The sequence below is a fragment of the Mustela putorius genome, unplaced genomic scaffold (assembly GCF_011764305.1).
Source record: "Mustela putorius furo isolate JIRA1106 unplaced genomic scaffold, ASM1176430v1.1 tig00003870_pilon_pilon_pilon, whole genome shotgun sequence".
In the NCBI taxonomy this organism is placed as follows: Eukaryota; Metazoa; Chordata; class Mammalia; order Carnivora; family Mustelidae; genus Mustela; species Mustela putorius.
In genome coordinates, this window is record NW_025422022.1 from 8,897,925 (window position 1) to 9,042,103 (window position 144,179).

A 144,179-nucleotide genomic window follows, 5' to 3' on the forward strand; every position below is an offset into this window, starting at 1 on the left:
GAGCCCTGATGTCACAGGCGGGTTCTGCCCTTCATTTCTGCACGATGCTCTACCACCTGGTCACCTATGAAATAGACATAATCACGCTCTATTGAAGAGTGTCACCAGACCTGAAGATGACGTGCGTAGGGTACCCGGGACATAGCAGGGGCTTAACAACTCAAGCATCCGGATTCACTTTGGTGCGTGCCCTCTGCTTACCAGAGTTGTCATTTCCCTCCCCTCCCCCTTTATTTTATCTTAAGAGCTTTATTTCTTTCTTTAAGGGGGAAGACATTCAGATGAGTGATGTAGATTACAGGCGCTGTCACAGGTGGCTTCTCCATCACGTCTATGTTCTGCATCCCAGAGGAGATCCTTGGTTAGAACAAACGTGATGATGAAGGAGAAGAAGAAGGTGCGAATCAGGAGACCTCCCGTCTGTCCCTGGCTCTGCCCTAACCTGACAAGGACCCGTGGAAAGTCTTAAACTCTTAGGGCTCCATTTACTTGCCTGTCAAAAAAGAGGGGCTTGAATGGCAGGCTCTTGGTGGGTTGTTTCTGGAGACTCCTCTCCGAAGTACTGACTTAGATTCTGGTGCATGAAATGCTACCACTTTGCTAAGTTTGCAGATGCTTTTCTGTACTGGCTGATGCTTAGGACCAGATTTCCTTCGGTCAGCACAAACGAGGCCAGCACGCTACGCAATGCCCTCACCCTGGGTGTTCTTCTGGAGCGAGCAAGGCAGACGGGGCTTGTCTCTGCTAATCAACCTATACATTTCCAGAAAAATCTTTTTTTTTTTTTTTTCTCCTTGCTATTCAGATACACAGCTTGTGCATGTGGGGATTTGTAAACACAGTTGATTTATAAGGGGGTGGATTTCTCTGAAACATCATTTGTGTTCATTATGTCAGCTAGTTAAACTAATAAGTCAGCTAGTTCATTATGTCAGCTATCCCGGCGTGAGCTTGTTAAGGCGCTCGATTATCACCCTTCTTGTTTTTCTCATACTCAGGAAAGAATGGTAGGTGAAGACGCACAATTCCAGTTCATAAAGCATCAGGGGGACTAACTGGGTTTATTTATGTTTTACTCAAGGGAGTGGAATGCGAGACTTCTCAAAGGGAAAGTTAGCCAACTGGATTAGTGTGCTTGGGCCAAATGTTAGCATCAGACACATTCTCCAACCTTCTCAGGATCCTGGTATGTTAGTAATGAAAGAGGCCTGTAGGATTTCTGGGCAATTTCTCTCCTTCTCTCAAATGTCTTTTCAGCTCAGTAACAAGTTGTGCAAAAAGTATATTCCTTTAAAGAAACTTTTCCATTAAACACTTCTGCGGGAACGGAAATTGCCACACGTGGTGGAGTGTCTCAGATGGTATTTTTTTTTTCCAGTAAGAAAATAAGGAACTTAAATTGTCTATACTCTTAAAATTCACCCAATTAGTTGTAGTAGGGGTTTTTCATAATCTAGCTGGCTCCTGCGGGAGACGTTGAAGGCTCCCTGAACGCAAAGCTGTCAGTGTGAATTTTGACAGCAGGTGGCGCCAAACGTTTTCATTAGAAAAGTAACACTGAAGGCAAACCTTTTGCTAGTAAAAAAAGCCTTTTAAGTGAGCGGTGCTGGTTCATTCACCCAAATACAGGAAACATGTGCCTTGCTTATTTGGTAGCTCTTTGGCAGTACACAGTTGTAGTTCGGGGTGAGTTATTTCCTTGAAGTTTGTTAAAAGGGAAGTATGGTGAAATTAAAGGCTTGAAACAAAGCTTTATGAGAGTTTTGCAAACCAATTAAAATCCAGTCTCTCTGCTGCAAACCCTTCCATTAGCCCCTTCTTGGAGATGCCAAAAAACACAAGACAATGCGATGGTGGATGGCTGCATTTCCCCTACTTACCCTTGCACAGAATCTTACTTTTTTTTTTTTTTTTTCAGCTCTCAAGCCAGCTATTGTAGTCTGGTGAAAATGTTGTCCTGTGTAGGAAAGATTATCGTTCTGTGACCTTAGGGATCCAGGTGCTGTTCTGGAGGGGGACGCACTGATAGTCTCCGACGTGGGGGCAGTGAGGAGGATAGCAGGTTTCTACCTCTGCTCCAGTCACCAGAAGAAAGTGCTGTCAGAACTCAAGATCCTGAAGAATAAGTTCTTACAAGACTTTTTTTCTTTTGAGACAAACAGTGTGGGTACCTTAACGTTTTCATTCATTCATTGGACAAATGTTTTTTGAGAGTCCACCATGCCAGACATTGTCTTCAGGAAACCGGAATCCAGAGGTGAAGAAAAGCATGTAGTTCCAGCTCTTAGGATACTTACCATGGAGCAGAAGAAGCAGATACTGATCAAGTCACCCTCATACCCCTAAAAGAACAAACTGAGGACAGTGCTTTGAAGGAAAGGAACGCTGTCCTGTGATGCTGTTGAACCAAGGAAGTTGACCTAGATTCCTAGATGCGAGCAGAGATGGGCACAGGCAAGTTTCCGGATGGAAGTGTCCCAGCTGGAGCGGACCTGTGAAGGGTGAGGAAGAATTAATTAGGTGAGGGGGTAGGGAGAGGTGGGAAGAAAGTGCAGACCAGGGACAAGCAAGTTCAAAGACCCTGGAGTGGGAGGGAGACCGGAGAGTGTGAGACACCAAGATGCAGGGGGAAGGAACACCACAAGGAAGGGGAGAATAGATTCTATTACATGAGCGAAAATTCATCATGAATGTCACACTCTTCTCTGATGATTCCATTCTCCAGAGCACCATACACACACACACACACACACACGCACACGCATACACACTCTAAACTTCTATTTATTGCCTGAGCTTTACTAGTCTCCTGTTTTTATAACACTGTTGGCTTGAAGCCAGTGTCCAAATATTTCTGAAAAGTTTGGGCATTTTCCTTTCCCCAGTACAGTGGCCCATGAGAACGGACACAAGTACCTTTGGGGAAGGAGACCAGGAGGGAAATTCACAGAATACACCTGCAATGGTAGGAAGTGGTTTCTTCAGCCTTCATTAAAGGGAGTGTGGATCTGCGAACTGATTGGGACTTAGGAATGACCCTGACTTTCTGACATGGTGGTAACCTTGATTCACCAGACTTGGATATTTTTTTAGTTATATACATCAAGCAGGGCAAAAAACCCTATGATCAATCTACCACAGCCCAAGATCCCAGCAGGTCAGTCTCTTCTGATGAGTCCTAATGTCCCCCAAGGTGGCTGCACCTATTTGTGTCTGTCTGCTCTAGTCTAACTACACGCTCTTTGTCACTTTGGGGCTTTCCCAAGGTCATGCCATTCTAAGAGCCTTTTGCAATGGCAGTATCTTACAGTAACCCCAGCCCACAGAGAAGAGCCACTGTGCTGCTTTTCAAAGACGTTGGTGTTTCCCTCATCAGTGCATATCTCAGGCCCTAGGGATGAGATCATCTATAGGGCTAAATCTACAGCTGCATTCCTATCTCTTGACATCTTTGAATTCTTCTCTTTTCTATTGAATTCACCATTTCTGACCTCTCAACTTTCCCCACACTTCACTTCCAATGAAGCCCAAGGTTTCTTCAGCTGACAAGCCCATATCAGAACCACTCGCAGCTGCTCAGCCTGGCACTGGTAGATCCAGAATCATGGGTGATTGTACCCATATTTATCCCGATCAAAATGATGTTTATTCTTCCTGCCTGGCTCAGTAGTCCTCAGGATCCCTTTTCTCACACATTCCCAGATCTTTGTCAATATGATAAGTCTTCTGGTGGGTAAATCTCCTACTGGGTTTGACTTTGTAAATCTTCCCTTCCTCCTTCCCCTAGATTTCAAAATGCTGGGCTCTGACTTCAGTTACAGGTCTGGGGATATCAAGGATCCTGGTATTAGTGTGGTTAGGAGCATAGAGCATGAAGGGATTCTATACTTCTCCTTTCAGAAGGTCAGAACCTTCAGGCCACACATGAAGAGCCTGATCAGACTGGGAAGGAGGTGATGAAAAGGGGGTGCTAAGAACAGGTTGAGGGTTGGGAAAACTAGAGGTCTCTAAATCCTCCCATACATCCCCATTCCAGTTTTCTTCCGATCCTTACTCATTAAAAAAAAAAAAAAAAAAAAAAAAAAAACCCAAACAAGCAAACAAAACACATAAAGATAGGAATTCAGCTGATTATGTAATTTGGGAACTTCATATCAAATTTTGCCTTTGATGTCCATCTACGTCATCCTCTTGACATAGTCCTCAAAAATCCTTGGTGAAAATCCATGATTTATGTTTTTCATTGTCAGTGCCTTGACCACATCTCTTGACCTTTTTTACTTCCGTGTTCTTGGGCTGGACTTCCAATGGCCGGCATTGCTGTCTCTTTACCTGGAGGCTTTCTCTGGTCTCCAAAGCTGCTCTGCTCATATAGGGCAGACTAGAAACGTGGGGTGCCTAGCCTCCAAGGCAGTAGTACTCAGATGATGACTGCTGTGAATTAGTGTAGGAAGTCTCCAGCTGTCTTGACAGCTGGATGATTGGGCAGGATAATCCTGGCGAATGTCTTACTCTCTGACCTAGAGCACCCCCAAGGGCTTGAGCTCCAGCTGTCCCTGGTGTTTACTGGGATACCCTCCGAAATAAATGACGTGCACTTGAATCCTTGTCTCAGAGTCTGCTTCTGGGCAAGTCCAAAGTAAGATGGGACCTTATTGGAAAAAGTCAGGTAACTCACAGTTGGATGAAGATCCAGACTGTGAAGATGGGGAGCAGACTAGAGATGTTAGGGAACAAGATGTATGGCCATTATTAATTCACAGGAACATCTGGTTGCAATGCCATTGGATGCCATGTGCATTCTCATTTAGGGTGATATCTCCCCCCGATGAGCAGAATGCAAATGTATAAAGCATGGGTATACACACAGTACATAAGCAGATATACATTTTATCTACTATCTTAAAACTTCATGGGAGGGCAATTTATTAAAAAAAAAAAATGTCTGAAAAGTCTCATTAGGAGAACGACAGTGGAAAAAAAAATGGTTGAGAAACACAGTCCTAGACACTACTTCCATGAATGCTATATTGTTGTCCCTGATGCTGCCACCTTGAATTCTAATCTTAACACCCTTCACTTAGGGATCATGGGCTGATGGGAACAACTAATTGGCAGAGTACATGTCACCTGACCCAGTTCTAGCTGTAGGGGCAGGGGAGGTAACATCTCTCTTCTTCTCTTTTGGTCGTAGCTGGCAGAGTTCAGCATTCCCCTGAGGCTCACAAATATGGAGCTTTCTTCTCAAGTAGGAAGGAGGTCTGGGTGTAGGTCAACCCTCAAATAGTATCTGTTCACCTCTGAAAGACTGTGGACTTTGAAGAGTTTGAGGGCTCCATCTTGGGAACTCTCAGTACGGCCTCCATTCAGAAATTATAATAGGAGATATCAAATATGTCTTGGGTTATGGAAATCTATCAGAGGTTTACAAACTACTCATCAGAGCAGCTTTTAAAACAGGGGGCACTTTAATTTGGTGTTCTTAAGTGGAAAAGGTGGGGTAAGAGAGCTGTCCTTTCTGATAGCTCCTTGGATTTGAACCCTTAACCACATACATATAGCATTAGAATTACCAAGTCCCCAACTAGACATGCCCCATGGCATAGTGGAAAGATCATACCAGTCAGGAGATCTCAGGATTGCCAATGACCGGTGGTAGGATCACAAGCAAGTGCTTCTCTCACCTGTATGAGCAGGGTGTTGAGGGCGCCTGGGTAGCTCAATGGGTTAAAGCCTCTGCCTTCAACTCGGGTCCTGATCTCAGGTCCTTGGATCAAGGCCGGCAGCAGGATCTCTGCTCAGCAGGGAGCCTACTTCCCCCTCTCCTTCTGCGTGCCTCTATGCCAACTTAAGATCTCTCTCTGTCAAGTAAGTAAATAAATAAATAAAATCTTTTAAAAAATATCTTTACGAGAAGGGTGTTGAGCTAAAAGAATTTAGGGTCTCTTCTATTTTTACCATTTTATTTACTATAAAAAATTATTGTGACCTTCTTCTGTATCATGACCCATTAATCCTTCTAATAATACCAAGGAAAGATTTTATTTTCACCACATGGTGTGGAAGTGGAAGTTCAGAGATAAGTCACTTGCTCACATTCGCTCAGAAATGAAACAGCACCCTAACCAAGATCTGTCTGGCTCTGAAAGCCACCAAACCACTGCGTCCCATGCTCCAGGTGAAGTCTTAGATGTAGCAATGGTTGGCTTTTGGTATTTTCCCTTCTCCTGATGTGGTTCCCTCTAATGGCTGCCCGGGGGGGTCCGCCATGTTGCTCTGATCCTGTCATGTCTGTCCTTGCCCAGGATCTACATTCGCTTTCCTTCTCTGTTTTCAGGTTTTTGTGCTCCTTCTGAAATGCAGTCGGGAGACTGAAGTGCACTGAATGAACTATCCAGGCTCTTGGTAGTGAGTGCTGATAGCTTGCTAATCAGATAAATAGGTATGTTAATGGAAGAAAGATAAAGCCACAGAAAGTCTGCCCAGAAATTGTGGAGTGAATTAGAGTGAATTAGTCCCTTTCAATCCAGTGTCTCTAAATGATACCGCAGTGTAAACCGTAAGCGCAGAGCTGGACGAAACTGATTCACAGTATGTATTGCTTCTAGGAGAGCAGCAAAAGCCCTAGATCATGAGCTGGAAGAGCAGATTTTTAGCTCTAGCTGTGGCAAGAAGAAGAGTGTGGTGCGGAGCAATAAAGACCAGAGAAGCAGGTGGTCTGAGCAGGCTCCTCCCTTCGGCACAAGTCACCCCCAGCGGCGGCCACCAGGTTGCTCTCCAGGTTTCTGTACCTGTCGTCCCATGGTAATTCAGAGGCAATATGGTCTTGGGGAAAAGCAGTGTATTGAGAGTGAGAGGACTTGAGTTTGGGCTCTGGTGTTTAGCAAATCAAGTCAACACTCCAAGCTCCCTCCTGAGCTTTCTCTCTTCCTCCTTCCTTTTAAATCAGTTTTATTGAGGTATAATTGACACACAATGGAATGTACCCATTTTAAGTATACAGTTGATACATTTTGATAAATGTATAATTTAGAGACACTGGATTGAAAGGTGTACATCCACCATAATCAATATACACTTTTCTGTTGGTCCTAAAATTTCACTTTTGTCCCTTTGTAGTTAATCTTTCCCCTTTTTCCCAGCCCCAGGCAACAGCTGACTGATCTGCTTTCTATCACTCTAGATTAGTTTAGTCTATTTTAGCACTTCATATAAATAGAATTAGACAGTATTTTTTTTGTGTGGTGACTTCTCATTGCTCCAAACCTTCCCAGGGTGCACCTTGCCTGGATTGTGGTTGATTATTTTCGGCTGTATATTCCTTCAACCACAACTTAGCAGAATGACTGAGAGGAGGAACTCCCAACAGAGAAAAGATCCAGAGAAAATGGCCTCTCCCACAGATCTAATGGATGTGGATATAAGCAAGATGTCAGAAATAAACTTCATGGTAGAAGTTATGATGTCAGTAGTCAGGCTGGAGAAAACTATTAATGACAGTATGTATTCTTTTGTATCCGGCTCATTTCTCTCAGCATGCTTTTGAAATTCATTCATATTGTTGTATATAGCAATAGTTCTTCCTTTTGCTTATTCTTTTTATTGCTGTGTATTATCTCATTATGCAGCTTTGCTTCTGTTTATCTGTTCACCCACTGATGGCCATTTGGTGTTTGTCTCTCATAAGTAAATATGAACACTCATGTAACAGTGTTTTTGCTGACATGTGGGTTCATTTTTCTTGGGCAAAACCTGGGGAGGAATTGCTGAGTCTTATGATAAGGGTATATCTATTTATTTTAAAAAGTACTCAACTTTCCCAAACGTCACCATTTTATAGGTGTGTTCCAGTTTTCTCATATCCTGGCTAACAATGGTTACAGTCAGTAATTCAAACTTTAGTCATTCTTGTGCGGGTGAAGTGGTTTATGAAGTGCATTGTGATTTTAATTTTAACATTCCAATAACTAATATTTTATTTTTTAAAAATTAAATTAAATTAATGTATTTGTCAGAGAGAGAGAACACAAGCAGGGGAAGCTGTAGGCAGAGGGAGAAGCAAAGCAGGCTTCCTGCTGATCAAGGAGACTGATGTGGGATTCAATTCCAGGACCCTGGGATCCTGACCTGAGCCAAAGGCAGACACTTAGCTGACTGAGCCACCCAGGCATCCCCCATTCATATATTTTCATTTTTGAAGTATCTGCTCATATACTTTGAACATTTAAAAAATTACCTTATTGGGCGCCTGGGTGGCTTAGTGGGTTAAGCCGCTGCCTTCTGCTCAGGTCATAATCTCAGGGTCCTGGGATCAAGGCCTGCGTGGGGCTCTCTGCTTGGCAGGGAGCCTGCTTCCCTTCCTCTCTGCCTGCCTCTCTGCCTGTGATCTCTGTCTGTTGGATAAATAAATAAAAATCTAAAAAAAAAATTACCTTATCATTTAGGTGTAAGAGATCTTTATATATTCTGGACATAAGTCTTTCATCAGATATATAGAATGCAAATATTTTGTTCAGCTTGATATAGTTTCCAAGTAGTTGAAATTTTAAATTTTGATAAAGTCAACTTATAATTTTATTATTTTATACTTTGTGCTTCTTGTTGTTTTGTCTAAAAATCTTTTGGCCTATTTCCTCACAAGGTTATGAAAATAAAATACAGTCATGTATATCAAAGAATTTTGTGAACTATAAAGTATTGTACACACCTGAGGTATAATAATAAAGATAGCAGCAAAAATAACAATCATGATAAATAAATCAGCAAGCCCTTTAGTAAAGCACAACTCTCAGTGATTAAAGAATTACAAAGAAACACCTCCAATCTAGGGAGTTATGAAATATATACTAAAGGTCCACAGTAAGATGGCAAATTGTATGTGCCATGTATCAACATTAGAGCTGCTCTTAATTGAATAGTTAAGGCATACAAGATAAGTTTTTTATAAACATTATTTTAATTAATCCTTAAAAGAATCTTGAGAAGTAAATGTTAGTGTGTCTTCCTCAAAGATCGGAAAATCAAAGTTCAAGAAGGTTAAACAGCTGAAAAAGTTTACATAGAATGTGATAGAACTAAAATTAGACACACAGTTGTATCCTAATTATCCATTATGTGGTTAGACCGTGCACTTTAAGAATTCAGAAGACAGTCAGAGCTGTGTTGACTTGAAGGCTGAAGGAATGCTTTCGATAGGAGGTGGGGGTTGAGATAGATCTTGAAGAACATTTAAATAAGAGTAAATAGGAATCCAATTTTATCAAGAAGGAGATTGATTATGGATGCAAAGAAATAAAGATAATATGTTCCCGGGACATCGACTAGGCTGATTTTACTAGTTTGTAGGAGTAGCCATTAAGTTTGGAACTATACTGAGCAAAATGGTGATAAATTCTGTTTACAGTATTAATATATTACTTTAATGTCAATATATCTTCAAGTGTAGAACAAATGTTGTTTGTTTGTTTTTACTAGTAGTACTTTTTAAATTAATAGTAACCCACACCAAAATACTTGGCCATTAGGTGCTTTCCACTATTTCATTATCTTGCATAATGTCCATTCACTTCTTTAAAGTTTGTGAGGGTCTGCTCTGTGCTGGGCATTGTACTAGTTACAGTTACTAGTGTACAGTTAATATTTAAGTGAAAGTATCTGTTGAGCAGAAAAAAATTGAGGGTTGTGTTCTAGAGAGACATCAGGGCTAAAAATGTAAATTTTATAGTTACTGACATGTGCACAAGGCACATGTGCATCTTCTAGAAAGAAAAACAAAGATAAGATTGCAACAAGCCAGGGTGCCAGGGTGGCTCAGTGCGTTAAACGTCAGACTCTTGGTTTTGGCTCATGTCGTAATCTCAGGGTTGTGGGACTGAGCCCAGGGTAGGGTTACATGTTTAGCAAGGAATCTGCTTCAGATTTGCCTTTGCTCTCCTTCTGCCTCTCCCTGCTCACATGGTCTCTCTCTCTCTAAAATAAATGAAAAAAAAAAAAAATCTAGGGGCCCGTGAGTGGTTCAGGGGGTTAAATCCTCTGCCTTCAGCTCGGGTCATGATCTTGAGGTCCTGGGATCGAGGCCCGCATCAGGCTCTCTGCTCGGCAGGGAGCCTGCCTGCTTCCTCCTCTCTCTCTGCCTGCCTGCCTCTTTGTCTTCCTGTGATCACTCCCTCTCTGCCGAATAAATAAATAAAATCTTTAAAAAATAAAATAAAATAAATGAAAAAAATCTGAAAAAAAAACAAAGATTTCAAAGTGCAATCAAAAGCAGTTGGAAACTTTTTAAAAATTTCTGGATTATATACATGTGCATACACACACGCGCTCACACACACACACACACACACACACACACAACTATTTTAGCTAATCTTGCAACAAGGAAGTAATGGGAAATGTTACCTTGAGGTCACCAAGTAGTTATTATTATAATATGCACATTACCTTGAATCAGTAGTTATTATTATAATATGCACATTACCTTGAATCAGTGAACTAGAGAAATGGATGTCAGCATTAGATAGGTGGTCAATATCTTTTTAATGCTTATGATAAGCCTATAGTTAAATATTTCCGAGCTTGAACCATGTTTTATCATTTAAGGGAAATGTGGATTATTTTCTCAGGACCTCTAGTCTTAGGATAGAAGAAAATAGCTCATTCCCAGAGGTAGAGCTGAACTTTAGTCAATATGTTTGGGACTTATCTCCATTCCTTTAGGGAGACAAAGATTTTATGAGGAATTTATAGCAATATAATATTACAATCCACATACTACATAGCCCAGAGAATACTTTATTGAAGGTTGTATTGCAATAGAGCTGACTGTGAAAGGTTTCTGAGTAAAAGGAGATTCTGTAGTCTTGGAAGCAGCAGCATAACATGATGTCCAGCCAGAGGGCCTGAAGGACATTGTCATTAAGAACATCTGGTGAGGGAGTGATCCCTACAGAGATGCTGGGTGAAGAGATGCTCAGTGGGGAGGATAAAGGGAGGACAGGAAAAGCTGGGACCAGAACCCCGCAGAAGGCCTGTGATGGGCGGGTAGGAGAGACAGAGAAGATGGAATGGAGCAAAACTGAGCACAGTCTCAGGAAGACACTGAGTCGCAGAAGGAGAATAGAAGAGTTTCATCAGAATCAAATGGAGCTAAGTGAGAGAACGTGACACACTTTAAAAAGGTCTTAGATATGGTTTTTCAAAGTGATTAGCAAAATTTTGGAATATAGTTTCTGATCGTAACTTTCTGAGATCGCCAAGTTGTTTTGTTAGCTGACTTTTTTGCTTCTGGAAGATTCTGAGGAATCAATATATATCTATCTCTATCTACACACACACACACACAGACACACACACATAAATGAGAAATGGACATATTTATGATTTAAGATCACCTTGTAGAGATAGATATTGGAGAAAAGAGTTGAAATATGAAGGCAAACATATATCTGTAAGAACTGATAATTTCAGGGGCTTTCTCTCTCCAGAAGCCCGTGACTCCCCTTTGTCCGCAAATCAGAGCACTCCTTCTTCTATCTGGAAATTGTAGTCTTGACTTTTGAGGGTTGTCTCCCAGGATTCCATACCTTCTCAAAAACTGGACAACTACCCTGAACCCACTTATCTTCCCCACCCACATTTGTTTAGCCTCCACTTACACTTACTTTGATGCATTTATTCAACATGTATCTATATTCCTTCTTTCGGCCCTGTAAGGGAGTCACCATAGAAACTAAGATGGCCGTGGCCCCAGTCCATGTGAAGCTTTGCTTCTCATGGGACAGGAAGACATTAAATAATAGCACATCTAATCATGTAACTATGCGCTATGTGCAGAGGAAATTGATATAAAACATGAAGTTTAAATAAAAAGGCTCTACCAAAACTGGGGGCTACAGAGGATATCCCCAAGATGCGAGGAGTATGTAGAAGTTAATTTGGTAAGAGGTAGTGGAAATGTCGGAGGTAGAGTGAACAGTGTGAAGGCCAGGAAAGAAGCCTGGAACACAGAAAATGAGATAACAGCACAAGATGAGGTAGCGAGGAAGGCAGGGACCAGACTAGCCATAAGGTGGGCCCGTATAAGGCTTTGATCTATTTCCTACAGTTAACTAAAAACAACAGAGGAATTATGCAGTCAAATTTATGTTTTAAAGATAATTCTGGGAAAATAGACATGAATAAAAATTAATTTCATATAACAACAATAGTAAATGAAATAAAAAGTAATTATACACCCTGACTAACTGGGATTTATTCTAGGGATGCAAGTCTGGTTTAAAATGTGAAAATCAGTCAGTGGAATCCACCACATTAACAGGTTAAACACAGGAGAAAAATCACATGGTTATATGAATCAATTCACCAAAAACACTTGACAAATCCAACACCCATTCATGGTAAAAACGATTGGAAAAATAGAAATAAAAGGAACTCCTTCAAACTAGTAAAGGATACAATATAATTTATAACAATAAATCAGACTTCATGGTGCAAAACTGATGTTTTCCTCTTAACAATGACAGTAAGGTGAAGCTATCCACTCTCATAATTATTATTCATAGAATAACATAGAACTGGAAATTCTAGCCAGTGCGATAATGAAAAAAAGGAGCTAAAATGTATATAGATTGACAAGAAAGTAATAAAACTGTGCCATTTGCATATTACAGGGTGTCCATGTAAAAATCCCAAGGAATCTACAAAATAATTCCTACAACTATTGAGTTCACTGTTACTACAAGATCAGCATACAAAAATCAGCTGTATTTATATATACTATCAATTAACATGCAGAAACTAAAATTAAATAAACACTACTTACAATCACAAAGAGATGAAATACTTAGGTGAAAGTCTAACAAAACATGTATAGGACTTATGTGCTTAACACTACCAGGCAATGAAATCAAAGATCTGAGTAACTGGAGAGATATTCCATGTTCATGGATAGGAAGACTCAACATAGTAATGATGTCAATTCTCCCCAAATTGATATACAGATTTAATGTGATACATATTAAAATTCCAGCAAGAGTTTTTGAAGACATAGACAAGATTATTGTAAAATATGTGTGGGAGGGATGCGTGGGTGGCTCAGTCCATTAAGTTTCTGACTCTTGGTTTTGGCTCAGTTCATGATCTTAGGGTCATGGGTTCAAGCCCCTAGTAGGGCTCAGTGCTGAGCAGGGAGTCTGCTTGAGGATTCTCTCCCTCTGCTTCTGCCCCTCCCCCTTTTAAAATAAATAAATAAATCTTATAAAAAAAGATATGAAGAGACATTGCACCAAAGAAAATATACAAATGGCACATAAGCAAATTAAAAAGGAGGGCATGTATTCCATGGAGCACTGAGCATGGTGCATAAACAATGAATCTTGGAACACTGAAAATAAATTAAATTAAATTAAAAAAAATGTTTGACACCACCAGGCATTAGATAAATGCAAATGAAGACCAAGGTGAGAGAACACTATACACCCATTAGAATAACTTAAAAAAATGATGACAAGGATACAGGGAAGGGGAAGCAGAGAGAGTGGATCTCCCCTGCATTGCTGTTAATATGGTACAGACAGTCTGGAAAATTATTTGCCTGTTTCTTTTTTTTTTTTTTTTAATTTATTTGACAGACAGCAATCACAAGCAGGCAGAGAGGCAGGCAGAGAGAGAGGAAGGGAAGCAGGCTCCCTGCTGAGCAGAGAGCCCGATATGGGGCTCAATCCCAGGACCCTGGGATCATGACCTGAGCTGAAGGCAGAAGCTTAACCCACTGAGCCACCCAGGCGCCCCGATTTGCCTGTTTCTTGTAAAACCAAATATACAGTTGCACTCCTGGGCTTTCTAGAGAAATGAAGACTTATGTCCACATAAACACCTGTACATAGTTGTTCATCACAGCATTATGTGTAAGAGCCCAAACTAGAAACAGCCAAAATGAATTCATAGGAATTCGCTCAACCATAACATTAGTACTACTTAGCAATAAAAAGGAACAAACCATTGATATACAACAACTTAGATCTCAAGGGCATTCTCTTGAGTGAAAAAAAGCCAATCCAAAAAAGTCACATACTTTAAGATTTTTAGGGGTATAGTGTTCTTGAATAAGACAAAATTATAGAGATGGAAAACAGATTGAGAGTTGCAGGGGTTAGAAATGGTGGGGCAGACAGAGGAGAGGGGTAGGTGTCACTATGAAGGGGTAGCATGAGGGAGGTCTCTGTGGTGATGGAATAATAGCTCTGAACCTTGACTGACTATACCACCACTAGTGGTGGTGACATCAATCTACACACATGATAAAATGAAACAGGATTATATTCACACACTGCACCAATGTCAAATTCCTGGCTTTGACCTTGTACTATAAAATTATATAAAATGTAACCATGGAAGAAAATGGGTGCAGAATACATGGGTCCTCTCTGTCCTATGTTTGTACCTTCCTATGAATCTATAAATACATCAGAATTAAAGTTAAGAGAAAGAGGCCACTTTGGGTGTAGTATGAAGAGACTAAGGGAAACAATGGTAGAATGGTTTCGGGCACAGGGAAGTGACAAGAAACCAACTGGGAAATTTCCCATAGTTGTTGATCAGACTTCAAGGCTAGTAGTGAGAGAAATAGAGAAAAGTGAACGGCCACAAGAGATTTTTAGGTAGAAAGATGGAAAGTTTTTCTTTGGTGTTATATATGGGGGAAGGAGAGAACATTGTCAATAATAATATGCAGGTTTCTGGATGACACAACTGCCACGATGGTGGTGCTATTCACTGAGGGAGGAAATGGCAAGAAGAACAGGCTAGGGGTTCAGTGATTTGAGTGTGGAGATTGAATTAGTTGAGACTCCTTGAATTTTGAGTGCTTTTGAGACAGCAAGGTAGAACAGCTGATGGTCGGAAACTCAGAGTTGAGTCTATGGGAATCCAGAATATAGCATATTTAAAGTCACATTGGGAGGATTGCTTTAGGAAAGTACAGCACATAAAAGAATGAAGTCCCAGGATCTAGTCTTAAGAATTTCCAACGTTTAATAGTCTGGGTAGAGAAGCAAAGCAGACAAAGGATATTGAGGAGGAGCTGGCAGAGAAACAGGAGAAAAACCGGCAGCAGATAGTATCAGGGAAGCTGAAGACAGAACGTCTTTCAGCGAGAGAATGACTCACAGTACTGGATGGTTTGAGACGTTCTGTTATATCAGAACAGCTATCCCTTGGGTTCATGATATAGAGGTGGCTTTATTGAATATCTCTTTTCTTCCCCTAGCATGGTAGAGTTGATTAAGGAGGCAGTGGAAGGGGTGACAATGGATATGGCAAAGTATATATAATTTTTCCTGAAGTTTGGCTGTGCAGGGATAGAGAGAACCATGGAGGGAGGTTTTCATTTGTTCATGGTTAGTTGATTTCAGAGACATGTCTGGAAGATGCTTGAGAATACACACAAGTAAAAGTACATTTTAGAGTACCTGACAGGCATGGGTTCTAGAACTTAGAGGTGGAGACATCACAAACCACTTTTCAAAACCAGAGAGAGAAGTACCTCTCGTTCAGCGATGCCAAGCTTTGGGTTGGAATGGTAATCATGGCACTTGGGTTTAATCTGTATTCTTCATCTGAATAAATATTCTTTCCTTAAATTACAGGTTGGAAGGTTAAAAAGGTTAAAATAAAGTAAGAAGGGACATTGGAATCAACCCAGCTCAGAGGCCGAGAGGAGTTGCTCCTCCCAATGGTGTGTAGGACTTGGACAGAAGCCACTGGACTCACTTTCACCCCCTACACTCTCCAGCAAGTCAACACCCTTCTCTGAGCCTAGGCCTCTTCAGGTATAACATGGACCACATGGCTTTGGAGAGAAGAGGTCTTTGGGCTGATGTATTTTTTTTTTTTATATGTATATTACTTTGAAGAAAGTTGTATTTTCTCTACTCTCAGCTTCTCTTAGGAGCTGACAGGCTTTGCAGGTAATTCTGGTCAAACCCCCTGATTACAGTGAGCCAGCCTGCACTGTGGTACCCAGTGTTATACTGGAAATATAAACAACTGACGGGTGTTTGGGTGTCTGTTTAAGAAGGAGTGGTGGCCCATTTGTATTTGGGCAGAGAAGTCCTGATTTTGTGTTCATACCCTGCAGGCCCCATGAGAAGTCAGGTCCCCGGGCTCCATCAGCAGGGCAGCCAGAGACAGTAGCACAGGCACCTGGGCTGTTGTATCTGCTGAGACCAGAAGTGGTGGTTCTGTTCTTCTTCTATTATATAAAGAAGCATTCCATTTTCTTGAGGGGCCCTAGGCTCAACAGGATCAATTCTCTTCCTGCATGCTTTTGTTGGTGTTTGGAACCCTGCCAATTTAAAATCTTTATATTATTCTCTGCACAGAAATGTCTCCCTCTCTATTATGCTAAGTGAAATAAGTCAGTCAGAGAAAGACAAATATCATATGATCTCACCCTTATGTGGAAGTTAAGAAACAAAACAGATGAACATAGGGAAAGGGAAGGAAAAATAAAATAAATTGAAATCAGAGTGGGAGAAAAACCATAAGAGACTCTTAACTCTAGGAAACAAACTGAGGGTTGCTGGAGGGGAGGTTGGTGGGGTGATGGGGTGAGAGGGTGATGGGCATTGAGGAGGGCACGTGATGGAATGAACACTGGGTGTTATATGCAACCGATGAATCACTGAACTCTACCTCTGAAACTAATAATATGCTCTATGTTCATTAAATTGAATTTAAATAAAAAACTAAAAAAAAAAAAAGAAATGTCCCTCTTTTTATGCATATGTCTGTTGGGGTTTTTTGTTTATTAATTTATTTTAGGGATATTTTTAAACAATATGTTATGAATTAATTTTAGTCTTATAACCAAGTGTTAAAAATAGTCCCAAAAGATTTTGTATACTCTTCTAGCTTCCACAAATGAAACCATTATACAACTATCAAAACCAGGGAAGTAGAAATAGTACAGACAATACCCTTAATTAATCAACAGACCTTATTCAAATGTTGCTAGTTGTCACACCTGTGTTCTTTCTATAATGGAGGATCCAAGCCAGCATTTCACAGTTGCAATTCTTTGTCAGGATTCTCATCTGGGACAGGTCCTCGATGTCTTTTGTCTTTCATAACCCTGATACTTTTGAGATTGTCTCTCAGTGTGGTGTATCTAATCTTTCCTTGTAGCTGAATTTAAGTTTGTATGCTTCTCCCTTTTAAGCACTAGGTCTTGAGTTTGGGAGCTGGAATTCGTATACTCCTCATTCATCAGGAGCCTGTGTTCTTAGTGAAAGGCACATTCATTTAGAGAAAAAAGAATCCGCTCCTGGCTCTACCTCTGGAGGTATAAAATGAATCCTTAATGCAACTAATATAGCACTTACGGTTCACCTCCTGGGTTTTCATGAAATATTTTTTTAAGGAACATGAACTTTAAGCATTATATTGTTTAATGTGCTATTTAAAACAGCTAAGTACCTGAGGGTATCAGTTCTTAAATCCCTGTCATTAGTCATTAATTCACAAGGAACACAGCTAAATCAACAAAAACTAATGCTTAGCCCAATTACTGGATCAACAGAAATTCTTCAAGCCTAAAGTCACCCATAAATAACTTCACAGCATAAAAATGCCTAGGCCTAATGCACCAGTCAGTCACCAGTCATGGGGCACGAAGGGGCCAACTTTCCAAGAGATTTGCCGGCTGGGTCCCATTACTGACATCTCCAAAATGTATATGGGGGAACTGACCGTGGTCAAGAAGCTCTTTCAAGCTTTTAACTCAAATGCCACACGAAAACTTGGACTGGGCTAGGAAACAGAAGCCCCTTTCCAGTTCCCCAGCTTTATTACCATGTTACCTTCATCAAGGAATACGATCTTGTTCATTATTCACCTATTTCTTCTATTGACCCATTTTTAGAAACTGTGGAGGATCTCCCATGTGCTTAGCTCTATGCCAAGCCAGAATAGCTTCTGTTGAGTTAAAATAGATAAGGTCTTTGGTCAAGAGGGGTAAGGAATAGTGTTCTGGGGATGGGGGTGGGGACAGTGTGAACAGAGCCGTTTGGCAGAAGAGAGTAAGGATTTTGCAAAGAGACCACTGTAGCTAGATGGCAAGCAAAAGGGGCAAGCAGCATAGGAGCTAATTCTGTAGGGTAGGGAATAGTGAGGCTTTGGGGATCACTGAAGGGAAAAATGAACTCAAAATGGGTCCTAGAGCTAAATGTAAAAGCTAAGATTATACAATTTTTAGAAAGAAATAAAGGAGAATTTGCATTGGGATCTGGAGTTAAGCAAAGATTTCTGGATGTGTTACTAAAAGCAATTCGACACAGAGAAAAAAAATGGTAAAGTAGGCCTCAAGAAAATTTAAAACTGCCTTTTATTTTTTTAAATTTTATTTTATTTTTTCAGTGTTCCAAGATTCATTGTAAACTTTTGTTTACAATAAACCTTTTGTTTATTTTCTTAAATTTTTATTTATTTTTTAAATTTCTTTTCAGTGTTCCAGAATTCATTATTTATACACCACACCCAATGCTCCATGCAATACGTGCCCTCCATAAAAGATACTCTTAAGAGAATAAAATGGCAAGTCCCTGGATAGCAGAAAATGTGAAAATATTTGTAACCTGAATATGTAAAGAGCTCTCATAACTCAATAAGAAGAAAACAAAGAAGCCAATTAAAAACCGTGCAAAAGACTTGAATAGATACTTCAGCAAAAAATATATACAGGGAGGAGTGCCTAGGTGGCTTGGTAGGTTAAAGCTCTGCCTTCAGCTCAGGTCATGATCCCAGGACCCTGGGATTGACCCCTGCATCGGGCTGTCTGCTCTGCAGGGAGCCTGCTTCCTCTTCTCTCTCTCTCTGCCTGCCTCTCTGCCTACTTGTGATCTCTGTCTGTCAAATAAATAAATAAAATCTTAAAAAAATATATATATATATGTATATACAGGGGGCAAAAAAAAAAGAAGCAGATGAAAAAGATACATCGACACCCTCAGCCATTAGGGAAACACAAATTAAACCATGATGAGATAACTTCATACCTACTAGAAAAGCTAAAATTTAAGACTTATCATACCAAATATGACAGAAGATGTGAAGGAACTGGCACTCCCACTGCTGGTGGGAATTTAAAATGATGCAGTCCTTTGGAAAATTCTTGGCAATTTTTTGGTTTTATTTTTATTATTTGAGAGAAAGCACGTGAGCATGTGAGGAGGGGTGGGGCACAGGGAGAGGGAGAGAGAGAATTTTAAGCAGACTCTGCGCTGAGCGTGGAGCCAGATCCTGGGCTCAATTTCACGACCCTGAGCTCATGACTTGGCAGTTTCTCAAATTAAAATATTACCTACCATGTTATCCAGACATTCTGCCCTAGGCATTAACTCAGAAGAAATGAAAGGACATACCCATGCAAAAACTGATGCATGGATCTTCATAGAAGCGCTATGTGTTAATATCTCAAACCCGGAAACAGTCTAAATGCCCATCAGCAAATGAAGGCATTGGGGTATATCTTTACCATGGAATGCTACTGAGCAATGAAAAGGATCGCTAAACAAGCTGAATGTCAAAATAATTATGCTGAGTAAAAGAAGGCAGATGGAAAGTGTATACTCTGTATGATTCTATTCCCATAACACTTCTGGAAAATCATTTTCTGTAATGACAGAAAACAGATCAGTGCCTGGAAGGAGGGGGCAGGGAACAAGGAGGAAACAAGGATTACAACAGAGCATTAAAAACACACAAAAAATCTTGGCCGTGATGAACATAATCACTTTTGTGATATTTGTGATGATTCTGGAGGTATAGTTGTATGTCAATTATTATCAAATTATATACTTTAAATATGTGCAGCTTATTTCAGGTCAGTTCTGTTCTATGCAATAATATGTCAATTCTATTTTATCCAATTGTGTGTCAATCCAATTTTATTCTATTGCAAGCCGATTCTATTCTATTCTACTATTTGTCAAATCTATTTTTTAAAAAAAGCAGGGGGTGGGGCTGAAGTATCCGCGTGGCAGATAATCTCCCAGATGCTAGAGAACTTCATCTTCAGGCTGGACAGTGAGGAACAGAGTCCAAAATCGTCTTGCAAGCTTGCCCGGCAATCACCCCACAGCGGGGCTCTAGACATTGGGTCTGGAACTACCAGCTCCGGGGTAGGATCAGGCTAGAGATGCTCCCACTCCATTGTTATCCCTGCTGTCTCCTGCACAAGGATGTAGCTGGCCATTCCCACTCCAGCTGGATCCCGAGTCCTCATTTCTCTAACTTTGGATTCAGGGTCTGAGGCGGGAGCTGTGTCACGGGTGGGTCCTGGGCCATGTGTCTGTGTGGGAGGCTGGGGGCTTGCACGTTTGCCTTATGAGATGGGAGGGTTCCCTAATACTGTAAGGGTAATCAGACGCTAGGTAGCCAAGAACAGCCAGGGGTCCCTTCCGAGCTTACCCTCTGTGTCCTTCATGAAGAAAGGAGTTTTTATGAAGATTTTTGCGAGAATCCAGTGAGATCGTATATGTGGAAATACTTTGTAATTTTCTGTATCAGTGCAAGCTGTTATTTTTCAAACCCATAAAATTTTGGAACTGAACATTTTTTTGGCCAACTAGAGTCTTAAAGGAATACGCAGGAATTAAACAGCAGAGGGAGAAGCCCCGGTGAGCAGACAGTAGGAGATGCCAGAAGACAAGAGCAAGGCCTGGATACCAGGCTGTGAAGCAACCGGCAGAGGGCCCCGGGAGCACAGCCCAGGAAAGCTGACTCCTTGAAGGAAATTCTTTCTGCAGCTATTTCTGGAACTTTAGAATACAATAAAGATGGGTGTCTTTGCAAAAGCGCGAAAGGTCAAAAATGGACACCCTTTGAAATCTTACACACACCTGTTATAAATAAGTTGAGTTACAGATGTCATAAAATACTTTTGTATGAATGTGTTTGCATCTGTATAACACGTTATTACCAATTCAGATCTGGGGGAATGCTGTCCCACCCATTCTAATGTAACTGTCTGATCTATGTTATCTGATGGCATAATTTTGCAACACCCATCGTCAAAAAAATAAAACATGCGTGCGCATGCACACACAAACACACACGCACACAGTTTGTTAATTCCCAACTGAGCAGACTAGATGCTTCAATGCCACGCATAATTCCCATGACCTGGCCTTGCCTTCAGTTCGTACTACCAAGGTCAACATTGAAAATAAGAGCCTTTAGTCTACAGAGACACACAAAGACCTTACAGCTGTATTGAGAAGGTCCAATATCTAACTGCACTTGTGATATAATAACAAAGTAACATTAATTCCTTCAGGTATTATTTGTGTTATTGTGTTTTTAAATAAACTTTTGTATTTTAGAGCAGTTTTAGAATTACAGAGCAATCACGAAGACAGAACAGAGTGATCCTGGATATTTCATACCCAATGTCTCCTAATGGTAACACCTTGAGTTTAGTGTGGGGCATTTACTGAAACGGATAGCCAGTACTGATAGATTATAGTTAACTAAGGTTCACACTGTATTCAGATCTTTTTGGGTTTCACCCAACATCTCCTGTCCTAGGATCCCATCCAGGGAACCACATTACCTGTAAGTCACTGTGTCTCCTTCAGTTCCTCTTAGCTGTGACGGTTTCTCCCACGTTCCTTGTTTCCGGATGGCTTTGACAGTTTTAAGGTTTACTGCTTGGGTATTTTGTAGGCAGTCCTTCAGCTGGGATTTAGCTAATTTGTTTGTCACGATCAGACTGGGGTTATCTGTTTGTGAGAGGAAAATTACAGAGGTGAAGTGTTCCCTCCATCACATTATATCAAGACACATGCTGTCGACAGGACTTAATCACAGTTGGTGTTGGCCTTGGTTACCTGAGTTGGATGTGCTCTGTGTTGTGTGTGCCTTGTTCATTCTGTGCTCTGTCTGCCACTGATGTCTTCATTGTTTTTCCAATATTTTCTTTTTTTTAAATTTTATTTTATCTTTTCAATGTTCCAAGATTCATTGTTTATGCACCACACCCAGTGTTTCATGTAATCCATGCTCCCCCTTAATACCCGCCACCAGGATCACCCATCCCCCACCCCCACCCTCTCTCCTCTAAAACCCTCAGTTGGTTTCTCAGAGTCTACAATCTCTCATGGTTTATCTCCCCCTCCGATTTCCCCCGACATTTTCTTTTTCTTTCTTTTTTTTTTTAAAGATTTTATTTATTTATTTGACAGACATCACAAGTAGGCAGAGAGGCAGGCAGAGAGAGAGGAGAAGGCAGGCTCCCCGCTGAGCAGAGAGCCTGATGTGGGGCTCCATCCCAGGCACCCCTCCCCCAATATTTTCTTATGAGAACTTGAAAACAGCAAAATCAAAGTTGTAAGTTTTTATAATATTTACAATATAATTATAATATAATATATAATATATAAGGCGGGAGCTGTGTCATATATATGATATATATTATATTGTAATATATAAATTATAATATATTATATAATAATATATCCCCCAACATAGATTCTAAACTGATCTTTTACTTCACTTCCTTTATCACATATCTGTCTATCCGTTCTGCCATTCAGCACATCGATTCATCTTTTTAAACAAAAGATATCGTGTTGCCATTTATTTCAGATTCTGCCAATTTTGCCCCATGATACAAGAGGAAGAAACAGAGGAAGAGAATCCTACTGGATTTTAAAATCCAAGTTCTAGAGTTGTGGCTGTAGGGGCACACCAAAGAGAATAGCAGAGGGGGAAAATGGGCCTGCAATTTAGAAACTAGTGGAAAAGTCCTTTGACATTATAAAGTGTGTCAAAAACAACACTGCAACTCCAAAGATTGTCAGGCAATCCCACGGAGAAAAGCTAAAGAAAACTATGACCGAAGGCATGTGTGACTTCAGGGCATTTTCAGAAAATGGAAGAGGCATTTGCCAGTTTTAGATAGCGAAAGCAGTACTCCAAAGGCACTGTGTCAGAAGGATCTGGAATCACATCCCCATCTCCTGGATCCCACCCCCGGCACTAAATGGGAAATGCTGGGGTACCAGATTTTAATGTCTTATTCCCCTAAGGCAAAGAACAGCACAGTGACTGTCCCTTTACACTTTTCCTTGTCCATCCGTGTGAGGGTTTCCCCAGGGCAATAGTCTTTGTATTCGTTTTCTAGAGATGCAATAAAAAGGTACCACAGACAGGGGTGTTAAACAAGAGAAATGTATTTCTCACAGTTCTGGAGGCTCAAAATCTGAGATGGGTGTTTGCAAGAATGGTTCCTTCTAAGTATTGTGAGAATCTGTTCCTGGTCTCTCTCCTTGGCTTGAAGATGACCACCTTCTCCCTGTGTCTTTTCACCCTGTATTTCCTCTGTCTCCATGTCCAAACTTCCCTTTTTATAAGGACACCTGTCATATTGGATTAGGGCCTACACTAATGACCTAATTTTAATTTCATTATCTTTATAAAGATATTATAGATAAATGTATTATATTTAATATACTATATTAAATATTATATATTTATATAAATAATATTGTCACATGTATATTATATTAAATATTATATATTAAAAAGATATAGATATCTTTATAAAGATATCTATATCTCCAAATAAGGTCGTATTCTGAACAACTGGGCTTAGAACGTCATTGCATGAATTGGGGGAGAGGGGCTGGGGGCACAACTCAACCTGTAAGTCTTCAAATTCATTTCTTGTATAACCCTTAAAAGAACTTGGAGAGGGGCACCTGGGTGGCTCAGTGGGTTGAGTCTCTGCCTTCGGTTTAGGTTATGATCTCAGGGTCCTGGGATCAAGCCCTACATCAGGCTCTCTGCTCAGCAGGGAGCCTGCCCCCCACCCCGCGCCTACTTTCTCTCTGTCAAATAAATAAATAAAATCTTAAAAAAAAAAAAGAATTTGGAGAAACTACATACCCTTCACACTGTTTAACATGACATTTGAAAATTTAAATCATAGGTTTAAAAGTTTCCGGTATTTTGTAACTATTATTTTTAAATAAACGATTACTCTTTCAAGTATATCCAAAAAAATCTAAATACCATAACAATTTGATTCAATGATCGTAATCATTAAAAATACATGCACAATTTCCTATGGAAATTTTAAATCTTTCTGTTTTCCCCTTCCCATTCCAATTCCCCTAGTTTTATCTTTGTGTAATATATTTCTATGCCAGGAAGTCCCATTTTTGATCACCCTATTATCTTTCTTTTTGATGAAATTATGAATGGAAATTAAAATTTTAAAATTATTTTTAATTTAAATTCAATTAATTAGCATATAATGTATTATTAGTTCAGAGATAGAAGTCAGTGATTAATCAATCATATAGAACACTTCTCTCGAAATAATATAAATAGTGCTTTTCCCTCCAATTAGTTCATGTACGCATTGATGAATGGTTTTATACTAGAACAACACAGATTTCTGCACTATTGTTATTCCTGTCCTCCACTCTGTTTTTACAGAAGTAACTGCTCAGAAAACATATTCATCATAATAAATAAATGGGAATGAAAAGTATTTGTTATAGCAATTTTATCCAATTCTTTGAATCTTATTCAAATTACATGTCAAATACTACCTAGTCATTTACCATCAAAATTATTTAGTATTCCTCTTGCTAAAAATTCTATTAAATTCTTCTTCAAATTGGTGAAAATTGAAAACCACCTGATGTGAATGAGAGTTATTCACACGTTCAATTTCTAGGAGGAACACCTAGATTTACCAAATAGTTCTTTAACTTACAGCACCGTGTATAGAACAGATCACTGTTTCAGAGTTTTCCAAGAAGGGAAAGCAAACTCTAAAATGAGGTCTTGGGTTCAAGTGGTTTATCTGAGCGTCCATCCCAGAAGGTTTATCACAGTGGGGACTTTCTGAGTATCATGTAGAAGGCACCTCAGAAATGTCCCATCAAAGGACAGGGAAGTGGGACATTCACGCCCTTTCATTAACTGCTCCTGTGCCTGGCTGAGGATCAGAGAAAGCCTTCCTTAGGCAAAGACTCAGCCTTTACCACGAGAAGGTTCGGTGAACTTAGAGGTGGGCTGGAGGATACGCAGTGGGAACGTCAACTGTGTCTGTAATAACTGAAAAAAACGGAAACATTGCAACTTTCATTACTGATAGAAATATGTATCTTATTGTATTTTATTTTTTTAATGATTTTATTTATTTATTCAAGAAAGAAAGAGAAAGAGAGAGCATGAGCAGGGGAGGGGTGAGTAGAGGGGGAGAAGCAGACACCCCGCTGAGTGGGGAGTCCAACCAGGACTGTGGGATCATGACCTGAGCTGAAGGCAGCTGCTTAACAGACTGAGCTCTTATCACACCAATCTTATCACATTTTAAAATATATTTTTTGGGCACCTGGTGGCTCAGTGGGTTAAAGCTTCTGCCTTTGGCTCAAGTAATGATGTCAGGGTGCTGAGATTGACCCCCCTATCAGGCTCTCTGCTTAGCCGGGAGCCTGCTCCTCCCCCCTGCCCACCGCCTGCCGCCCTGCCTATTTGTGATCTCTCTCCCTGTCAAATAAATAAATAAAATCTTTAAAAAATATATGTATATTTTCATCAAAACCTTGAAGCTGCAGATTCATCTCATTTAATTTATAAAAAATACCCTCCCTATATTGACAAACCAATAACCTTTGTCAAACCGATCAGCAAAATAAAACATTTTCTGACAGCAATAGTTTAACTTCATTTCTGATTCAAATAAATGTTAATATAGGATTCAAAAATCTCATTAGCTATTCCTTGAATTGAATTTGAATTTAATATTGAATAAATATGAAACACTACCGAACAACTGAGAAATAAATTTCAAGACGCATGTTGTAAAGAGATGATTTAAATGGTGTAGAGATAGTTGATTTATTCACTTTATAATAAGTCATCCAAACAAGAAAATGAATTTACATGTTATCTCTCATTATTTAATTAATAACAATGTAATGTACAATTTAGCTAAAATTGTAAATTATTTCTGAAATGGAGTATATGATAAAAAAGCATGGTATTCCCTTGATATGTGTGTTTGTGTGCATGTATGGATTATTGGTATTCTGCTTTGGGGAATAATTAATTGACTTAGAACCCAGTATAGGTGTCATAAATAATGTCATTAATTCCTAGACCTCGGGGTAAAACATGTCCTCGTATTTAAAGGACGAGAGATTCTCATTGCTGAAACTCATCTGGAAGAAACTTATATTTCTATTTTTTGTTGTTAACAGTAATAAAAAAACATTGTTTTATAAATAAAATTAGATGGGAATTAATTTAAACTAGAATAGATGTTTAATGATATACTTTTTATAATATGCATTTTAGCTGCTTTATTTAAGAGCTCACACCATAAAGAAAGAAATGATGAACATATTTTAGTTGTGGATTCTTATCCAATTTGCTCTGGGCAGTTTGGGAAACCCCAAACTGCCCAGAGAAAGACACGTTGGACCCATTTTTTAAAAATCTGATTCCCTGATGTATACTTCTCTCTTTAAAGGTGCTTTTCTTTCCTGCGAATGAAACATTTTAGCCATAAATACTGAGAATTCCTTAACAGAATTGCCTGCACCTAAATACACAAGAAAAGTCATAGAGTATTAAAATAATTTTAAATTTTTAAATAATTAAAAAATTTACCCATAATCTGCAATCATGAACACCCCCCACCCCACCACTACAAACAGAGTTGCAATTTTTGACATTGGTCTAGGAATAACAGAAGCAAAATGGCTCAATGAACATGGCCGTCTCTTCCACCTAGCTCTACAATGTAACCCATTATCTCATTTTAGACCAAGGTTTCCCTCATATTTAAAGGATACACAGAAATGTGTATCCAGAGATTAGGAGACCAAAGGCTCCATGGTGCTCTCAGAAGCCCTTAAAGGAGGCTTCTCTTTGTCTGGTTACCCATAGGCTTTTGAACTCAGGAACCATGAACTGAAGTAGGATTTGGGGTGGATGTGGGAGAGTCTTCTGTGAACACAGGTAGACTTTTAGGTCAGTCTGGTAAAACCCTCCGAACTGACGAACCTTTTGAATAGCCCTGGTGTAAAAGCCACCAGATTCCTGGAATCTGGAGGTGCACATATTCAATGTTAATGAATACTGCCAAATTGCCCCCCCCCCATGGTGCTGGTACCAACCTAGGGTCAAGAGTTCCCATCACTCTAGCTGACTGCCGACATTTGAAACCAACAGACTGAAAGTTTCATCAGCTTAGCAACTTCAAAAAATTTCCAAATAATTACAATGATTTCATGGATTTTGCTTCCCATGTTCCAAAGTATTAGTGAATTGTCAGCTGAGTTTCTAGGGAAGTAAATCATCTTTATTTCTTTGCCTCATTTTAATTTTTAATAAATAAAATTAAATTAAAAATAATAAAAAATAAATTTAAATATTTTATTTTTAATAAGTATTGCCCCATATTTATTTTTAAAATTGAAATTTGAAGTTCTTTATGTTAATCCTTTGTCTCGTTTAGTGTTAAAAATATGACCTCTAATCAGTCCCTGTATCATGATTTTAATTCATCGTTTTCATTATTACCATCATCATTTTTATGCCGTGACTACCACTAAGATAATTAGTGAGTGCTTACCTTCTGCCAGGCCCGTTTAAATAACTCATGTGTATTATCTCATTTAATTCTCACAATGAGCCTATGAAGTAGGCTCATTATACCCCCATTTTATAGATAGAGAAACTGAGGTATACCAAGACCTAAGTAAATCAATCAAGGTTGTCCAGCCAGTCAAGGACAGAGTGCTCATTCTTAATCACTGGACTATCTCATATAACCTCATCTTAATACAATACAAAGAGTAAAACAGTGTTCAAGACTTAACTCTTGTATGGCATAAATGGTGTTGAGTTTTATAGTCAAAAGCTAGACCCCATATCATGTGTATTAGCATTAAGTGCCCACAATGGGTTATACATCATAGGAGACCCGCGGATTACAAAAGGGAAAAGGAAAAAGGCACTGTCCCTGCCCTCAGAGTGCTTACAGTGCAGGAAGAAAGACAGACAATTGTAATCCCACATAATGACCACTGTAATAAGATACGATGAAAGTTGCTAATAGACTATCTAGGAGGGGACCCTAACGTGTGATCATGCGTGGTTCTATAATCGTGAGAATGATTGGTATTGAATGTTCTGTTAGTAAAATGGTCTCATCTCCATCATACGCACCAACTTTCCCTTATTTTATACATTAGTCCAGACATCTATATCCTAATGAGTATGGCTGATCTGCTTGAGATCTCTGGGACTCTGATTTTCCCAAGGAAGATTCTGGCTAGCATTTCTACCAATGTGCCATGGACGGTTTGCTGAGAACGTTGTTGATGTCCTTATTCAACTCATCTATCCCCAAGGAACGGATAAGGGACGCAGGATAAATTTTGGAGGCAAGTCCAGGGCCAGCAAGCATTCTGCAGCTATCCCCCCCGGTTTCTCTCTTCTTCTAGAAGACAGAAGGGTAGTGTGGGTGAGGGTAGACCAGAGCAAGGTGGTGTCAGCAGCTCAAGCCAAGGAGGTGGGGGGTGACCCCCGTGGCCGTCCTGCTGCTACTTTACCTTCCCCTTCTTCTTCACTCTTCTCCCCACACCCAACCCCCATCAAAAGCTGCATAATCTCTTCAAGAAATTAGTGAAACTTTACAATTTCATTGGAGCTGAAATTAACAAGAGATCTCTTCAAACCACTGGCACCTTAATTTGTAAGACAGAAAAAAGTAATGCTGGACACAAATGAAAAATCGTCATTCCTTAGCGCGTTTTGGAGGGGAGAGAGATGAGGAAATGCAGGAGATGAACTGTGCCTATAAACATTTGTGGGACGGAAGAGAGAAAGCACTCCCAGTGGTAAAGCCATTTGCGACTTCACACGGGAGCAAATGTCATTGTAGCTGGGTTTTTCCTATTATGTCATTCCAGAATGGTTATTTTTAAGCATGTAAGCACAAATATTTATTTCGTGGCTGCTAGTTTTCGGTCTCACCTCGGTTTCTATTTTAGCATTTGTCCTATAAAGGGCTGGCTCTGGGATCTCACAGGGTGCTGTGAAAGAGACAGAATGTTCGGTAGGCCAGCATGAAGGCAGAGGTTCTGCCCCCAGAGCAAGAGGAAGCCAGGTCCAAGGCTTGGCCCCTGCAGGGGGCCGTTCGCATTTATGGGAGAAAAGTGAGGTTCTTCCAAATTCTGAGGGAGTGAGGCTGGATGATGTTGGTGACAGTAGCAAAGCGACAGGAAGCAGCAAGTAATCTTCTTCCCTGGTTGTTCCCCATTGAAAGAGGCAACTGGCCGAACAGACACAGAATTTGCAGAGTCAGTGTCAGAAGCACAGAGCTGAATATTCAAGCTTGAGTTGGAAGCCAAGAGAGAAAACCTTCCCTAATGAAGTTCACCAGGATGGAGCCCTAGCTACGCTATTGTTTAGTGCACTCAGAAGACACGGTCAGGGTCAGGACAGTAATTAAGGAAGTAGGGGAAGACATATGCCTTTCCCAGGAAAGAGAATAGTATTAGTTCCCCTATGAAAATCTTGAGTTTTAAAGCATCCCTGTGGGGTAACTCATGCATGCTCCTGAACCTTATTTATTAGTACATTCATTTATTTAACACATGTCAGGATGTCCCTCCTAGATTCATGGTGTTTGCAGCTAAGCATTCTATAGATGGAAAAGAGGGCTCATTTAAAGCTAAGTTTTCCACTGTGGCCATAGCCAATGTGTCTAACACTGGCCAGGGTCCTGGGCAATTATCTTTCACTATGGTCCTCTCTTTATCACGAGGATGGCTGTGTTAGAGAAAAAGAGAGGGAGAAAATGAAAGATATTTTAAAGTATAAACACCACCTCATCCCCTCTACTTAATCCATTTTTTGCAATCTCAAGAAATTTGGGAGAGGAAGGAAGTTTGAGTCTCTGTCTTTAGACACTGATTATATAAGGTGAGATTAATTTTCCCATATGTGCATGAAATCCATCTCACTGCTCTGCAGACATGCTTCTGCCTCACGTAAATCTATTTGCGTCTAAGAACACGAAGTAGGGTGTAGTTTAGAATAGAAAAGAAATGGGAAGGTAAGAGAGGAAAAAAAAAAAGTGTGAAGGGCAAAGGGAGATACATAGGATAATTCAATTCTAGGCTCATCCTTCAGAATGGGTCAAACCTCTTAGGATCCTGTCACTCATTCCATCATATGTAATATTTATTGACATTCACAGGCCAAGTGTGGCAGGATAGAGTCTGTAGATGCAAGGCATACAGAAAAGAAAAATTAAAAAACGACCCCTACCCTTGAGAAGCTCTCAGTCCAGGGGCGTCTTGGTGGCTCAGTCTGTTAAGCATCGGCCTGGGGTCCCAGGATCGGGACCCTCCTTGGGCTTCCTTTTGATGCTGCTCTCCCTGCTTGCGCTCTCTCTCTTGCTATCTCTCTCCTTCTTTCTCTGTCAAATAGATAAGTAGAATATTTATTAAAAAAAGAACCTTCTGTCTAGTGGAGAAGCTGCATGAGGGAAATAAGCCACAGTGTGATACAGAGAACTCTGATGAGATGTACATGGGGTGCCGGACGGCATCAAAATCACACTAGAATTCTGGAAGGTTTCCTAGAGGAGACAGTACTTTCAGTTGGTAGAAAATAAAGGAGATAAGATTTGGGGAGGCGGGATCAGCATCTTTTTTTTTTTTTTTTTAAGATTATTTATTTATTTATTTGACAGTGAGAAAGAAAGCACAAGCAGGGGGTGTGGGAGAGGGAGAAGCAGGCTTCCCACCAAACAGGGAGCCTGATGTGAGCCTCTATCCCAGGACCCTGGGATCATAACCTGAGCATGGCAGACACTTACTTACTGAGTCACCCAAGGTGCCCAAGGATCAGCATCTTTTAAGGCAGAGGGACAGGAAATAGATCAGTGCAACCAGGGCATGGGATGAGAGACGGAACAAGAGATAGGAGGAGATGGGCTGTCAAACACTGTGGAGGCTATGGAATTTTCCCCTACTCACAGCCTAACATGTTAGCATCTTGGCAGGTGACACAAGAATCCTGGGGCAGAGACAAAGTACTTTATTATGAATGGTGTAGCAAGAACAGGAGATGCAGCATATTCACACTTGTTTCTTTTTCCCCCAAATCCCGCATGAGTAATGTGATGGACTCAAGAGGATGCTACATGTTCAGTGGAGGATCTCAGACCCAAGGGCACAGCCTTTCTTCAACAAGCAACCAGCTATTAAGTCCCCCCACTCCAAGGCAGTGAACAGGTCTGCAGTGACCATGCTGTGGTCACCTGGATCTCCTTAGGTCCCGCTGTGACTGGCTGCTGGTACTGCTCGGTGTGAGGAGATGGACAAGTCTTCCTGTCTGACCCACTCGGCAAGAGTGTGCACTTATGTTCAGCACCCATATAGACAGTCTCTCCCCACAGGGGAGAGCTAAGCAGAGGGTCTCCCCCCAAGGTCATTTTAGATGATGCTGAGGAATTTGAACTTTGTCTGAAAGCATGCAAAGCCGTTGAAGACTTGACCATAGAAATGTGCCAGTGATCAGTACAGCTTGAAAAGATGACTCTTGTAGCTATGGTGGAGACGACTTGACAGCAAGCTGAGACAATGAAGAAAAGCCAATTAGGAGGCAGTGCCCATATTCCATGTGTGCAGTGAACTACCCAAAGTCAAGGTAGGACAGGTTGGGGTGGGGGAAGGTGGCAAGTCCAAGGATATTATGAAAGGTAGGATCTGAATCTTTTCTGGGGGTTAGTTTTTTTAAAAAAGAAAATCTAAAGATTTTATTTGTTTGTTTGTTTGTTTAAGAGAGATTGCAAGTGGGGTGTGCAGAGGGGAGGAGAGAGGATGAGGGAGAGAAAAATCTCAAGCAGACCTTGCACGGAGCATGGAGCCCACTTAGGCGCTCGATCTCAGGACCCTGACATCATGACCTGAGCTGATACCATGAGTCGGATGTCTAACTTGACTGAGCCATCTAGGCAACCCCCTCCAAAAAAAGAGAAAATTTTAGAGAAAAAATCTAACGGCAATACTATTAACAACTTACTTCGCGTTCCGCATTTCATTAGCATTTTGCACGCATTGGCTCATTTGATCTTATTCTCTGTGAAGTAGATACTATTATATTGTTATTTTATAGATGAGGAAACAGAAAATCTAGGTGACCCCTCCTTGTTGCCAGGTAGGCAGCTGGGTGGGGGGTGGTGCTGTTCTCCCCTGAGATGAGGTACAGCAGAGGTGGGGCAGGTCTGGGAGGGAAGACAAGGCATTTGGTTTTGGCCCACATTACCAACTAAATGTTTGTGATTTCCCTCCTCCCACTAGAAATTCGTATGTCAGAGTACTAATCCCCAAAGTGATGATATGTATGTATGTATTTAAAATTTGATTTATTTATTTTAGAGGTAGATGCACACACACGTGCCCATGAGTGGGGGGAGGCAGAGAGAGAAAAATCTTCAAACAGACTCCCTTGAGCATGGAGCCTGACAAAGGGCTCGATCTCACGACTCGTGAGATCATGACTTGAAATGAAACCAAGAGTCAGATGTCTAACTGAGCAACCCAGGTGCTCCAGTGATACTCAGAGATGTGGTCTTTGGGAGGGGGGCTACTATTCAATGAGGTAGTGAGTGTGGCACCCTTAGGATGAGGTCAGTGCTCTTCAAAGAAGAGGAAGAGAAAGAATTCTCTCTTTCTCCATGAGCGTGCATGAAGTAAAGGCCATGTGAGTGCACAGTGAGAGGTTTCCATCTGCCAGCCAGTAAGAAGGGCTTCACCAGAAACTAAGTTATCTAGCCCCTTGATCTTGGTCCTCAGAACTGTGAGAAATAATTTTATGCTGTTTAAGCCACTCATTCCATGGTGTTGTGTTATGGCAGGCCCAAGTGCACTCAGCACAGTTGAGTGTATGATATCTGGGAAACATCTGAATGGTGATTCTTAGTAGATATTTTGAATACATAAATCTGGACTCCAGAAGGGAGGTCTCTGCTGGAGAAATGGAGTTAGTAGTCATTGAGTGGGTGGTAAGTGAAACCATGAATTTGGATGAAGTCATCTGGAAAAGTGGGAAGGTTAAGAAGAGAAAAGGGTTACAGGATGAAGCGGAGACAGGGAACTTGAAGGCATCCCATGAGAAACTTTTTGTTTGTTTGTTTTTTGCTCCTTTTCCTGATTTTACTCTTGCTAGGACCTACATCTCTGCCTTCACAAGCCTTATAGAACAGATGTTTTTGTCCTCCTTGTGAAGGTCAAGGAGTTAATGATTTCTTTGGAGTCTTCAAGCATAGTAGAGAACATCTAAAGAGTGACTGAGTGGGGTTGTCGTGAACATTTTCCAAGACCACAGACTCATTAAGACCCCTGGCTCCAAGGCATAAGTGACTTATGGAGGATTCCGAAACACGTGTCTTTGTTTTCGGATGCCTGAGAACACATGTACCCTGGACCACAACCCACAATAAAAACCCCAGATCCCAAGCAAAGACAAGATTCATTGTCTTTTCCTTTCTGAGTTTCCCGGATGCTATGTCTGTATCTACTCTCCCTCTATGTCTGTAATGAACCCTGCTCTCACTTCATCTCGGCTGGCTCTTGAATTCTACCCTGCATGAAGCCACCGACCCTCTTGGCTACTCCTGAGGGACTCCCCTCTGGTCCTTGGACACAGCTAGCTTGCATCAAAGCTGTAAACACCTACCTTTTAGGGGCAGGTAGAGAGGAAAGCCCCACAGAAGACCAAAAGAAGATGATCAGAGTGGTTGGAGGGAAACAAAGAGAGAAGGCACAGAAGCCAAAGGAGGTCTGGAGATTTTCATGTAGAAGAGAGTGCCTCATAAAAACTGGACCTCAGATAGACTGAACAATGAAAGCACCATGCCCACTGAGTGAGACATTTGTAAGCAATTTCTGCACATAAAGAGAATAAGTTAAGGTAGTGGACAGATAGGGAGTCACTGAAATTTGAATTGTGGTTGACAAACTTGAGATATCATGTGTTAAGGAAGTCACCTGGGGGATAACTTTATAGGATGTCTCATCTGTGTCAGTTGGATGGATATGCAAAGCAGAAATGGCAACAAAGTAGACAGCCTGTTTCTTTTCCTAAAAAATATGTGATTCTGTATCTCTCTGGAAGAGAATACTGTTGGCTTTTAAGAAGGTCATAGCAAGAATATGCATTCCTCTTGCATGGATTGGAAAAATAAAGTGGGTATGTGTCCCAGATATTCTAGTTGTGTTTTAGACAGCATTTGGATTCTAATCTAGCATCCCTGTGCCTTGCTTTTGTGCAGAAAAAAAAAAAAAAATGAAAGCGAGGGGTTAAGAGACCAGAGCTAGCTATCTTGTTGGTCATGCTAAATGTACTTTTTTTTTTTTTTTTTTTTTTTTTTAAGCATTAGAAGCCCTGTAAGGTAGTAGAAAGCAAGAACAGGCCAAAGAGACCAGGTGTGGAGACCTCTCTTGTCTTTCAGTGCAGTTAATTAACCAGCTCAGGAAGAAGATAAAGGAGAAAGAAATGCTTAATAAATAAATAAAACACGGGCATAGGGTCAATCAGAGTACTTGTAGAAGGAGGTGATTATTTTAATTAATGGTGATACATATGGATAATGTCAAATTGTGAAAGCTGTGCTGGTCTCTAATTTCTTCTGTTCTTCTCTCTCTTCCTCCTCTGGCCTCCTTAACAGGCTTCTGCTAACTCAGCTACTCTTCCCTGTTAACCTGGTGGCCCTGCTTCTGTCTCTGTATTTCTGTGGGGTGTGTGTGTGAGAGAGAGAGAGAAAGAGAGAGAGAGAGAGAGAGGAAGAGAGAGAGAGAGAGAGAGAGAGAGATTCTAAATAGCTAGCTACATAACTATGGCAAGCAGTTTTACAGACAGCAAGGATTCCAAAATAACCAAAAGGGATGGAGAATATTCTTGGTTGAATGTAATCCAAAATGCAATCAAGTTCATAATCTCCTGTGATTAATAGGAGCTAGCCCTCTCATCTAAGATGAAAGAGGGGGACGCTCTTCACTTAATATTGACTATTGCGTGTTATCCAGCCTATGGAAGAATTACTAAATTTTAAATTGGAAGGGTTTTAGAAATCAAGCTTTCTAACTTTTTGTCTCCATATATGAGATGATTGAGGCCTAGAGAGGCTAAATTATATCTTCAAGGTCACACAGCTGGACAGTGCCTGGGCCACGATCGGCACAAAGGTTTTTGAGTAACTTTCCTGTTTCTCATTTTCATGTGGCATACATGTGACTAGAAGAGGCTGAAGACATTATTATGTATCAGACATAACATATTTGAATTTTTTTTTTTTTTAAAAACTGTGCTCTCACTGCTATATACTCCTGTTTTTCATGCACAGCCATGGGTTCAAAGACCTATTTAGCTTTTACTTGGATATTCTTGAACAACACAATTTTGTTATTTGTAAACTATCAAACTGTATTTTTGAGAACCTTAATCCTTTTATCTTTCTATATCCTAACTTTTAAAAGTTTTTTGGGGAGGGGAACCTGACTGGTTCAATCAGAAAAGCACATACCTCTTGATCTCAGAGTGGTGAATTCAAGCCCTACCTTGGGTGTAGAGATGGCTTAAGTAAATAAAACTTTGAAAACTATAAAATGCTTTTTGGGGAAAGTTTCAGGATGATGAAGAAGAAAATAATATGGTTAGCTTGATATAAGCTCGAGTTCCCTTTGATAACCATGTCAAAGAAAGGTTCCGTAGGAGACAGGGTGGTCTCTGAGCTGGGAAGAGGAGAATAGGAACACTCAGAGGGGCTGAGTTAGAGAAAACGTCAGGATCTCAGCAGTGATGTCTCTAGGTGCTCCTGTTTGGTCTCTTCTAGAGACCTTTGCCACCTTGCATATTCATCTTAAGACTCGCTGTTAATTCCTTCCTTTAAATATAGTGATTGTGTCCTAGACGCATGTCATTTTTTCTGACATCAAACAGACAGCTCATGTTCTTTCCTGGAATTGTTTCCTTTAGCTCAAAAAGAGTCTCCCATAGCAGGCCATGGGCTCATTAGTCATGATTTCCCATCTGCACCCTTCCTTTCTTTTTTCCATCAGAGCCTGTAGCACCAAGTATCAAATAATCAATTTTCATGAATGTTTTTATTTGTTACTATTTATTTCCTTTTACTTTTGCAAAGAGCATAGTCTAAAATTCTGACACTAACCACTTCTTAACTCTGTGGCTAGAACCAGATCACTCTGGCTTCTCAGAGTTCTTTTTTTTTTTTTTTCCTCTGTAAAGCTGGAAAATTTCTACCTGATCTGCTGCTCCAGTGAAATAAATTGGGAAAGTGCTCGTCATTTTCTGATAAGTGTGATAAGCAGAATTCAAACCAGAAGGTGGGAATCTTAAGGCCCCACCCCCTGGTTTATATACCCTGTGTAATCTCCAGTCTTTGAGTATAGGCAAGATGTGTGACTGTGATAGGATTTCACTGCGGTAAGCAGATTACAACTCAGTTGACAAGGAGCTGATCAAAAGGGTGGGCCTGAACTAATCAGGTTAATCTTAGAGAGAGAGTGTGAGCTTTCCTAAAGGGAGAATATAAAGCAAGAGAGATACTCTTACTGGCTATGAAGAAGTCAACAGTCTTATTGTAAGCTGTCTATGGGGGTGGGAGGAATGGGCCTGTGGACACAACAAAGACTTGAGTGTCTCAGGTTGCTGAGAATGGTCCCAGCTGACAGCTACCAACAAAGCAGGGATTTCAGACATATGGCGGCAAATACAACATTCTGCTGTGTTCTGAGGGAGCTTGAAAATGGATTCTTCTTCAGGAGAGCTTTCCAGTAGGAATGCAGCCCTGTCAACACCTTGATTTCAGCATGGTGAGGCTGTGAGCAGAAAGCCCAGCTAGAGACTTGACTGGAATTATGGCCCATGGAAGCTGTGAGATAATAAATTAGTGTCATTTTAAACATAGTACTTATTATGCAGCAATACAAACTAACACAGGTACTTGGTACTGAACACCAGTACCTGAACTAACAGGTACTTGGTACTGAACATCAGAGGTGAGGGGTGAAGGAAATGGAGATTCTCTCTTCTCTCCCCTACCCCCCACCACAAGCTAGGGCCTAGGTGTGGTCAATCAGATGTGCCCACCTGGAACTCTGAATCTAGAGAGAGAGACACAAAGGCTCAGAGACTATTAGAGGTCGACCTTGAGGCCAGTGGCGGTGGCAGTGACAGCAGAGCCTAGGACAGCTTTCAGACAAGATGGGACTGTGATCTGACTGGTTATGGCACGTGGAACCAGGTCCCCTTAGTTTCTGACTATTCTCCTTGCTTCGGGGCTCATGTAAGTTCTGTGAACTGTACGCTGCCCTTCTAATACATTTATTTCTCCAGCAACTAGTCAGAAACTAGCTTCTGTCATTTGCCACCAAGAACTTGGACTATTATATATCATCCATGTAAAAAATACCTTGTAAAGCATGACAAATTCCGTATATGTAACATATTATTTTTATTTAGATTTTATTTGTTTATTTGACAGACAGAGATCACAAGTAGGCAGAGAGGCAGGCATAGAGAGAAGAGAGGAATCAGACTCCCTGCTGAGTAGAGAGCCCAATGCAGGGCTCAATCCAAGACCCTGAGTTAATGACCTGAGCCAAAGGCAGAGGCTTTAACCCACTGAGCCACTCAGGTGCCCCTATGTAACATATTATTTTAACTGTTTCTCTGCCTTCACTTTTCATCAGGTCCATAAGTATGAACTTAGGTCCTCTCTGAGTTGCTGTAATTCTTGGTGTCCTTCCACATGTTGATATTTCAATAAATAAGTGTGCCTTTATTCTAATAAATAAATGGGACTCATATGTAAGTCTTTGTGAAAACGAAGGAACCATTATAAACAACCACAACGACTGAGGGAGAACATTAAGGCTTTCAGAGAAGGACCATTTCCTGGGAGCTTGAGTGGTTTAAGTTTAAAGGACCAGGTTTGAAGGACTTGTCTTCAGCCAAACTTGAAGGTCAAATGAAGCAACAGGTGTCTCCTACAGTGGGAGCCTCCAGGGAAGACGCTTCCTTGACTGTTCTTAAGAATGATTTGAGTCTTGAAAACACATACTCCAATTGGTTTACATTCCCATTTAAGGTTCACATCCTCATGTGTAATGAACAGTAAGTTTGTGTCTAAATCATCTCATACTCCCTGCATTCCTGCCACTGACAGAATGGGAAACCAATGAAGTGAGAAACGTCATCTTTGAAAAAAGATGATGAGAAAGCAGTTTAAAAAATGAATACACAGGGACACCTGGGTGGCTCAGTCAATTAAGCATCCTACTCTTGATTTCAGCTCAGGTCATACTCTCAGGGTCGAGAGATCAAGCCCCAGCTCAGGCTCTGTGCTCAACAGGGAGTCTGCTTGATATTCTCTCTCCCTGTCCCTCTGCACCTCCCACTCTCTTTATAAAATAAATAAATCTTAAACACATGTGCATACACACACACACACAAAACCGCTGCATCCATCAGAGTTCTCTCAAGGGCCTTCCTTCAGATGCAAAGGGCTGGGGTTGGGTCGCCCACCACGTTCAGTCCTTGCCGCCATGCTCGTTGATGAAATGTTGGGGTGTGAGGCTATCATCAGTTTGAGAGCACCTGAGAACAAGTCTGTTTATTTTGACTAGCTAAGTCCAGGGCCTTCGATCAGTTTACATATGGCCGGTGGGTCTTTGGGGACCCTGTGTGGAGAAGGACCTCTGCATTTTAAGGAAAAAGACTACGACTGTGACCTTCTCCACTCCCCATATTTGCAGCAAGGGGAAATGAGGTGTTTGCCTGTGATTCCCGGCAAGAGAGCAATGGTGAGGTGGAAAGCCTACTTGGGGCTGGAAGTGGTCAGGGCAAGAGTGTTGTCTGCGGAGCACAGAGTAGGTGGTGGGGAGAAGAGCAGTTGGAGGTGGTGTGGTGTAACACTGAATAGCTTCCCAGTGTACCGACTTGAGGACATCATTTAAGTTCCTAAATAGAGAACAAGCAGTCAACATGACCTCAATAGAGAAAGCTATAAAAGTGAATCAATTTAACCTCGGGTAAAGGTTTACCTGTAACACTCGGGACAGAAATGGGGAGAGTGCCAGAAAGTCAGTGACCCAGTGACAACGGGAAGGGCAGAGCACAAGGGTGGTAAAAATAACTGTGGCAGGAGGAGTAGAGCAAGGAGCGGAAGTGGCTGGCCCACCTCATGGGCATCAGGCCAGACTGGGATGGGGGGGAATGAGAGGGGACCAGCCAGGGGTCTGCCCCAGACAAGGCTCTGGGCAGGGTCACAGCTGTCCTGGAAGATCCTGTTAACCTGAGGTTCTTCACTTTGACTCGGCATCACTGGTCCATCCGTCAGTACAGGAGAAGGCAGAGCGTGGCCAGGCCTGTGGTAGTGTTTGAGTGCCATGGTGTCTGTGGGGTCACTTTCTTCGGCAGGTGTATCCTTGGCTGGGGATAAGGTTGTGTGCTGACTGCTGCAGCTGAGCCAACCTGGCCATCAACCCCTTTTGGTTGCTGTGAGATCAGAAGAGCTATCAACGTGGCCTGCGATTGAGCGAGACCTTGTAACTTTCATATTTCCTGTGAAAAGGGTGTTTTCCACTGAGGATAATATAATTTCAGTGTTTCAAGACTCCAAATAGAACTAAAAATAGCTTAACAAAGTTTAAATTATATTTCCCAGTTTATATAAAAATGAATATGGTTGGAAGTGAGGCACTTTATGTCTAAAACAATTGATGGCCAGTTTACGTGTACACAGCTCACTTTGTTCATAGTACGGAAGAGCCAGAGTTACAGCATTTAAGCTAAAATCCTGAAAGCTTCTGTGATAGAACAGGGCATGCTGCTATTTGCAAATACTTGGATGAGTTGCTGGGACCTGATGTGATTGGCGCTAGATACTCTACTAATGGACATTCTGATCAGTGACAATGGGCAAGGCTTCATTATGGCTGAGAAAGGGAACTCTCCAACCAACCATGGAGTGACCAGTTGGCCAGGAATGAAAAGAACAATGGTGTGCGGGCACCTGGGTAGCTCGGTGGGTTAAGTGCCTGCCTTCAGCTCAAGTCATGATCTCAGGGTCCTGGGATCGAGCCCTGCATTGGGCTCTCTGCTCAGCAGGGAGCCTGCTTCCCCTCTTCTCTCTCTGCCTGCCTCTCTGCCTACTTGTGATCTCTCTTTCTCTCTGTCAAATAAATAAAATCTTCAAAAAAAAAACAAACTAAAAAAAAAAAAAAAGAACTATGGTGTGGACAAGCCAAGAGTGATACAATATACATCCTATCTTCGAGTAGCCACAACATGATGATAGGTATTAAGATCCTCTTTATACAAGTAAACAGTCACATACCTAAGTTAGTAGGTGGTCAAACGATGATGATGGTGATGATGATGATGACAATGAGGGAGAGATCCTATCTATCATGCTCTTCTGTTTACAGAATAGATTATCATTAAATCAGTGATCTCATCAGATCCCTACAGTACACCAGGGACGCAGGTTTTGTTATGATCATTTTTATTTCTTTTGTAGGAAAACTTGGATGAAAACTGATTTTTTCAAAGTAAGTATTGAAAGTAATACTCATTAAAATAATAAATCAAAATTCCTCCTTCATATTTGTGGCAGATCCACAGATTTTTAGCTGTGTGTCATTAGGCAAACTACCTAGCTTCTCTAAACCTTTGTTCCTGGCACTGACTTTCCAGAGTACAAGGAATGAATGTGATGATCATTGGAAATTGTTTTTTTATTTTCAGGGCTCAATAAATAATAACTATTTAAAACTGGTTATCATTAGAGATTCAAAAGTCCTTGGACCTTTTTCATGGGATTTATTTTACAAAACTGCCAAAAAGATGTTCATACCCTTGAAATGTACCAAGGAATAATCAAGACAAACTGGATTGAAGCTACATTGTCTGCTTATATATTGTATGATTTTTATGCTTTCTTCTCAATATATTAACTGAAGATATACATAGTTAATTCATCCCATGTACCTTTTATTGCACAATATATCAAAGATGAGCCAATGCCCCAAACCTGGTCCTGCTTTCAAGTGCTTACAGTCTGGTGGGACAGCCGTTTATGTGAATTATCCCAGTACAGTGGGGTGAGTGCTTCTGGACTCAGAAGTTTCACTTTTAAGTATTTTTCTAGGAGAGAAGAGCATACAGTTCAACACATATCCAGTGTCCTTGTATGGAATTGCTCATCACAACTTTATTTACAAAGGTTCAAAATGCAACTGACCCCAATGTCTAACAGTAGGAAAATGGAAAACCATTTTGGGTTATATCCTTACACACAAAAAGCCACAAAAGGATGACTCCTGGAAGCAAGGACATGGATGCCCATGCTGAGGTTAAGAAGCCAGACACAGGGGCACCTGGGTGGCTCGTAGGTTGAAGCCTCTGCTTTTGGCTCAGGACATGGTCTCAGGATCCTGGGATCGAGCCCCACATCAGGCTCTCTGCTCAGTGGGGAGCCTGCTTGTAATCTCTGTCTGTCAAATAAATAAAAAAAAAAAAAAAAAAAAAAAAAAGAAACCAGACACAGAAGAGTTCATCCTATGTAACTTATGTGAAATTCTATATAGATAACACCAATCCATGGGTGAAAGGAATTAGGAAAGTAATTGCTTGGAGTTGGAGGTGGGGCAGGTATTGACCAGGAATAGGAATGAAGGAGCTTTTTGGAATGATGGAAATGTTTTCTATCCTGATGGAGAGAGGTATGGAACAGGATACACAGGTGGATGAACTTGTCAGAACTCAACGAACTGGACATGTAAGATGTGTGCCTTTCACCGTGTATACATTCTACCTTAATACACAAAAACCTCTTTGGTCTTTTATGTTTTTACACTGTTATAAATGGTATTTTTAAAATTCTTACTTTTTCAATATTTGCTATTCATATGTAGCAAAACAATGACTTTTTGCATATTGGCCTTATATGGTCTAAAATTGATAAATTCACTCATTCATTCTGGTAGTTGGTTCTTTATGTCATTTTCTCTGGGTCTTGAACATGGTAAACCTCCTTCAACCTTCCATTTCTCTTAACTACCCACTTATGTTTCCCATTTGTGTCTACAGTTGGGATCATTTCTTTCGACCTGTCTTCTTGTTCTCTGTAGCTTTGTTAATTCCACTGTCAAACTCATCCATTGAGTTTTTAAATTTGCATTTTTGTGCTTTTCATTTATAGATGTTCCAATTGGTTGTTTTTCAAATCTGTTAGGTCACTTTTTCCCCCTCCAGTTCCTGTTTACTGCAGATATTTTTAATTCTCATTTTTTTAAACATAGCTAATTTCTAAGTTGCCTCTGATTATTCAAGATACTGAAGTATTTCAGTATCTAAGGATCTACTTAGATAATTTTTTTTTCTGCTGTTTTTCACCCCACCCCCCGATGTTTATAACCTATTTTCTTGTGGCTTGGTTACCATGACTTTGCACGGCTCACTATCTATGAGACATGATTTTTGGTGGTTACTGTGGCTTGGGTGAAGGGGTTATTCTCCAGTTTTGCATTTGCTTTTGCAAGGCAACTACGGACACTACCTTTTTGTAACCAATTCAAATTAAGTCATGGCTTAAAGTTTTCTGAATTACTCCTGGATTTTTAAGTTAGGTTATAATTTCTTAGTGTGTGTGTGTGTGTGTGTGTTTTCTCCCTCTTCCTTTTCTCTATTCAATATTAAAACACTTCTATCTTAGGAGGCTTTTAGAAGGGGGGAGGAGCAGGTGGTTTTACTTTGTATTTATTTTTATTCTGAAGGTTCTTCCTTTGGGATTTTAGGTTAACACAAGATAGGCATCTAATATTAATCTTTCGACCTGGTGGACACTAAGTTTTGACTTCTGTCCTTCTTAGTTTGTAAGGTCTTCAAAACAGTTACATAAGTCCCCAGCATATGTCTTTAAGGTAAAAGGATTTTGTTACTTTTCTTGCCTTTATAGGTTCTTGGAGTCTCTTAGACCTTGTTCTGATAATTTTTTATTATCTTGAAAATGACATACCATTTCTTCTGTCATCTATTATTGGTCATTGAGACCAACCAGGTACAGTGTAGGAAGTGACTATGAATGAAGGTGGATACCAAGAGGTAAAGGTCATCTGGCACATCTTGGAGGCTGCCCACTACAAACTGCTAAGAGTTCAATACAAAATTTAAAACCCACACAGAAAAATTAAAAGTCTGTGCATATAAAATACACATAAGTAACACATATTAAGATACATCTGAAACATAAAAAAGGTGTTCAACCTCATTCAAAATAGGAATAATGGCAATTAAAATTATACCTAGATGCCATGTCTACACATAAGATTGTATAACCCACTGCATTGTTGAAGATTTGGGGAGATAGGTTCTCATATTTTTTCAGCAAAGGTAAACATTGGTGAAATCTCTATGAAGAGTAAATCGGCAATAACCATCAGAGTAGAAGTACATATTTCCTTTGATCTGACAATTCCACTTCTAGGAATTTATCCTAAGTATATTCTGGCAATGTGTAAAATGATGTCTGTATGAAGATCTTTATTGCAGCATTGACTTATAATAGCAAAAGATTGGAAACCATCTGAATTTCCATCTAAAGGGAACTGATTACATAATTTATGGTAATATACATATAATGGAATTCTATGCATTTCTTAAAAAGGAATGAGGCAGACCTCTAGGCCGATTTTGAATTTTCTCCATCATATACTGAAAGATGTGAAAGCAAGGTGCAGAACAGCACGTTGCCACTTGTGAAAAAAAATGTATGTATATGCTTGCACATGAATATGATATCTCTGGAAGCATATGCAAGAGATTGGAATCATAATTGCTTTTGTAGAAGGGAACAGGGTAGCTAGGGAATAAGGGTGGAGAAAGATTTATTTCTTATGCATTCATTATTATGTTTTGAATTTTATAGTGCATGCATTTAGTACTTGAAATAATTTTTAAAATACACTTTTAAACAAGATGGGATTGGGAGGGAGACAAACCATAGGAGGCTCTTAATCTCACAAAACAAACTGAGGGTTGCTGGGGGGAGGGGGAGGGAGAGGGTGGTGGGGTTATGGACATTGGAGAGGGTATGTGCTATGTTGAGTGCTATGAAGTGTGTAAACCTGGTGATTCACAGACCTGTACCCCTGTGGCTAATATATTATATGTTTATAAAAAAATTTAAAAAATTCTTAATAAAAATATACTTTTAAAAAGTGTATTATAATAAACCAAAATGATGGTGCCTTAAACTAAGCTGGTGTCAATAGAAACAGAGAGAAGGGTATTGGTAGGGCATGGTGGATAATTGTATTGGTGAGCCGGAGAAGGAAGAGTTCAAAATGGTGCTCAGATTCCTGGTGCAGGCATTCAAGTGGATAGAAGAAAGGGAACTTAAGAGCATATCTCTTAGAGGAAATTTCTGTTCTTCAAGAAGTTTAAAATGGAGCTACGATCCAGCAATTGTCCTACTACATATTTACCCCAAAGATACAAATATAGTGATATGAAGGGGCAGATGTATCCCGATGTTTACAGCAGCAATGTCCACAATAGCCAAACTATGGAGAGAGCCCAGATGTCCATCAACAGATGAATGGATAAAGAAGATAAGAAGTAATATTCCTATATATATATATATATATAGGAATATTACTCAGCCATCAGAAATGATGAATCCTTACCATTTACATAGACATGGGTGGAACCGGAGGGTATTATGCTGAGTGAAATAAGCCAGTCAGAGAAGGACCATTATCATATGGTTTCACTCATATGTGGAATATAAGAAACAGCGTAGAGGACCATAGGGGAAAGGAGGGAAAACTGAATGGGAAGTCATCAGAGAGGGAGACAACCATGAGAAATTTAACTCTAGGAAACAAACTGCGGGTTGCTGGAGGGGAGGTAGGTTGGGGGATGGGGTAACTGGGTGACGGGCATTAGGCAGGACACATGATGTGATGAGCACTGGGTGTTATACGCAACTGATAAATTATTGAACTCTACATCTGAAACTAATGATGGACTATATGTTTGTAAACTGCATTTTAAAAAAGAAATTTCTGTAGTGAGTAAAATTGTCAAATCTTTTTAAAAAAACTACCACATTTTGGTAGTTTTTCAAGGCTATTCCTTTCTGTATTTTCCCATGAGCTTCTTGCAATTAGGAATGAGACTTTAAATGTTCTTGTATCTCTTATACTACCTAGTATTGTATTTGACTTTTTTAGATATCCAGTAGATATTTGTTAGATAAATGTCTGAAAATGAAATTTGTAAAAATGTGTTTCGTCTTTTCAGAAGGCAGATTAAATAATTGCCCAGATTCGTGCAGAGTGTGAGCATCAAAGAGATTGAAAATAAAATATCTTAATCACCTCTTTATCTGAGGGTGAAGGGGCACAAGCGGAGAAAAGAAGTTCATGCAACAAGCTGTTAATTGGAACAGCCATAGAACTTTCCAAACCTAAGATAATTTGTTGTAAGATCTCTCAAAAAGGGGGAAGAGCCAGTCTAGCCAGCAGAGGGCTCTCATTATTCCATTTAATTGAAGGCCTACAATCACTCACGAGATAAAGACAAATGCTGGTTGAAGACTGGCAGAGAATAGATATCCTCACCCACACCATTAAATTTATAGTACCATTGTAAGGACATTCTGACAAGTCATCTTATTACAAGATGAGGGAATTGAAACTCAGCAAATGTGCTTTAAAGACTACATTTCTAAATGTCGAGGATGGCATCTTTGTCTTGTGTTCATTGAAAACTGAACTTATCTCTACCACCCTGTAACACGAGGACTGCTTGGAAGGTTTTCCCACTTATTGGATGGCAAGAAGAAGGAAATCATAACGGGCTGGGTCTCCTAATGTAAAACTACCTAAAGCAGTGATGTTTGTTGAAATTTTAGTGCTTTATGAAGACTTTGACGGTTCTAAAAACTAGGATTACCAGAGCCTACGCATTTGCAATTTTTCGTCTATTTTCCCATTTTTATTCTGCTGGGTCATATGTAATAGGCTCTTATGTATACTTCAAGTCAGGGAATTATTGGGGCTTCTTGTTGATTTTGTGAAGTCACTTGGACAGTAAGCTAGTGTCTCTCCCATTAACATCTTCTGACCCCGGGTGCCCTCATCAGCTGCTTTGTCCACTGTGATTTACACTCCATCTGCCAAAACCACACATATAACCTATAAATATCCTTCATTGGATTAATAGAGCCTTTGAGTTAAGGGAACAGAGAAGGACATGTATGTTCATAGATTTCCAGACACTGGGCTGTATTCTGGACCATTATGACATTCCATCCTTCCATTACAGTGCCTCTAACATAAGGTACGTATTGTACTCTCAAATTCATAGATGAGGAAATGCAGCTCTGAAGGTTGAGTGAGTCACTCCGAATGGTAAATTCTGTGGGACTAACTGGATTTTGCCTCCCTATAGAGTTATGCTCTTTCTGACATTGCATTATGCCCTACAATAGGAGCTCAGGCTTTGGGCTTGCTGTATCTCTGGCTCCCCAAGCCATTCAGGATCTCGGGTAGGGCTTTAAGGCAGTGTGTTCTGTAGCCTCTGCAGTATCTACTGGGGATGGGGTTTAATGATGGTTACAGCCACAATGCAATGCCTCTCTCCAGTGTCGCCCCAACAGTCCGTCAACCACAGCAGATACAGCGGACAGCGATGAGACCCCTGTAGGTCTTTTGCAGTAACTGCCCTGGTATGGCCATGGCTGCTCTTCCCTTTTCAGCTACTAATGACCTCTGACTCCGGGACAGCCTGCCAGTCAACACAGGTGGGGTTAATGGGCCACCAGGTGAGCGCTTGTGCCCCTTGCTGTGGGCTTTACATATTAACCATACACGTTGAGCTTGCGTAATAATGAGCCTCGCTCTCAGGAGGAAGGCACAGTGCCCCAAGGTCAATAGGACATATACTTCTGTGTTTGCACTGACTCCCGCACACCTTGTCACCCAGTTCACCTGGAAAGCAATGTTATATGAGCAGGATGGTAATGTGAGACTGGCTGTGAGATCTGCACCCTGGAGGACAGTGGTCTTCAGCAGCGCAGTCAGGAAGCCACACCCAAGACCATGGCCTCGTGAGGATCATTAGCACATGGGAAGACGTAGCCAGACTATAGATCTGCACAGGGAGTCCAGCCCTGGCCCCATCTAAGGTAGAGCATTAGGAAACCCCATGTTCCCTTAGAGTCACGTGTGGAACGGTCTTAGAGCAAGGTCATTTTCAAAGCAACATTCCAACACTAGGGTTTTTTTTCTGAAATTTTTTCCACTGAATGGGCTCATCCGAGGGAGGACAGACTGTTGTTTCCTTGATTGGGTGTTGTGGGATTTCAGGAGATTCTTGAATGAAAGGAAGAGAGGGAGTTTGGCAAACGGAAGCTGAGGGCTTATTATAGGCCTATGAGTCAGAGGGACTGCAGGCAAATGATTTAGAGAGGCTGAGTGAGTGGGAGTAGGCGTGAGGCAAGGCTGGAAGGCAGACCCAGAGAAAGGAAGCCATGCCAGGGAAGAGAAAAGGTAGAAAGCATGAGTCAGGGGCCTCCAGAGACGTGGGCACCATAGGCTCTAAGTGTCTGTGTGCATATGTGTGTGTACGTGAGAGTGGGAGGATTTTAAGTAATGGGCTCGTGCTATCATGGAGGCCAGCAAGTGCAAAGTCTGCACGGTGGGCCAGCAGGCTAGAGACCCAGGGAAGGACTCACTACAGTTCTAGTCCAAAGGGTGAATTGCCACAGGGAGTCTCCACCGTGTCCCAGTGACCAGGGCTCTTTGACTGTGAAAGAAGTGCACTGAGGTCTGAGATAAACATGAGAACTCCCAACCACAAAGCTGGGCAGAGGCTTCTGAACCATCCCCAGGGCCTGGCCCCACATCCTGTCTCAACGTTGCTTCCAAAGGGACCAGGCAGTCAGTCATGCTACCGGCTTTGCCAAGCACTGGGATGGGTGGATTCCAGGAGGCAGGTTGGAAAGAAGGCTCTTCCAAGTGATGTTCAAAATGACCCAAAACTCAATTTTATTCCATCAGACCTCAGTTGCTGCCATATCCAAGGAAAATTCAAGTAGAATTCCTGTACATCAGTGCTTCCTACTTTGACTATGCCCTGGAATGACCTAGAGGTGCTTTTGAACCTCCCAATGCCTAATCTATAGCCCAGATGGATTCTGAAGTTCTGGAGAAGGGAGCTGGGCATCAGGTTTTTATAGCTCCTGAGGGCTCCAAAAAGCAGGCAAGGCTGAAGAGTTCTGCTAGACCCCTTCAGCAGCCTTTTGTATTTCCCTCCCTCATCCCACCCCTTGAGGGTCTTCTCAATGTCCACTTAACCCATTTTGGGGTCATTCAAACTGCTAGACATGGGAAAGGAGATTTTCTTAGAGCCTGTACCATTCCCATATTGCCTCAGAAGGTTTAAAGTGAAAATGTCTAACACTTTGACCTTGAAACAGAAAGAAGGGTTGACCTTCTAGACATCATGAGGGAAGGAGAAGCAGGATTTGGTGGAGATCACAGGTCATAAAGGAAAGGGGGCAGGTATTCAAGCTGACCAGACTGGGCTTGGGCTCCATTCTTCTTGAGCAATTCTTCCCTGGGAAAACCCATCAACCTCGCTGAACCTTAATTGCTTTATCTTTAACATTAAGATAATAATGTCTACCTTTCGAGGACTAGAGATAAGGAACAGCAAACAGCCAGGTGTAGCAGGTGATACAGTCACCAGTGGTATAACTTATGATTTCTTAAATTAAGACAGACGAGTAAGAAGAATTAAAAGCTGGAGTTTGATACCCGAAGACCTCTGACCCTCAATCCCCTCACCTGTAAAACAGGGGTAATGTTCCAGGTTGAATAGCCACCCCCACCCCCAATATTTATGTCTACCTGGAACTTCAGAATGTGACCTTATGTAGAAATAGGATCTTTGCAGAGGTGATTAGTTAATTGATCATCTTCCAAATAAGTTAGATGAGAAGTGATCATCTCCCCTAGTCTCATAAGGGGGAAGGGGGACAGTCTCAAAGCAAAGGGAGCACAAGGAAATCCCAGAAACCTGGAGACAGACAGGCTTGTGTGGCCCTGAGTTCCTTCCCTAGGAGAGGGGACAAGTTTCCTGGCCAACAAAGTGTTCTAGGAACAAAACTTCCTTTTTTAATTTCCTCAACTGAAGAGCCTGATCTAAAACCATCCCTTCTTTTGCTTCTACCACTGTGGGAGAAGAGCCTGGCATCTCCATGGCACAGGTGGATTTAACTCTGGAGCTCCATATCTTTCTCCTCTAGGCACCACCCCTGCAGCCAAGAAAGGTGCACTCGCGGATGGGGGACATCTCTGTGGTGGGTAGTTTGAATGAAATCATTCTGGACTCAGGGAAGCCCTAAAAGCAATGGCTGGTGTCTTTTTTTTTTTTAATTAATTATTTTTATTAACATATAATGTATTATTTGCCCCAGGGATACAGGTCTGTAAATCATCAGGCTTACACACTTTACATCACTCAACGTATCACATACCATCCCCAGTGTCCATAACCCAACCACCTTCTCGGCACACCCCCCTTCCCCCCAGCAGCCCTCAGTTTGTTTTGCGAGATTGAGTCTCTTACAGTGTCTTTAAAAGAGAAAAGAGAGACAGATTTGGACACAAATTTCAGATTCCCACTATGGTAAGAGGCACAGAGACACCCAGGGTAGAATGTCATATGGAAATGGGAGCCGAGATTAGAGTGGTGCAGCCATATACCAAAGATTTTCAGGGGCCATGGAAAGAAGCCTTCTTCGCTAGAGGCTTCTAGTGTCACAGTGTAGCTGCACCTTAGTTTCAGGCTGCTGGCCTCCAGAACCGTAAGAAGTTAAACTATTGCTTTTAAGCCATCTAGTCTGTGGTCCTTTGTTGCAGCAGCTCTGGGAAACAAATACAGATAATAATAGCTCTACCACTTCTAGACTATTACCACAACAAGTGAATTTATACTGTAAATATAATTAAATTTAGTGATGGTTAATCTAGGCTAAATGTTAACTGGGATTATCCAGATGCTGGATAAACAGTCCAGCCTGATGCTGATTGACACCCGGAGGTCTTTCAAGGGTGACTGTATGAGAGATGAAGTGACGGGACAAATGTTGAGTGGAGAAGGAGATGAGGTGAGAGGCAGTCGTGCAATAAGTCAAATGTAAGAGCTGTTTGCCCTGGGCATCTCCACCTACCAACAGGGAAGAGAGCTGCTTCCCTTACATCTCAGGCGCACAGCACAATCCCTTGTAATGCATACATAAACACATTCACTCGCAAATAGCTCAGACCCTTGCTGGTTCTCATCCTCAGAGACTCTGCACCCCCATCCTGGAGTTGCACTTTCCATCTCTTGCCCAGTAAGCAACCACAGGACCAAGATTGATGGGCATGTGGCATTTTCACTCAACCCCTTAGAAGGCACAGCAATCTCCCTTTATGGTTGGAAAGGCAGTCATGGAAGTAATCCCTGTTTTCAGTAATCCCAGGGTCTAATATGGCTCCCAGGTCAGCCCCCAAGAGGTCATCTGTGAACTGGAAGGACATTTTGCAACAAGTCTTTTCTTTCCCATGATGTGGGATTTACCCGGAAATCCCCGCCATGGAGCAGGGAGGAATGACTGAATTGGCTGCAGACCTATCTCTTGGCATCTTCCCCTTTGCTTTATGATATGCAAGGGCACCGGAAGGGTGAAATGGCCACTTATTAGAGGAAAATATGGACAATACCAATGCAATTTATTTTATAATAAAAAGAATTTTACTTTACGTGACTTTCAAAATTAGCGAACTTGAGATAACAACGCACGTATATAAAATGACAACATGAGTGCATTTTAGAATAAACTCAGGAAAAGTTTCCCCGGGGAATAAAACCCAACACCTCAGACTGAGAGTTTTCAGAACTGAATATCAGGTTCCTGTCAAGGTAAGAGTCATACGGTATTTGTTTCCTTAACTCAACTTCATCTAACTTCATTATTTGAGTCTTAATAAAATTAAGTGTTGAGAGAAAACAAATCCCTACAGTGTCACCAAAGGTGGCAGCTCAGGGAAGACGTACACCTTCAGCGGAAGGGTTTGTAAGCTCTGGCAGTGGAAATGTTGTTCTCGTCTTCCTGCCTGCCTCTCAGAGGGGCTGAGTCTAGAAGGGCAGTGCTCACACAGTGAGCAGAAGCAGGGCTTGCTTCGACACTCCCACAGATGCTGCAGGAGGAAAGGCTGCAAACTCCTAACCTTAATGCAAATGGCCAGAGCCCCATGAATGAATGAATGAGTCCTACAGTAAGGTGGAACGCTCTGTTTGTTGTTCAACTGCAACCAGGTTGCAGTCTTATGGTTGGATTAAGAAATCGAAGTAATGGGGGTGCCTGGGTGGCTCAGTGGGTTAAAGCCTCTGCCTTCGGCTCAGGTCATGGTCCCAGGGTCCTGGGATCGAGCCCCACATCGGGCTCTCTGCTCAGCGGGGAGCCTGCTTCCTCCTCTCTCTGCCTGCCTCTCTGCCTACTTGGGATCTCTGTCTGTCAAATAAATAAATAAAATCTTAAAAAAAAAAAAGAAATCGAAGTAATGGTCACAACATATTTCAGGTAATACAATGGAAAACAATAGGATGGAAAATAAAGGGGTCTATCACACATATTGAAAGAAGGTCTATCACATATATGAAAGTGTGTGTCTGGGGGTGCCTGGATGGCTCAGTGGTTAAGCCTTGGCCTTCGGCTCAGGTCATGATCTCAGAGTCCTGGGACTGAGCCCCACATCGGGCTCTCTGCTTAGCAGGGAGCCTGCTTCCCCCTTTCGCTGCCTGCCTCTCTGCCTACTTGTGATCTCTGTCAAATAAATAAATATTTTTTTAAAAAGTGTGTGTTTCTACAGTCATGATGTAAAATGTATTTCTGAGGTATCAGTCAGTAAGACTTTGGTGGAATGGAAACCAGTGGGGCATGTGTGTTGGGTAGATCTAGGTTTAAATTCCCATGCCACCAGGAGGCACTGAACATGTTACCCAAATCTGAGTGTCAAATATGCATTTAAAGTCTACTGTATATGACACATTGGGTCCTGTGTGGGAGATACAACAGTGACAGGTCCTGTTGCTTGCTCTCAAAGTAGCCCAGTGTACCTTGAGTAAGTGTCCATCCTTCCTCAACACTTCAGGAGCTCTGGGTTGACGAGATGTGTGGGTAAGAAGGAAACTTGGCAGGGTAACGGGATGTCTCAGTCCATTGACTTACTGATTTTGGCTCAGGTCCTGATCTCAGGCTCCCTACTCAACAGGGGATCTGCTTCTCCCTCTCCCTCTGCTGTTCCCCGTGGTTGCACTCTCTCTGTGTCAAATAAATAAAATACTAAAAAAACAAAGAACAAAAAACAAACAAAACAAACAAACAAAACACCAAAAACAAGACAGGGATCTTGGGGAAAGTAAATCCAGGTGAAGCCCTTCAAGAGCCAACGTAATCCAAATTTTTCTTTGCCTGCCTCCTCTCTTTTTAAGAATGGTGACAATCCAACACTAAGTCCTCTCTCCAGTTCCAGAGTAAATTGAAATTCCTGTAGTGCCAGCCAGATAACCAAGACTGGAAATATGAAGAATGACATGTCTCCAGTCGTTCTCCATGCCTCTTCTTTCCACTCCTCCAAAGGCATTCAGAATTTTGTTGACCCACCAGTGGCCAAGATCACTGTCCAGTTCTCTTGGTTGTACACTGACCATAAATCATCTCCCTCAGAGTGAGATGGAGAGCCAGGACCCATAACCAGTCATCTCTTGGCCATTCATGTGATAAAAACTTGTGAATTAGGTAAGGTTTGTTCTTGGGGTCTGCAGCTGACCCTTTCTGAACCTCTTTATTTCCAATATCCTCATTTTCACTCTGCTAAGCATACTTTTTCCCATATTACTTGCTTTCAAGTCATCAAATATCCTTCATTGATCATTGAATACGAATGAGTGTAAGTCAACAGTTACCTCTCTCATTTATGAGTTATATGGGTCTCTCCATGTTCAGTGGAATACTTTATCAATGGTGAGGGACTTTTTTTGTACATTAGTAAGATATCTGGAGTGGCAGTAAGAGCAGAGACCCTTTCCATGGTCCCTGCCATACCATGGAAATGGTTAAAGAAGTCTCAAGACAAAGAAGAGTCAGACTAGACCAAATCCTAATGCTAAGAGCTATCATGTGTAAGAAAGGGCCAAGCAGGCACCTGAAAGAAAATAAATTCTGATGTCAACAGAATTTGTCTTCAATGCTCTCCTGCTCCCAATTCTCTTTTGGGGACCAGTCTCCCTGATTTGGATCTGTACCCTGTAGGCACTCTTTAGGGTCATCTGGACTGTCCAGTCAATCCGTCTGGAGCTCCACTCACATGCGGTGTTTATTCTCCAGGCCATTCCTCGTCTGCTTTTCCTTTTTTTCAAAATTTACTTGCTCTATATTCCATTCTGTCAGTGGGTTTTCCGCTGCTGAGTCCCATGGAACTATAAGTTGATCACCACTGGTAACAGGATTCTGGGATTTAACGTGGAGAGAGTATCTTCAGTGAAACAGTAGCTCTCATGTTGACCACCTCAGCTTCTGGGACGGGAAGGATTATTGGTGAGGAAGCCTATAGAATGAAGACGCTGTAAGTTACCCCTAAGTCAGTTCTCTGTATATAGTGCTAGTACTCTCACGGAGCAAAGGTAGGTCTTGTTAGGGTTACAGACAACTCAATGCATGGTCCCTGGCCTCAACGAGCTTGCAGTCCAGCAGGTGGGACAGCGAATCTTGGATGCCACCACCCCTTGAAATAATCTTACTTACTCATGGTAGGTATTATGTGACTTTAAAGAATCAAGCCTCTAAATAGTAAACTCTTTCCCCAGCGTCTATATACGTAGTGAGAGGTGGAGTCAGGATTTGAATTCAGATCAGCCGTGGTTCTCAAACTCACGTTCTTTCCAGTGTCCCAACTGCTATGGGAGCAGAAGCGAAGAGGCTGGAGGAGGGACAGAGATGCAGGGCTGGGTGGGATGGGTGTGGCCTGCTCCGGGGTCGGGGTACAGAGAAGGGAATGAGCCTTGTGGCTCGGAGAGCTAGAGCCAGCCTTGTAGGACACCGGGAAGTGGCGACAAGTCAAGTCTGAAGCCATGAAGAACAACTTGTTTACACGACAGTCGCTGGACCAACAGAGGTCTTTTCAGGGAGGGAGACCAGTTTAAGGCAAGGCCTGGAAATAGGAATAAAATAATCCCAAAGGCCAAAACAGGAGTACTCAAGGGGATGAAAATTATTTCTTGTGGCTCACCTGCTCTTAGACCACATCCCTGTTCAGCAGAGGCAGGCCAGGAGAGCCAGCATGGGAGAAGGTTTCCCTCGTCTAAGTGCAAACCTGGCCCGGCCCCCAGTCCTGTCTGGAGCCACTGCTCCAGAAGAAGATGGTCAGGGTCCCCAAGATGAGGGCCTTTTTCTCAGAAGCCCCTGACACACAGGCTGCATGCGAACTTCTGGGGAAGGAGGGTGAGGAAGCCAGGTGCTTCTCCCTTCCCTTTTTGGAATTCCGGCCAGTTTCAATTTACATAACACAGCTTAATCCACAGAAACAGGAGCTGGGAGGCAGGTTCTTTCTCCCTTTCTCTTTTTTTTTCTCTCTGAGACACGGAAACCTTTATTTTCTCCCTACACCACAAACCGGTGCTGTTAAATAATATTGGATAATTGCACCTGTCATACTCCCCATATTGTGCGGAGGAAAAATAATTGCTGGTTTTCTGCTTTGCAGTTTAGCTGTGACTTCGTCATTTGACTCGGAGCATGTCATTTTCTCCCATTTTAGACTGTGTACAGTCAAACTGTGTGAAAGGACCGTGGATAGCAGCCCTGCGTGTGTGAGTGGGCGCGGGCCTCATTCAGCAATGATTTCTAATTTATACAGCATTGAAAATCCACAGCTATAAATAAACAGTTCTGACTGGCTTTGCTGCCTACTCAAGTGCTTTATTAAAAAAAAAAAAAAAAAAAAAGGGAAAAGAAAAGAAAAAGAGCCACCAACTGCATGAGAGAGGGAAACAGCATCTGGGAATGGATTCTGGTTTCTGACACTTGGGCCCGGAAGGGAGAGGCCCAGACTTGGGATGGGTTCAGGGCTCAGCCAGGCAGCCTTCTGGGAAGCCCGGCCTCCCCACTCCTCCCTCTGCCCCCTCCCCTGCCCACGTGCACACGCCATGTGTTTGGGGATTACAGTATATGCAACTAACTTCCTGTTATGACAAGTATTGCGAGCGAGTAGGTGCCGAGGAGCTGAAAATAGCTTGAGAAATGTATGACCCATTTGAGGAGAGGATGGGGCTAATGGATTGTTTAGGCAAACAGAGTTTAATCTTCACCCCATGCCGAAAATTGGTGCTTCATGTGATAAAGCAGCTCTAGAACCCACGGAGACCAGTCCACAAGGCACTGGAGGCATTCCTCTCTCTGCCTCTGTGGTTGAGAGTCTCCACCAAGTTGGGGTCCTCCGACCACTACCTTTTGTCCAGCCTTGCAGAGAGACACGCATTTTTGCTTTGTTAAGTGGAAGCTTTCAGATGGCCAGTTATGGCTCTGCTCTATAATCAAGTGATAGGTGGGCTCAGGAATCGACCACGCGTATGACCTTGGACCAGCCGTTGCCCTCCTCGGAAGCCAGTGGCATACCAGAGTCAGCTCCTGTGCTCTTTGAGAGGACCAAGGGCTTATGCATCTCTCTTCCCAGCTCTGCATTCAGTGGCCCATGGCTAGCTTGAAAGAAGTTGTGGTGGAGTGTTCACACCGCAGAATGGGCAAATGCTCCAATTTTCTTTTTCCCAGAGTGTTGGTTTTTAAACATTTACCAGCCCACCAATATCAGAAACTTGGTTTCTTCATTTGGAAAAGGAGGACATGATACAGCTTCTGCTTAAATGATTCTGGTGAGGATGAAATGAACCATGGGGGTGAGGGCATGGCCTTACACAAAAATTATTGCTGATTCTCTCCCTGTGTGGTTGGCATTGTCTTCTAACCCCTATGGACCTGACCTTCTGTAGGCAGCAAATCCTAGACCTCTTAATGACCGTTTGTTGTGTTTCATGTTTGCTGCACGTGTTTTGTTGCTTCTCCTTTCTTAAGTTCCAGCAGGACAGGAGAACCACTTACCTACTGGTGTATTTGCTCAGTGGGAGGTGGTTCTCAGGTATTTCTGGCATTGGAATGGATCCTGCGGGATGGTCAATCATACAAAAATCAAGGTTTAATTTGGTTACAGGGACAGTGAAGCCACAAATAGAATTCTGCAGGTTCATCCCCACCAGGAGCTTACTATCACTCTAAGAAGTATGCAGCCCCAGTCACCTTTGGGGTGTGGAAAATTTGGGTGATCCCCTGTGGGCTTCATGTTTGGGGAATTTCCACTGTGACAACTGCTTCTGGGCTCCTGCTTAGACCAGGTGTTCTGAGCACTCAAGCAGCCACAGCTCAATCCAAAAAGACTTGTGGCTCATGTTTATATATTAGTAGATAAAGGATTAGGAAGATAACAGGTTTGTTGGTGCCTGTCCTAGGCATCCTGGCGCTGCCTGCCCAGTTGTGGCAGTCTGCCCTCTTCTCTAACTCAAGACTGTTTTTGGTATTTCCGAGGTTTTCTGGTCTGGAATAGATATGGCACAGTGGCCAGTCATAGAGCCATCAAGTTTTGATGTGGTTCTAGGAATAGGTTTTACCAAATTTTACCATTTTTGCCAAATTTCTCCTGCATGGTGTTAGGTTGGGAAACCCAAATACAATTTACTCTGCTGCCCACACCCAGCCCACACGACCCTGGTGACGCACCACTGGACTCCATGCTTACCCACCAGTAGACCCTTATCATCCACGTTCTTTACAAAATGTGCCTGTGAATAAACACCCAGGAAAATTTCCTGGGAAGATCAGAGCAGAGTTCGTGAATGTGTTAATCCCCTAGCCATCAGCTTTGTTAAAGCATAAGCTAACTGTATCAAATGTATCAAAGCATTCTCAGGGATCCTCAGAGCCATGTCACTTCCCATCACTTACTCCCCAAGAGTGGTGTGCATTTGACGAAGGAAGCAATATTCGAATGGAAGAGATTTCGATGATGATGTCGCAAAACCCCATATTTGCTCACAAGAGGGGCAGATTTCTCCATAATTTTTATAACTTACTTTCTCATTGCCCAATTAATTTGCTCTCTGATCAGGTGGACAGATGACTTTGGTAGCATCCATCTCCCTACATCTCTGTCTCGACTGAGGAAAACAAAATAGATGAGCAGTCCATGAAAATAGCTAGTTGATGAAAACACTTGATTTTAGAAAAGTTGGACTCATTAAAAATGGCATAGGACTGGGAGTTAGAAGATCAGGGGGACAAATGCCGTCACCTTAGTCGTGATACTAGCTCCTTGGCCCTCGTGCAGATTACTTCCCAGCTAGGTCCTCAACACCCTCCTCTGTAAGGTGAAGAGTTTTGGTGATGCCAAATCCCTTTCTCTCTCTAAACATTCTCTAATATTGAGTTTACGTGAATTTCCTTGGACTTTGGCAGATTTTCACCACAGAGGCCAGAAAAAGGTAACAGATTCTGAGACAGTTGTTGTTGTTTTTGGCATGTCCAGTAAACTTGCAAAACAAAACAAAACAAAACAAAAAAACCCCAGAGTCCCCACATTAAGCTACCTTCATAAACACTCTTATTAAATTTAAATGTCATTCACTGTCCTTTCTACCTTCCTATGTTGCTCCACCACCTCCCTCAACCCGAAAAGAAAAGAAAAGAAAAGAAAAGAAAAGAAAAAAGAATAGAAATGAAACTCTCATGTTTTCTTCCTCCTTTGTTCTTGGAAAACCACCTGGGATCACTTCCTCTTCTTCCTTGGCTTCATCATGTCACCTGTACGATGAAGAACAGAGACATCAGACTTCAGGGTTTCCCTAATGGGTATTCTTGCATGGGTAGATATTCACCCTGACGTGGGACAGTGGAAAGTCAAGGACACTTAGCCACTTAGGTAGGAAGATGTACTTTTTGGAGTTCTGAAAACCTTCCACCTCTACAGAAAGGACAAGAAGCAGCTCTCTTGTCCCCACTGGTGCTTGACTCATAGGTAACCTGTTGACCAATAGTGTCATTTGCCTTCATAGGGTTCTGTAGGTCAAATGTGAGCCACTGATTGAAGTTGCTCTTGGCCAAGTGTTTACAGGCTGCACACAATCCATCGACAAACTCTAAGATTGTGCAAATGGAGATGAAGAGACCTCAAATTAGAGAAGGAATAGAAAACTGGAGATTCACCTAATTAGGGTTCATTCCATGACCTCTCCCGAAATCAACTGAACAGCCTGAATGGAGGAGTACTGGCATATTGATTGGATATTAGTGAGCTCACTGGAAAGGCTTTCTTCTGCTAAAATTATAACACTGCATTTCTAGAATGACTTCCATTCAATAAGTTGTTACCTCTCTATTTATTGATCATAAACCTTTGCATACGCTCTGAAGTTTCTAATACTCCGTTAATGCATTATCCTTCCCACCTGTTGTAAATGTTATCAATCCTACTTTGAAAACTTTTCTCAAATCAGCCTCTCCTTGCACATTCCACAGCGCTGTTAGTCCTGACTCAGTGCCATAGAAACCTCATGCTTCTATTTCCATGCTTTACCCTTCAAGTCCTGCCCCAGTCCGTCAGTTGTGCCCTAAATGTCTTCTACTAATTTTATTTTGCTAGAATTGCCCTCTCAGAGGTGATAGTGACTGATGACTTGAAGTCTCCCTCATCACACTGATTTTCTAGGACAGCCGACTCCTAATCACACAGCCCTTGGGGCCATCCTATATTAATGCCTCTCAACATTTCTAAGTACAGTGCTCTCTCTTCTTCTTCTTCTGCTCATCAATCCAGATATCCTCAGTCACTCTAGGGAAGCCTTCCTAAGCTACGCAGCTTTATGTCCTTTTCCTTTATGTTCTCACTCATTTTTTGATGTAGACTGTCTCCTGCCCCATCAGGTCTTCTGTATGTTAAGTCTACAAGTACAAACCCAGAACCTTCTCTTTTCTGAAGCATACACTCTTTGCCTGTAATAAATCCTTTGTCAGCTGAATTACACATTAATTCCTTCATTTTCAAGAGCTTGGGCAACATAAACTTCTCAACTTAGTTGCCTCTGCGGTCCCTCTGAAGGCTTCTAAAACCCTCTTACCAACCCCAGCCATTCGAGTTTAACTGTAATCATAACCACACTCCTCCAACACCAGGTGCCCAGGATTGGAGAGTCCTTCTCTATGGATGAAATAAAACAGATACTGAAGGCTTAGAGAGAACAAGCCCAGGAGAAGTGATGGCCAGAAGTTCTTTTGGGGAGGAAAGCAGGTGGCTCCTTCCTGAGATCAGAGTCTCCCACATCCAACACTAAGCACCTAGACAGAGCACTTATACATTGACATAGGCCCGAAAATACACTAGAGAAGGCATCATCCCAAAATGTGTCTCGGGACGGACTTCCAACAGTCATCTCTTCTGTAGTGATTTACGTGTGTGAACATCACAGAAATCATATTTTTCTTTTGTTCATAGCAGGTGGAAGGTGGGCCCTTATTCTTGAATTCTCTTGGAGAAGAGCAGTCTCTAGGCTTCTCTGAGTCTTGAGAATTTATCTCTGACTCTGATTCCAATACATGGTTGGAGATTAGGGAACTGTTGACTTAGTAATAGGTTGTATTATCTTACTCAAACAAAGTCCACAACATGGATTTCATATTCTGATTGGGAAATAATGTTGTTTGTTATCCTTCTTTCCTTCATGGAAGGGTAATTTTTCCAGTGGAACACCTCCTAGTTGGCAGTTAGGAAGCTAAGCCCAACCCTGATTCATTTTAGTCCTTTCTTTATCCTCTGTTAGATAGTACCAAGGAATAGAGATATCCTAGGCCAAACATTTAATGTTTGTCTTGTGCAAGATCCAAAAGTTTTTTGCTGTCATAGCAAAAAAAAAAAAAAAAAAAAAAAAAAAAAAAAAAAAATCAATCAACATCACTATGGATACCATATATAATTATATTCCTTATTATTCCAATAGTCAGAAACAGAGTAAGTAAAAACATTATATTCACTAAGATTTACACCTATGTTTCTACAATCACAAAAGCTAGTGCTGCTAGACTTTGAACTGAAAATTTGAAGAACATTTGCCTAGTTTCCGTGGGTTGGCTTGGAAAAGGGTGAGAAGGCAGATGGTTGGGGAGATAGGAGGTGTTATAAGAATGAGGTTTGAACATGAACATGAATGAGTAAAAGTTTCAGCGCAGACGTAGCATGAAGGAGATGGAGCTGAGGTTCTGGCTGGAGAAATCCTTGTGGGAAAAGAGGCAGTGAAAGAAGGAGAAGCAATAATCCAACATGGATTCCGAGCTGAGAGAGATGAAATTAGGACAAGAAAGGCAAAAAGGAGATATATTTGTTATTAACCAAATGCTGCTCCTGTGGTACCATGCTTTCAAAATACACATGGAATTATCTCCTGATAAGAGTCTTTTGTTATGAAATGATCAGAGGCAATGTGCAAGGCAGAAAAAAAACTTAAATTTCTTCATGGCTAAAACTAAAGATGGCCTCTAAGTAGCTTTCAGCAATAAAATATCTCTTTAAAAAATCTGGTCTACGGAAAATAGTATTAAAGGAAGGTTTTAATGTCCTTCTCTCCAAGCCATAGCCACAAAGTCACTTGGTTAGACTTGAATTTTCAGCTTTTGAACTCTCCTTAGGGGGGAAAGGATTTATGGTCTCAGGTCCTGACAAAGGATAGTCTGACTCCTGGCACATTGCCCTCAGGAATGTTAGCAGAGGGGTCAAGGGCCAGAGATAAGCTGATTGCCTCTCCAGCCACACCTACCTAGAAGGGGCCCTGCCATGTCCATCTGGGAGCACTTAGTTCCTTTTTGTGCCTGATAGATTCTTTAGGTTGTGTTTTTCTTTCTGAGGAACTCCTGTCTTGATGTCAGCAGTCTTGCGTCTTATCAAGGAAAAGAGAGAAAGAAGAAAGAAAGAAAGAGAGGGAAGGAAGAAAGAAAGGAAGAAAGAAAATTAGGTACTCCAGTGGCAGACAGACAAGGAGGCCTATCCTGGAATCCCTTGGCAGCCCTTTTTTCCGGGTGTAAAGAATATGTCTGAGGCTTCCCTAGGTGCTCAGATATGGTGGACCAAGCTTATAATGATCTGCAGAGCCTGCTTCCCCTTGCCTGATTCCTACTATTGTTTGAAATCTACATTCCATCTAACTAAATAGAAATTGAATCTTTCCTGGTGGGTGTCTGGTCTCTGTATGTGACCCTGTGCTTGTCCAGCCCTCTGTCCTATGACACATAAAAGCTAGCAGAGGGAAGGGGGGACATGGTGACAAGTCAGGAATGATGGCTCTCTGGAAACTCTCTAGAGCTTTTTGAGCCCCAGCTTCTTCTTGACGACCAGCAGGACCTTCCTGAGGGCCTGACAGCTTTGTCTCCCTGGTACACAGAGCCAGATCCATGCACCCGCGTACTCCTGAAGGATAACACCCACTATCCAAGTTGACATTTGACTACTGGCATCACCTCTTACTACTGCCCTTCTCTCTCTTCTCTGACATGACACATGAGGAGGTAGAAAGTAGATAGACATTCAGCGAGTGTGGCCGTCACTGCTACAGACCAGCAGCATTGGAATCTTCGGGTGTACACATTAGAAGGAGGGAATCCCACACTGTACCTTAAATCTCCTGAATGAGAATTTATATTTTAACAAGAGCCTCATTTTAACAAGATTTGGAAGCACATAAGTTTGGGAAGCCCTACTCTGAGATCATGGCTCTTGACCCTAACTATAAATTAAAATAACTGGACAGCTTTAAAAAAAATATCAATGTCAAGTTCCCATCTCCATAGATAGGGATTTAACTGGTCTGGGGTGGACCAGAGAATTAGTATTTTTAAGACTCCCCCGGTGCCTTCATAATGTGGAATAAAGGTTAAGGACTATTGCTAGAGAGATACTTCCATATTATATGGGCCTTGACTGATATTTCAGCTATGTAATTGTTGCTTTCCATCGCCTTCAGCTGCATATGGATGCATACAATTCAGATGCATACATTGAAGGACAGGATGGGATACCCACATAGGAAAGGCTACTGATTTTTAAGGAGGGAGAATGAGCTTAACAGCAATGAATCCCACATGCCAGGCCCTGTTTTGGTCACTTGACACTTCTCAAGTCTTTTATGCTTCTCCACAATGTCAGGAGGAGGGTGCTAGTGCTGTCTCCATGGTGCACAAGGAAAGCTGGAAGACAAAGATATTAAGTGCCTTGCTCAGGGTCATGGGTCTACCAATAGCAAGACCAAGGTAGAAACCCAGGCAGTGTGGCACAGAACTTTTCTCCCAACCACTGCCTCCCATGGCATCACCAAAGCTCTCCTTAGAATTGTGCTGTCATCCAAGAAAGCTCATGTGTGTAAAGAGGTGACAAAGTAGGGTTAGCCCTGGATTTGGACAGAAGATGCAGCTGCTTACATGTCTCCACAGATCCATAACAGATTTGGAGAGGCTCAGAGACAGAAGCAGCACACTACTGATCGTCCACACCTCGACAATGCTAAATCACATGGACACTCCCGTGGCAGGCATTCACCAGGGCTGTCCTAGGCAAACTAGCAGGGGTGGTCACCTGACTTAAGAGGTTATCCCATCACTGAGAAGTTGAAGTGTTTTGGCACAGCTTACATGGTTGGTTTGTGGCCAGGTGAGAGACATACCCCGGTTTTTTAAATTTCAATTCCAGTGTCCTTATCCCTACTTTGCACTGTCTGCTCTAACGTGCATCTATTTTTCAACAGCTCTCCAACCAGTATACCACAGCACCATCATCTGTGCTCCTTAAATTCTCTGCCCAATACTTGCATCTCCAACCATTACCGTCTCTCCTTGACTGCTGTCCCCAGAAATCCTGTGCACCAAGTCCCATTTAATGCCTAGAGGGAAGAGTCCTTAGACATCCTTTGTCTGCATTGATTGATCCATTGGATACGCCAAAGGAGAGTCTTTGGAGAGTCAAAGATGGATAAGACACACTCATAACCCTTAAGAACTCAGGGTTTTGTGTAAAAACCCAACTCCGTGCAGACCATAGAAGGCTTCCTGGAAGAGGTGAGTTGATATGATTAAGTGGGTGTGAGACAGGCAAAGACTGGGCGTTGTGAGACACTAAAACCCACAGAGGGGAGGGACAACATCAATGTGTAAAGAAAACAAGTAATTTGGTGGTTCTGCTGATGCACGCATTTAGACAATGGAGAGCAAAAGCCGTGGCACTGGTTCACAGAGCCCCCCATGTGTCATTCCAAGAGTTTGGACTTTTATCTGTAAACTTGGGAAGGCTTAAAGTGTTTTAAGCAGAATAAGACACAGAAAAATGTGCTCACATAGATAGCTCTGTTTAGTTTTAGGCAGTTTAAAGTGTTCACTGCAACTGGGATGTTAAGTGATCTAATTTCTCTTTTAATTCTTACTAGACCATTTGTAATTATGATCCATTTAGAACTTAACACATTTATGATCCTATTCTGATGCTATATAGGGCTTTTGGTCCAGTCTATTTTTTTTTATAAGATTTTATTTATTTATTTGACAGATAGAGATCACAAGTAGGCAGAGAGGCAGGCGGGGCAGGGGGGCGGGGGGAGGCAGGCTCCCTGCCAAGCAGAGAGCCCGATGTGGGGCTTGATCCCTGGACCCTGGGATCATGACCTGAGCTGAAGGCAGAGGCTTTAACCCACTGAGACAATCAGGTGCCCCTTGGCCAGTCTATTCTTTAAGTAGTTAAAAATCTAGACAGAGGATAGGGACATATGGCCACCTATGTGTGTGACTGTCACTCACCCCAATCTCCACATGTGCATGCGTGTGTGGGTCCACATGGAGATGTTAGCCTATTTGCTCATTGGGACCTAACTGTAGCAAAAAATTGGATGAAGCTCTTAACCAATGAAGCTTATTTTAAAAAGCTTTGTGTTGAAAATATTAAATTTGGTGAAAATTTTTTTAATTTAGCAGATGTCTTAAAGTCACTGGGGAGCAACAACTTAGAAGATAATCATAATTCAGACAATTGTTTAAAAAGGTTATTGGTCCATAAGCTCTGAGTAATCAAGTTTTTCTCTGCAAATTTCAAATGGATTAGTTTCTTCCTTTCTTTCTTCTTCTTTTTTTTTTTCTTAATTTTCATATAGATATGGGGAAGGCATCAAAAATCCTTACCAAGAACTTCAAGGAGCCAAACTAGTTAGAATTAGATGTCAACACATCTGAAATGTCAACACATTTTTTTTTTTTTCCTCCTCTCTGGATTCCTGTGAGTTGGAATCCTGATTTTGGGAGTAAATTTTAGTATTCCGTGTTTTAAGTGTTTGCTTTCAAGGATAGTGTCTTTGAGATTTCCCCAACCAGTTACATTCTCCAAGAGTAGAAAACATGTGAAAAAGCCAAATGGCATGCTTATTTCTCCGAGGTCTCATTTTCCTCTCAGAAATATACACTCTTGGGGCGCCTGAGAGGCTCAGTGGGTTAAAGCCTCTGCCTTTGGCTCACATCATGATCTCAGGGTCCTGGGATGGAGCCCCGCATCGGGCTCTCTGCTCAGCGGGGAGTCTGCCCCCCGCCCCCGCCTGCCTCTCTGCCTCCTTGTGATCTCTACTTGTGATCTCTCTCTCTTTCTGTCAATTAAATAAATAAAATCTTTCGATAAAAGGAAAGAAAGAAATATACAATCTTATGAAACCATCGTGGGTTTTTTTATTGTTGGGTTTATTGTTGGCATTGTTGTTTTTGCTTACACAGGCTTGTGTTTCCACACCAGTTTATAGATTGGGTGGAAGATGCCACTTGTGCCATTTCTATTTTGATAGAACAGAATGGCATGTGGGCGTGTGATGTGGGGGACTGTATGTGACTCTTGCTTCCTTATATACAGAATCAGGGTATGCTTCCTGTACTTCCCTTGGGGGATGGGAAAATCATGATTATTTTGCAACCTGACTCTTTGACGGTTACTTTTCCAACAAAATAATATTCTGGGGGTGGCCTGGTGGAAGAAGCAAGGGGGAGGATACAGTCTTCCATTTTAAAGTCAGCTGAGTTAAGGTTTTTTGGTTTCGTTTGTTTGTTGTTGTTTTTAGGAAGCAACATGGTTCCAGCTGCCTATAATTAGAAAGCTTAGCTTACTGACATATTCACTTTGCCCAAGACCCTGTTTAAATGAGAATTCCCATCTCAAGCAGAGGATGTGATTTTATCTGGTAAATGTTTTACTAAGGGTTGAGAGGCAACCTAAATGCAGAAGGATGGGAAATCATCTGGGAAGGCACTGCTGAGGTTAGAAGAATAAAGAGGGTCTCTGGACCCTTATCCTTCAAAAATGGAAACCTTGACATTGTATCCCCCAGTCCCTCACTTATGGGAGGAAGACCCTAAGTTCATTTTTTTTTTTTTTTTCCATGCTTCGGGTGGTGACACCTTGCTCTCTGGGTCCTGAGCTCTCTAAACAAAATTATTTTTAGCCTTGAAGTTAAATGAGGTATTGTTTGGGGGAGGAGGAGAAATAATTTGATGGGGTCCTTTGAGAAAATCCAAAGTTCCCCCAGGCTTTCCCTCTGCCTACTTTGGTAGGACCTATCTGAATCCTTTGGACAAAGACATTAAGCATTACTGCCTTCTGCTTTTGGACTAGTTTCTCCTTCTGTTTCCAGGAAGGATGGAGAGCGTGTAAGGAAGGCATGCCTCTGTAGGTAAAAGAGAAATAAACTGACCCCATTTCCAGTAGTTGAGCTTCTCTCCAAGTAGATAGATGCCAGCACTAAAGACGTAGCTGAGAGAGAAGAAGGCTGTTAGACCCACCGGGCTGAGTTTGGCTAAGACAGGATACACCCACGTACCCGTCTCAGAGTAGATCCACAGGACCCTGCAGAAAATGACAAGTCACAATAATTAGGAAGGCAGGGGCGGGTTGGTGGTAGAGCCATTTTATCCTCAAGATCAATGGGGTTCTGGAGCCAAGGGAGATGAAAAGAAACCATGGGGATCATTTGTCAACAGCTGAGGTGTTCCACAAACCTACAGAAGTGAGTCTTTTCTGGATAAACAGACTTGATTCAAAGAGACATCCTATATCATAAGCTGAACTTGGCTATTTAACCTAATCCATTAGAATTCCGTGTTGGCGAAAGAATATGGGAGAACATCAAACACATCATCAGCCAAAGAGAGTATGTGAGGACACAAATTATTCCTTTCCCTGAGAGGTATGACCTGCTGAGACATTGAACTTGCTGAGACGGCATCGTTTGCTGACTCTCAGCCAGACAAGCAGGTTTGCTTTTCTGTACCTGAGAGTCAGGTGTAGCTTTTCATTAGCCCTCCAAACCTGTTGGGGTCGGAGGGACAGAGATGAGCCACTATTGTTCTATTACAATATGCCTTTTAGAGGTAGGAGGGGTTTAACTGTCGGCCCTGATTTCAGCTACTGAATATAGCCATGGACAGAGTGTTCAGTAGGAAGGGATGGGTTTACAGGAGGCTCAGATCTTGCTCATGTGAGTAGAGAATAGAAGTCATGTCTGGTAGCCAAGAGAAGGAAAAGAAATGCTAGGAGAGGAGCCACAATGTCTAAGCAAAGCCCCAAAAATGCAGTATGCTGGAAACCAACTGCACTGAAAGATGCCAAAATCTGAAATAACTTTTAAAATTAAATATGAGAAACATGATGTATCAACTACAGTTTATAATTGGTTAAGAGGACAGAATCTGGAACCAGCCTTCTGTGATCCAAATCCGAGTTCTGCAACCTATTAGCTGTCTTACCTTCAACAATTTATTCAGCCCTGCTGTCCCCTGCCTTCATGTGATAAGTGAGGAGTGCAAACAGGATCCATATTTTAAAGGTGTTATCAGGATTAAGAGAGTTAACACATGTAAAATAAAATAGCGCCTGGCCCATTGTGAGCCTTTAATCAGAGTTCGAAAGCTTCTCTCTTCTTAGGGATGGCACGGAGGGGTCCTAGCAACCTTTCTTTGAGGCTCCTTATCTCTTGTAATAATTAGGATAGGCGAAGTCATGCTTCAGAAACAGCATTCAAATTTGGATACCTCAGGTTATCAAAAGAGTTCAGAGGGAAGAATAGAATTCTGAGCTTAACTTCAGAAATCCAAGTGGACTCTTGGTTGTTTCAGATACTTCAGATTTGTCAATGGCTTGTGGAAGAGACAAGGACTAATATGAGGGTCAGGCCTGGGGTGAGGCAAGAGAAGCATGAAATTTAAGGGGCCATCTCTGTCTCTCAAAGGACACAATTAATAAATTGAAAAGGAAACCTATGGAAAGGGAAAAATATTCTCAAATCATAATTGATAGAGGATTAGTGTACATAATATACAAAGAACTCCTCCAACTTAACAACAGCAAGAAATAAACCCAAACAACCCAATGAAAAATGGACGAGACCCAATAGACATCTTTCCAAAGAAGATATACAAATGGTCAACAAACACATAAAAAGATACTCAACATCACCTATTATTAGGGAAATACAAATCAAAACTATAACTAGATACCACTTCACACCCATTAGGATGGCCACCATCAATAAAATATCAAGTGTTGGAGAGGTTGTGGAGAAATTGGAACTCTTATGCACTGTTGTGAGGTACAAAAAATGGTTTAAATGCCATGGAAAACAATGTGGCAGTTACTCAAAAAATTAAATATAGAATTACCATATGATCTAGCAATTCAACTTCCTTATCTATACCCAAAATAACTGACAGCAAGAACTCAAAGGGATTATTTGTATACCTGTGTTCATAGCAACACTATTCTCAATAGCGAAAACAAAGAAGCACCCAAGCGTCCGTTCACGCATGAATGGAAACATAAAATGTGGTAGAGATAAGCAATGAAAAATTATTAAGCCTTAAAAAAGAAAGAAATTCTGACACATGCTACAACATGAATGAACCTTGAGGATATTATGTTACATGTAATTAGCCAGTCACTCACACACAGAAATATATTGTCCGATTGTACCTAGAGTCATCAAATTCATAGATACAGAAAGTAGAATGGTGTTTAACAGGGCTTGAAGGAGGGAGGGAACGGGGATTTACTGTTCCATATGTACAGATACTCAGGACACCTGGGTGGCTCTGTTGGTTAAGCATCCGACTCTTGATTTTGGCTCAGGTCATAATCACAGGGTCATGAGATCGAGTCCTGTATTGGGCTCCATGCTAAGCATGGAGCTTGCCTGAGATTCTTCCTCTCTCTTCTTTTCTTTCTGCCCCTCCCCACACCCCCCACTCTAAATTAATTAATTATTAATGAAATAAAATCTTTCAATAGACTTTGCTAGGTCTACCTCACCTGGTTCATATTATACTGTTTTTATCTATGGTGATAATAGCTCCGTTCCTGGAGCAGACCTCCTATCAAAATTCTTTTTGGAAATAAGAGAAGGTCCAAGGGTTTTCCTGAGCCTCTGTTTCTTAAAAATAATGGACTATTACTCAGCCATCAGAAAGGATGAACACCCAACTTTTGCATCAACATGAATGAGACTGGAGGAGATTATGCTAAGTGAAGTAAGTCAAACAGAGAAAGTCATTTATCATATGGTTCCACTTATTTGTGGAACATAAGGAGTAGCACAGGGAAGGGAAAAATAAAGGGAAGAAATCGGAGTTAACGAACCACGAGAGACTATGGACTTTGGGAAACAAAGGGAGGGTTTTAGAAGGGAGGTGGTTGGGGGGGATGGGTGAGCCGGTTTTGGGTTTTAAGGAGGGGGGGACTGCACGGAGCACTGGGTGTTATATGCAAACAGTGAATCATGGAACACATTTTCAAAAATTAATGATGTACTGTATGGTGACTAACATGACACGATAAAAAAATAATAATGAGCCTAAAATACTCTTCATGTCAAAGAGGCACATTTTGGGTGGAAATTCTGCTCCACTACCTTTTCATTTTGACCAACACTGGAGTTTTATGAGATGTGCATTCCATTGTCTTCTGTCCGTCTGCTTCTTATGATAGGCCAGGAAAGGTTTAAGGGACAGAAAATAAATCCCCAGAGATGGGGATCAACAACAATTTGAGGTCAACAAGGAGACCTGAATGCACTCCAATGGAACCTTTTAATTAGTTCACTTTGTTTACCTTGTATACTAAAAATTAGGGCTCCTAATTTCTATGCCCATTTATACAAGATAGTCAGCAAGTAAGGACATTCCCCTAGAGGCCTGGAAAGTTTCTCTTTATTTACTTCATTTTTGTTTCCTTCAGCGTAAGGTTCCACAAAGGAAAGTTCCTGAGGTACGTTCATGAAGTCTGCAGTTTCACAGAGAAAGTGCAAAGAAAGTTAGAGGTGTGTGAACTGTCAGCGGAAAAGTAATGAAAACAAACACGGTATCAGGCAACAGGGCAAATATTTGACAAAGGGCAACCCGCGGGAGGCCTGGGGAGGAGATGATCATACTGAAGTGGGATCACTTCTTTTTTTTTTTTTTTTTTTTTTTTTTTTTTTTTAAGATTTATTTGAGAGAGAGAGAGGAAGAGAGCCAGAATATGCACATGAGTGTGTTGGGGGGGTGGGTAGAGGGAGAGAGAGCAGGAGACTCTCCGCTGAGCAGGGAACCCCACATAGGACTTGATCCCAGGAGTCTGGGATCATGACCTGAGCTGAAGGCAGAGCGCCCCCTGGGATTACTTTTTTATGGCTTGCCAGAATATATGTTGAAAGGTGTTGGGAGAGAGAGAGAGGAGGAGAAGGAGGAGGAAGGAGAGAGGGCAGAAGGAAGAGAGGAAGGAAGGAAAGAAGGAAGGAAACAAAGATGGAGGCCAAAATGAAATTCACCACTATCTTCCTAATCAATGTCAACTCTTCCCCAGCCCCATACAGGATCCTGTGCAACCATATCTAAATGCTTGTCTGCTGCACTCCACTCCAGCTTCCTTCATCTGACAGATGTAATTGTCTCCTTGCTGGGCTTTCTTGCACGCTTCAATCCACTTTCCATACCACAAGCTACTAGTAATCCAGCAATCTTTCCAAAAGAGAAATCTGCCCATGGCACTCTCCTGCCTCCAAGGGATCCCCACCAACGCCTTCGGAAAATACTCAAGCTCCTTTACCCAGCCTACCTGGCATTGCCCTGCCCCACTGTCCGCCTCCAGATCTACAGCCCACCCATACTGGATCCTTTTCTGTTTCTTAAATGAGCCGAGCTCTGCTGCTCTGGGCCTTCCCTCATGCTGTTGTCTCTGCTTGGAACACCTCAGACATTTTTACTTCCCAAGACACACTTCTCCTTGGCCTGTGCCTGGCAGAACCATACTCACGCTTCAAGTCTCAGCTTAAAAGTCAATTTCTCTAGAAGGGATTTCCCAAAGTTCCTGTATCACTCATTCAGTGAGGTTCTTATGCTACACACTTCCTTTACTGTGAACTTACCTTGTGGCTTATTGGACTGTCTTTCTCCGTAGCCTGGAATGGCACAGGGAGCTTATCTGTCATGCACATCTGTTTCCCAAGGGCCAAGAAGATGGCAAGTTTGTAGATCTTTACAGGAATGACTTTTCGGGGAAGTTCTGCTAGCACATATGGTTCCCTTTAACTACTGTTCAATGTGGCTGCTGTGGACAGCTCTCGGCTGCCTGATCCACCAAGGACACCGCAGCCTCTGAAACCCGGGAGACGGACCCATAGCCTTCCAAATTCTAGTTAATCTATTGCTCACTTCATTAACACTTTGAAGAGGCCAATCATTCTGTCCCTCATTTCAGAGAACAATTTTATATGTCCTTCTAGAGCTGTCTGCCATGTGGATCTATGTGAGTCAGGTTGGGCAGGCACAGACTGGCAGCCAAAAATTAATGTTCTGTAGTTTTATCCTTCTAATCTTGTAGCATCCAATGATTGTCATAAAAGTAATAATTTCTGTGTTTTATCAGTACAGCCACAGTGGAAGTCTGTGGGTTAGGGACTAGTAGATAACAAGGGGTTTGGTGGGCTTTCTGCATATAATTCTTAAAGTGCTAATACTCATGCTGCCTCTCCCTAGCCCAGAAGAATAATAGAATTAAAGGACCCCCCAGCCCTGTATTTTCATGCCAACTTCCAACAGAAGCATGTGAGATGATCACAGTTTCACCTGAGGCCAGAAGGAAAGGAAAACCTGGATTCCTGTTTTGTCAATAAACTCAACAAGTTAGCAGACCTCCTACAACGGAAATGTCCATGACAACGGCTGGGACCTGGTGATTCCTTAAGGTAGGGACTGAGTTCCTTGCTGCCTTTGCAGTGCACCCCCCTGTCACCCCTCTGCTCACTGTCCTGCCAGGCTTTCCTACAAACAGCTCCTGCTCACACATGAGCAATGGCACCTTGAAGACACCCACCAGGTTTAAGCTACAAAGATGACTCCAAGACCCTCTTGGTTTTCTACCATCTGATCATTTTTGCTATTTTGCTGTCCCCTTGCCCCTCATGCCCCTTAGATGCCCTCATATTCACTTTCTACTGTACTCTCTCTGCCTCCCCCTAACTCTCTCCTCTCTCCCTCCCCTCCAATCCCTGTCTCCCTTGCCACTCTCTCCCCACTTCCCTCTCTCTCTCTCTTCAGCAACCTCATCCCACCAGGTGGGTTTGCTCCCTGGATCTCCACCGTAACCCCCGACTCTTGGGAGGCCCAGGTCTAAATGTCCAAACAGAAGTTCCTCTCACCCAATGATTCTCAACCTTGGCTGAAGATTAGAATTGCCATGGGGGTTTTAAAAACCTGAATTCTCAGGACATATCCTAAGCCAATTAAACCAGAATGGGATTCAGATTTAGGATTTTAAGTGGAGTGTCTCACTTGCACCCCCAAATTATTTTTCTGCTTCTCTTAGGGCAACCACCATCTTCCCAGTCCAATGGCCCAAAATTCATAGACTTGTCCTTGATTTTTCTTTCTCATTTGCCCACGGCATGCTGATTAATCCACAAAACCTGTTCCATCCCTTCCACAATGTGGGCTGCCCTCCATCCTGCTGGTGCCGACGTATCATTCTGCGGGTTGGTACTGTTTCTAATTTCTTCAGCAGGCATTCTGGTTGAACAGGAGCTGAGGTTTGCACAGGAGGCGTGAAGAGGGCGGATGGCCATGTTCTGTCCCAGCTCCTCAGCTATCACCTGTCTCCATTCTGCATCCTGGGGGACCCAAGCTTCAAATGTTGATAAGAGGGGGGTCTATGTGGGGCGCCTGGGTGGCTAAGTGGGTTAGGGCCTCTGCCTTCGGCTCAGGTCATGATCCCAGAGTCCTGGGACCGAGCCCTGCATTGGGCTCTCTGCTCAGCGGGAGCCTGCTTCCTCCTCTCTCTCTGCCTGCTTCTCTGCCTACTTGTGATCTCTGTCAAATAAAAAAAAATCTTAAAAAAAAGAAGAAGGGGGTCTATGTGGCATCTTTATATTTATTTCATATATTAATTTACCCAGGGGCTAAGGAGTACTTGTGTGGAAAACGGGGGCTGGGATTCTGATCTCAATATGCAAGGTTCTGCAATTACAGTGCATGTAGATGGCCCCAGACGAAGGTTTTATTTATACCCAGGAAAGAGTAGTAGGGGCTCTGGGCAGGAATTCATTACAAGTCATGAGTGGAAATAGGAGCTGATCTGGGAACTCAGCTCCGTGCATCTCTCTGGCAGTTTTTAATGTATTCCGGAAGGTAACATATCTCTATGTATATAGTCCATGTGTAAGTGTGTATGTAAATGGATGCACAAATTTAGAGGATTGCTACACTGGACGGCCCTGGGCGGCTTCTATGTGGGAGCTTAGCCAAGTGAGTAAAATGGAGGAGAAAGGAATGATCTCCCATGCTTCATAGGAAGGACCATTGAGGAGGAACTCTACAAATATTCCCCCCACCCACCCACTGCTGGGTAATAGCTGCAGATTTGCTTGACACCTGTCCTCAGCATGCAATGCCTTACCCACTAGCAGAGACACCTGTGGCACCTACAGACTTCTGGTCTACCAAGTGCAACGTGGTGGGGCCCCGCAGGCCAGCTGGGGCTGTTGCAGTAGCCAGTAGCATCATGATACTGACACAGTGAACAACAGCAGAGTGGGTCACCAATGAGGGCGGCAAGCTGTACTGAAAGCAGAGCCAGGTGTGGGCGCAGGAAACTAGGGGTCATCACCTTTCAATCTGCACAGGTGGACAATATGGGCAGGTGTGAGCACGCATGTGCTTATTAGGACTCTTAGAGAAGAGGGTCCTGAAGCCTGGGCCACCTGCAGCTGGGAAAAGGGGGCTCTGAAGCCCCAGACCTGGGCTGATCCCGGAGCTATGACATAACCACGGACAAAATATAGGTCATGGGGATTCAACCTCATGGTAAGAATATTCCAACTAACTTTTATTTGTGTGTTATTTTACTCTATTTTGCTTCCCACGTCTTGCTGCTCCAATCCATTTCAAAATGCACCATTGTCAAGACAGCCTTTTGCCAACATAATTCTCTGGCCATGTTACTAGCAGCTCCACTTCCCCTCCCGGCCGTAGAAACAAGTAGCAACAGTGAAACCGCACATTGTCTACCCTGTGTCTAACCTCTAACATGCTGGCGGTCAGCGTCTGGGGGTGGGCAGTTTGAGGACCACTTCCTATTAGCCTCTGTTACCAGTAGGTCGGGCGACAGCAAGGTGCTGACCATTACTTTACAGGGATCGGTCCTCTCCTGGCCTTGGGACCATGCTCTGTTACTCACTTTCTCTCACTTTTGTCACACCCACCAGTCCTTTCAGGCCTGGATCCAACACCTACCTTTCCTGAAGCCCTTCCCACACCTCCCAGCGGGACATAACTGCTTCCTCCCCTGCATTCCTGGGGTTCCTTGTATTTGCTAGATGTCATCCCTCCCCATCTTGTGTTCTTAAAATGCTCATTCCCCCCTTAATAAGCACAAATCCCCTATAGGCAGGCACTTGGCCTGACAGCACTTGGCTTTTCCCAGCAAGACCAACCCTGTGTTAGGGGAGATATTTGTTCCATAAAAGAGTGAATCAGAGCGAGCTGTAGGAAGGTTTCTGTTTTCCTGCTCCTCACCAAGACCAAAGAGCGAGTGAGGTGAGGTGTTTAGGGGTGAGAGATATGGGAGCGGGGAGCAAGCTACCGTATTTATAGGTGAGTCATGCTTTCCAAAGGAAATAAAAGATTTGCAGTTATTACTATTCTGCAAAGCTTTATTTTCCCACTTACAGGTCAGCCCTCCAATTCTGCAATCTGAAAAATCACAAAAATCAAGTGCCACATGCGAGGCAGTCTCCACGGTCTGGGTGGCTATTTTTAGGTCATCGTAACGTGGTTTCATCTGGGCAGTGCTTCTCCAGCTCTGAGTTACTGCCGTTTTTCTGACTCATGTTTGCTTCTCACACTCAGTCTGGCCTCAGCCCATACTCTTTACCTCATTCCTGCTAGGCTGTTTCCCTATTTGACCATCCAAACTGGCATGCCTAACAGCTGGCCCACGGCCACTTCCCTGAAACATCTCCCTGGATAGACACAGTTTGTGAAAGCTTGTTGCTGGCCATCTGTGGCTGGGAGGGCCCATGGGCCCCAGAGCCTTGCGTAAGGGTAGACACAGCATGCCACAGAGTGGGAGCACCCACAGTTGGGATGGATGGGCAGAGAGAAGGAAGTTTCAGCCCGTGGGGCAGCAGATGGGCGTAGTCACTTCGTTCTAGCAAAAACGGAGCCCAGTGAGCCAGATGCTGATTTGGGGCCTCATCGAGGATAAGAGGTCCAAATCCCAAACCACTTCAGCTCCCCACTGGGGCCCACCCAGCATGTTCCTGCTGGTGACAGGTCTCTGCCCCTCCCTCCCCTTGCTCCCTTGTAGCTTTAACACTTGAACGTCCAATCCAACACAGAGCTGGAAACCATGACATCGTGGAAAGTTGTTGACCATACAAATGAAGCTAAGGTTGTTTGCCTACCTCCCCTTCCCCCTGCATTTTGTACGGTGTGTTTTGCACAAATGGGGAGCTGAACCAACACCCAGCCCTGTGGATACCGTGGGAAGTGAACTGCATTTGGAAACAGGAGCCCTGAGTGTAAGTCCTAGGGCTGATTTTCCCCAGTCCTATGACCTTGGGCATGTCATGCTGGATGACCTTTACCTCACCTCTACCACTCAGCCTCTCTCTTTCCATTTGCAGACTTACTGGCATTGCCATCCGTTGGCTAATGTCAATTCTTAGCACAAATGTCACTAACCCATGTCCTGGTCTTGTTCTTCTTCAAATGTCACACTTCATTCAGAGTCCAATCATGTTTCTTACATAAGCCACATCATTTCTCTCCTCCACTTAAAACTTTCCCACAGACAAGTAGGTTCAGAGTCTGGACTCACTGATGTGAACTGATGATACAGCTTTTCCCTGTCCTCCAGGTCAACCCTAACCTCAGCAACTCCTTAGCAGATGCTGTTCCCTTTGCCTGAAGTTCTTTTTCACATCTCTTTTGACTTCCTCCTACTCATTCTTTGAGTCTCAGCTTACACCTCAATTCCTATAGCAGCTAGCTTTCAATATCCCTCCTGGGTACCCACAGCACCGTGCACTTCCGCCTCCGCGTATTGTCCCTCTGTTTGGGCACTTTCTTCTCTCTCAGACAGTCCCCAAAGGGGGCGTGGTGCCTTACACATCACCATATCCTCAGTCACTTAGCACACTGCCTGGAGCTGATGAATGATTGAAAGGACACAGGATACATTCATACGGGATCCCATCTCATTGTACCTCCTTTCTCCAACCCCTCAATTCCCTGCATTGTCACATTGCATGACCAAGCCCTATAGATCACTGCTTCTCATCTTTATGGCCACCACAATTTCTCCCCCAAATACCAGTGGCTTTTGGTGGTCTTTTACTCCATTGGTCTCTGAAGATAAAAGAGCAAGAATCAGATGTGACAATCGATGACCAAATTCCAAGTCCTTCGGTAGAAAAAGTTAACAGATTGGCCACCTGGGCGGCTAAGGCAGTTAAACATCTGCCTTTGGCTCAAGTCATGATATCGGGGTCCTGGGATCTAGCCCCTGCACCAGGCTCCCTGTTCAATGGGGAGCCTGCTTCTCCCTCTGCCCCTCTCCCCACTCGTGATCTTTCTCCCTCTCTCTCTCTCTGTCTTTCTCCCTTTCTCTCTTGCAAAAACAAACAAACTAAAAAAATAATAATAACAGACTACAAAATGCTGCCTTATATACTAACTCCAAAAGTTATACTCAGCAAGGAAGACCAAATCAGATGGAAGTCCACACACAAAAAAAACAAAATATGGAAATTCATATACATAATCAGTCAGACACCACTCTGCTTCTGCTCCACACATGACAACAGGAAACTATATCTTAATGTATACCTACTCTTACCCAAGCTCAGTTTCCAGATAGTCTATCTTTAGGGATTTATTCTTTTGGGTTAAGCCAGATATGGCAAATACAAGGCACATATCCTGCCACTTTCCATTCTTACACTATCAGCAGCTATTGCTAAAGGATGGCAAAACTCTTTTCTGGTCTCAGAATCATTCACCTGCTGGTGCTCCAGATATCAAGCACCAGTAGGTTCCCAACTATCACCTACTCTCTGAAAGTATCCTTGGTAAAAATGCAGAGGCCCGAACTGGAGAACATGTTAGATCACTGGAGTCTTGGGGTAGATTTATGGAGCATGTACTTTCTTTCTTCTAGAGAGGAGAAGCAAGAAAGATTTGGGACATTCAGGGAAGAAGAGGTGCAGGAGGGTGGAAGGTGACTACATAGCAGAAGGAGAAAAGGCAAGGGAAGAACCATCAATGGAGTTCCGGGCGCCAAGCTTACGAGTTCTGAAATAAAGGATGGCAAAAGCCAATTAAACAAGCACTGGAAGAGTCCAAGTCACTTGGATTACATTCTCTTTCTGGCTTCCATCTCTAGCAGAGCCCTCTACTGAGTTCAACTTTCCCCAAATAAGAAGGAATTGGGGGATGACCTAGATTCTCTGATGGGAACAGCTGATGCAGTCTAGGCTAGAGAAGGCGCACTCTGATTAGCTTCTGTTAAGATGTATTATGCTTGGCAGGCCCCTATCCATAGAGCAAGAGCATGGTAGTGGATGAGAAGGTGACAGAATGGAAAGGGGGGTTTCCAATCACTTCGTGGAATGCCAAGGGTTTTCCCTTGATTACAGACCACTGAGCAGCCCTTCTGAGTCTTGGCGTCACCAGGTGGTTGAATAATGAAAATTAGGCCAGCTCCTTGAATTACCTCTCATGCCTCCAATAAGGCTGTTCTGCAAGCCTCTGGGCAGTTGCCCAAAAGCCCTATTGGAGTTCCAGGGCCAGATGTTGATGCAAATGAGCCCATAAAAAACAGGCAATGGGAATGGGCCAAATGGAGCATGTTCCTTTTTAGATGGAATATATTTGGATAATATATTTTGGAATATATTTGGATGCTTCAGATCATTCAGCCATCCAAACATTTTACTGTTTTTTTTTCTTTTTTAAAATTTTTCCCATTTTATTTTTTTAACTTAAGTTCAATGAATTAACATAGAGTGTATTATTAGTATCAGGGGTACAGTTCAATGATTTCTAAGTTGCATACAACACTCAGTGTTCATCACATCATGTGCCTTCCTTCATGTCCGTCACTCAATTACCCCATCCTTCCACCAAACTCCCCTCCAGCAACCCTCCGCTTGTTTTCTGGAGTGAAGAGTCTCTTATGGTTTGCCTCCCTTTCTGGTTTCATCTTGTTTTATTTTTCCCTCCCTTCCCCTATGATCTGCTTGTTGTTTTGTTTCTTATAGTCCACATATGAGTGAGATCATAGGATAATTGTATTTCTCTGATTGACTTATTTTGCTTAGCATAATACCCTCTAGTTCCAACCATGTTGTTGCAATTGGCAAGATTTCATCCTTTTTGATGGTTGCGTCATATTCCACTATATATCTTGTACCACATCTTTATCCATTCATCTGTAGAAGGACCTCTGGGCTCTTTCCATAGCTTGACTATTTGGACATTGCTTCTATAAACATCCAAACATTTTAATTTTAAATGAAACCAATGGTCAATACTTTCTTGGGGAAACTAATAAGTGCAGCTTTGCAACGATGACTTCTTCCTGAGAGGGAGCAAAGAATGCGTGACTTGCCTGTGCATGCACACCTGTGTCCTCTTGGGCACATGATGCTTCCATGGCATTAGCATCAAACAATACTCAGTCATTAAGCAACTGCCTTCGGCTCAGGTCATGATCCTAGGGTCCTGGGATTGAGCCTTGTTGGGCTCTCTGCTCAGCAGGACGTCTGCTTTTCCCTCTCCCACTCCCCCTGCTTGTGTTCGCTCTCTGTCTCTCTCCCTGTCAAATAAATTCTTCAACAACAACAACAACAACAACAAAACATCAAACAATAAGAACCTCTCCTACCTAAAAATTTAGTGATGGTTAAATCCCTGTTAGCCCAAGATAAAGACATTCCTACAAAACAGTATGCTCCTTCTGGAGTACCTCACAATCCTGAGGGAAAAAGCCCAAGTAGATTTTCTCTCTGCAATTCTTACCTGCTGATGTACACAAGACTAGCGAGAGCCAACAAGGTGAGACCTTCCTTCTTCCGTGGATAGCAGTGCGGGCTGAGGATGACTTCCGCCAGTGCAAAGGGCAGGATGGATGTGTGCTGAAGGACAGAAAATGAAAAACCATGTCAGGCTGCCCCTGCTGCCTGCCATGGCCCTAATTCTCTCTTTCCTCCCCACTCTACCTTCTTAGGCAACTGCCAGATGAGATGGCCCCTAACTTGGCTTAGATCGTGCTCCTTAGATGCTTTGGGGCCTGCTGTGGCTCCCTACTGCCCTCGGTGATGGCCCAAACTCCTTTGTCTGGCCACCAAGGCTCTGGGTAATGTGCTACCCTCCTCTCGCTCCTGCTTACTGTCCTCCTCCCCCCGCCCCAGGCGTGCACCCTAACCCGCACTTCCACACCCACTCCTCCCCTAGAACACGGCTGTTTCCTTCACCCCGCTCTGTACTCAGTGTGCTTATTCCCGCCCTCCCACTTTTGTTCATCCCCTCCACGCTCTGTGGAATGTCTTCTCTCCCTACATTTGAATCATTCGTGTTCTCCACGGCCAACGCAATCTTCCACGGCGTTGTCCCTGCGTTTTCCTCCTGCTAATTTCTCTCACTCAGTCCGACTGCCTTTCTATCCTGTGCCATGTTGTCTAGCACTTAGGAGGTGTAGCTGGAAGATCTGGGGGTGGGGTGAGCGGAGAACGCTGCTTACTGGGAACATTGAACAGTGTTAGTATTTTTCAGATTTTCCTTTTGCAGCTATGATTCCTCTTTCATCCGGGCCCCTCATTTCCTTAGCATTTGGCAGCCCTCTTGCATCTCTAGCCTTTACCTATGAACTACATCCCATTCCCACTCCTGAGCCCCAAGACAGCGGGGTCAGCACCTCCGTTTGGGTAATCGCTGGGGCTTAGAAATGTCACAGAGCCCGTGTCACCATGCTCCCGTGCTCAGTTCTGTGGCTGGGGCCCTGGGGTGGCCTTTGCTATCAGTCATGTCAGTGTTGTGCTCAGAGGCATCCCCAGGGGGCCACAGTTTCTCATTCGAACGTGAACTAGTGATGGGATAGTCAGGAGATCAAGACCCTTGGATGACAAGAAATGTGGCAAGTTTTTATCGGGCAGCGGTGGAATGAGAAGGAATCAGTCTTAATAATAGGGCATTGCATGGCAGAGAGGGCCCCCTGGGGCCCCAACAGGGCTGCAGGTGGGTGGCACAAAACAATGAGGCCTCTTATGGGCCCCAGTACCCACATTTTAGCAGCAAAGCTTAGAAGAACAACATTGCAGACACACCATGGTTTCTATAGGTTTTGTCCAGGATTGGTCCCTAACATACTGACGGGTTGCATATACAAGTGACAAGACATTTGGGCTAACTGTCACATCCTGCACCTCTCTTTGGTCTGATTTGAGGCTACAGCTTCTGCGTCTCTCCCTCTAATAAAGGAGCATAGTGGTTAAGAGAACGCACTTTCAGATCTGACGTTGGACTAGTTTCTGAATCTGTTTGAACTTCAACTTCCTGTTATCAAATAGGGAATAGTCCACATGTCATGGAGAGGATGGCTCTGAGGATTGAGATTAGAGCATAGAAAGGGCTTCATCCTCAGGCCCTGAGAGGTGCCCATGAGCATTAGCTGTGATTGCCACGATTATCACTGTGATTGTTGTCCTTCAGCTCATCAGTGGCCCATGGCGAGCAGGGTGAAGCGAGGTTCTAGGAAGCCCACAGTGCCAGGCGCTTAGATGCAGGCAGGCAAGCAGCTGGAGTATGGCCGCAGAGCCTCCCCGTGGCTGCCCTGTGGCTCCCTCCCCAGCCCACAGCTGCTGCCCATGCTCCCAGCCACCCTCAGCTGCGCTGCCTTGGAGCCCTAACAACGCCCGGCTACTGACATCCATGCTCTTTTCACCCAGAGGTTACCTCAGGAGGCGAGTGATGGGGCCATCTCCCCAGCACAGCCCCCTGCCTCTCCTCCTGCCTTCACTCTGCCACAACCAGGAAGATCCAACTTCTATTAGAAGGCATTAACAGTCCCATTATCCTGGCCATTGATCTGACAGATTTTATTAACCCTGCCCATAGTCAGCAGCTTCAGCTCTCTACATTAATGATCACGGGGAACAGAATTCCTGTGGAATAATGTAGTGCGTTCACATTAGGAGCAAATGAGTTCAGAGTGATTAATGCTTTTACAACAAATAACTCAGGAATGCATGACTGGTCACCTCTTCTAGAAGCCTGCCCTTTGCAAGTGACATTCAATTGGATTTCCAAATGAATTCTCTCTGATGACTTCTGGGAAGTTTACTCCAGTGATGTCATTAGTGACGGGCCATATACTGTGGCTTAATACCAGCTAAAAGGTCTTTAAAAGAATCACATTTTTTCATCGGGGCTGGGAGGAGGGCGACGACCACAGTCTGTGAACTTTCTGAACATTGGGCTAGTGTGAGGAGCCAAGCGTAACCCCTTAAACCTCCTGGTATTTCGAAAGTACTGGTATTTTACCTCGTGTTCATATCAATTGTATAACCTTTGTCAGGCAGCACATATTTTTTTTTTTAAAAAAGGAAGAAAAAAGTCAGTAAGAGAAAAATCAAATATGCTTTCTGCTTCCAAAAAATCTAATAATTAGGCTGGGATTGACACAAATTAGAATGCTGCCAAAAATTACTGAAAACAGTGACTCATTCTGTATTTCAATTAACAGTTTCTCAGTTTCCCTTATAAACAGTGAAGCTGACAAAAATTAATTATCTCAGAGGGGGTAAAATATTTCCTTCCAGAGTAAACAAAACATCACGGGCTGAAACAATAGTATGTGTGAACAGAGACGATGGAATCAAATTATCTTTCCTTGTCAATTAGCCGTCATTTGGGGGAAATTCTCCTTTAAATATCTCATTCCAGATGCATTGGTTAAAAGGACAGTGTTGCTCTTTTCCCATCCTTTTCTACTAAATCCTGTCTTCTCCTCCTGTCCTTGGTGTAATGCCTACTTCCATGTGACTATCTTGGAGATGGAACGCTGAGCATGAAGAAGCGATTTAAGTTAGCGTAGAAATGTGCTTTAGATTCCCTGGTTGCAAAATAGCCTTGAACGTAAGTAAGTAAGTACTGAAACTTACCAGCCCGCAGGGCATTCTTACAGGGTCATGTGAGTGTGACGCGTAACATAGTGAACACTTTTTCTTCCTCGCCTCATGCCAGTGAGCCCAGAGTTGTTACAAACAGCTTCCCTGGTTTGAGGCTAAATGTACCACAGGATGCTTTTGCTTGATGCTTGGGAGAGAGGCAAGCCTTAATCCCTGAGATAACCCATGGAGCCAACAGTGTTTCATCATTGTCATGCAGTTCCAAAGACTAAATCCATAGGACTAGGATGGTCACAATCATCTCTAAGATCCTTGGGGGAGCCAAGAGCACTTAATTTCCTCCAGTGAAAGAAATTCAGGGAACCTCTATATTTTTTTAAAAAATCAGATAATAAGATTTAAAAATATGATCTCTGCCTCTTTCCTTGATTTCATTTCCTTGTCAGACTAGGATTTGAGTTGATTTGTGTTGATTTGAGTTGATTTGAGTTGATTTGAGTTTACCAAGAGAAACAAGCCGGCCTCGACCTTCTCAGACTGGTCATGGAGCAACTTTCTCCTTGAGATGCTGTTTCTCATAGTGAGCTTACTTAATATTGCCCGCATTGTGTTCGGTCTCAAATTTCGCCTCCCTCCCTCGTTCAGGCAATGCTGACATCTGAGAATCAGTTCCTTACACTGATGCTTTCCAACCCGAGGTCCTTTTCCCCAAGTCTCTAAGACAATATTTTTGGTTTACTTACGGTGCTAATAGATAGATATTTTATTTTATTTTTTAAAGATTTTTATTTATTTATTTGAGAGACAGTGAGAGAGAGCATGAGAGGCGAGAAGGTCAGAGGGAGAAGCAGACTCCCCATGGAGCTGGGAGCCTGACGCAGGACTTGATCCTTGGACTCCGGGACCGTGACCTGAGCCAAAGGCGATTGCTTAACCAACTGAGCCACCCAGGTGCCCTGGATAGATATTTTAAAATAAAGTTTTATTACACTGGCAAGATCTCATTTCTGAGGACATGAAGGGTATTTTTTTACTCACCATACATGCAATATAACACTTTTTATGTATGACAAAAACAAAAGTCTTTACACAATCTCTTCAGCGGCAAACACATGGCCAAGACATCAATTAAAACATAAATGTAAATACAACAGACACGAAAAGGGTGGCAAAACAAGCCTTAATAGAATGCTATTATACTCGGGCTTGTTAATACACTGCTTGATCACGTTCCTTAAGCTCGAAAACTACATGTGGTAAAAACACACAGTAATAATTGTTTTATAAATCCCAACAAGATCGTCTCTGATTTCAGTAACCACCATTCATTTGCCAGCTAAAAACTTGTATCTCATTCTTTACCATTGTAGTTTCTGCCTCTAAAACCCACAGGTTGGGACAACAGTGAAGGTCTTCTTGGGAATATTTTATATCCAAAAGCAGAAGCCGTCTGTACTCTCTATGATCACTGTGTTGTTACAGTTACAATTTTGCTTTAAGTCCATCTGATACAGGGGAATCCAGAAATGTAGACATAGGCTATATTGTTAATACATCTGGGGATAACTTTTTTATTTTTCTATAAATTTTTTCCACTTAGACTACCTACACTATTCTTTTTGGCCTCAAGTACCAGAGTTTAGAAGATACTGTGATTGGATTGGTAAAAATTCTCTTTTCCACTTTCTTGAAACTCGAGAGCATAAGCTAGGCACCACTATAATTAAAGAGCCAATGTTTATAAATGCCTGGGGAGGGGGATTGGGAAGATAACCCACCCACAGAAAGAGCCACAGTCTTCCCTTTGATCTTTACATTCTACCTAGGTGGGCTGACAACAGCCCAGCTTGGTAAAAACTCAGAAAACGTAAGTTAAAAACTGAAAGTCTTATTTACCACGGAAGAGTAGGACTTTTTGCAATTTACTCTGAAATATGCCAAAAATAAGATGAGTTGATGGATGGTAGATGCACAGATCTGAGATAAAGCGAATTCAGTTAACTATGAGGAGTAGGATCTAAGTTGCAGGTAACACAGGTGATCACCATAAAATTCTTTCGACTGTGCTTATTTGAAAATTTTCATAATAAAATATTGGGAAAAACATGGAGAGCCTTTACTGACTTGGAAAGAGTAAATGCTCCATTGGGCTGAGGAAGAAAAGCAGGGTGTTACTTATGAACCCGTACATGAATTGAACAGGTGGTTAAATAGTAACTTTCTGGATCTTCGAAAGAGCATTTATAAGTGCTTTCTTACTTTCTACACTCTTGTGCTTGGGTTAATACGTAGTTCGGCCAACATCTTAAAAGCAGCATTCTCCTAATACGAAGCTAGCTGGCTTCGACAGCACGCAGGGTGGTGAAGAAGTGGCCGTTTAGGTTCATTCGATCCAGTTAAGGGTAAGACAGAAAAAAGACCTGCGAGATTGGGACCTGCAATCCAGGAATATATTTGCCCCTTCTTGTTCTCCTCTCTCGCTCCATACCTCTCCAAAGCACCCAAATCCCTTCCCCTTGTTTAATTCTCTCTGGCTGTAGTAACAACCTAGACACCTGCTGTAATCAAGGACTCATTCCTCCCTGTCTTATATCCAAACTTGATCCACTTTTTCCTTCTAATTCTCCCCACAGCTGCCCAGGCTTTTACTCCGCCTGGCATCCCCTCCCTAGCTCTTTTCTATCTTGGTACGTACTCAACACTGCAATTAGACCAACCTTCCGAGAACAAGTTTCATGTTGCTACTCCTGCTCAAAATCTTCCGACGGCTCCCTGCTGCTTTGGTCCACTGAATACCCTCTTTCCCTAATCTCATCTTTCCCTTTCATTTTCCACAGTGTCTCAACAGGCTCTCCCTCTTTTGACTCAAACCAGTCTCCTCCTCATCCTGGTCTTTCATTCTCTTCCCTTCCCTAGCATTCCTCTTCTTCCCATTTAGCGAGCTCTTTAACTCTTCTCTCCCAACTCTCCACACACACCGTTGAGATGCCTCACAACCAAAACCGTACACATTAACATGAAAAGATGTAAAAGAAAATTAGGACCCAGGAAAACACTGAGATGCAAATATGCCAACCAGAGGTTCTCTGGGCTGCTGTTACTGAGATTCAAACTTAGCACTAGGTTTCCAGACAGCCAAAGTAGAAAGAGAGAGATGGAATGAATAGTCCCTTTTTTTGTTTGTTTGTCTGTGTTCAGGGGAAATCAAGTTTTTCCACTAGTATTTTCCACTAGTAGGCGGTGTCTCTGAAGCAGAACGGTTCAGAGATCTAGGTTCCATAAACTGATAAAATCTGAAGGCAAAATAATAAAAAGCAATCTCTAGAAGGGGGTTCTGCCAGTAAGGAGATAATATTGCATAATTATGTAGGCTTCCGGTGATCAGAACAGTAGATGGACTCCAGAAATACCATTTTCCCCCGATGGGTGTTTTTGCTTGTTTTTGTTCCCATTATGGGTCAGACAACAGCCAGTATTTTATTCTCCATTTAGCCTGGAGTGAAGGTCTTAAACACTGTTGATGACACAGAGATCTAAGGGCTCGGAGGAATTCAGTCAGTGGTAACATTGACAGCCCCTTCCTGCAAATAAGAAGCCTCACCAAAGAAACCATCCCGCTTCTGGGAGCTGAGTGCCCAGCCCTTCCTGCAACCTCTGGGGCCCATGTCGCGTCCACACCACACCCACATCACATGCTGCCTTTGCACAAGATGCTCGTGCTCCTGCCCCTCCCACAGCTCCGTGGGGTTGCACTTGACTCCCCCGTGCTTAGTTACATTCAGTTTTATTTGTGACACTATCAATTTAATCTTTACGCAGCCAATTTTTCTCTCCTAGTTTCATCCAATTATAAACTCTGAGGGCAAAGCTCTCGTCTCTTTTTCAGAACTTCTCCTCTTCTCAGTAAATGTGTTTTTGCCCAATTTTCTGTATTTGAACTTACGTATCACACAGTAGAATTACGTCCCAAATGCAGCCTGCAGAGCCCCTGATGATCGGGTCACCTTGCCCATTTTATTTCTATGATCTATAGCCCTCACCCACCTCCACCCCCTAATTTCTCCTCCTCCACCCACAGGTCTCTCCCTCACCATCCCTCCCCTCCATCAGCCTCGTCCACCTTCTCTGCTCCTTACAGGACTCAGTGCAGATATTCCTACCTCCAGGGAGCACTCGCAGCCTTCCCGAAGCATCCAGTAGGTGCCCTTCCCTGGCACAGCTTGCCCTCCCCATGCTCACGTGCAGCACAGCATCATATGATTGCATTCACCTGATACTGGCCACATGGGATGCAACCACCTGGAGGCTTAGGGCTCTCCCCATCTCATCTCCAGTTGCCCAACACAGTACTCGATCTACTCTGGTTACCTACAATTTCTGGTATTAATGAACAAATCAATGAAACAACAGAGTGGGACAGAAGAGTCCCTAGAGTGTCTAGCTTGGGGGGACAGTCTGGCATTCTGATATGAGAAGACAGCTGCTGAGGCCACGTTCAACTGACATGGGCAGCCTCGTGCTAGACTGTGTCCACGGTCACAAGGGTACACCAATCTCTTTTCAGCCTGGTCACCTTTATCCTTGGCCCTGGCCATCAATAGTGCCCCAAATGCTGAAAAGTGGGCATTGCAGGTCACAGGGAAACCTGTGAGCAAGTGTGACTACTGGGAATAAGCTCAGGGTGTCAATGTCATGGTAACTTGATTATAGACTCAATTATAGAGGTGTCACCCTCCAGGAGCTGGCAGCCCCACAGAAAATCTAAACATACATAGCCAAGAGAGGCTGTGCTTTGTTCATCCTGGGATCTGCCAGCCATGACCCTCTGTTCAGAGACTGGGCCGGGTGGAACCCCCCCCCCCCAGGTTTTGTTCACTATCATCTTTGTATCTCCTCTTCTGTGTCAGTGAGTAATCCGCCCTTCCTCCCTGCTTCTGTGCCTGGCTCCAGAGAGCACACATGGAGACTTGTTTTTAAGACAGAGACAGATGGGCAGCTCTCTAGAAAGCTGCTCCAAGTTGGAGGGAGGAGACTGTTCTTTTCAAGAAAGAGAAAGTTTCAGAAGCACGAGAATCTGCTCTTGCTTTAAGAGCCACGGTGTCTCTGGGCACCATCGCCTCCCCTCAGATACCACATCATAATGGCAATAAAGGACTCAATGTGCAGGCAGCTGGTCTCCCTGGGAGATAACAGTAATGCAGGAAAGCACCCTGTGACCCCAGGGCCAGGGCAGAGTTCCAAACTCCCCACATGACTGATCCCATGATGGATGGGTTTCCACAGTTTCTCCTTCCTGACTCTGGCTTTCCCTTGCTGACCCATCAGGGTATTCCTAGAGGGACTCACCAGCTGTTCTGCAAGTGCAGCAGGTGCTGCCTGGTGACTTTGCCAAACACAAGTAGTCATTTGGTTTAGGGGTAGTCTGTAGGTGCACGAGGTGGGATGCATGAGGTCACTGCAGCAGGGGGGTCTCACCCATAGAGGAGGCGGTGACTGGGAGGGCCATGGTAGGATGCTTAGCAGAATTTCTGGCTTCTACTCCCTGAATGCCAGGAGCACCTACCCCCTCTCCCCCCGCCACTCCCTGCTGTTGTGACAATCAAAACTGTCTCCAGATATTGCCATGTGTCCCCTGGTGAGCAAAATTAATCCTAGCCGAGAATGCCTGATTTGAGTAATTAGCAAAGGAAGAACATCTTGCAGAGGTAGTTGACAAAGAGCAGTTAGTTAAGTCTGGAGGAGGCTCCGTCAGTTAAGCGTCTGCCTTCAGCTCAGGTCATGATCTCAGGGTCCTGGGATGGAGTCCCACGTCAGGCTCCCTGCTCAGTGGAGAGTCTGCTTCTCCCTCTCCCTCTGCTGCTCCCACCATTTATGCTCTCTCTCTCTCTCTCTCAAATAAACAAATATGATCTTAAAAAAGAAAAGAAAGTCTGGAGTTAAAGTTAAAAAAAGGAAAGAGAAATTTTTGATAAATACAGTTTAATGTGTCACATGTTGAGACACATTAAGGCAGGAGCCCGCCCCGCCTGTCTCTCTATCCCACACTGCAGTTTCAGAGACAAGAAGGCTGCAACAAACACCCAGGAGCTGGTTTCTTGTGTTCCCACTCGCTTGTTCTTCCTTCTAGGTTGACTCCCATGTTCCTTGTCCAGTTCCTTGTACCTGTGGGTTTAAACCTTTTATTCATGGTAATCTTGGACTTGGACCTTGGAGCCCCTGGGCACGGGGAAGGGCTAGCATGGGATGTCTCTGCTACTGCCACTTCCATCTGTTCCAGAAACCCCAAGGGTGGGTAGAAAGTATAACGAGTTTCAGAGTGCAAAGTTTGGGAACCGCACGGAGGACAATTTAATGACCGAAGTCCTGCTCCGAGCCCCTACACCCCTGGGAATGCAAGCCTGGGGCATTGAGACAATCCTCCCACTGCCAAGAAATTTGCTCCACTTCCTTATCGCGGTTTTCTTAGGAAAAACAAAACAAAATTTCTCAAAAGGTCAGAAAATTCCTTCTCACCACTGCATAGTAAAATGCGGCTTTTATGAGTTCCTAGATGTGTTTTGAGAGAGATGCCCAAAACACACAAGCTTTTATTCCTAACTAGTTCATAGAAGGAAAAGTCTCCGGAATAACCCTGTGTAATAAATTCAGCACTTTTTGGTTTCCACACTCAGAAAAAAAAAAAAAAAACCCACAAAGGTTTTTGTTTTGTTCTGTTTAGCCTTTCAATCTGAATTTTCACTGGTAAAATCTGTTCCAATGGAGGGAAGTGAAATGCGAAACTCTCCCTTGCTTTATGAAGCTTTTCTTGTTTCTTTTTTAAAATATTAATTAAAATTAAAAATTAAAAATTTTAAATTAAATTTAAATTAAATTAAAACACAAGACGACTCTTGATTATGCTTGAGGTGTTCAAACGCTAGGTTCCACAGCGGTCACCAAAGAACTTGTCCTATTTCTATTGAATTCTACATTTGTGGGTTCACTTTTCACATACATATAGTAATGTACCCTATTAGTAGCCTCTTTGCTCGTCATTAGAAACCTGTGGTTGGCTCTATCACCAACCAGGCAAGCCCAGCACTAAAGAGGCTGGGAAATTGGCCTTTCACACATGTTCAAAGAGATGGGAACAGGCTGTTCTTTCGATGGATTCTCCCTGTTTTTCCTTCGACCACCTTTCTTTCATCTGGTTACCTCCAACGTGGTCATGTCTTCATTCTTCTTAGTTTCAGCCTCTCCCAATCTTCTTCCCTGATGCAATGGCTTCTTGAGTTCCCTTTGGCTACATGAAAACTCCATTACCTAATGAACGTCTGTCGATGCTGGTAACAGAGGAAGGTGTCAGCCTGAAAAGCCTGAACACGTTTCTGCCTAAAACCATCCCCCTCTGAGCCTCAGTCCCGATCAGAAAAAAACAGTATCTTTCCTTTAATAAAAGATATATAATTGCCATGACTCTGTGTATCTCTTTGAACATAAGTCAGTCAATAGTATATCATGTGTCAGAACAATCAAAATCTGCACAGATACTTCAAGGCATCCATAATCCCTCTAGAATTTTTCTCATTTAGAACTTTCCAGAGAAAAGAACACCTTACAGTCTCAAAGCACTTAGTGTCAGCCACAGACTCTAAAGGAAGACCTCCCAAAGCTTCCTCTTTGCCTCCAACACCTCCTCCACGTCAACACACCCCGCTCGGCCCCTGAGGAGGAACTCTGGGGCAAGCCAAGGGCACAGAAAAGCTACCAGAGTAAGAGGTAGAGAGTTCATTCATTCTTCTATGCAACAATCTTTATGAAGGGCCTACCTCATGCTACGTGCTGTGAGAGGTGCTAGGATTAAGTGGTAAACGTGGGTGCCTGGGTGGCTCAGGTGGTTAAGCATCTGACTTTGGATTTCAGCTCAGGTCATGATCTCATGGTCGTTAGATTCTCTCTTTCTTCCTATGCCCTTCCCCTTGTCTCCAAAACAAAACAAAACCAAAAAAAAGGTAAACATTTGTGGTCCCTCCTCTTTGAGGTCTTATAGTCTAGTCAGCAAGATTTTCCATAAACAAGTAAAACACACGGATACCAAACATGTTATATGTTATGAAGGAAACAAACAGGAATCTGCACCAGAAGAAAAGTGGGGGGCATACTTTAAGTAGGGCAGACAGGGAAGGCCATTCTGAAGAGGTCTTATCTAAATGATAAGAGTGATCCAGGAAGGAATGGAAGGAGAACATTTCTGGTAAAGGGAACAGAGCATGGGTAAAGGTCATGGTGTTGGAAAGAGCTCTAGAAGGGTGGCAGGCTCAGAGAAGAGGCCGCGTTCATCAGACTTGGTAGGCCACAGGAAGGAGTTTGGGTATGTTCCAAGTGTAACAGAAGATCACTGAAGAATATTAAGAGGGAACACTCAGTTTCAGTCTATTTTGCTGCTATATGGAGAAGGCTGAGCGTGGAAGCAGGAAGACCAGTTTGGAGGTGGTGAGTGCTTTAGATGAGAAGAGCCTGTGGATACCAGGATGTTGACAATGGAGCTAGCAAGTGAGCAGATTTGCTAAATATTCTGTAGGTAGAATGGACATGACTAGCTAATGGATTGGATATGAGGATGATGCGATGGAGGGAGGTAGTGAGGTCAAGGCTGGTTTCTGTCTTGAGCATTGGGGAAAATGGCGGCTCCATTTTCTAAGAGAGAGGAGCCCTGGCCAGATTTGGCAGTGAGAATAACATGTCCAGTTCAGGACCTGTTGACTCAGAAGTGTCTGGGACACGTATGTAGATTCATCTGTAACAGCCGCATAAGGTAGGCAGTTAGAGACGGAAGTCAGGAACTCAGAGGAGGGCTGAGCTGCAGACTGGACACCTGGATGGAGATGGATGTGTTCCTAGGGAGAGAGTCCTGATAGAGAGGGTGGCCCGGGACAAGACTGGAAGAACACCATTATTTCTAGGGCAGCTAAAGGACACAGCAGAGACCGAAGTAGGAAGAAAGCTAGTTAGTGTGGTATCACTTAAGCCAAAGAAGCAGAGTTTCAAGAAGGAAGAGTCGACTATACCAAATGATGCTGAGAAGTGTGTAAGTGGGGGACAAAAGCAGGAGTCTGGGGTTTGGCTGGCCATGTGGAGATAGCTGGTGAACAGAATAAAAGGAACGAGTGGAGTAAGCAGAGATGATCCTTAGTATGGGTCTGCTCCATTCAGAGAGGCTTCCCTGCTTTCTTGTGTGCCTGGTCTGCCCAGAAGGAAATTCCTAATTAGCCAACCCCACCATCACCCCCCCAAATCCTGGTAAGAATCAGAGCAGGGCTCTGGAAACTAAAGTTATAATTTAAGATTTGTCTTTGCCTTGGGTGGTAGAGAGAAGGGATGTCCTTCCTTTCATCCTCTCCTAGAGTGGTTGGTTTGGAAGACGTGAAGCCAGAGAATAAATCTCAGAGAAAGAGCCAAGCAGCAGGCTGCCCTCTTGCTTCAGCAAGGCCCTAATCTAAGGGGACAAGATGGACCACTGTGACAAGAATAGAAGGGATTAGGAAATGGTGGGGTGTGGTGGGGAAGAAGCAGCATCTACGTTGGCAAAGTCTGTGTCTTGGGGCATTTGCAGCTACTGGAAACTCAGAGGAGCACCGGGAGTTTGGTTTCTGGTTGAATCTCTCAGTGGGGCATATCCTAGTTTACAAACAGAACTTGCATTTCACCCTTCCCCTGGTGAGGTAGCCCAGGTGGTTCTATAGGTCTGTCCAGAACTCCCATGTTGATGTTAATTAGAAAGCAAATCAAGCAATCCTGAGAACATAAAAACCTGACCCTGAGCATTAGTTATATACAAATGAAGCAGCGTGTGCCAGAATATAAAGAAACACACACTTGAGCTTAATTGTCACATTGCCCAGCGTAGAAGGCAGGCAATCTGGTCACCTCGAGAGATCACTTTATGATCAAGAGCCTTTCCTTAATTGCCAGAAATGTCTAAGGGCCGCCCCTCCAGGGACACCTGCCAGGATTAGAAAGGAGAACACTCCACCAAATTCATCTATAATCACAATTTAGAATTATTAAAGAGCAGCCCATGGAATACGTCTTGGGGAACAGGGCTCTTGTCCCTGATAAAGGGATGAACAAAAACGGATTGCTGAATCATTTCTTTTCTTTGTGTATGCCTATCCCCTTTAAAAGACCACTTTCAACACTTTGCATTTTCCCCTCAAATGTACCCTGACCCTCCCATGTTGCCACTCCTTTCCCCATGTCTGACTATATTATCAACCGGAATAGTTTGATTAGGGGTTAATTGCACAATTTAGAGATTTGTGCCTTGGGGAGCAGTAGAAATGCTCGAAGGGGAAGAGGTATCTTATTCATACACAAAGGTCTGTCTGCCATAAAGCACGCCTACATTCATGGGTTTGAACCCATCCCATGTGGAGTCCTGTTCTCAGGCTTTTCTTTGTGCTTCAGAAAAGCCCCTGACCATGAATTCAAATTCTCATCAGTATAGTTTTATTTTTCCTCTTCAGCTTTTCTGCTCCCACAGATGCAGAAGTCATACACTCCATTTCCGTGTGGCTATTTTAGACATTATAACATGCTCATTTAACGGGGTACGGTATGATAGAAGTCATTATCTCTAGCCCCTCCCCCTTACGTCCCCCCCATCCACAGTCCAAGACAGCCTCAGAATGCCTTCATTCCAATCGTCGCCCTCCCAATTTACATTCTATTTTCATCCAGCATTTTAACTCATTCTTTTTTTAAATCACCATAAGTTGAGCAAATTGCTTGCCATTTGCTTTTGGTATCTCCGTCCTTCCCTCTGAGATCCTTTTCCTTCCTCCTGAAGCTTCCCCTTTAGCCTTTCCCATTACTGAGGGTCTGTCGGTGATAAAATCTGTTTCCATGCCTCTGACAATGTCTTCATCTTGCCTCTGTTTCAGAAGATACTTTCAGGGAGTAAATAGGCTGGCAGGGTTTGTGTGTGTGTGTGTGTGTGTGTGTGTGTGTGTGTCAAGCCTTGAAGCTGTTACTTCACTGTCTCCCAGCTTCTTTGTCACTAATGAGAAACCAGCTCTCAGTCTAACAGTAGTTGCTATTTGGGAAACCCAGCTCGTTAATCTGGCTGCTTCTAGCATCTTCTTCACGTGTAAGGTGTCGGCAGGGTCACACACGTGGCTAGATGTCTGCCCTTCGTCCTGCATGGCAATTTTTGCTACTTCTTGAATTTGAGGATTATTTTTCCAATATTCTAGGAAATAATCAGTGATTCTCTCTTCCAACAAGGCCTCCCGCCTTCAAATATGGCACCTCCCTCTCTTTGTTAGCTCCCCTTTGGTTTTATTTTAGCTTTGGGGACTTTCCATTACTTTCTTGTCAATAAGTCAGACATTTAAACATCTTTTCAAAAATGTTTTAGTCAACATTACGGGTGTCTTGTAATGTTTGTGTGTTTTTTTTTTGGGGGGGGGGGACTCCTGTTGCATATTACTGCCAGAAACAGAAGTCATTCAAGACCTTGTTTCCTTTGGAAGAATAACTCGCTCCCACGAAGGGTGTGGACATGATTCGGAAGGAAACAGGGATTTTATGAATGTGTATCAGTCAGGATGTCAGCAGGAACACAGAAGCCCACTGAGGGACTGTAAGAAGGAAGGTTTTAGAGGCATAGGCAGCTGCTGGGAAGAGTAGGGTAGTAAGAGTGGGAAACTTCTCTGAGATCTTCTGTGAGATCATAAATCTCTGAGAGTTGCCACCATTGATGGCGTCTGCTTGTAGTGTAAAGTGTGTGATTCCTAGGTGCTTGTCCAGGTAGCCACGGCTGACCTTGTGTCTGTTCTCCACATAGCTCTTTTTAGTCACCACTACAGAACAATCGTTTCTTCTCTTGCACCACTCACAAGAGTGCCTTTTATTGATGACTCTCACTGGGAACCATATGGAGAAAGGGATTCTATGAGCTGTGTGTGGTTTGGGGCTTTATCCCTTGCTACTCCATGGAGGATGGAGAAGGAGTAAAGGGGATTCTAAGTACACGACGACTGGGCATAGGTCCTTATGGATTACTGAAATCTCCATGCTCTACATATATTATTTTCTTTGTTCCTAGTAATACCATTGAGAAGAACAAGAAAATTTTTTTTTTTTCTTTAAGGAGAATCAGAGAAAGGGATGAGACAGAGTTAGAACAGAACAGTCATGGGGCACCTGGGTGGCTCAGTCAGTTAAACATCTGCCTTCTGCTCAGGTCCTCATCCCAGGGTCCTGGGATGGAGCCCTGCATCAGGCTCCCGGCTCAGTGGAGACCTGTTTCTCCCTCTCTCTCTCTCTGCTGTTCCCCCTGCTTGTGCTCTCTCTCTCTCTCTGTCAAATAAATAAAATCTTTTTTAAAAAAGAACAGAATACCTTTTTTAGAGAAAGATTTATGTATTTATTTGAGAGAGGGAGAGAGAGAGAACCCAGGGGGAGGGACAGACTGGGAGGGAGAAAGAATGTCAAGCAGACTCCCTTCTGAGCGCAGAGCTGGACACAGGGCTCAATCTCAGGACTCTCAGATCATGACCTGAGCTGAAACCAAGAGTCAGAAGCTCACCCCCTAAACACACTTATTTTAAGGAACCCATTACCCAGCGAGGTTTATCCACTTTCCCCAAATCATGCAGTAAGACAATGGCAGAAAAGGAGCCAAAACTGGGATTTTCTGGGACTTGAAGGCAATTCTTTTCATGAAATCAAAAATTAACTTGTAGGAAACATCAGAGATCAATCCTTTTTTGAAACGATACAGAGCGAAGAAATTTTGCTTCCATTCACCCTAATCTGACCTTTGAGGATCAACCTCCAGTGCCCTTTTCTCTAATAATTTATCCCTTTCAACTTTTCAGCCTAAGAAGCAACTTAACACGTGTGAAGACAGAAAATGCTTCACCAGATGATCATTTCCTGATGACCTACACTTGGAGATGTCTCAGATTATCTGTGCCATGCTCCAGAAGTCACCACCTCAAGAAAAACCCCACAATTCATATTCCAGTTGTCAAATAGCGTTCGACAAATATTTCTTAAGCACTTTTTGTGTCAGGCTTACAATTTCTGTGATCATAATGATATTTTAATGCTACTACCTCTGACATTATTAGGTTAGCAAAGTATTTTAAAATATGTCAGTAAAAGTATGCATATTAATTAAAATGTTCCCACATATAAGCTTTATACTAACCTTCTTGGGCTGATGGGAGACAAAAGACTTTTATTAAATACTATTTGATAGGTAGGTTAAGTATTTTAGTGTCTCTGCCAATCATTGCTGTAAATGCATATTGAATAAAAATGAATAAGAGAATATTTATTGTCAGTCATGAAATAGTGAAAAAGGGAACGATCATTGTATTATTGTCTGTTTGAATCATATATCTCAGGCAATAGCAAAAAGCAGCATTTTCAAGCAATGGCCATGCCCTCTTGCCACTTACTAACATCAAGTTTTCATTCTGTTTTTAAACATTCATAATTAGGCAGCTGATTCTCTGAGTGCTGAGACAGGGAGGGTATGAGCCGACATGACTGCAGATTTTTGTGTTAAGTGTGTGTGGGGGGTCTCTTTAATGACATCGAGGACATTTTCAATTATTTTAGCTGTTCAAGGATGGCAAGTAAGTTCACCACAAGAAAGGCAGGTCCAAACGTGCAAAAAACGTCTGTTGAAAGAAAATGTACAAAAAGTAGAGTGTCCATAGGGTTCAGAAACCCTTGAGATAATTGGCAAAAAGATATACTTTGATGATGGGAATATGCAAAAAAAATTTCACAGAAGCATGAATGAAAGCTTTAGGAAGTCCAAGTTCCACCCAGATTATGCCAACTCCAGCTTCCCACACAAGTATGCGTCTCACAGCCCAGCCCTCACTTCCAGACTTAATCAAGGCTGTCTTACGTGGGTCGAAATCAGCAGAAGAAGCTGCTATGTTTTTGATCTTCTCCATCATGATCAGTGAGAAAGGCATTCATGATAAGAAACACAATCTGATTAAAAGGAAAGTACATTCAACTAATCTCAGAGCTGACCCCACAAGTCAGAGGCTGTAAAAGGCACCCAGCCCACAAAACTGTACCCGGTAGGCACCTATACTGTCCCCCTTAGCAGTGTCCCCAAAACTGTGAGCTGTTATTTTTAAATATGGAGGTTTCACGTTTTGTAAAATGCAGATTTCCAACTTGCGTTTGTTCTTTTTTTTTTCCTTCCCTAATGACAGGTACCCCTTAGACCATATGAGATGACTCCCTACTGTTTCCGCAGCACTGAGGGGGATTTTTCTCCCTTCTCACTGTTGCTGTGCTTAAAGAACTGCTGTGCTTAAAGAACTGCTCTGTTTTCAAAGACGAGAAAATTACAGAGAAATGTAGTGAAGTCTAGAATCTCAGTGAGGTTTCTTTTGTCTGCTGCTGGCTTCCCTCAGTTTCCTTACCCACTCAGCCCCTCCAGCACCCACATTTGTTACCTTGAATTGGGTTTTAACTTTATTGGCCCAATGGCACCACATCAGTGTACCCTCCAGGGCCGGATCCAGAAAACCAAAGGAAAATGCAGAATATCCGTGTAACTGTGAACTCAACCTCAGACTGCCATCAACCCCAACCCATCCAACTACACAGGGCTGGCATCACGTTTCTCATCTGCCCCTTGGTTTTTATTTAGAAAGAAATTACAGCAATCACAATAATGACCCAAAGTGATTTTTAAAAAAATGCTGTCCTTCAAGAATGCTTTCTTTTTTTTTTTTTTTAAGATTTTATTTATTTATTTGACAGACAGAGATCACAAGTAGGCAAAGAGAGAGAGAAGGGGAAGCAGGCTCCCCGTGGAACAGGGAGCCCGATGCGGGGCTCAATCCCAGGATCCTGGGATCATGACCTGAGCCAAAGGTAGAGGCTTAACCCACTGAGCCACCCAGGCACCCCAAATGCTTTCTTTTTAATCCTGATGTACTCACAGAAGAAGGGCCCGTGAAGATAGGCGATGGCTCATATTTGCAGGACCAGAGACCTTTTGGGGACTTGGATTGTCTCCCACGGGGAGGATCAGCATTGGGACACCACAGTGTAGGGAAATTGAGTAATAAATGATCCATGTGGCACATCTGGTAATTTTAGAGTTTCCAAGTCAGGACTGAAAATGCAACCACCATTGTTGCTTGATGGCAGACCCCAAGTCTACCCGTATGTGGGTACATGCGTCCAATTACAGGTAGACCCACCATTCAAGTTTAGAAGGGCCATTAGGTCTTCTGGTTGCTAAACAGAATACAAAAAGGCCACAGCCACAGAAAAGGGAAAGCAAGCCTCCATTTGCTAATGTCTTAACCATGTATCTCACACAGTGGTGGGCACATGGCACGTATCACAACCACACCAAGTTGTCTCCCTAAAAATAAGCTCTAGCCAAGGGCACGTGGGTGACTCAGTTGGTGAAACATCTGAGTCTTTATTTCAGTTCAGGTCATGATCTCAGGGTTGTGGGATCGAGCGCCCGATCAGGCTCTGTGCTCAATGGGGAATCTGCTTGAGATTCTCTCTCCCTGCCCCTGGGCTCCTTCTCCTCTCCCCTTCTCTACAAGTCTTCCCCATCTATGCAAATTCGTCCAGTTTCTCATGTTTAAATATCATGGGCATGATCTTGGATTTTTTTCCTTTGCCCCCCTTTAATCCAACAGCAAGTTTATAAATTCTGCCTTCAAAATACTCCTGCAGTCTCTCCATTTCTGTCCATCTCCACACCTACATCCCTGGCCCAAGCACCAGGACTCCCACCGGGATGCCTGCAATGGCCTCCTTGTTGGTCTCTCCACTTGCACAATGTTCTATAGATGGCAGCCAGAGTGGGCCTCTCCTGACACAGAGCAGGTCATGTCACACCGCAGGAACAACTCTGCAAAGTCTTCCCATGGTGGGAAAACCAGGATGCACAATCCTCAGCCTGGCCTTCCTGGGCTGCTCCCACAACCCCGCCAGCTGCCCTCCTAGTTGGCACACCTCCCCTGCTCTTCCTTCCTCCAGCACACTGAGTTCCTTCCCACCCCTGGGGGCTTCACACGGGTGCTGACTTCTGCCTGAACTTCTTTTTGCCCTGTTTCCTACCTGTGAGCAGCTACTTATCTTCAGAAACCTAATCTTATCTTCCTGACCCACAAATCCATATTAGGCACTCCTGCCGGTCTTTCTCCTAGAATATTTAAAAGTTTGTCCTCATACATTAACTTGGGAGATTAATATCCATCCCTTCACTAGACTATACACTCCGTGAAGGCGGGGGTTCTGTCTGGATCCTACATTGCCAGCCCCCATACACACAACACACATGAACATGACACCCAAGACTCCCTCATTCATCTCTCCCTCAAAAGCACAGAGAATAGGGCAACAAGGATTTAATCTAAAAGACAAAGAAAAAAAGGCTTCAAGGATACACTCTACGCTCCTGTAAAAACACTGAGCATAAAAGCAGGATCCCCACTTTGAGCAAAGCTCTCACTCCCACTCCCAAGGTGACCAGCCACCTAATGCCATGCAGCTCAGTGTGCGGAGCGGAGCTCGTTCTTGTCCCCGTGGGCTCACTCCTCCTAATTTTGCTCTTGGGAGAAAGGTTAGAGAAGATGGAGGGATCTCATGAGCACATGAAGGTGAGAAACAATAGAGCTGGTAAGTACGTAAGGCTACCAGTAGGGGGGTGGAATTGGCAAAATTTAGAAATCAATTGCCAAAGGAATCCCCTGTAGACACGGATGTTCTCATGGGATTGTGGGGGGTGGGGTAAAGGGCAGGGCCGGCCATGCAAAACTCAAGGTGTTTGAGAGTTAGAAATCCATGGCTTGCGGGTGAGTGGAATCACTGCTGTCCAGGAGACGAGATGATGCCCTGCAGGAATATTCCCCTGCCCAGTAAGACAAGGACGTGGAGGTGAGAAAGAGGTGGACTTAGACAAACTTGAATTTCCAGTTAGGCAGGAGGGACTGCTCTGCAACAGGGAAGATGTTGAGACCAGGAAAAAGGGTGGGAGCTAGGAGAAAGCCCTTGGGCAGCTCCCTGCCCCAGGGAAGGACCGGGCTCCACAGCTGTCTTGGGGCGGCTGGCAGTAGGCTTCTGAAATAGCCAGAAGCATGGTGTGGCTTTTCTGTGCTGACTCTCTCATCAAGCAGGGATGTTCCTTGGAATCTGACAGAGAAGGCTCTCCTTCCTGGGCTGCTCTTGGACATTTTCACTTCTGATCTGAGATCATGGGACGTTAGCTCTGACCCACCCACTTAGCTTTTTTTTTTTTTTCTTTCTTTCTCTTGGTTATTCGGAAGGGTTTAGGATCTTCTGTTATGAGTTTCTCCATCTGCTTACTCTCCGACATAAAGTCATTCTTCTCCTTGGTTGCCAGAGAAGTAAAGATGAATTACGCCACAGAGGAAGGGAGACCCACCAGCACACCCTCAAGGACACAGAAGGATTTTAATTATCCAAATGCCTAATAACTTCTTAGAAAATATGTAGACTGTTTTGATCATTAAAAAAAACAAAACAAAACCAAAAAACCTTTGTGGGGGCGGTGCCTGGGTGGCTCAGTTGTTAATCGTCTGCTTTGGTTCAGGTCAGGATCCCAGGGTCCTGGGATCCAGCCCCACATTTGGCTCCCTGCTCAGCCGGAAGCCTGCTTCTCCCTCTCCCACTCCCACTCCCCCTGCTTGTGTTCCCTCTCTTCTTCTCTCTCTGTCAAATAAATTAAAAAAATTCTTCTCTCTCTGTCCTTTGTCCTTAATTTTGAAATTGGGATGTATTTTCTAAGGGGTATTTTTTATTTAGAAAGCAGCCTGTTGTTAGAAAACCACAGGGTAATGGAATTGTGAAAGCAAGCCACTCTTCAGCACACATTAGAGGTTCTCTGAAACGGGATTTTAAAAAATAAAAAAAGATAAATTTTGGCCATTGTGTTTCCTGCTCTCCAGAGATGAAGCAAGCAGGTCCGGTGTTCACTGGTTCTAGTTACATAAACCTGTGAGCCGACTGGTAATCCTTTGGCAGTTCATTATCACAATCTCCTGTTTACCCTAAGACTTCCTGAGGGGCAAGATGGCTTCATTGTCCTTCCTCAGTTAACTCTCCTCCCTAATCCTGGTTTAGCTTCGGATTTCACCTCGGAGCCTGAAGCATTCATTCAACTTCTCAGTGTTTCCCAGGTGAAGGCCTTGGAACAGCTAACCCCTCCAAGATTAGGAAGTAACTAGAATGAATAAAGGCATAGCTACAAATAGTTTCAAACAAGAGGACAATCATAGTGATTAAACCTGAAGAAAATATCCAAGGAAATATCCTCATGTAGCCAATCACTGCCTTTTCATTCTTGCTCAGGACCTTGGGAACAAGGCTTTGGAAGAGATCTTTTCTGTATTATACCACGAAACCAGCCATTCATGGACTTCTCTGGTATGTCTCTACCCTCCCTAGAGTCACGGGACAAGTTCTTTCTCAATACTATTTTCTGCTCATTGTTGGTGGTCATATTTTCTTCCTGATGTGGACCTTGTCTAAAGTAGAAAATTGCCAGAGAAGATTTCAGAATGTAATGATAAAATAGATTTGAAGAACAAGGTACAGGAGTGAATCAAGGAATGTAGACAGACTGTAGTGGAAAATGTAAGGACACTGGAATTTCCAGAAGGAATGCAGTTCTACTGACGTCTTGACCTTATCCTAGAAGACCCATTCTGACGTTCTGACCTCCAGAACTACACAGTAATAAATCTGTGTTGTTTTAAGACATTAGGTGTGTGTTACTTTGTTAAGCAGCAACAGGAAACTAATGCATACAGCATGACAAACGCTCTACCTCCCCTTACCACCACCCCATCAAATTGCTCTTGTGCAAGTCACCAGAGAGTTTGATATTGCTGAAACCAGTGGAAAATTCTAACTCAAGTCATCTTACAATGTCATCGTACTTGACCTCTCTGAAGCTTTTGACATGCAATACTTCCTTTCTTGAAAATTTTGCATACTTGACTTCTGGGAGGCCAAAGGCCACTGGGTTTCCTCCTAACTCATGGGTACCTCCTTCTTAATCTCCTTTGTCAAATGTTCTTGCTTTCCCTTCCAGGCATGGAAAATGGAAGGTTCTAAGGCTTCATCCTGGGGTATCTTCTCCAACCATATTTACTCTTTAGGTGATCTTATTTAACTTGGAAAAGAATCATTATGATGAAAACAACCAAGTGTATGGCACCAGTCTGGAAATCTCCCTTGTGCTCTATACACAACTTGCTTTTTCTGTACCTCAGCTTTGTTGTCTAATAGGCATCTCAAACATGTCTAAGCAGAACAAAATTTCAGTAGCTTCCTTCCTCACTTTATCCAAGTTTCTCTGAAAACATCAGCTTACCGTAGAGACATCCCCTGACCACTCTGATTACCCTATATCCTATAGACCCACTAGTTCTACACACACACACACACACACACACACACACACACACGCTGTGCTCTGTTCCCTCACCCTGCTTTATTTTTAGTTTTAGTATTTTCACTAAAGTACTTGACATCATTTATTCTTTATTCATTTCCTTGTCTTCCCCACTAGGATGTATATGTTCTCCACAAGGACAGATTTCTGTGGTTGGTTTGTTTTTGCATACTCAGTGCTTAGAAGAGGGCCTTGTATACAGAAGGCACTCTATAAATGCTTATTATCACTGCCTCATGTTAAAGTTAAATGTCTTTCTTATTATTATATGTATTAGCTGGTTATATATTATATAAAAATATATAATGCAGGCTCCCTATAGTAGATTATGTTTGATAAAAATGGCATCAATGAAGATATGGTTACAAAGTTATTTTTTGAAGAGAGTGCATTTCCAATTCTCACTATACAAGAGCTGCATGGTTTCTATTAACTTTCAGCTCTGCTTCAAGTATCCTCTGATGGATTTCACTTACCACCCTATGAGTGACATGGGCTGATATCAGCAGAACGTACTTTGGCTGGTATCTTGTGTCCTGGGGAGGCAGCGGTGGATGGGAGGTGGAGTCTCCCGTGGGAATCTTGACCAAGTCCCTTTTTTTTTTCAGATGTGGACTTTCTGGGAATGGTAATGGGGGAGCAGGGTTTGTTTTTGTACCTTTGTTTTTAATGCCACAAACATTCTGTCAAAGATGCTGCTTAACACAGTTTCTACTTTTAGTAAGTAATTTATATGTAAAAGATTAGATATAAAATATCTATAGTTTAAGCTTCCTGAAGTTTAGAAACCAACCTAAATTGCTAAGGTTGGCCCCAAGGAGAGTGGATCATTTCTCTAATCACTTCTTAGAAATTTCTCTTATCTCCCCATACAGATGAAAACAGTTCTTTATATATCATAATGGCTTTTTTAAAATGAATAGTTCTTGATTTTGTCTTTTAGAATTGAACTAAGTATCAAAATCATCTGGGAGTCCTCTTTTCAAGTATATGCTCAGTTACATCTGGAGATCTTAACCTGAGTCCCATAAAAGCAATCTACAGAGTCATAGATTTCCTGATTCACAAAACAATCTATTCCCAAAGGTTGAAAAACACTGAGCTACCTGTAGTATCTAGATTGTGGATCTCCTCTGCTTAGAAGGATGGTGGGGTGAAGAGTCAGGAGGGCTTGGGGATGGGGTGATAATCTGTGTGACAAAAGGTGACTCTTTGGTACTGATGTGTTGACAGATGACCTTCTTTATTCATTAGAGTTCACTTCCTCTACTTAGCAAACCAATTATGATACATCAGGCTTAGGGGTAGGAGCGAAAAATCTGAGATTAGGTCAAAATTTAGGGAGAGACAACATCTTGCATGCCATGAAGGTGTAGAGTTGCCCTGTCTCAACATTTCAACTCCCCAGCACACCCTCAGAGAGGGCCCAAAGGCCTTCTGGGTTGTTCATTCATGACACATAGATGGTCATAGCAAGGCCAGACACAGGGGACACAGAAGCCCTCCTCCCATTCATGTCATTCATTGGTCAATAATCACAAATTGCAGAGTAACACCTCACATGGCAATAATGTCTTCTATTAGTATTAACTGTTATTTTATTATTTCACTTTTGTGTGTATATACCAGGCTCAACCAGATTTAAGTGTGCTAGAAATCAAAAGCTTTGTCCAATATTGACCATGGTGATACACACACAGTCAGTACTTAATTATTTTTTCAAATGAATAAATAACAACGCATGAAATAACCAAGACTGACATTGGCACTTGCTCCAATGTAAGGAGCGAGAGTAAGGTCTATCTCTTAAGAGTAGGGTATTTTGAAATCTCCCCTAATACCAATGAAAGTTTTATCAGTTCTAAAATTCTGTAACCATGCATTGAGAGTTTTCTATGATAAGATACCTATGCCACCCATGATACTTTGTAAAGTGTTTGCATGCACGTTCTCAAAAACTGTACTATTTTCAAATGTTGAGGGGCTCTGAGGGGGTTCTCTGATCTATTTCAACTCTCCCTGGTGGCAACCTGGACAATTTAGGTTGGTTTCTAGAAAAAGAAGTTCCCTGGTTCCCTTCAGGTTAAGATCTGATGGTTTCCTCAGTTACAGAGTCCTCTTCCTGCTATTTAAGTCTGCCTGCTCTCGTTCTATCTTTAGTAGTCATTTAGATAAGAACCGGGTAGTTAATGTTTTCCTGGCAAGACCTGGAGGAACACTTTGCTGTTCTTTTCCTTCTTTCATGAAGCCTGGAGAAGGCTTAGCAATGAAAGAGGCAGGTGGATCTACTTTAAACAAGGCAGCCTGGTTCTAATGGGCGTTCTTAGGGCACCAGCCAATGGCAGCCCGTCAATCGTGAGTGCAAATATCTCACTGATGTTACTATTTGGTTTGAATAAAAAGCAAGGGTAGAAAAATGTCCATTAGAGATGACAGTCAACTTTGAATGGCCGTACTTCAATAATGAGTCTCCAATGAGCTAGAAGGATCAGCCTGGGAGGATTCCAAAGACTTGATGAATCACAAAGATCTCAGAACCTCACTGTGCCAAAGGGAAAAGTGTTATTTCTTAATCTGACAAATGCTGTTCATTAAACCCAGGGCAGTATCACAAATGGTAATGGGAAAAACATTCAAAGCTAAGACTAGAATAGCAAACTAAGTACTGTTATGGAATGAAAGAATCTTTCAGGAAAGCATAACACTGGCTATGTACAGCAATAATCCTGATATTGTGGAAGAGAAAAAAGGGGGACTCTGGTTAGAGCAGGTCCAGCCGCATATAGAGACAACCAGTGCAGTGTCCAGCCTGATCGCCTACCATCAGTCTGGCTGCCACAGCGGTGGTCTCCAGGTACTCACTCCTTTGGGTTGTCATGGAAGGACACTGTTAGCATGGAGAAAGAGTTGAGAAACGGACCCAGTAATAGCTATTTCCATATTCATTCCCACTGGTATGAGAAATTAGCAGAAAGCGTTTTTAGAGGCAACAGACCAGGGGGACCAAGGGGATTCAACAGTAAGGACAGAAAATGTCCAGAGAAAGGGACATGATCTGGGAAAGAGGGATGAAATGCAGTCCTGAAGATCTTGTGTTTGGAGCAGAATAAAAGGAAGCATAAAAGTTTGGAGGTGACCACATTAAGGATACCCAATGCTGGTTTTGCTGATGCCAACATTTTTCCATAAAGATTCTGTTGAGAGTTTCTCCAATTAAATGAACAGAAAACAGAAGAGTCTGTGTCTGACCCAGGGCAGATTGCTTCCTCCTCTCTTCTCTGTCACCAGTGTCATCCTCCGTAGACTCTGGCCCTTTCTCCCTAAGGGATTTACTTGATTGACCATAAGACAAGGAGCAGGGTCAACAGAAACCCCTAGACTGTGAAGGCACAAATAATCTCAAAACCCCTGTTGTATAATATCTGCCTTGCTAATTAGTTCACAGATATGATATACATTATCCAATTATCTGCTTACAAAATTACCAACATTCCGTATAGCTGTTTAGCAAGGTTGCAAATGCTGGGCATTGCCATTACACCTGTTTGGAAGAAATCCAGCTTCATGTCTATGTGGAACATGGAACCCCAAAGAAGTAGGAAGCTTGTAATGGTGGTAGGAAAGCTCCTACATGAGCTTACAAAGCCATGAAAAAGCCATAAAGTGTGTTCAATATATGTGTTTGGCTCCAAAACAAAAAATAATAATAAATAATAAATAATAAAAGACACTTCCTACACTCTGCCTTTTCATTTAGTAACATCTAGTAACATCAGTTATTTGTCCCAAATCACTTCATTTTCTTTTTTTTTTTTTTTTTTTTTTTTTTTTTTTTTTTTTTTTTTTTTTTTAAAGATTTTATTTATTTTATTTGACAGAGAGAGAGATCACAAGTAGGCAGAGAGGCAGGCAGAGACAGAGGGGGAAGCAGGCTCCCTGCTGAGCAGAGGGCCCCGATGCGGGGCTCGATCCCAGGACACTGAGATCATGACCTGAGCCGAAGGCAGCGGCTTTAATCCACTGAGCCACCCAGGCGCCCCTCACTTCATTTTCTTAAGTCAAGTTTTGGCTTATTACCATACAGATGGGGATTCTGGATTTCTTTCTTTTAAATGAGAATTCCCACTTTACTATGTTAATCAAGCAGAGTGACATCCTTTTTGATTTCCTGTTGAATTATGAAACCAGATCGAACCACAAATTTTATACTTATTTTAACAAAAAACAACAAAGAATGAGTTCGTCTTGGATTTAATTCCAGCTGTCCCATTTATGAGCTTGGTAGTCCCAGGAAAATTGCTTAACCTCTCTGAGCCTTTTATTTTTTTTCTAATTTATAAAAAATCAGGATATGGTTGTCATCTAAGGAAAGTTGTGTGAATTAAATGAGTTCATGTTTGAAGAACAGGCTTAGCATAGCACAGTATAGAGCGCCATTAAAAATCTGGAATATTCCCCACATGTGTGTCTCAGATTAATGTCAATGGGGATTTGGGAAGATAAGGAGGTGGTGGGAGGGGTCCCTGAGAGGTGGGACTTCTTTAATATAAATTTTTGGTCCTGAACTCTGAGTTAGAGCAGAACTTGTATATCATTGTCAATTAATAATCACTATCTCACTGATTACATATTTAAAGTGAAAGTACACTTTTCTGGGGGAAGGGCACATGAAGGGGCAGAGTTAATGGAGTTGCTGTTCCAAATTGGCAATTACGCAGGTTTTAAGACAATGGAAAGGTTAGGAGCAGAAGAAAATCTGTGAACATGAAGAGATTTCATATTCTCCCTTGTGATGTCCTGTTTTTTTGGCTTTTTGGGTTTTTTTAAATGTCATTTGCTTTGCAGAATCTGAGACCTCCTTCTGAACTCCTGATTAATGTGGATATGCATTTGTAAATATGGAGAAGCTGAGCTAGGACTTTGAATGTTTCCTGCATACATGCAGTGTTAACGACTCAGACCTTCTCTTTCATCCAAGATGGGGCTTACCATGTACCAACACTTCTTGTCCAACCCACTGTTCCTGGCATTCAGATACCAGTGACCTGAATCTCTCAGAACAGGTTCTATTTACTATTTAGCCCCTCAAAAATAAATGCATGAATTAAAAAACCAAATGGGGGCAACTCCATAAAAACAGGTAAAGAAGAAGTGCGTTTGTGACCAATGGTCCCAATCAAGTGTTAGCTGGAGAGCGGCTGATGGGCTGAGATATGTCCTGTGGGTGTTGGAGTGGGTTTTTCTTGAAGGTGGCTTAACTTCTTTCCTAGGTCAGAATTTCATTACATGCTATTCACTGAAGTCACCTCTCTTTCAGGACTGCAGCTGCCAAGACATTGCCTGTCCTTATGGTTGGGTATCTTCTTAATGACTTCAGAGGCAACTTGCAAAGAATGTCGCCTGGGCATCCCCTCTCCTCACAGTGACTCCAATTACAGTAGCTGTTTTGTTTATTTTGTATCCTCACTGTGCTCTTTACTTATTTTTTTTTAAGGTTTTATTTATCTAGAAGAAGCCTGAGCCAGCATGCAAGAGTAGGGGGAGGGACAGAGGGAAAGAAAGAGGGGGAATCTCAAGCAGACGCCTTGCTGAGCATGAAGCCCAACACAGGGCTCCCTCTCACAACCTTTAGATCATGACCTGAGCAGACATCAAGAGTCAGATGCTCACGGACTGAGCCTCCCAGGGGCCCCCTCCCAGTGCTCTTTAAATAAACAGTGATGGTATGGAAAAGTAATGTACAGGATGATGGGGACTGAGAAGTCTGGAAACATAAATGAGGCCCTTTGGAGTTCTCAGTACGGAGGCTGATGCCTTTGTGTAGTCACTGAAGTTGCCCTTTACTCACCATGGCATGATTCAACCACACTGGAAAGATACCATCTAAGGCCTTAGGGTAAACAAGCTCTCGATCGTAGAGAAAGAGGATCCAGAACGACAAAAACACAAACTGGAAAACACAAGACAAAAATAGCATCATTAAGTTTGTTTTCCATCAGAGCTTTCTAAGTTAACCAAGGAAACATGGTAAAATAAAAATAGACACCAGTTTTAGAGATATCCTATAGACACATTATAGAAATGTAAAATGAAGACAGACTTCCTGACTGTTGAAGTCTTATGTCCACTCTCTGGGGATTCCAGAGAACTGGGGATCAATTAATTGTCTCCATGGCAGTCAGGGAGGATATGGACGAACAGGTTTCACAGACCATTAAGTCATTTTATTTTAACCAATGACATCTCTTGTCTAAGCTTTCACTGGGAGTACTAAGATCAGCCACCTGGGTGGTTTGAGTCTTACTCTTTCCTTGCCCCCCACCCCTTTTAGTAGACATGGCAAGGGGATGCAGGGAGAATGGGAGAGGACAGAAGTGACTAGCGCCCAGGATAATTCACAAGCTAGTTAATATTAGAAAGTTGTATCTCCCCCTTTCTCAGAGCTTTGAAATCTCCCCATCTTCTCGTGCCTCTTGGCCAAGTGTCTGCCCTCTGGGTTACAAAGCCAATGTAGAGATGGGGGTGAAAATAACCATTAATTTTCCCATCTTCCTATCTTCTTAAATTCCAAAGCCTCCATTTCTAAGTCTTTAAAAAAATGAATAAATTCCATTGCTACTAAAAACCTGGCCTTTAGATTTATGGGGGTGGAGGAGGAGGTTTCCTGCAAAGTAAAACTGGAATGCCAGGACTTGCTCTGTTATCTGAGAACTTGTCAGTGTTTGGGCAGTTTCATTTTGCACTTAAGTCTGAAATCTCAATAATATAGGAGGCAAGACCAGGACAGGCGGAGGGAGGCAGTCATTCCTAAGCATAAGCCCTGCTGGGCAACCTGCAGGCTTGATCTCAGTTTGCTTCCATTCTAACCAATGAATGAAAACAGAAGCAATGTCATCAAAACGTGGGCAGTGTCAGCAAATACACTCGCTGTCGCTGGCATATGTCAGGCTTCTTTCCAGTGTCCATTCATTCAACAAAATGAATGAGGCACTCACTGTGCACCCTACACTAGATATTTTGGACAGACTGTCTCACTCTCTCCCCAATTGTTTTTTCCACGAGCCAACGCTGAAGTTCTCATGTCCTTGCACACCCCCCCTTTTTCTAATGGTTTCCACTTGCAGAAGTAACATATGCTCATTGTAGCAAGTGAAACAAGATGTATAAAAGGGAAAATGAGTCATCTGTCTCCCCAGCACTGCATTCCCAGGACTCTGGTGGAGCCAAGGCTATCTTAGTTGTAGTTTGATTAAGAAAGATCCTTCAAACTTCCCCATTGGACATCCACAAGGATTTTGAATCAAATGTTTCCAAAGATAAGAAGGCAGTGATAATTCTGGTCAGTAATGAGCCTTATTTCCTGATGACACCGGACAACACAGTACAGTCCTCAGACAAGACATTCATGCAAAAGTCCTTGTTCTGGTTCACAATAATGGGCACCTGAACAGCCTTGCTGACCAGGAGGAGTGATGTTCATCCAAAGGGACATGTGTACGATATTACTAATACATCTTTGTGACTTACTGTGGAGATTGGGAAAGCCAGCGTGGTAAAAAGCAGGTCTCTGAAGGCGGTCATGAACTTAATGTCTTTTTCCCCCTTAATTCTTTTTAGTACATCTTCCACACAGACGACCCCGTAGAAAATGGCCTGCAAGAGCTGAATTCATTACAACAAATGAGGGCATTTTCATTTGCTTTAATTAATACATTCTTCACTGATGTAAAGCTCCATCCCTCTGGGAGCAATGTTGGTTTGAGAAGGAGGGGGCAGTTGGCTATGTTGGTTGAGAGCCAATTCAAGGGCTGGTCTTCCAACTCAGTGGGCCCTGACCTTGCTCGCTAAAACTGATTGAGTAAAGTCGTTTAGGGGATAATAATGTGTACAGTATTTAGTGTAATGGACTCGAGCTAAAACGGAAACAAAATAAAGAGTCAGCTTAAAAGGAGAATGTAATGAGAGTTACCTCAGCCGCACGGAGGTGGGAAAAACCAAATAAAATAGCACAAGGGCAAAGAGCCAGACACAATGGTGGACGTATTCTGGCCTCTTCCCATGAAGAAAAAAAAAAAAAAGATGTTAAATGCCCAGTGCTGTAATCCCATTAAAGAAGCTGGAGTCAGGGTTAAGAGCGCCACAAAGGGGCTCTGTGCTCTTTCTGAGGGAGATGCACAAAATGGTGTCTTGCTTATCTGAGGGGCAAGTTGACATCTTCCCTGATTGAATGGGGTGCCTGAAGCCCTTACAAAGAAAATCTGGCTAAAGGAGTGAATTAAATGCAGAGAGATAGAGCAGGCCAGGCTCTGGTGCATCACTAAGTACCATGAGGTCCCTGAGGCGACGTCAAAGAGACATAGGGCTCTTTTCAGGGAAGTAAGACCAGGTAAGGGCAAACTTTGCCCATTCTTACTGTTTTGAACAAACATGTGGCTTCTGACTGATGGCCTTATGGGTCAAAGTACAGAGTTATGGTTGGTTTTGATTGTGCTTGCATTAGAGCCCATCTGATTCTTCTTTAGAAAGCTCTGGGTTGGTACAAAAGGGGCTATCAGAAAAACTGCCCTCAGAGTATGAGTCAGGTAAGGTCTGGAGCCTGGGACATTGCTCTCAGGATGGATCAGATTAGCTGTTGGGGAATTACCTCTGAGGTCTGAACTCTAGAAAAAAGAAGTTCTAGCAGAGCTGACCTCCTTCCATTCAGCCTGAATGGGTGGGTGAGGGAGGATGCAGAGGTGAATTAGGCCAGCCTAATCCAGACCCAGGACCCAGACCTGAGCTGGGTCCTCAGACTGGCAGCACTAGTGTCACCCAAAATCTTGTGAGAAATGCGGGATCTCAGCCCCACCCTGGACTGGGAATTAGAATCTCTGGGAGTGGGGTCCAGGAACTTGTTAACAAACTCTCCAGGTGATCTTTACAGATGCTCAAGTTTTGGAAACACTCACTGGATTAGACATAAATTTATCACTGAAAATTCCTAGTGACTACTCAAAGCTCTAATAACAGACTTTCATGGATTTCTTGTTATGTGTCAGGCACTGATCTAGGTTTTAATGTCTCATAACCACCTTATGAGGTAAGTGCTATTATTATGCTCTCTCCTAACTCATTTTACAGAATAGGAAACTGAGGCATAGAGACATGAACAAACTTACTTAAAGTCTTAAGGTTGGTAAATGTGGATTTAAAACCCAGAGTCTGGTTCGTGAGTCACACTTTAAAAAAAAAAAAAAAGAAGAAGAAGAAGAAGAAGTCGGGTTTCATTAAAAGTAAAGCACCAAAGGAGGTCAGAAGAAAGCCAGCTATCTCCAGGTGGGAGAATTAAAATTGACTCTGAAAAATACTGATGCCTGGTTTTCAACCTATCTCTCTGGCGAGTCTAATTTCCTAAGGGGTGTGGATTGGACTTCAGGATTTTTAAAAAATTCTCTCAAGTGATTTGCATCAGGGCAGCTAAGGTTGAAAACCACTTGCCTAAAGGAACTTTCATTTGGACATTTAGATCCAAGAGAGGTGGGACAGTGAAGATCCAGGAGTGAGCACTACTGGTGGGATGAGCTTGGAGAGAGAGAGAAGTGGAAAGTGAATGCAGGGGCAATGCCCTATCCACAAGGCATGAGGGACAAGGGGACCGCAAAGTAGCAAAGAATGACCAGATAGAAAACGGAGAACGTACAAGAGTCCCATGATCCCTGAAAGGAGGAGGAAGTTTTAGAGCCAGAAGGGTGGTTCCAAAGAGGGGTGGGCAATGGTTTTGAATGTCCTGAAGAGGAGGTCACCCCAACACCCGCCATCTACTTTTGACATTCCGCCCCTGGGCTGCAGCATTGGGAGCCGTCTTTTGCACATGGATGTTAGAGGAAGTTGCGTCCTCCTCCGCTCTTTCCACCCCTGAGAGCAGCTCTCACCTCACCCCTGGTTTTACTTCCAGCTGTTCAGACCACAGCAGGCAGCTGCTGTAGTTGGGAAGGGCAGGCATGGGGCCTGGGCCCCGGCAACGAGGCCTGCGCTCTTCTATCAACAGAGCAATTAATCACGTACTGAGCACTGAATGTCTGCCAGGTTTTCTGTCTTTGGGGAGAGGACGCCTCCACCCAGCATGTGAAGTCCATGTGACTGCTTTCCTTAGCAAGACCTTCCTAGGGTCACCATGAGTCAAGCTCGTCCTAACTTTCTCTGGCTCTTCCCAGTCAAAAATGTGGAAATGGGATTGGGAGAAAAGAACACATAACTCAGAGCCTCCCTGGCTTCTCCTTCATCAGTAAAACTTTTCTCCACACCACAGACTTGCCACTCACGTCTCCACCTCCCCCACCCCACCCCTTCTCCCCCACCCCCGCTCACTGTATAGGCCAACTGCGTGCGTGGGGCAGCCTTGTCCCTACTGATCTCAATCTGCATTGACATGCCATCATCTGTACCAACAGGGAATATTTGTGGAGCCCTCACAAAGGAACTCAGGAGGGAGGCGCTAGGGTGTTGCCAAGAGAAATAAATAAGCCAGAACTAGGCCAGAGAGAAGCCACGCAGCAGAGCTGGAGGGCAAGGAGAGGGAGGTACCATGAGCTCGTTCAGTGGAGAGGCTTCTTGAAGGGCCCCAAGGTCAGGTTGGTATCAGCTCACCCAATGCGACAAGGGTCTGCACGTTCCGCAAGGACAATACAATGAAATGTTTATAAAATGAGCAGAGAAAAAAAAAACAAGTTGAGGGAGAAAATGGTAGCTATCAGGGACTGAATTATGCTCCCCCCCAAATTTTTATGTTGAAATTATGACCCTCTGTGGCTTTATTTGGAGATAGGTTCCTTAGAGAAGTAAAAACGTGAAAACGAGGTCAGTCAGGGCAAGTTCTAATCCAATATGGCTGGTGTCTTTCTGAAAAGAGGAAACTAGGATGCAGACCCCATGCACCATGAGGCAGGACCATGTGAAGACACAGGGAGAAAAAGGTGGCATCCACAGGTGGAAGAGGGGACCTCAAGAGAAACCCACCCTGCTGACACCTTGATTGTTAGCCTCTGTGAGAAAATAAATTTCTGTTGTTTAAGCCATCCAGGCTGTGGTATTTTGCTATGGCAGTCCAAGCAGACCAACACAGTAGAGATAAAACAAGATGGCAACAACCGGCCTCCTTTGAAAAATCTCACAATAAAATGATTTTCATTTACATTTCTCACCTATCTGGGCTGCCCAGGAAAGCAGAGCTGATGGAATCTTGATCAGGGGTTATTTCAGAGCTACAGCTCTGTGATTTATCTCTTCTACCAATTCTTTTCTAAGTCTGTTTGTTCCTTGTGCCTTTTTTCTGAAATGTTGCTGGTCTAAGTTTGTTAGCTGGCTTCCGTTTTTGCTGCTCGCTAACAAATTTACCACCTGGGAAGGCGCAATTTAAGTAGTGCAATTTAAGTAGTGCAATTTAAGAAACCATAGCTAAAGGAAATTTTGTTTTTACATTCACATGCCTTCACAAGATTCACAAAAATCTTAAAATGATGGAAACTTCGCCTTTCTAAGTCATCAAGTTAATTTCTTTGCCTTTAAGCCAGAACCTTCTTCAACTATCTCAGGAAATGAGAATTTCTTCTATTTAAAAAAATAATAATTCCAGAGAGGGAAATTCCAAAAGTTTCCTGAACAAGACATTACAAATCTTATTGGATGAGTCAAGTCATCCAATACCCAGCCCAGCTCTATGCCTGACTTGAACACGCTGGGACTTTTCTTAGGTCTCGCCTTCAAAATGATGCAAGACTTGCAGTAGGAGACTATTCCAGAATAAAAGAGCAAACAGGGACTAATGGTGGTGACGATTTTCTATAACTGAGATGATGAGGGTAGTTTGGGTGAAGGTAGAGAAAGCCTTTGCTAAAATAGATGTGTAGTTTATATAATAGACTGTTTCAAGCACCATTCATGTGCACTTAGCTTAAGTAAAAAACCTGAGATTAAAAAACAAAAACAAAAACAAAAAAACAGAAGAAATGATATGAAGAATATAAGCTGGCATAAAAAGGAGGGAAAAAAATAAGAAGAGAAGAAACCCAGAGAGCACTGAAGGACAGGTTGGCAGATGAGTTCTAAGGATGCTCAGCCAGGGTTGCATAGCTGTGGACCACTGGCATCAGAGTAACAGCAGAATGGACAGGCTGGGAGTAGGTTCCCTTACAGGTGGAGTGGGGTTCCCTAGAAAGTGGCTCTGACCAGGTAGACCCATGACCTGGTTATTTATTCGTGCAACCAACATTCACAGAGTGCCTGTTAGGTGCCAGAAACTCAGAGACTGTGTTAGACATAGTACAGGCTAGGGCGGGCTCTGTGCTCATGTGTCTTTATTAGGAAAAAGAGAGGAGAAAGAGGAGGAGGAACCCTTTCTGTATGTTTACTATCTTACATCATGTAGTCAGGTTCCTTGGGAAACAGAACCAGATTCTTAGATCTGCCTGCAGAGCATTCATTGAGGAGTGCTCTCAGAACAACTGTGAGAGGGAGGGGCGGGGGTGGGGGAGGAGGACAGAGCTGCAGGAAAAGATGAAAGGCAAAGCACTTGCATGGAATCAGCTGGTCTCCGAAGGAGCTCTGGAGCTGAGCTGGCTCTTCAGAGTTATCCTAGCGACCGGCCTCTCTACCCCAAATCAACCAGTCATTGGATGCAGCAACCTCAGGGAGGACCCTGAGCCTTGTCTAGACAGCTCCCTTCTCCTAAGGGCATTTCTGGGATAAGACCTCAGCTGTGAGTCATCAGCAGCCAACACTCCTGCCGGGAACTAGGGAACAAGTACCTTGATGCTGGGGACATGGAAGAATCTGGGGGCCACACCAGGGGATACACACCATATGAGGATAGTGAGGCTCAGGGATGTTAGGTAACTCACTCAAGATCACACAACAAGTGAACAGCGGAGCCAGCACTCACCCCCAGCCAACCTGGCCACAGAAGAGGGGTCTTCAATCACTGACCTCTATACAGTGTATATATAAAGAACCTACCAGAATGTCATGGTTGCCCAGGGACGTTACAGCTATTTTATTTTAGGTACTGGTGGTGACGATTTCCTGCCATCAGTTCTTACCCTTTCAGCTATCTGAGAGGTGAAAACAGTGGCCTTAAGCATTTTTGTGAACATATAATCAATTTTTGACTCTGTTAAGTCAAAACAGAGAACAAGTTCTCTGTTCCACAGATGAATGTATTAGCCTGTTAATGAAAATTAAATGTTGGCCCCCACTGGGTCCTGTAACATAAATGGATCCCGTCTTCTCATTGTTTGTGCACTGCTCTGGAGTTTGGACCAATGGAAGGTCCTCAAGGATTTCTCTTCCCCCGGCCCTGCTTTGCCATCTCTGAGGACCTATGTGATGAAGTTACTGTTGTCAGGGTGACAGACTGAGGAGGATGAGGTCAGAGCTGTGGGAGGCTTAGGCAACTGCATGATAAATGGAGGGAAAGGTCGTGTCTCTGTTGGTTAAGGGGGGAGGGGACCATCCAGAATCTCCCCTGGAGATCCCAGTTATGTGGCACAAAGTTTCATGAGGAATTTTACTTTTAAAAAGAGGAAAACCCAGCACACTGTATAAAGCCAACAAGTTATATTATAGCTAAAATCCCCTCCAATCCCCATCTCCCAGTTTAGTTTCCTTGAGGTCAGGGGCAGTCCCTGCATAGAAATGGAGTGGATAGGGAGGAGGGGACACAACATTTGTCCCAGGCACTGGAAGCCTGAGCTGACACGAGCCCCCTGAAGATATCCACAGTACAGCCATGTCTCCACACCCAGCTTCAGGGGCGTCCCCATTCAGCACAGCTCACTGCTCTCTGCTGGAGCTGGCCATCTCCACCCCCAGGACAGCCCTGATGCCTGAAGGCTGTACCTGCACAGCTAAAGGGGGCTCTACAGTGGCCGTCCTCTGGTTGGGAAGCTGGAGTGTGCACCCTGCAGAGGGAGATGCCAGAGCAGTGAGGCGGGAGGATGACCCTTGCCTGGACCCATGACCCACCAACCTTGGTCAGGTGGCCCACATCCCAATAAATTGCCTTGGCCTCTGCATGACCTCTACCCAAAGATGAGATGACTGGAAGCCCATCACCACCCTCCTATCTCCACACCCAGTGTGTACAGCATTCTGAGAGCTTTCTGTGTTTTGAGTCCCATATCCCTCATGGTCATTCTGTGATGAGGCACTCCTTTTATTTCTACTTGGCAGATTTGGAAACTCAAAACACAAAGAAATACATGGCCCAGGATCACAGACCCTGGAGGCGCTAGAGCTGAGCTGCCATCCCAGATGCTCACGACAGCAGAGCTCATGCTTATAACCATGGGGCTATACAGCCTCTCTTTCCCAACAGAGAAGTGGCCGCCCCTTCCCTAGGGTGGGTGCACTCCCTCATTAGGCAAAAGCTCACATCTCCTTGCTCTTTTCATTACTCTCCTTGGGAACTAGGCAGGAACTGGCCACTGGGACCAACTCTCAGTGGTACCCCTCCCACAGCGCCCCCCTGCCACCAATCCTGTGCATCTTCCCTCTGAATGCCGTTGGATGCTTCAAGAAGAAAAATGAGGATGGTCAGAAAATTGACCTGCGCTGAGGTGGATAGTGCTTTTGAAATGGGGCAAAACAGATATTTTGCCAAGTAAAAATTAAAGCTGTTTAAAGGGAGGTGGTAAATTTCCTGGAAGGCAAGGAAGCCAACAAGTTTACATAAAATAACTTAAGGAGTATTACAGCAAGTTATGAGACTTCTGTGCCTTTATAAACACAACCACTAGCTAGTCATTAATTAATCACTAGTTGACACACCAATTAATCAGTAGGAAACACAATTATGAAATCAGCCCCTGAGGCCTCAAGAGTGAGAAATGTTAAGGCTCAGGATCTCACCTTGAGCAACATGTTTGGAATCTATCTTTAAACTGATCCTCTGAAACACAGTGAACCTGTCTTAAGTCATAAAACTTAATGTTTTATTAAGAAAACTTCACATTAAGTCATACTTTCAAGATGACACCTAACAGAGCCTGGAAAGGAAACAGCCACAGGTAAGCAAGCCCCTCTGTGTCATTTCAAGAGCCAAAAGATGTCAGAAGAGATAATACTGCTCAGGAAGGCAGAAAACACTGAAGTTCAAGTGCACTCAACATACGAAGTCGCTTAATTTTTTTTCTGGGGGCACTCCGCGCCAGCCACTGTAGCAAATACAGTGTAGACTCATAGAATGTTAGGAGACAGAACTCCTGTTTTGAGCCATTTACACTTTGATTGGAATGTTAAGACTCACATGTGGGTAGAAATAAGAAGATAATACTATTACATAAATAACCAGAGACTGAATGATGCCATGAAAACTCAGGGAAACGAAAAACAAATGTGGGTTGGAGTTGGTCAGCAGAGATTCTAAAGAAAACATGGAATCTGGGGTGGTCTATGAAAGCAGTAAAGTGGTGGAGAGAGGTGGATAGGCCTTTCATCCAAAGATGGTGTGAGAAAGGTGATGGCAAGAAGCCTAGGGACCAACGCTGGAGAAGACACAGGCCTTCCTGGAGAAGAGACCAGCTCTTCTGGGGAGAAGGGGACCTGAAGGCTGAGTCGGCTGGTGAGCTCTTCAGTCAGGAGTTCACAGTTGGATCCATAAAGTAGGAGGGAGCCACTGTGATTTCTTGAGGGGCAGAACCACCTTGTGTAAGCAGGCTCATGACGGTTATAACAAAACCCAACCAAAACCAGTGCTTTGGGAAGATGAATCGGAAATCTGAGAGGTAGATGCATGGATTGCTTGCTAATAAGAGGGCAATGAAGAGATAATCTTGTCACCTAGGTACAAATTAATAAGAGCCTGTAATTACAGGGATAGTAAGATTGGGGAAGAAGGAAAAACATAGGATCTGGTGGCTGATTTCATCAGGGAAGTGAAAAGGGTATTAATACTAGAAGAGTGTCTTCCACAAGATAAGTGGCTTTTTCCATTCTTGGAAATATGAGGGCTCCGGGGCATGGAACTGAGAATGAAGAAGTCAGGGAGATGGTTCGTGGGAGTAGGTGAGAAGTATGTTCTCAGCCATGCTTACTGTGAGGTGGGACGTCCATACCGGAATTTGGATTAGATTCCACCATCAATCCTGGCTGCAGACACCCCTGTCTTTTGTTGACTATTTTTAATATAAAGCCAATAGATAATTCAAAGCTGAGGTTTTCACTATATTATCCTGCTCCACAAAACTATTTCTTTGTGGTTTTCTATTTGTGTGTTTGTTTCAAAAAATCCTATGATTAAAAAGAGTCACCTTGATAATTTCAAGTACACAAGAGAGGCCAGGGCTGGAAACTTTCAAGTCAAAATCAAAAGCCAGCAAGTAGCCAGACAGGAAGAGAATGTCCAGGCCCCTTGGATTTGAAACTTCTGCATTTCCTCTCGGTAGCCCTTTGGAATATCACTTTTTCTGACCATGCATAACTTCTCTTAGGATTGTGAATCCCAAGGACTGGAATATTTTGCCCGGTTTCTGAAATCACAGGTTTTTACAGCACCCTACATTTTAGTTAAAAAAATCTGAAACAGTAATTAGCATCCCCAAAGGATGGACTATTTTTAGTTTTTAACTAATATTTTTACATACTCCCAAAACATTTTTTAAAAACCCGTCTTTCTCTCATTCATTCACACTTCATTCATCAGAATGTGGTCAGCTGGGCTAGAGAGACAAGAAGGAATCGAGTCATAGGATTGGTTGGTGAATTGTTAAAAATGTGTATTTGCCATTTGGCTGAGTGATCCATCCTTTACAATGGAGCCTGAGCCTATAAAGAATTGAAGTGGGATCTGAACATGGCAAAATGTGTTTGCTTTTCTTAGATAAATCTGTTAGTATGTGCTGGAAAATGGCATTATTCCCCCATTGGAAATTGTGCTTCCCATGCAACATACGCCACTCTGTCTTCCCTCACAGATTTCCCCAAGCAAAGTTCAAAATCCTGCTTGTGTTGGTAGTCAGCCCCACAGTGAAACTATTAATTTAGTCTTTCCATTTGAGCTCATCCAAGAAGAACTCCAAGATATGATTCTTTTCAAAAGAGTGTTTAACAATTAGCACAAAATACAGCTACCAATAACTTCTGAGCTGGGTTTCTCAGAGCAGATTGTCAAGTCAAAAAGAAAGTCAAAACGCACAGACAATGAAGAAGGAAGACAAAGAATAGAATTTTGTATTTAATAAAACTCAAGGGTAATACATGTAAAAACACCGGTACTCTATAGGACAAACAGCTTGCTTCCTGGTATGGTCATATGGACTTACCAGATTTAGGAATGTCAAGTACTTCCACTGTCCGCCATTGAGAAAGACTTTGGATTTCCGCTGGTCTCCTCCTTGTTGTGAGATGTAATAATTGAGAAAAATATACCAGCTCAAAACAAGGAAGTGGTATACGCAGGTACAAATCCTCGTCATGGCTAGCTCTGACCAGGGAGCCGTGATGACTCAGGTAGCTTTCCTCTGGTGTCCGTCTGTGGGTCACAGCCGAAGTCATAAGGCATGCCCGAGAGCTGTAAACCACACCCCTCTGGGACTGGGAGTTCCAGCAAGGCTGAATTTGGCTTCTCTCATAGGCTCCTTCCCTGATAAACTTGGGAGATGGGATTATTGCTGGTTTTTAGATGCTTTTATTTAGATAATGATAAGTAATCCCCAGATTTACAGAAGTTTCAATGCTTAGGCTTGGAAGAAGAGCAGGGGGAAAGGCAAGATCTGCACTTTGCACTGTTTGGCTGGGGTGAGGGTTAAGGGACCTTATTGTGAAACACCAAAAAACCCTAATCAATACTGTCAGGGCCATATCCTCTGTTCTTTTCTTTTTATCTGGGCAGAACAAGGAAGTTGGAATAATATTTCTTGAGAGATGAGGATCAGGTTGAGGAGATGGGAGAGATTATGGGCATGTTTATGGCACAGAGGGAGGTCAGGAGAAAGGGAAAGGATATTCTAATCTTGCTCCTGAGGTCTCTAGGGCCCTATAAAATCTGCAGCAAACTGCTCCTCCAAGGAGAGGCCCCAAGGCATTTTTTTTTTTTTAAGTTTTGTATCTATGCCCTAGAGAACCAAAGGTTACCCAGGGCTGCCCCAGATCATTTACAAGGGTGTTTCTGTGCCATGAGAAGAAGCACAGCAAGAGGTCTGTGGCCAAAGAAGCAAAGGAAGAGGTGTGTAGCCATGACCCCAACATACCTGATTTTAGACATTGCTGGGAAAGAGTGGGGGGTCTCTGCATTGCCTTAGAGAGGATGAGAATGTGCTTAGGCTGGGCAGAATTTGCAGAACTGGGCCCTGCTCAGGCTCAGCAGAAGGCACCTGAGAGAGCACTAGAAGTGTGATTACCTTGTGACATCACCAGCTTGTTTCCCTGGGCAACTGACTCTGAGGGTTCTGAGCAAATCCCTACAGGAAAGGCTCCCAATGCTGTTATGTAAGTCTGGAGCTGGTGCTGTTCAATGGTTCAATCAGGGCTAAAATGTCCTGGGAGAAAGAACTGCAGGCTACACATGAAGGGCAAAACCAAACCAAACCCACCTCCTAAGAGTCATCAAGAATAATATATGGTATATGGTGGCAGGGAGGTGGGGTGGGGAGAGCAAACCTGAACCAGCACTAGAGGGTCTTCATTGAAAGTGTTCCCAAGGGAAAGGATGACCTGACAAATGGTGACATAAAACTCTGTGCACAATTCCACGGTCTCCGTTAAAACTGCAAATAGAGCAGCTCATGCTTTGACCATGTTTATTGTGTAACAGGCCTTACTCCAAGCGCTTTACCCATACTAGCTCATTTAACACTCTCAACACCAGTTTGAGGGAAGCCCTGTTCTGAACCTCACTACTATGAACCTCATTTTCAGATAGGGCTGCTAAGAGGATGTGCAAAAAGTAGCAAGAGGCAGAGCGGCAGTCTGTCCTCTGCCCAGCGTGCCTGACCACAACAAAGGAATGTTTGCACTGAATACCCTCAGGCAGCCTCTGCAAAGTGTCTCCACCTGCGGCTGAACTTCTTTTAGGCCTCTCTTTCTCCCAAGGGAAAAGTCCCTCAGGAAAGAATCAGATCTGTTTTGAAACTTGGTGCACATATAAGTTATTGTGCTATGCCTCCTGGGGTGTTGTCGTCATACACATCATTATAGATTTAGGGGTTTTATCCTTTTATAGAAAAAATCTCAAGCCTAAGTCGTCTGCAGATAGGGTAAGGATTTGAGGCAAAAGTGAGAAAAGAGAGGGAAACAAAGACCCAAGTCTCTGGAACATGTATATCCAACCTGGAAGCTGGTCCCTGAACACCTGGATTTTTTCCCTGCATTAACCTCAATGGCCATAGATGAAGACTTTGATAAATATCAATACAGTTGGGACACCTGGGTGATGTAAGTGAAGTGTCTGACTCTTGATTTTGAGTCAGGTCATGATCTCAGGACATGAGATTGAGCCCCACATCAGGCTCTGGGCTAGGTGTGAAGCCTACTTAAGATTCTTTCTCATCATCTTCCTCTGCCCCTCCCCGCTTCAAATATAAATATAAATATAGATATATACAGTTATTTAAATTTATGTATATGTTGTTCAATGTTTGATATTGGAATCCAACTGTTAGCTTTTTTTAATGAATAACTTTACCTATCTACCATCTATCAGGATTTATATAGAGAAAATATGTAATTTTTAAATTCTACATATTTTCTTATAAAAATTTTCACAGAAATGTCTAAAGGAAATTCTACCTTGTGACCATGTTCACATCATAAATTGTATCTGTGGTTGAATAACCAGATAAATTTCCATGAAACACTTTAACCATCTCTTTCCTGCTCTGAGACCAGGTGGAGCTTTGGAGAATAAAGACAGAGTCACCACTTAGCTACATTATATTATTAACTGATATGTACTGAATCTGCTATTTGCCTGCCTTTCTCCACTCGGCAAGTATTTGGAGGCCTCATGTCATTTCCAGGAGGAGAAGAGAATTGTTCCCTAACTTAATAAAAAACTGACAGAAATACACACTTTTTTTTTCCATGGGAAATACTAAAAATATAAAATAAGCACATTTCACATTTCAAATGGAACAGATAATTTGACTATTAAAAGTAACATTCTTTGAAACTATCTTCTGGGAATTTAGAATATCAATCTTTAATTTCACAAATACTTTTCGAACAGCTGCTAATTGCTGGGTACTTACTAGGCTCTGTGGATTCCCTGGGGAATAAGAGAGCTCTAATGCTTGCCCTGATGGAGTTTCTATTCTAGTAAGGAATATGGACATTAAATAATAATAAAATCAGGTGTTAATTTATAATTATGTTAGCTTCTGTGGAGAAAAGCAGCATGAGACTTGCAGTGGTCTGAGGTCAGGGAAGCTGGCCTTAGGAAACCACCTCTGAGCAGAGCTGTGTCCTCTCAACACTCCCAAGAAACTCCAACTGTCCTTCCCAATCTTTTTTGTGAGCCCCTCTTTCTCTGCCCATTCCTTATGTGTTCTATTTCCCAGGGAGCTGCTCCAGCCCTCCGTCCATCTCCCTACATACTCACCCAAGTGATGCTGCTCACTATCATGGTTTCTGCCACGACTTTCCAGTCTATAGCCACAAATTTTATATCTGTATTCTCAGCCCTCCCCATCCCCACAAAGCTTCCAACATGTCTCGAGTACTTGTTGCATATTTCCTGAATGACTCAGATGCACCTCAAACTCAAGATGTCTAAAATGCATGCACTACTTTGTCCCAAATCTGAACTTTTGTTTCTATCCTCTCTCTTGGGGGAGATGGCCCCATTGTCCAACCTGGGAATCTCCTTTCCCTCCTCTGCCTCCCTCACTGCCCAAGTCCTGCAAACTTCATCTCCCAAATCAAACTCAAGTCAGTCCTCTTCTTTCCATTCTGTCTACTGCCCTCGTTCAAGATCTTCCCAATCTCTTCCCAGATGCTACTGTCTTCTAACCAGTTTTCCAGATTCTAGTCTTATCCCCAACTCCATTCTCCCCTAGGTCAGGAGATGAGTCTATCCAAAAAGCCAATTTTAACATATTCCTCCCTGGCTTAATTCCTTTACTGCATCAATATCACCTACAGGACAGCATCCAAGTTTTATAACTTTTTATAAACAAATACCCATCTGGCTTTGGTACTTTCTCCAGCCTCATCTGGTTTCATATTTGATTTCCTTGACCACACTTGGCTAGGTTACATGCAAGTGCTTTGCTCCTACCACCTCCTCTGACTGTGTCTTTGGCTGGATATTTCATAACCATCCTCCAAAATGCAGCTCAACAGTTCTCTAGGAACATCTTCTCAACTAAGCCATATTAAATATCCTCCTTTAGTTCCTTAATACCCCCATACATCTCTGAAAATTGCATGATGATTATTACTGTTTTAGTCCATTCAGGGTGTTATGACAAAAATACCGTAGACAAGGTAGCTTATAAGTGACAAAAACTTATTTCTCACAGTTCTGGAGTCTGGGAAGTCCAAGATCAAGGTGCCAGCAGACTCTGTCTGATGAGAGCTTCCTGGTTCATTGACGTCATCTTCTTGCTATGTCTTCACCTGTGGAAAGGGATGATCATCCTCTGATGATCCCCTCTGATGATCATCCTCTGAGGACTCCCTTGTAAGGCCAATGATTCCATTCATGAGGACTCCACCCTTCCGGTCCAATCACTGACTTAGGATTCCACCCCCTAATCCCATCACTTTAAGGGTTAGTATTTCACCATACACATTTTGGAGAAATAAAACATTTAGTCCATAGCAATTAGAAATTAATCTCTTTTATGAACTGTTATCTCTCTGGGTTCAGAGATGGTGCTTTTGGGTTCTTAGAGCTTAGCATAGTGCTGGATACATAGTAAAAACTTAATCAATGTCTGTTGAATAGACAAATATGTGTATATCACGCATACTTGCCTACTGAGCCTTACTATAAAGCCAGCTCACCCATGAAAAACTTAACTATGTTTAAAGTGTTCAGCTGCTGATTTCTTGGGAGGAGATGGAACACTAAGATGAGTAAGATATAGCCCAGGCCCTGGAGCAACTCACAGTCAAGTGGCAGAGACAGAAATCTAAACAAAAAAAAATTATAGCATGATAAGTACTATAATAGAGGTATAGAGGTATGCATAACCTACTAATGGAACTTCAATTATCTTGCACATTTTCTGTCATTCTAAATATACAGAAGATTGACTTCAAGGTAAATGCCTTGAGTGAATCACTGGAAACTCCAGATGCTACGTAGTAGAAGATAAGGATTAATGTGACCTCTCTAAGCAAAGTAGCCATGGCCACCAGCCTGGACAATGGTTTTGTCCAGTAGAGACTGTAAACCATCCCCAGGCCAGTCGCAAAATGAGGAGGTACAAAAAGCAGGGGCTTAACCTGGGCTCAAGTTTATTGGTGACCTTGGGCTGGTCAGCCAATGCTTCATTGGGGCATTAGTTACCTCAAGTATGAAATGGAACTTGGGGTACCTAGAGCGGGTGATTGTCTTGCTTCCTGAAGCCAGGACATCTACTGAGCTAAGGGAATAATTGATCAAGGCTAGCCCCTGAAGGCACTGGAGGGAAGCCCAAAATCCATAGATATACACCAACTCCCATACATACAATGGAGCCAACTAGAGCACAAGGTGTTGGAAGATGCTCTGTGCTGTTCAGTACAGGTAGCACAGTGGTGTGAAGGAAATCAGGATGTCAGCGCTCAGAATTCTTGAGGTTAGAGTTGAGGTAGATAAAGCCTTCTAAAGTCTTCTTGAAGTTATATGGGATGGAGTCCTGTATTGGGCTCTCTGCTCAGTGGGGAGTCCGCTTCTCCCTCTGCCCCACCCCTGCTCCTTCCCCTCTCCCTCTCAAAAATAAATAAACAAAGTCTTTAGAACCAGAATACCTCCACACACATTATAGGCTCCCTTAACTTTGCCCACGCTTCAGTAAATAGTCCCATCATTAAATTCCCCTCTGAGTGGGCAATCTTTTCCTGCTGGATCCCTAACTGGTGTAGCCAACTAGACTGTGAGCTCCTCCAGGGGAGTCTAATAATACCTCTGGGACCTCAGAACTATTCATGCATGTAGGTAAATTCCAGATGCTGGTAAAGGTCTGTTTGCAAGGCTCAGTTCTGGTATTGTGGTATTCTTCCTATCGACCTGTGGAGGATGGTCTATAACCCTTGGGTTTCCAGATTATTACCATCCTAGTCACCCAGAGCTGTTTATATTTCCTTAAAATCCCTGCTGCCTCTGACTCAGTGTCACCTCACCAACTTCTAAAGGACCTTTCCCCAGTAAAAGGTAAGTGATTCTAGAAATAATTAAATGTGTGTGTGTGATGTCCAGTTGGAGCCAAGGGGCAGGGAAAATAGGCTCTTATTTTCAGTAGATTTTGCATCCCTAGGAGCCTTTGTCCATTTGCTGTATGTGAAGCTATGAGTGAATGAAGCGTTGCACCCATTGGATTTTTTATGCCACACCTCAGAACATTTGCTTCTCTCAGAGGTCACTGTGACTACCCTGTTTTTTTAAAAACTAGAACATTCATTCAAGGCCCCTTCTGAAGTCTCTTTAGTGAGAGCATGTGTGGGTTTCCAGCCACCAAATCAAGCCAACTCTGAAAGGCAGAGGAATCTATCTTCTTTGTCTACGAGAATTTTCCTGGCCCACCAGCTTTGCCTATTGTGCTGGGAAACCTCATTCAAACCTGCCTTTCTCTTTGCTCTCGGGGCTGGTTTTCATGGTGGCATGCAGTGTTCTGTGCTGCTCTTCTCAGATTCACTCAGAGGAGAAAAGTTCTCCATTGGTAGTTTTTTGAAGATCCATTTTCAGTCAACAAGCCAAAGAACTCTTCCTGTTTACCAGCACGAAATCGACACGTTGTAAAATTTCAGAGCAGGAAAGAACCGTTTGAGGTCAGTTAATTCAACCTCTTCATTTTTCAGAGGTGAAACAAAGCTCAGAGAGGTTAAGGGACTTACTCCAAATCACAGAGCAGTGATGGGGGCGCAGTGACAAGAATAAAAAGAACACAAGTGACGAGAATATAAGGCTCTTGATTAGGACAGGGATCTCTTACTGTTTCTTGAATTGTTTCATTTTGTCCCCAAGTTCTAGAATTTTCAGGTGAATTTTTCTTGCTTGAATTAGTTTGTATGTCACTTGATTATGTGAGGTCTGGTGAAGTTATTAAAGACAAACTTCTTCCTAGAAATGCCCTTTTCAGCTTCCATGTCAAATTTCATCGCTTGCTTTTTTTTTTTTTTTTTTGCAAATATCACATTAATCAGACATGCTTAAGTTTTTCATAAGAGAACGCAGATATTTCCAACAGATTTTTACATCCTGAATTAATTGGCCCAATTGAGAAACATATTCAGTGCTGACCAGTTGGCACATTCTAGTTTCAATCTTTTGAAATTCTCATGTGAATTTCTGCTCCTCTGGGAAATTCACCATAAGAAGATCAGCAGTTAAACTCTGGTTATCTTGTTTTGGCAGTCTGGATAGAAATATGTACGAGTCATGTATAGTCAGATATATAAACTGCACTTTGATTTGCTGATTTTCTATCTAATAATTATACCATTTGCTGAAAGGGGATGTTGACATCCTCAACAATAATTATGGATTTGTGTATTTCTTTTTTCAGCTCAATCAGGTTTTGTTGTATGCATTGAGACTCTTGTTTGGTACATACATTTTAAGGATTGCTACGTCTTCCTGGTGATTAATCCTTTTATCATTATGTAATGTCTTTCTTTGCTTCTAGTAAGTTTCTTTGCTCAGATAAAATTTACCTTCATCTGATATTAATATTACTATTCTCTCTTTTTTAAATTGATGCTTACGTAGCACATATTTTTTAAAATCTTTTTATTGCTGATCACATATTTTGTTGAAATTAAAGTGAATGTTTGTTTTTTTCAATCTCTGCCCTTTAATTGGTATATTTAGATCATTTACATTTAAGATAGCTGTCTATCATATAATTATTTGTTATTTTTTTTTAAAGATTTTATTTATTTATTTGACAGAGAGAGAGAGATCACAAGTAGGCAGAGAGGCAGGCAGAAAGAGGAGGAAGCAGGCTCCCTGCTGAGAAGAGAGCCCAATGCAGGGCTCTATCCCAGGACCCTGAGATCATGACCTGAGCCAAAGGCAGAGGATTAACCCACTGAGCCACCCAGGCGCCCTAATTATTTGTTATTCTTTGTCTCCTCTATTTCCTATACCTCTGCTCTTCCTTTCTTGTCTTCTAATTTATTAATTCAATATTTTTAAGTATTCTATCTTGATTGAATTATAGTAGTTTGAGTGTATCTGTTTGTAAAATTTTCTTATTCATTGCTTTGGGCATGGTAATATACATATGTGACTTACTAGAGCCTATTGGCATTAGCATTTTATCGTATCAAACAAAGTGTGGACTCCTTGCTTCTACTTTAGTCCCTTTACTTTTACCACTTCTGAATATTACAGTCTTGAGCATCAGATGGTGGTGTAATTTTTGTTCTACTCATTAAATACTATTTACAAAGCTTGTGAGAAGAGTTATTCTACTGTATATACCGTATTTTTGCCCTTTACACAGGTCTTTCATCCTTTCCAATGCTTCAGATTTCCTTCTTTTATCATCTTCTTTCAATTTGAATTACAGCTGACCCTTGAACAATGTGGTTAGGAGTACCAATCCCCACACAGTCTGCATGTAGTATTTGATGCTCCAAAACCTTAACTACTAATAACCTACTATTGACTGGAAGATTTATCAACAACATAACTGTCAACTAACAAGTATTATGTATATGTATTATATATGGTGCTCTTACGACAAAGCAAACTAGAGGAAAAAATGTTTTTAAGAAAGTCATAAAAGGAGGCACATGGGTAGCTAGTGGGTTAAAGCCTCTGCCTTCAGCTCAGGTCATGATCTCAGGGCCCTGGAATCGAGCCCCACATTGGGCTCTCTGCTCAGCAGGGAGCCTGCTTCCCCCTCTCTCTCTGCCTGCCTCTCTGCCTACTTGTGATGTCTGTCTGTCAAATAAATAAACAAAATCTTAAAAAAAAAGTAAGTCATAAGGAAGGGAAAATGCATTTATAGTACTAACCATATATTTATTGAAAAAATTCTGTGTATAGGTAGGCTGGGCTAGCCAAGGGGCACCAGTGGTGGTGGGCCTGGCCCACAATGGCTATGTTCCTCTGCTTGCTGGCTTCAGCTCAGCAGCATGAGCTGTTTTGGGGTCCACTGGTGGCAATAAAAGTCTGGAGGTACAGTACAGTTGCCCCATCTACCGAGAAGTATACCACTAGCCTACAGCCATTGGCAGTCATAGCCACTAGTGAGTGCCTGAGCTTCCAGGAGGCCTCAGAGCCAGGACACCAACTGGGGAGGGACCCATGGCAGCCCAGCAGGGACTTGAAGCTCCCAGCACCCCTTGAAGAGCTTCCAGAGACTAGTGCATGAAGGATCAAGGGCTCACACTCCCTACATAATGAGGTCCTTGCCTTCTGGGCTGTTCCTTTGTCAGCATAGCCTTCTGCCAGTCCCCAGCACTAGATCCAACCACCCTGTTGGCACAGAGGGAAACCTGTAGATCTGCCTGGTCCCTAGACCCCCAGGGGCTACTGACAGCTTTAGTAGGCCTCCCTGAGTACTCAGGGGGCAGCAGGTGGGGCCTTTGCCCAGTCACCTTTTGATCTGATCTTGTGGAGACTCAGGTACACAGCTGTAAATAAACACTTCCTGGCTTTTGCTGTCAACTTTTAAAAAGAAAAAAAAAAATCCACATTTAAGTTGATCTAGGAAGTTCAAACTGACGTTTTTCAATGGTCAACTGTATTTCCTTCAGACATTTTTCTAAAGCATGTGAGCCATAAGACTCCTTAAGTTTTCCTTCATCTGCAAATTCCCCTTTCGTTCCTGAAGACTTTTGTAAGATACAGAATTTACCATTGGCAGTTTTGTCTTTCAGCAATTGAAAAATGTGCAACTTTCCTCTGACCTTCATGGTTTCAGATGAGAAATCTATTTTTATTTGGATTTGTGTTCTCTTATGGTTGATGTGTTGTTTCTCTCTAGTTGCTTTGATGACCTTATCTCTAATCTTTAGAAGTGTAATTATGATATGTTGTGGTATGGATGTTTTTGGGCTTATCATTTTTGGAGATTGTTCAGTTTTGTAAATGTCTACAAACTTGAGAAATTTTCAGTTGCTATTTTTTTTTGAATACTCTTTTATTTCAACTCTTTTTTCATTCTCCTTCTGGGACTCCAATGACATGAATTTTGGGATTTTGTTATTGTCCCACAGTTCCCTGAGGCTCTGTTTATATTTTTTCCTGTCTATTTTCTGTTCTTCATATTGAATAAATTATATTAATTGATCCTGAAGTTCATTGGTTCTATCCTTTGTTATCTCCGGTCTATTATCGAACCCAACCAGTGAGTTGTGTTGTTTTTTCATTTCTGCTAGTGTATCTTTCAGTGGTACAATTGCAACTTGGTTCTTTATAATAATTTCTATTTATTTGTTGATATTTTCTATTTTTCATTTGTTTCAGGAGAATTTGTAGTTGTTCATTAAAGCAATTTTACAATAACTCCTTAGGATCTTTGTCAGATAGTTCCAGTATCTGTTTCATTTCTGTGTTGGTGTCACTTGATTACCTTCCTTCATTCAAGTTGTGCTTTTCCTGGCTCTTGGTGTGGCAGGTGATTTTCCTTATATCTTAGACATTTTGATTATTATCTTAAGAGTCTCTAAGTCTTTTAAGCCTTTTATTTTAGCAATCAGTCACCTGTTTAGGTTTGGCACTCAGATCCCGGTTTAACTTTTGTAGGCTATGGTTCCAATGATTACTTAATTTCCTGAGACATTATAAAGCCTCTCTGATGTGCTTTGTTCATTTGGTGCCACTGGAGCTCCTAGTAGGTTAACCAAAAATATCTCCAGACATTTTCATAAGTCACTTGGGAAGAATATCCCCCCGAGCCAGAATTCAACCCCAGTGTGGGACAGGCCATGATCCTGTGGGGAAGGGAGGATATATTGTCCCCCAAACTCTCATGGGAGAACTTTAGGATCCATCTGTGTTTGTGTGGCCTAACTCCTCTGGCCTGGGACAAGGAGGAAGCTTAATTTGCTTCTTACTGCCTCTGCTCAAACTTGCACTCAGGGTGGATACTGACAATGCCTCCTATAATGAAACAAGATTTGATTTCTTGTATAACTCAGTTCAAAGGCTAATCTAGCCCCAAACAAACAAGTGGTCTTTATTATGAAATTACAGCTATGAAGTTTCAAGGTGAAATCCTCTTAGCATTACATATATATGAAGGCATATTTATATTTTCTGCTTTAAGACATGCTGCCAAAGATTGTTATCAGATACATCCTTTTTGCTTGTTAGTTGGTTTTCTTCTTATTTCTACGTTGCTGAGATGACATCACATGACCTGTTGAAAGTTTTTGATTTTCTGCTGGCAAACATAGGGCAGTGTTTCATAAAAGTGAGGAAAAGGTTGCTATGCTTTAAAAAATCCCCTTAACTTAAAAAAGGAAAAGAAGAAAAAAAGAAAGAAAAAGAAAAGAAAAAGCTGCCAGATTGTTTATTGCAGAGTTGACTCCTTTGGCCAAAAAGAGTTGTTTTGGCTAATCATTTACTCAGCTGCCCTCTGAACAGAAATGCCATCTTCAAACTGTATGAAAATTAAATGAAACCTCACAGGATACTTGTTTACCAAATAACTGAAGTTTAAGGTCAAATCTGTTGGCCTTTTTGTACCAAGCAAGTCTGAGTTACTACATATTATTTATTCAGCCCAAACTATTTCACATTATCTGGTTGATGGAGGTGCTTCTATGATCATTAAGCAATTTCTACCATTCCCCAGAATGTTCGTGGCATTTCGGGCTACTAAAAGTGAATCCAGTATGTCTTGGTATCCAAAATAAATCACACGTCAATACAGAATAAAATTAGCCTCTCTCTCTCTTACCTTTAAGGGTAGATTTCTTTGAAATATGGCCTATTCAGAATAAGAATGTTTTAGAGACTATGAGCTCCTGGAGACAGAAGTACAGCTCATTCTCGGCTGATTGGAGGAAATGTCTCTTTCTGGCACTCAACTCTGGCACCAACCCTTTGTATACTGGTCTTCAAAGAGGTAAGAACTTTGTCCATGATATTCTGCCTACTCCCCTTCTCTGTCCAACCTTCCAAGAGTCAGAGGCAATCTTGTTAAAGGATTTGGAAAAGGCCTAATAGGTAATAAATTAAGCATAACCACTTGTCTTTAAGGCTGTCCTCAAACCACGAGGCCTCCTTGCCAATGAATTTACTTAAAGTGCTGGGAGGCTGACTTTTTCCCCCTGTTTTTGGTAACAATGATTACTTCACTAAAGGCCTGATGACATCCTCCCCCACCATAATAGTAACTTAAAAAGAGTTTTTACATAGTTCTTTGGCTCTTTAGTGGCATTAGTATGAGCAACTCTGGTTCTATCGGTCTGGTTGTAAGCTTGACGGTAAAGACTGGCTCAAAGTACAGAGAGAATGTACTGGGTCTAGAAGCCTTGGGATCAAGGGCCAAGTAGAAAAATCCAGCCCTCAGTCCTGGCACTGTTGATGTTCTGTTGTCTGCCATCAGTGACATCATTGTGAGGATGTTACAAGAAAGAGGGTGACAGAGGAAATGTCTGTAAGCTGCTGGATGATTTCCATGGCTCTCAAATTGCTTTCTGTTATTCTGGTGAGGTTGTCAGCTTACAGGTCAATGTTGGCTTCTAAAGAAGTATTGCCGGAGCGCCTGGGTGGCTCAGTGGGTTAAGCCGCTGCCTTCGGCTCAGGTCATGATCTCGGGGTCCTGAGATCGAGTCCCACATTGGGCTCTCTGCTCAGCAGGGAGCCTGCTTCCCTCTCTCTCTCTCTCTGCCTGCCTCTCCATCTACTTGTGATTTCTCTCTGTCAAATAAATAAATAAAATATTTAAAGAAATATTGCCTCCAAAATAATGAGGCATAATAATATTTTCACACAGTCGTCAAGAGTGTGAGTTCCAAGGTCAGTGTGCCCAACTTCAAATCCTGGTTTCACTTTTTCCCACTTGTGTGCCTGTGAGCAAGTCAATGAAACCTTCTGTGTCTCAGTTTCTTCAACTGTAAGATAGGGATAATAATAGTGCGCAATTTGTGGTGTTGCCATACAGGACAAATGAAATAGTACCTGTGAAGTGCTAAGGATAGAGCCTATAGAGTAGTAAGTACTCCATAAGCATTAGGTCTTATCATAGAAAGTGCTTGGAAAATGTCTATCCTCACAGCCACCACCTGATCAAAAATGGCCATCTGGACCATAAGTACCTCACCACTAGGAAGTATGTTTGCAGTATCTTTGATGAATGTCACAGTAGAGGTACTTAATCTATCAACAGGCTCTCCATTGGAAGAAGCCCAAATTCTTTCCAAAAAACATTGATGGGAACAACTTTCAGACATATTTTAGAATTGCCTTAAGGGCAACATTAGCTTTTAAACTGAAGAAAAGTTACTACACTTGACCTGGGGATTTCCATTCAGACTGTAATGACCCATAATTTCCCAATGCCTCTGCTAAGTTTGTTAGGAATTGAAAAGAGCAACTGAAATTGACCAAAAGGCCGATGTTGGTGAATTATCACTACATATGTCTTTAAGAAAGAAACAGAGAAATAGAGCGAGCCTGTGCTGGGGGTGTGAGGGGGCAGGTTCACATAAGAAAGGAAGGGTAGGAGGAAAAGCAAATCCTCAGTGTTGAGCTGGTGTCTTTGTTTTAATCAAAGGTAATCAAGGTGGGTGCTAAGTGATCATCAGAAATGTCTTCTAGTGCTCCCTTCAACAGCACATATACTAAAATTGGAATGATAACAGAGAACACTAGCATCGCTCCTGCGCAAGACATCTCTTCTAGTAGCAGAGAGAAATACGGAGACAATTGAAGTATGACTGCCCTTCATGAAATTTTGAAGCTTGAGAAAACCGATTTTGAATGCATAGCCCAAATAATACCTAGATAAAAGTATTTTCTTCTAAAGAAATGAGATAGTAGGAATAACTGTTGGTTAATAATGAAGGTAAACATGCATGACCCTAATGGACCACACAGAAGTCCAGGGGAGTCCTAAGAGTTCTCTGTGTTTGTGAGGTAGAGAAATTGCCCTCAGCATCTCAGAGTTCACAGAAGACACTGCTTGGTCTTCTAGTTTTTCTTCCCTTCCACCTCATTCCCAGCTCAGCAGGGTGACACTGGGAAACAGAGTAATGGATCATGGGCCAGGCCCACAGAAAAAGGAGTCCTGTATCTATGCCCAAAGTTCCTGAGACGGTGTTCTGTGAGGCCCCTCAGTGAGCTCCCATTGAACAGACCACAAAAGAATGTTCCAGCCTCTTCCAGCCTCTCATCCTGGATGGGTGTTATGGACTCAATGTCAAAATTCACCTATTGAAACCCCAATCCCCAAGGTGATGTTATCTGCAGATGGGAGCGTTTGAAAGGTAATTAGGTCATGAGGGTAGAGCCCTTGTGATGGTACTGGAGCTCTTATAAGAAGAGAATGGAGAGAGTTTGTTTCCTTTCTCTGCTCTCTACCATGTAAAGAGACAATGAGAGGATCATCTTTTGCAGACCAGGAAGTGAGCTCTCATCAGACACTGCATCTGCTGACAACTTGAGCTTGGACTTCCAGCTCCAGAACTGTGAAAAATAGACGTTTGTTGACCCTTGGCCACCTTTTAAGCAGTCTGAACTGCTAAGGCAATGGGCATATCCATTCTATCTTCCCTCCATTTCTTTAGGTGGAAAGAGCTTGCTGACCGTGGGGGACAAGAAGATGGTGAGTCCATTTGACGTGATGGGAACTGAGCCTGGGTGGAAGTTAGAGCTAAGAGTTCCTTCAACTGCTTAAGAAGAGGAGAAAGATAAGGAAGGAAATGGAATCTATCCCTTGAAGAACTAAAACTGTAATTGTTAGACACCGGCCATTTAAAGTTATTGCAATGTATGATTTTCATTAATTTCTTAAAACAAATATATCATCCATATAAATAATAGTTAAGTGCCAATTGTTTATTAAGCAGATCAATAGCCCAAGCGTGTACAAAGCATTTCACATATCTATCATTCTTTTTCTTTCCTACAGACTTCTAAAACAATTATTATTGTACCATTTTATAATTTAAGAAGTCACATCTAAGTAAATGGATGGTTAAATAATTTGTTTAAGGACACAATAACAAATAGCAGACCTGGGATTTAAAGTCATTGCTGTCTGAATCAGAAACACACTATCATCTGGAGGTTCCATATACTTTCTTTGCAACTATTCCATTAATGGAAAATAATTCCAAAATAAAAAGGTTATTTGAAAAAAATAAAAGCCATTATCTAAATTGCTCTACAATTCTAGCTTCCCAAATAACTTATGGAAGTTTTGTTTTGTTTATATGCCGAGTTTACCAGAAATTTTGAAAAATAGTGTGGTATAGTTTCACATGGGGCTCCTCCCAGCAGCTATATTCCCAAAATATTATTTTGTACTTCTCCATGTAAAGCGCTTAGAAAAGCACTTGCCCCTTGAACAGTTCCCAATAAATGTTCACCATCATCATCATCATCATCACTGACTTCACAAATAATCATTTGTTACATTATACTTTAAGAATCAGTGAATATATCAAACTCCTTCACTAGACTGTAAATAACTCAAGAGTAGAGACCATAGTGGGGTGCCTGGTGGCTCAGTGGGTTGAGTTTCTGCCTTCAGCTCAGGTCATGATCTCAGGGGCCTGGGATCGAGCCCCACATCTGGGCTCTCTGCACAGCAGGGAGCCTGCTTCCCCCTCTCTCTCTGCCTGCCTCTCTGCCTACTTGTGATCTCTCTCTCTGTCAAATAAATAAATAAAATAAAATAAAATAAAGAGTAGAGACCACAGTAAGTGTTCACTAACATTTCATAAAACAAATAAATCCCTGTGCTCACAATTAGATCTTTCAGCAATAAATCACCAAATAGACAGGTAGTTTGTTTCTGTTTCTAACTTGCCTTTGCCCTAGAGGAAGAGGGTTGCTGCCAAAGGGCTGTCTTCTCCACGACTCCTGGCCACCTTTACAAGAGGCGAAGCCCCATTATTCCAGCCATCTGTTGCTTGGCGCAGGGATGGGACTGACATAAAACCACATATTCCAAAGGTAATTTTCCTGCAGCATGTCCTCCCTCAGCTCTAACTCAGTTAAATCCGGTTGTCCTCTCTGCTACACTGTGCATCAAGGAAAAATCTACACATGGGAACAAAATTAAGGTGACCTCATGCCCTTTGGACACAATTTAAAAGGGATCAAATCATCTTTTCTAGCTGTCACGTTCAATGTTTCTTATGCCATGTCCCCATTTTCCACTGAATGCCAGCACTGTTTATAAATTTGTAGGACCTAGGAAGAGTGAGGGCACAGCTCCAGAAGCCTGATGCATCAGGAAATGTGAACTCTGGAAACAAAAGTGTTCGCTGTGACTTTGCTGAACCAGCATACTTGTGCGTGTTCACTGAGATGGCGGGCCCATCACATGTTTGCTCGACCGACTGGTGATGGGTCGGGTGCTGTTTTAAAAGATGTTAGTTCTAGGTAATTGCAGGAAATATTCTCTAGCTCAGCACTATTCCATAGAACCTTCTACAGCAACAGAAATTTATATGTCTGTGTTGTCTAATGAGGTGGAGTGGGAATAGGGTGCCACCAAGACAACTGCAGTATTGGGTAAAACCATCTCAGGTTTATTACAGGGTCACCGCTGTTCAGAAGAATGACCTCTGTCAGAGGAGGGTGTGGGGTTGCGGGCGGGGCTGTAGATGTGTATAAACATAACCCCAGATTTTTATATAATGAGACGAAACTCTTAGAATGGGTTTTCCTTTTCTCTGTCTTGTCTTGAATATGTCTATTTTCAATAAACTAAGCAATCCTTTGGAAATTACAGCTTTTCAGTCTTATAGCTCCAAGGAGTTATTTTTGAATTCCTGCCTCATTAGCAGCTGTGTCATTTTCCCTAATTGGATGTCTTGGTTCCTGGTTAACAATGAGACTTAGTTCAGGTGTGAATCTTGGTGCCAAGGTAAAACTGTTACTGAGGCATTAAAACACACACACACACACACGCGCATCATATGACCTCCAATTATACAATTTGCTATTTGCCACCTAGAAATATCTTTATTTATTTTATTTTTTTTTTTTTTTTTTTTTGAAAGAGAGAGAGAGTGTGTGTGAGTGTAACCAGGTCAGATGTACAGAAGGAGAGGGAGATAGAGAACCTTAAGCAGGCTCCATACTCAGTGCAGAGCCAATGCAGGGCTCAACAGGATTGATTTCACAATCCTGAGAGTCTGATGCTTAATGAACTGAGTCACTACTTCCTAGAAACTTCTTAAGCTCCAACAAATAGACCCTAAATTGGTGAGCCTGTTCCTCAAATCTGAAACACGTCCAGAACTATCTGTATCCCAGCATGACCACAGGGCTCTGTTTTGAAAGCTGAAAGTAGGAGCCTAGATCTATTCATTGATTAGAAGAATGGCAGGTTTTGTCAAAATAGAAATAAAACATTATTTCAAATACAGGTTCTTCATAAAGTCCTATTGCAATTTTAAAAGCTTCACCATTTTCTTTGTTTTGAAGCATGACAGCATGACCTTGAACAATCAATAAACATAATTAGTCAGAAAATCTAATTACTTTCTTCATTGCTTATAGAAATTAATTCGGCAAGCTACAGTTTTTTAAAAGCATGTTTGTACTGATCGCATTTTGTATATGTAACCTAATTTGTTCAATTGTGTCCTGTGATTACTTTGAAATGCTGCCTACAATCCACATTGTTTCAGATCAAGGAGGGTTTCTTTTTTTATTATTTCTTTTTTCTTTTTAAGATCTTATTTATTTATTTGATAGAGAGAGAACGTGAGCAAGCACATGTCGGGGGAGGGGCAGAGGGACAAGGAGCAGAGACCTCCGATGCCGGACTTGATTCCATGACCCTGAGATCATGACCTGAGCTAAAGGCAGACACTTAACCAACTTAGCCTCCCAGGAGTCTCAGGGTTTTTGTTTTTTGTTTTTTCATTTCATAGGAGACATATTCTCAAGCATATTTCTCACTCAATGAAATCTTGTCAGTCCCAAGAGGATATTCTAGAGATCATTCTGCATCAAATCCATGGGTTTTCTGACCCAGGATCCCTGAAATTTGCTTGTTTGGGTCAATAGGAAGATCTAAACAGCCAGGCCACACTGTAATCTAGAGGACTTATGTCAGCACCTCGTGGCAATGCCTTCTTTCCAGGGATGCCATGCCTCCCCACCAAATCTCAGCTCCCCTCTCCTGTATGCCTTCAGAACAGCTTCTGTTTCCCAAAGGCATAGCAACTAATCTCACCTCTGGTAAATAGAGACGCTGAAGATAACTCTTATGCTTGACCAAATGGCATACTTCTTCCTTCTAACCTATCACTCCCAGCTGGAAATTTTTTCCACAAAAAAACTAGACACCACACTGCATAAATCTCTTAGACACTAGGAAGGCAGACTAGGCTATAACAGACTGTTCTTTATTATATTCTTTCTCGGGACATAGGAAGAACTTTTCCTGATTGTAAAGAAGACAATAAATGAGAGGTGAACTCCTAGGCTTTGAAAGGAGCCAAGATGGAGGAAAAGGGGCATTTTCTCAACTTCACGGTGTTTCAGGGATGACTCACTGTTTACTCCTGTGGCTGGAGCCTGGAGACATTGCTGCTTACCTGGACAGGTGAGTCAGGTGCAGCCCAGCTTGGGTGGGCGCACCAAAGCAGCATGTGGCAGGACAAACCTGGGCTTGCTCTAATCTGTATCTCCTTAGATCTTGTGGTCTGTGGAGCCCAAAAAGGGGTCACCCTGCTGCTGAGTCTGTGACCCTATGTGTCGTTCGCCAGGAGCCTTCTGGCAGCAAAGGCGCCATATTGATGGGTGTAACCTGTGAGTGAATTCAATGGTTTAAAGTTTACAAAAGTGTTGGCTAGATCATACAAGAGGAGTGGTACCTGGTCAAGTCATAAGGGGAGGGTTTGGAGATGAGGAAGGCCTTTTGCCATTTTGGAAGGTACATCCTGCTGACACCTGCCTGCTCCACAGTTAATGTTGGCAGGTCCTTTGGACCCAAATGCTCATGCCTAAGAGGGGCAGGAAACACCATTCACCCTATAGGAGTTAGCTAATAAATACTCACATGAGTAACTTTTGAGAACCAAAGGAAACAAGATGTCTGAATGATGTGTAAGTTGGGAAAGAATCCCTAAGCGAAGGATAAAATGGCGTTCCACCTTTGGATCTCAATTTCTCTGGTGTGCAGGAAATTTTCCCCTTACCCTTTCCTCATCTCTGATCAAAGAAGTAAATAACTTTAAATGTCTTCATGTGATTTCCCACCAGAACCATGATTGAGCAGATACCTGGCAACAATTTATTGGCACGCAGAGTAAATGCATGCAGGGTGCATAGAGTTCCCAGAAGCTCCACAAATCCACGTCCCCACAATTGCTGGAACAAGGTCCCCTCACCCTTTCTGCAGATCTGCGTGTTCACGGAGCCATGACCCTCTGATGTCAGCTCTAATGTGGGGAAACAGACCCAGGACTGCTGGAGACTCCTGAGAAGGAAAATGCCAGAGCTGGAAGCCAAACCTACCGTCTCTTCAGGGGAGATTTCCAGACCCGGAGCAGCGCCCTCTAGAGGATCAGACGTGTTAAGTGGGAATGGGCCGCTCAGGACCCCCTCACCTGGTCACACCTCTCCCTCCAGGCCAGTTGTCAGACTGGAAGGGCAGTCTCCTTCCTGTACGCTATTTGTCTTCAGATTTGGCCTCAGATGCGTGTGTTTTGGGCACCATGGCTCTCTTCCTGAATACCACCATCGCGACTAGGCTTGATGAAATGCTAAGAACCCCCTTAGCTCCCTTAACTCATTTTGCGACTGAAAACTAAAAGAACAAGAGAGTTGTCTCTGGTTTGGAGAGTCTCTGAGGCTGTTCAGCTGCGAAAATGCTATCAAAGGTGAGCAGAGCCGGCCGCATACCTGACTGATGAATGGTGACAGTCGTGGTTGCCAGGAAGTAGTGTGGGTGTGGTCCCTGGCAAAAGCTACTTTTTTCTTCTTACTTCTTCTTCTCTTTTTCTTTTTCTTTTCTTTCTTTCTTTCTTTTTTTTTTTTTTTGTGAGTAGGAGTTCAGAGGCAACTCCCTTCCAAACTGGCATCGCCCACCTGTTGTGGAATGTGCACGAATAACGTGAGAGAGAGACTGTGAGTGTGTAGTGTGAGGCGCGCAAATACAACACAACAGGTTTTTGTCGGTGAAGCTAAGAACTGGTTTCCTTTAAACCAGCTTAACTGAGGGACGCCTGGGTGGCTCAGTCAGTTAAGCGTCTACCTTGGGCTCAGGGGATGGTCTCAGGGTCCTGGGATGGATTCCCACGTTGGGCTCTCCGCTCAGCAGGGAGTTGCCCCTCCCTCCATTCCCCTCCCCCTTCCCCTCCGCTCCTGCTTGCTCGCTCTCAAATAAATAAATAATTAGCTTAATTAACATAAAATCAATATTCAACAGACTGCTTATATTTAATGGGTACAATAGGATGAGATTGAACACACACAAGCATTTGTGACACCATCACTGCGATCAAAGTAATAGACTTATCCGCCGTCCCCCCCCCCCCCCGCCCCGCCCAGTTTTCCTCTGTGCCTTAGGCTTTTTTGGTGGTGGTTTGTGGTTTTTTGGTGGTAAAAATGCTTATCACGGGATCTACCTTCTTAACAAATTTTAAGTGTGCTATGCGGTATTGTTAATCGTAGGCACTGCGTGATAGAGCAGATCTCTGGAATTCACTCGCTTAGCAAACTGAAACCTTATACCCACTGCACGACAGCTCCCCATTTAGAACTGACTTTTCTTCAAACTCCTATATTACAAGAAGTTATAAAAACGTTGGGATTTTCTTCCGTGAAGCAGCATGATTTAACACTTGTTTTTAAATGCTTTTTTAAAAGCACTGGAAGCCTCTTTTTTGTTGTTGTTTTAAGTCCTCCACCTGAGTCCCAAATTATAAAAAAGATCAGGGGAGAGTTGCTCCGTTAGGAGTGGATGCTGGCCTCAGGGACCCCAATCTGCTACTGATCTTCCTTCCTCCAGCCAGGAGGGCCCCAGATGGGCACCCACATGGAGGCCCCAGAGTGTTCCAGAACAAAATTTAACAAACATGTGGGTAAGTAGGAAGAGATCTGGCAGACCTGGCTTTGGATCCTGTCTCTTTGCTTGTGAGCATGAAGACCTTCAGTCATTCATGAACCTATCTGTACCTTGATTTTCTCATCTGGAAAATGGGATTTAAAAAGCTCTCCTGTTGCAGACTGGTTATCAAGATGGACGTAGATGCTGTGAAGGCGCCCAGCACTACATCTGATACATGGAATCTTTACATGACTTACTGGGACTGAATTATTTCAGGGAGACTTTGGGACTAAGGCTACCTACTAGAGGCCAGGAGAGAAAGAAAAAATAATGGCAAGCAGACTTCCCTTAGATCAGAACTATTAAGGCTGTTGCTGTCCTATGTGGCACTCTTTCCTCCAAAGCACCCACATGCTTTGTGTGGTATCTTCTCTTTAAAAACAGCATAGTCGGGAGAGCAAAGAAACAACCCACAGAATGGGACAAAATAGTTGCAAATCATGTATTGGTAAGAGTCAATTATTCAGAATATTTCAAGAACTTTTACAACTCAACATAAAACCAAAAGCAAGCCAATTTAAAAATAAGCAAAGGCCTTGAATAATGATTTCCCCACAGCAGAGCAGATAGACAAATGGCCAATGTGCACATGGAAAGATCCTTAGTCATTAGGAAAAGGCAAATCAAAACCACAACAAGATATCACTTCTAGACACCAGGATGTCAATAAAAATACAGAAAAGTAACAAATGCTGGCGAAAATGTGGAGAAACTGGAACCTTCATACATTGCTGGTAGGAGTAAAAAATGATGCAGCCTCTATGGAAAACAGGTTAGCAGTCCTTTATTAAGGAAAACATACAACTGTCATATGACCTAGCAATTCCACTGTTTAGACATGTACACAAAAGAACTGAAAACACAGGTTCAAACAAAAACTGTATGTGAAAGGTGGGTATAACCTAAATGTCTACCAACAGACAAACTGCTAAACCAAATGGGGCCTCTCCATACAATGGAATACCATTCACCCATAAAAGGAATGAAATCCTGACAAGGATGAACCCTGGAACATTATACTAAATGAGGGAAGCCAGACACAAAAGGCCACTTATTGTATGATTCCCTTTCCATGCTATATCCCAAAGAGGCAAGTCCATAGAGACGAAAAGCAGATTAGGGGCTGCCTAGAATACAGAAGGTAAGAATGGGGGTTGGGGGGGGGTGACTGCTAAAGGGTACCAGTTCCTTTTAGGGTGATGAAAAAGTTCTAGAACTAGAGAGTGCTGGTGATTGTACAACATTTTGATCGTACTTGATGCCACAGAATTGTACATTTTTTAAATAAATAAAATGTAAGTTTTCTGTCATGTGTGTTTTAGCACATTTAAAAAAAAAAAAAAAAAGACAGGACATGTGTCCTTCCAACCAAAATACAGCTGGTGCGATTTTTAAGCAATTTTGAAGACTTGTTTTTACTTTTTTCTTTGACCTTGCAGGGACACAGCAAAACAGAGCCCCGAAATGCCAGGACATTTGTGCTGAGAAAGGCTCGCTCTTGTTTCAGGGGTACTTCCTTCCAGAAGGCCAACGAAAACTGGCCTGGAAAATATGAGTGTCCACTCCTCCCTCAAAGGATGACCTAAAAGGGAGAACTTCTAGAAGCCCAGCCAAGAGCATGACCAAGTACCCCAGCTCACTGATATGGACATGGCTACCCTGGGCTTAGTCAGAGATGCCACAGTTCAGGTCTTGGCTTGTCATGTTGCCCATTAAACCCAGAACCCGTTCCCTTGGCTCCTTCCCTAGGAAGGGGACATGTCAGAAACTGTAGTTTTGGAGATATTTCTCCGGATTTAAAAGGAGATCAGCTCCAGGGCAGGTGTCATGGAATCCGTGGGCTGTGTTTGGCCCAGATACCACCCTTTGACCACTTTTGCTGTTGCTATTATTTTTAATTTGTGGGGCAATCACTGTACTCCTTTGCACAGCTTTCATCTGAGTGTCTTAAAGCTCTTTACCTTTGTAGTCCTTTTAGCAATGATCGTCCTTTTGCATTCCAAGCTGAAAAAAACAAAACTGTTTGTGAGGCAAACTACCTTCAACCAAATAAAAGACACCCCTTAGTGATGGAAGCGCCTGCCTGCTCACCTGGGGGAGGACCTGACTTCACATCTGACCTTTATACACGAATTCTTGTCCTATCATGAATTAGCCAGGATTGGATTTTGTTCTTCTGTCTTTAGTTAATTCCTGCTTTATCATTCCACAGCTTAAATATAGACCAACACTCTATCTTTATGTACAGATTTCCAATATGCCATCAGAAACAGCAATAATTATGAGTGAGAGACATTGGAAACAGATTGAGGGGGGGGGTACATGAGGACCAGTAGGGAGGGAGAAGAGCCACCATATTAGCAGAACTGAATTCTGACATTCCCAGACTGCCCTCAGACACATACCAGACCCCAGTAACCACAGGTTCCCTCTGATTCAACTGAAGGGAGGCTCAGAGTTGGCCACAATGAAATAACTAATCAGTTCTCTCTTTTCCACACCCATTCAATAGTATGGTGTGTTGGCAAAATGCACAGTACTTGTTAACCACTCCAGGAAAAGAAAGAGCCACTCACCCTGATTAGCTGTCAGAACTAATTTTCAGCCATGTTATTATATGGTAAAGAGGAAAAAGGAAATCCAAGGAAACTGTGCTTAAGGCCAGTGCCTAATCAGGTTTTTTCCTCTTCATCTGTTTCATACAAAAGCTGCCTAGAATCACTGTGTGAGCCTTTAGGTTCCTCTCTTCAAGTGTTAATTAAATGTGATATTTTAAAATATACACTCCTTTCTCCAGGTAGAACAAACTGAGACTTTGTAAATTGCTCAATGCCCGTTGGTCCCTCTTGCAGCTCTACTTCATTGCCTTGTACTTTTTATTCCCCTGTTGGGCCACAACTCCAACAGCAATAAGTATAGAGTAATTATTTCTGCCAGATATGTTCCCCCTTAAAGGGGCTTGCCTTATTTTGGTTTTGTGTTTGTGTGTGCTTGAAAGAAAGGCATATTATAATATCGAGCTTCTTTGTTTTCCCTCTTTTACTACCCACTGGTTCTCCAAGATGTCGTTGGCAAACACAACATCATTTGCTTTTGTTCCCTGTACAAATATTTTCCACTTGAGCCCTGTTTCTTACTTAAAACTGCTGAGTGTCTAGCCATGGAAAGCAACTGTTCCCAAGTAGTAGATGAGTGAATGCCTGTGCAGTTTCGATTTAGGAAATGTGTACTGAACTTTCGCCTGAAATGTCTCTGAATCTGAAGCAGCTTATAGTTTCTTGGGTCCTTGAAGGCAATTCAAACAGTAGGTATGTGTGTGCAAGGTGCGAACTGAGGGCAGGTGGGGAGACTTGGAAATTTGGTTAATTTGTCTATTCCAATCATGCAATTATCCACTCAAAAATGGCTGAATACCTACTATGTGTTTGCTCCTTCCAGGCAGGTTGAGACCCAACCTTTTATTCATGATATAAAACAAGAAAGTTTTGTCTCGTGCCAACAGACAAATCACATTATTGTCTCTTACTCTAATAAAACCACCAGATTATTTTAGAGTGCCCAGTTCTTGTCTTGCCAGAGTTCACCAAAACATGGTAGTTGAAAAAGTTCTCTCCGTTGAGGTCAAGGTCATGTAACAAAGCTTATTATCCTACACGAAGCTGCGACAACAAGGGCCCAGGCCATTAGGAGATTTTCATGCCTGCATAATATGCTCAAGATTGTTGCCTTCTCCTTCCAAACCTCCTGCACTCCCCAGTAAGCCTCCAGTTTTAATTTGACCATGCTGCTATGACTAGTGCCCCCAGAAGAGTGGTCTGTATCTTACCCTAGACCACATTATACCAACCATTTCTTTTTTAAAGCATTGTAGCAACTCAAACAATGATTCCTTAATTTGGTTTCCATTAAGTTCTTGATAGGTTTAGCCAAATTTCCAGAGTATATGGCTTTCAGAAGTATATGGCTAGGTAGATTTTTGGGTGCTCCATGCTAGTGGGATTCTCATTTCAAGCATACATCTAAGTTTGCAAGACTTGTGGGCTAGTGCAGGAGGACAAGACTGCCTCTTTCTCCCTGTGCAGACCACCATGCCCAGTCTAGTGCTAGCAGTGGGGAGCACCTGAAATGTACTGCTATAGGTTAATATATTTGGGTTGCTCCATTCATTTGTGTCAACTAATACTTTCATTCAAGTAGAGAAAATAAACTCTGACCCTCTTCCACCCTGTGCAATGATTAGGAATATATTGAACTCATTGGATGGCAATATACCTCTATAACAGGAAGGCTATCAAAATCTCAGGCATCTTATTCTTTATTTTCTTAGAGGG

The 144,179-nt window shown here is 42.7% G+C and overlaps 1 protein-coding gene and 1 non-coding gene across 5 annotated transcripts; one reads left to right on the forward strand and one right to left on the reverse strand.

The window, feature by feature from the left end:
• Positions 1–57,480: 57,480 nt before the first annotated feature.
• On the reverse strand, positions 57,481–119,815 carry LOC101686178 (androgen dependent TFPI regulating protein). Of its 4 annotated transcripts, none has more exons than XR_006602595.1 (8): positions 119,689–119,815; positions 118,762–118,832; positions 108,995–109,129; positions 107,316–107,417; positions 78,887–79,002; positions 66,034–66,185; positions 61,090–61,209; positions 57,481–58,087 (listed from the first exon to the last, which is right to left on the reverse strand). XR_006602595.1 is itself a non-coding variant. In XM_045067017.1 (7 exons), the coding sequence occupies exons 2-7, from the start codon at positions 118,912–118,914 to the stop codon at positions 58,053–58,055; spliced, it is 693 nt and encodes a 230-aa protein (XP_044922952.1). In that variant the 5' UTR covers positions 118,915–119,089; positions 119,689–119,777; the 3' UTR covers positions 57,481–58,052. The 4 variants fall into 4 exon arrangements, 1 of the variants encoding a protein (XP_044922952.1); XR_006602594.1 differs by having other exon boundaries at positions 118,762–118,970; positions 119,689–119,778; XR_006602593.1 differs by having other exon boundaries at positions 118,762–119,089; positions 119,689–119,777.
• Positions 119,816–132,367: 12,552 nt separating this feature from the next.
• Positions 132,368–132,477, forward strand: LOC123388069. Its single transcript, XR_006602613.1, has one exon. It is a non-coding gene; the product is annotated as a U6 spliceosomal RNA (small nuclear RNA).
• The last annotated feature ends 11,702 nt before the right edge of the window (positions 132,478–144,179 follow it).

Bases quoted from the DNA above. Each gene is read 5' to 3' on its own strand.
- LOC101686178 (XM_045067017.1), bottom strand. From the start codon at position 118,914: ATGACGAGGATTTGTACCTGCGTATACCACTTCCTTGTTTTGAGCTGG. The intron at 109,130-118,761 runs GTAAGTCCATAT...TAATGAATTCAG, and splicing joins ACTTGACATTCCTAAATCTG to CTCTTGCAGGCCATTTTCTA. The intron at 58,088-66,033 runs GTCAGTTTATTT...TTCATCGTACAG, and splicing joins GCTCAACTACTGGAAATGGG to GTGACATGATGAAGCCAAGG.